We start from the raw sequence: 144,179 nt of genomic DNA on the forward strand, positions 1-144,179 counted from the left end.
TAAGACAAGGGACCCACTTGTTATTTTTTTCTTCCCTTTGTCTCCTTTGAATAGCTCCCTTTACTCCTTCTCAAACTGAATCTACTAGATAAGTACCTGCAATCATAAACAGAGGAAAAAAAACAATCAAAGCAAGAGATGTATATACTATAAGCAAATGGAATAAAAAAAATTTACACATATAATCATCATACATAAAGACAAGAATATGCGAAAATGTGTGTAAACAACTTTATTAAGTAGAAGGAAGAGTTACAACCAAAGAAGTCCCATCCCATGTCACTCATCCTGTTAAGCCCCTATAATCGTAGTGATTCCCCCATTACTATTGTCATTGTATCCTTTATTGTTATTATTGTGTCCCTATTGTCCCCATATTGTTATTAGTATGCCCCATAGAAACCCACTATTTTTATTTTTGTGACCTTATGTTATTACTGTTATGTCGGCTTGATTATATTGTGACCCCTTAGACTCCTATATATAGAAGGGAGGTTTAGTCATTTGCATCATCGAAGAATTGTTCATTTGTGTAATGTAAAGGAGGTTTCCCCTCGAAGAGGCTTATTTCTAAGGCATTGATATATCTTTTTGTGAGCTGGTTTCATAATCTTTGGTATCAAAGCTTTGGATTTTAGGGTTTCGCTGCTGTAAATAAGCCATCGTGGAATTTTTGCTATAAATTTTTGTTTGTGACATTTCAGAAGCTAAAAAAAAACCCATTTGAGCTGGAATCACTCTGAACTTTGGGTGTGAATTTCAGAGCTTGTCTCGCTATATTTGCGGAGATATGATCTGAGGAATTTAGGGTTTTTCCAGACTCCTGAATTACATTACAAATAGGTTTCCACAGGAAAATCGTCATAATGTTTGTTTTAAGAATTAGATTAAAATTTCCTCAGAAGTTTCAGAAATAAGACGGTCTATAGCTTTCTGTGTATAAGTTTCAAGTACTAAGGTTGAAATAGTGACATGTGGCACGTCATACAAAGTTTGCTCTACTGAACTAGTCTATAATCAGGTCACCGTGGGAAATTTGGCATAAATCTTCCCTGGAGAATCCAATATTCATCACAATTTTGGGGTTAGAAAGATGACGCAAAGGGATACCACAAGAATAGATTTCATATATTCAAGATCCGCAGTTACAGAGATACAACAGATTGAAGATCGAGCTCTTAGAAAGTGAAAAAAAAGGTGTGTAGTTTTTTTAAAATTTTGCATAAGATTGGTTTGAAAAATTAGTTTGAAGGAATTCAAAGGGAATAGTGAAGAATTATTAACATTAATTAATGCCTCGAAGAAATGAAATGGAAACACCTAGTAAGCAACCTGAAATCTCTAGCATGACCCGTGAAGTAGAGGAAGAAATGCAACATGATATATCAAAATTACAAGACCAAGTACAACAAATTTCACTCTCACGAAAGGTAAATGAAGCCTAAATGAATGGTGTGGAAGCTAATATGAATGGCATGCAAGTTAAGATGAATGGCATGGAAGCTAAGATGAATGGAATGGATGCTAAGATGAATGGCTTGGACGATAAGATGGAAAAATTGAAGATAAAATTGAATAAGTTGCTACAAGAAATGGTCACTAATGGTGAAAGGGTAGTAAAGGAAATTCACGATGAGAACAAAAGAAATGTTAATGATGATTTCATAGACTCTAATGTTGGATTGAAGACCCACCATGTTCCAAAAATCGATATGAGGAATTTTGATGGCAAGGATCCGGAAACATGGATACTACAGATGGAGCAATTTTTCAATATCTATAATGTGCAAAACACGCAAAAGGTACGTATTGTAACTTCATATTTGGAACCAAATCAGTTTGTATGGTATCAATGGCTTTGCTCCCATAAACAAATTTTCACTTGGGAAAATTTTACAGAAGAAATGATAGCACATTCTGAGGATACAAAAAGCAACACCTTTTTTAGCCAATTGATAAATATTAAACAAAAGGGTTCAATGATGGAGCACATTGAGGACTTCCAAAAATTGAACATAAGGATAAAAGATATTCCATAGGAGCATATTATTGATGTGTTCATAGGTACTTTAAAGGATAATATCCAACATGAGGTTTGCCTTTGGGAACCTAATTCATTGGAGAAGGCATTCATGTTAGCCACAAAAATGGAAAGAAAAGTTATGGCAACCAAGAAGCCTAGCAGTCACAACTATAAAGATGGAAGTGTTGTTGCCCCTAGCCTTCCACAACCTACAAGGTTGACACCACAAAAATTGGAAGAAGAAAGAGCAAAAGGGCTTTGTTACAGTTGTGATAGCAAATACACTAAAGGTCATAAGTTTACTGAGAAGAAATTATTCTACATAGATTGTGAAGAGGAGGAAGAAAAGGAACAAGAAATGTCAAAAGAAGAGGATATACTCGAGGAACAAACCTTAGATAAAGATGAAATGAATCCAACCATATCTTGTAATGCATTGGCTGGAATTACCACTCCTTAAACTATCAAGAAGAAAAAGGTAATAGTGTTGATTAATTCAGGAAGTACCTATAATTTTATTCATTGTAAGATAGTAAAGGAATTGAATTGCTTCCTATATCTAGCACGAGAGTGTCAAGTGATGGTTGCAAGTGGAGGAACCATAAATTGCTCTGGAAAGTGCCATAATATCAAGCTATCAATTGGAGAATATGTGTTGAATAGCCTAATGCTTTCCCTTCCAATGGGTGGTGCTGATGTTGTAGTAGGAGTCCAATGGCTACCATCCATGGGTACAATAGCTTTTAATTTTCAAGAACTTTTCACGAAATTTTGTGTGGAAGGAAAGGAAGTTGAATTAAGTGGTATTGCAAGGAAACCGAGAAAGATAATCAACTCTAACGGTATGAAAAAGCTTCTAAAGAAGGAACAATGAGGTGTAATTTCACAATTATGTTCACTAAAGGTTCCCACATCGAAATCATCTATTTCTCCAGATCTCGAAAAGGTCTTGGACAATCATTCCAAGGTATTTGAGACTCCCAAAGGTCTCCCACCTATTCATGATGATGATCATGCTATTCATTTGATTCCAGGAAGTGTTCCTCCAAACGTCAGGCCATACAGATATACTTATGCCCAAAAGAGTGAAATTGAATGTATGGTTGCAAAAATACTAGAGGCTAGTATAATTCAACCTAGTCAAATTTCTTGCTCTGCTTCAGTAGTATTGGTGCACAAGAAGGATGGATCATGGTGCATGCGTCCGAATTATAGGGAGATCAACAAGCTCACTATTAAAAATAAATTTCCCATTCCTATCATTGATGAATTATTGGATCAATTGCATGGATCAATTTACTTCACTAAGTTGGATCTTCGTTCAAGATATCATCAAATCATAATGAAGATTGAAGACATTCCGAAAACCGCATTTAGAACTCATGAGGGTCATTATGAATTTTTGGTCATGCCTTTTTGCCTTACCAATGCACCTTCTACATTTCAAGGTTTGATTAATTCCATTTTCAAACCCTTCCTTAGAAAATTTGTGTTAGTATTTTTTGATCATATACTAATATATAGGAAGTCTTTGAAGGATCATGTTGAATATGTTGGCAAGGTGCTCAAACTATTGGAGGAGAAACAATTATATGAAAAAAGCTCCAAATGGTTTTTTGGAGTACAAGAGGTGGAATATCTGGGTCATATTGTATCCATGAAGGTGTTAAGGTAGACCCTAGCAAAATTAAGGCCATTAAGTAATGGAAAATCCCCACATCCATAAAGCATTTGCGAGGATTTCTCGAGTTGACAGGGTATTATAGCAAGTTTGTTAAGAATTATTGGAGAATAGTAGCACCTCTAACAACATTATTGAAGAAAGATGCATTTTCATGGACTCCAGGAGCAACAAAGGCCTTCGGACATCTTAAAGAGGCAATGTGCCAAGCACTGGTCTTAGCTACGCCGGACTTCACAAAAACCCTTATTGTGGAATGTGATGCTTCAGGAAATGGAATTGGTTTGTTTTAATGCAAGATGAAAGACCCATTACTTTCGAAAGTCATCCAATGAAGGGAAATTATTTACACAAAGCTATTTATGAGAAGGAAATGTTGGCAATACTACATGCACTTAAGGAATGGCGACCCTACCTAATGGGAAGACACTTCAAGGTAAAAATTGATCATGATAGTCTTAAATATTTTTTAAAATAAAGATTATCCTCTAAAGAGCAACAAAAATGGGTCACAAAAATGTTGGTCTATGACTTTGAAATCATCTACAAAAAAGGGAAGCAAAATGTTGTGGGAGATGCACTCTTAAGAAAGGATGAGGATGTGGAAGCATTATTGTGCGCCATTTCTATTATCCAACCAGATTCGATAAATGAAACAACGGAGGAATGGAAGAATGACGAAGAAGTGTGGGCACTCAATCGACAGTTACAACAATATTTCGTACATCTAATACATTTAGATGGAAAAATGATTCATTATGGTACAAAGATCGCTTATATCTATGTAATAATTCCCAACTCAAACAAAAGATTCTTATGGAATTGCACACTTCTCCCTTAGGAGGGCACTCAGGATTTTTTAAAACTTACCACAGGGTTAGGAAGGAATTTTTTTGGGATGGCCTTAAATTGGATATTCAAATTTTTGTGGCAGAATGTTTTGTTTTCCAAAAAAATAAAGTTGACACAATTAAGACCCTAGGTCTATTACAACCTTTATCCATTCCACGCCAACGATGGGAGGAGGTTTCAATGGATTTTATCACAGGTTTACTCAAGTCCAAAGGAGAGAGTGTCATCATGGTGGTATTTAACAGACTTACCAAGTATGCAGATTTTTGTGCATTATCACGTCCATTTAAAGCCAATACAATTTCTACTGCATTTATGGAAACAATTCAAAAGCTACACAGAAACCCAAATATTATTGTAAGCGACAGAGATCCCATTTTCACTGGAAATTTTTGATAGAATTATTTTCTTGTCTCAGTACTCAGTTAGCTCATAGCTCAATTTATCATCCTTAATCTGATGGGAAAACTGAGATAATAAATAAATGTTTGGAAGGATATCTTTGTTGCTTTGTATCTGATAAATAGACGCAATGGGTCAAATGGTTGCCTCTAGTTGAATGGTGGTATAACACTTCCTTCCATACTACAGCAAAAATGAAACCATTTATGGAACTTTATGGATATCATCCACCATCCATCACATCATATTTAAGAGAAAATTCTAAGGTTCAAGCAGTGGAACATCACATCGAGCATCAAAAACAAATTCTCCAACTCTTAAAGAATAACCTCACTTTGGCGCATAATAGAATGAAACAACAGGAAGATCAACATCACAACGAAAGAAGTTTTGATGTAGGTGACTGGGTATTCCTACGGTTACAACCATATAAACAAATTTCCCTCAAGCAAGCCAAGAAGGATAATAAATTATCACCAAAGTATTATGGTCTATACAAGGTGTTGCAAAAGATTGGTACTATGGCATACAAATTGGAGCTTCCTGCAGCTTCTTGAGTGCACCCAGTTTTCCATGTTTCATGTTTAAAGAAGGATATAGGCGACAAGATCCCAGTTCAAGAAATATTTTCAAAACTTTATGATGAAGGAAAAATTATATTGGAACCGGAGGCAGTCACAGAAACAAGAACTCGACAGCTACAAAATCGACCAATTTCAGAGTATCTCATCAAGTGGAAGAACTTGTCCACTAAAGATTCCACATGGGAGGATGATAATTTTATACAAAAGCATCCAGAACTACTCAACCATTGAGGAAAACTCTTTTTGGAAGGATAGGGGCATGTTAGGCCCCTATAATAATAGTGATTCTCCCATTACTATTGTCATTGTATCCTTTATTATTATTATTATTGTGCCCCTATTGTCCCCATATTGTTATTAGTATGCTCTGTAGAAACCCACTAATGTTATTTTTGTGCCCTTATGTTATTACTATTATGTCGGCTTGATTATATTGTGACCGCTTATACTTCTATATATATAAGGGAGGTTTAGTCATTTGTATCATCGAGGAATTGTTCATTTGTGTAATGTAAAGGAGGTTGCCCCCTCGAAGAGGATTACTTCTAAGGTGTTGATCTATCTTTTCTATCTTTTTGTGAGCTGGTTTCATAACACATCCAACTTGAGTTCCATCCTTCATCACAACAAAAGCACAACACTCTGGCAGCATAACACTTATAATCTCAAACCTCAAACCAATAGTATCTCCTTACAAATTCTCAAAGTCCAGCCAGTGATCACCATGATGAGTGCTCAATTTGTAGGGAAATTGAGGTGGTTTTGTCATAAATTGGGCATTGAATGGCTTTCCAATTTGGGAGTTAGTTTCCATGGAGGAAGGTATGAGAGGATAGGAGGTTATTTGATTACTTCCCTATCCAATTTCTTGCTCATAGTAGAGGATAGGAGGTGGGAATATTCTATAATGGTCTAGAATGTAGGAATATTCCCAGAACCCTGTGAAGATTTCGCTCAATCTCACCCAACGTAGGTCAAAAGGGGCCTAGGTGATATGCAAAGTAGGCTTGAATGGGCCTAAGTGCTCTGCAGTGTAGTTACACCTGACCAAGGTTGCACTGGTCCCTCAAGGAGTCATTTCAGGAAGGCTTTGGGCCAGGAAACTCTCAGGAATGAAGGCATTCAATGTGGTGACTTGTTTAAGGCATGTAGCAATTGAATTAGGGTTTGATGAGCCCTAATAGTACTGATCTGAATGTTGGGATTGATGTGCCAAAATATACCCGTAACGACTGCCCCCTAAAGCATGAAGTCAAAAATGATAATGTCAAGTGATGTGCTTTACGTGATGAGGAGGTTCTAAAGTGGATGGTGACCTACATCAATTTCAATACATAAAATCATGATATTTTGGATTTTTCATGAATCGCTAAGGGAAGGCATACCCATGCTCAACATATAAGCTTTCCATTACATGTACATAAATTAGATAGTCGTCTACAAATATAGACCCATGGTTGGAGGACCATTTGTGTAAGTACAGATGATTTAGTACTCTCTTGCAATCACAGGCCAAATGGATGAAACTAGATCCAGGGTCTTCTATCTCATTCAATCATTCGCTCGAGTATGACTCTAACCATGTGAATATGTGATCTGGAGTCAAACATTGGAAGACACCGTCTGATTACCAGCCAATGATGTAAGTTGTTAACAGAAACGAGAGAAATCTCCAATAATGATAATGATCCTCAAGGTACTGAAGTACATTCTACATGGTATGAATGGATGTTTTGATTTCTAACACCATACAAAGTCTTTTGTTTGAAGGCCAATGATGTCAACCTATCACCGGAAGCGAGAAACCTGCCATTGATGTATGCAAGCCTCAAGGTACTGGAAGGGTATTTCTAAGTCAACTTCTTGGATAATGTGATGACGTCAACAAGAAGTGACTCATCGTGAGAGGGCCTTGATGCATCCCACATCAACGGCATGAAATGATTGTAATGATTTTTGGAGACAGAATGTGACTCATGACACAAGGTTCATGAAAGGAAGTCATGAAAATGAATGTTTATGAGTATTGCAAAGGATGAATTTAACTGAGTGACTTCTCTTGAACATGCCAGTGACACTGAATGAATTGGTAGCATTGACCCAAAACGAATGTAATAGATGGTATGATAGACCATAGGTATGATAACAATCAATAAGATAACCCAACCCAAGTAGTCACAAAGATGAAGTGAAAGTGTCATGTTCAAGAGTGACATGCTACCATAAATTGGTCTACCCCTTTTCCCATTTTCCCCAGTCATTGGTAACCAATGCCTCTTTATTTTTTATCAAGCTTGAGGAGGATAACATATGCTTGTTGTATAATTCCACCATTTAGGTGGATCCATCGCTATGTGAGGTTTTAACAAGCCTAGAGAAGGTGAAACTCAATCTTGTCATGATGGACAAGTTTGTCTCTATTTGATTTTTTAAGATTTTAACAACAATGATAACTCAATACTTTTCATATTTAGAGAGTTTGAAAAGGGACAAAAAGAAAACCACCCAGGTTCTTTTTCGTAGATTTGTCTCTCAAGTCTGAAAAAGTGTAAAATAATATGAGAGAGAACCTATTGACCATGTTCGATCAACCTATTGCTTTTTCATAATTAATCTATTCTCAATCTGGAAAGGGGTTAAACTTATACTGAGTAGATGTCATTTCCAATCCGTTTATGAGCTGAAAAGGACAAGTGCTTGGTAATCTTTACATATTTCGATACTCTGAAAAGAGCTTAAAGAGGACTCCACTTAGAGGAACGAGTGTTGTCTAGGATAGCAATTGGTTTTGGTGATGTTGGAACTTCTCAAAACATGTTGATTTATGTGAAGAGGCTGGCTAATATGACCACTCATTGCAAATGTTCCTCAAAAAGGGTAAAACAACCAAGTGAAAGTGTATGATCAGCCAAGCAGATAATGACGATGGAAGGATAAAAACCAAGGCTAATTTGACAGAAGAGGTTAATAGAATGGCAATCATGAGGTTTAAAATGGAGATGGGTTCACTTTTACACAAGTTTGAACCATAGGGAACTATGCTTGGATTCAGTTTCATGTTTACACAAGCTTGAAATTAAAAACTATGCTTGGATTAAGTTTCATTTTTACACAATATTGAAACGAAAAACCATGCTTGGATTGAGTTTCATTTTTACACAAGATTGAAACGGAAAACTATGCTTTGATTGGTTTATATGCCCCCAGCATGATGACATGCTTCTAGGTACATTGCCCCCAAGCTTTATTGCATTCACCTAAGTAGATTACTAGTGGCTATCAGGTGGATAGCATGAAGGTTCATTTACGAGATCAAGTGAAAGACTCGACTGGGATTTTACGAGATCTAATCAAAGAATCGAATTGGAACTTTGCTGCAGGGGACCTTGTTTCATTTTTTAATGAGATTGACACAAGATAAGGAACTCTGCTTGGATTCCTTGTTTCAATTTTTAATGAGCTTGACACAATACAAGGAACTATGCTAATATTCCTTGTTTCATTTTTTAATGAGCTTGACACAAGACAAGGAACTATGCTCTGGGACATGTTTCATTTTTTAATGAGGTTGACACAGTAAAAGAACTATCCTCATAGTCCTTGTTTAATTTTTTAACGAGCTTGACACAAGACAAGGAACTATGCTCATACCCTTTGTTTCATTTTTTAACGAGGTTGACACAAGACAAGAAACTATCCTCATATTCCTTGTTTCATTTTTTAACAAGGTTTACACAATAATAGGAACTATCCTCATATTCCTTGTTCACGACCCATAGGAGGTCATTAATTCCAAGAGGTTCTCATCAAATGGGAGAACAATGCTCTGGAAGGCATCTTTAATAAGGAATCTGAGATCTGGTTCCAGTGCCCCCAATTACATAATGTACAACATCACAAAATTGATCGTCAATTGATGTAGGCATGGAATGGGTTACCACATAATTGACCCGTGGTGGGGAAGATACCATTGGGACAAAAGGACTATTTAGGGAATATGGTTGACTAGAAGTCATATTTGGACCGAGAGATGAAAGCTGGTCAACAGTGACAATCTTGCCTTCATGCGGGAAACGCATCACTTGAAAGAGTGTTGAAACAATAGCTCCCATGTCATAAACATAGTCACGCCCAAGAAGTAAATTGTAATTTGAAGGGCCTGGGACTACCATTAGATTGAGATAAACAAGTTCCTCCCCCCAAATTAATAGACAAATGAGGAAGGATACATAATGGTTGATTGGTTCCTTTATTAAAATCCAATAGATTTTGGGTAGCAGGCACAAGTGGCAGCAAACCGAGCACTTGCCAAGTAGTGGAGTAAAGGGTACTCAAAGATGCACCTTCAGCTATAATAGTTCCAGGTACAATCATATTACAAACCTGTACTATGATCTCGAAGGGCACATAAGAAGGAAGATGACATCATGTTAGTCGATTCGAACCGAAGGAAGTGACCAGACTACTTGGAGGGGGTATCATAGAAACGAGAGAATTAAACCCTTGAGTTATGAGAGTGGGAGGATTTTCCTCCTGTCTTGATTGAATATGAGGATTTCCCCTAAGCTCATTGGAATTTGAAGAAATGAAAAGAATTTGAGTGGTATCATATTCATTCTCTTCGGGATAGGTACGATTAATTGAAGGTGAAATCTGGTCCACTGTTTCCTCGACCTATGATTGGTTTGGTATAGACTCATTGGATTCACATTCAGAGAGAGTGGGTTTGACCGATGGTTGATTTGGGTCAGTCACTTTATCAACTAGTGAAGGATTAAGGGAGAGTCTCTTGTAACTTGATGGAAGTCGCTGCGGAGAAGCAATTTGGTTATTCGACGCTTTTTTTCTTCATCCATATAGGGACAAAGGTAGATGGGGTGATTCCCTTCACAGAACCTACAGGGAAACTTAACTTTACCCTTCTTCCCATGAACTTTACTACCACTAGTTGGTGGTGTGTCACTAGCACTATCTCCTGAAGTTAATGACACGGGTCAATGTGAACAAGAAGACCATTCTTCTAATATCTGAGGAATGCTAGAACAATTTCATAGAATATGGTCTCCCATACAAATTTTGTATGGATATCAAAGTTTATGAGGCTTATTGGATAGTTTCTCATCAGAAGTTGTATTTGAAGCAATGGTTTCTTGGCTGCCCCCCTTCTGAATTTGCTTCTTCTTCTTCTTCTTAGCCACCTAGTTACTAGTACCAATACTTTGACCAGGCAAAGAAGAAGAAGGGGAGGAAGAAACAACCGAAGAAGAAGGAACAGGGTTAACTTTAGGATCAACTAGAGGTTGATTTTGTCTAGTTGTAGGAATGTTCACTTACAGGGCCAAGGAGGCTGAGAACAACCATATTGGAAAACCGATGGTAAGTCCTGGAAGGGACAATGTAGCCCCATAAGGAGCACCAATATTTTTGAAAGGAGGAAAAGGACTAGGATTCCCCTCAAAATGAATTCCTTGATTGGTGGATTCCAGAGTTGTTGCCATATGTCTCAAAATAAGATCAATTAAGGAGTGATGTGGAGGATTTTATTCGCGGTCAATTAATTTATTTTAATCAAAATAATGTAACAAAACAAAAGAGGGATAATGTAGGAAAAATGATTACCAAGTAGCTGTGCACTGCAATATACTGCCTCAGTAAACCAAGGACTTAACATATGTGCTGGCAATCTCCCTGAATACTGTGTTCGGTGTATCACAGTGTACAAGGCAGCTGACTCAGTTACCTATGTATGGATAGCAACCTAATGTAGTCCTCACCTATATACCCGAAAGTATGTGGAGGCCCAATTTGTGTTAGAGTTGTCTAATGCGAAACCACAGAGTGAGCATTCCTTTATACTTTATGTACTGTAACACTGCCCTATATACCCGAAGGTACGTGGACAAGCTATGATATACTCATGTACGTGGAATGAGGTATCACACTCAGAATGTATCGCAGACAAGTTAGTGATAACTGTTATGTTTAACAACGCCGGAACATGTCTCTAGCCTAGACCTCTAAATCTTATGAATTAAGTTACAATGCTCCATTAGGTTAATTGAGATAACTTTTAAGTTGATATTCTTAACAACTTTCCTTTCAAGGTTCACCACGTGATGTATGTTTGCAATTTCTAGAATGAAACTAACATGAGAAACATTCTTTCATTCAATTAACAATGAAAACTGTAGCTAGTAATGGATATAGCAATCAGATCTTTGACAAAGAGGAAAGAGCACACCTAATGCAATTTCCCTAGCTATTCCTATCAAACATTAAAAAACTAAGATATGGAAAATCCAAGTTTTTCTTTTCAGTCCCTTTAGTGTTTAGATGAACAAAAATGAGCTATATGCACAAACTATCAGTCAATACTTTTCACAAGAAACAAAAACTTTACGACAGTTTCGTTTTCCAAGAAATGAAGACTTTACGACACTTCCTTTTCATAAAAGACTAATCGATATAAACTAACTATGAAAATGAATTAATAATGATAAATAAAACTCTTAAGAAACATTAAACAATCAAGGTCAAAGTATGGCTGGGAGAAGAGATACAATTTGATTTCAGAACCATAGAAACATTGATCTTTAAACAAGCAACTTCAGAAGCAAAATTGTAAAAATCCAAGCCAATGATGGGTTTTTAAGCTTAAGGAGGATCAAAGTAGGTCATACTGGGAGTAACTTTGCTTCAGAGCACTGTCTATAAGCCAAGGCTGCTCTGCATAGCACTGTCCCCTGACCAAGCCTGCGCTGGTGCCAAAGAGGCCAATCAAATGAAATCTAACCTCAATTTCTTGACCAAAAACACTTCAAAAAGACTGAAATAAGACAATCAAAGCAAGTAAAGTCTACTAGGTTGTACTATGATGAGGATAAACTACTTTGAACGATGGTCATTCCCCAGTATGGTCACCAATTCGTTATGTGGAATTTTGCATGGACAGATAAAGACAACTTCCCTAAGTGGATAGCTAGACTTAGAACAATAGATTTAAATATTTTAACATTTTTGTATAGAAGATAAATAAGACAATAGACCTACTTTTTATCTTTTGGTTCCCATTTTCTCCTTTGAATATCTCCCATCGCTCCTTCTCAAACTAAATCCACTCGATAAGTACCTACAATCATAAACAGAGGAAAAAAACCAATCAAAGCAAGAGATCTATCTACTATAAGCAAATGCAATCGAAATCATTTACACATATAATCATCATACATAAAGAAAAGAATACGGGAAAGGGTGTGTAAACAAATTTATTAAGTAGAAAGAATATTTACGGCCAAAGAAGTTTGATCCCATGTCACTCATCCAGCTTAAGCTCCATCCTTCATCACACCAAATGCACAACACTCCGGGAACATAACAATACTTGCTTATGATCTCAAACCTAAAACCAACAGTATCTCCTTACAAATTCTCAAAGTACAGCCCCTGATCACTACGATGAGTGCTCAATTTATAGGGAAACGGAGGTGGTTTTGTTATAAATTGGGCATTGAATGGCTTTCCAATTTGGGAGTTAGTTTCCATGGAGGAAGGGATGAGAGGATAGGAGGTTATTTGATTCATTCATTCAATTTCTAGCTCATAGGAGAGGATAAGAGGTGGGAATATTCTAGAATGGTCTAGAATGTAGGAATATTCCTATAACCCTATGAATATTTTGCTCAATTTCACCCAGCGCAGGTCAAAATGGGCCTAGCTGCACTGCAAAGTAGGATTGAATGGGCCAAAGTGCTCTGCAACGCAGTTACCCCTGACCAAGGCTGTGCTGGTCCCTCAAGGAGTCATTTCAAGAAGGCTTTAGGCTAGGAAGCTCTCAATAATGAAGGCTTTCAATGTGGTGCCTTGTTTAGGGCATGTAGCAATTGAATTAGGGTTTGATGAGCCCTAATAGTACTAATCTGAATGTTGGGAGTGATGTGCCAAAATAGACCTGTAACAGATGCCCTGGTTGGTTCTTTTTGTTTGAGTTCCACATTCATACTTGGAATATGGCACGAGGGTGAATGAAAGAAGAGATATTTGACTTAGCCATTCTATGGTTGGGTGGAACATGGTAGTCCCATTCCAGGTTTGGATTTTAGGTCATCAATATGAGTTTATTTCTCCTTGTACTTCTATGAGTATTATGTTGATTTATATGTGAATCACATGGCTATGATTTCATTTGTATTTTTTCTTCCATTATGCTGGTTATATATGTTTTTATGGCAATGGCTATGTATGGCTCTGATCATGTTTTTACTTTTACATGAATGGACAATGTATGTATGACCTAATAGGTGATAATCTAGAAAATGGTATGAGGAAACAATGGTTGTCAGTGATTCTCAGATAAGTATGAGATCCTTATGCTTAAATATATTATTTACACATGTATATTACATATTTGTGATATGTTTGACGAAATTCCTGTCATGTCTAGTAGAGGTTCGGCTAAGGGATTGTTCAACTATATTCTTTTGCATCATTGTTTCCTTGTTAGTTTAGTGTTCTGGAGATGTTATTCGATTCTGGTAAGTGACCCGGTCTCTGGGTCTAAAAAAGTGGCTAAAAACTTAAAGATATTGACACAACATTGGAAAAAATAGTCCCTAGACACTGGCATGCCTATAGCACCAGTTTAGATCCATATAACGCTAGATCTATCATGCACCGAGAGGGATCAAATCCATTGAGATGCAAACCTTATTTTTTTTAGTTTATAACATGAGGAAAGATTTTCTCCTCGAGGGATTTGATCCCTCTTGATGAATGATAGATCCAACCTAGATGGATCTAATCTGGTTCCCATTTCGGGAAACAATGTCACATTTTTCGATTATAATTATTATGTATATGTTTGAGATTAACTTCAAAATTCACATTATATTTTATTTTCTTGGCATGAGAATGTCATTCTCTTCTTTATTTTAGTTTGTGTTACTTTCCTTGAATGGTTTGTACATCTTTGTGTTGATGCTTTGAATGGTTTTTGTGTTTATATGTTTGGATTTCGATGGTAATTTTTGTGAATGTTACAGTTGGTGTGTTATATTTTATATGTGTATGTAGTTGTCTATTAGTAATTAGTTGGTGATGAGTAAGGGAGACAATATTTAGTTGGAGATGAGTAAGGGAGACAATATTATGAATAGTTTGCAAGAGGAGCGATATTGCACATCTATTTGTTTTAATTTTAGGTATCCCAATGTCTGAAACCTAATTATTTCATAATATCGTCCCTCCAGGTATTACTAAATATATATTGAAGAGTAGTTTAATAATTTACTACATCAATATTACTCTTGAAATATTTTGTTTCTTTGTTATTTTTTGAAATAATTTATTTCCTTCGAGAATATTTTCATGATTTTTTTTATCTATAGTCTATTTTGCAAAGTAAAGAAATAATCATTTTTTGAATTTTTTTTAATGAGTGGCGAGATTTATAATATCTTTACATTATTTCTTTCTCCAAATAATTATCATATTTCCCTCAAGAATATTTTGATTTGTTCTGAATGTTTATAAATATATATTTTTCTCTTATAAATATTTTGAATACATTGTTGTATGCAATTATCTACTAGTAATTTTGAATATATTTTGAATATATGTAATTGTCTATTAGTAATAATCTGGTTATGAAGAAGGGCAACGTTCTTATCCAGGATTGTTTTTCACTTTGTAGGATGATTGGCTTTTCACATCTATTCCATTTTAATTCTAGGTATCACAACCTTTTACAGCAAATTAATTCTTAATATCGTCCATCTAGGTATTACTAAATATACCTTTATTTATTTTTAACAATCTATAGCCTCAAGATTAACAACATCTAATGAAGATAATGCAATCAATCAAATAGGATTAGAAAACAACATCTTCTCTGAAATCAATGCATATAATGCAAACTACCAAATGGGATTAGAAATCAAAATATACACTAAAATGAATGAATCTAATGCAAGTAATCAAATAGGGTTAGAAATCTATATCTACACTAAAATCAATGCATCTAGTGCACACAATCAAATAGGATTAGAAATCAATAGATACACTAAAATCAATGCATCTAGAGCAATAAATCAAATATAATTAAAGATAAATATCTACATTGAAATCAATGAATGTAGTGAATGAAATCAAATAGGATTAGAAATCATCATCACCACTGAAATAAATGCATCTAATGCTAGAAATATTCTTCCCTCTCACCCCCCTCATTATAATATTGAAAAATAATTTTTCTAATTTACATCATCAAGATTAACAACATTGATCCATCTATTCAAGATATGAAATAGGATTAGAAAACAACATCTAAATTGAAATATATGCATCTAATGCAAATACTCAAATAAGGCTATAAATCAACATCTACTGAAATCAATGCAACTAGTGCAAACAATCAAATATAATTAAAAATCAACATGTACACTAAAATCAATGCATCTACCTACGGAGGTTTGGATTGATGGTGAATGGGTGCGCTATTAAGGCACTCCTTGCGATAGGTCACCGGTTCAAATCCCCCGTGGGTACTTAGGTTAGTCTTAACTAGAAAAAAATAATAATAAATAAATAAATAAAATCAAAAAATCAATGCATCTAGTTAAAGAAATCAATAATAATTAAAAATCGCCATCTACACTAAAATCAATGCATCTATATTAACCAATCAAATGGGATTAGAAACCAACATCTACATTGAAATCAATGCATCTAGTGCAAATTGTAAGATCCCATCCTAGGGTCTTCTACCAGATCTATATTCTCTAAAATTTAATGCAATAAGAGGCAATAATTTATTTTCTTACAATACATTTAAACGATAATAATTTACCATTTAGAATCTAATCCCTACAATTTAATTAATGAACATTTCATTTCAATCACTTACATGAGTAATCTATGCATAGAGGAATACTTGTACCGATGGCCCGGTGGAGATGCCCTTGAGCTACTGCTCCTGCTGGAACACTACTCTTGACTACTGACTGGATTTACCTCCTAGCCAACTAGGAAGTAATTCCTAGCCCAGGAAACCTCCACAGGCTCCCTAGCCCTCCGAGCCCAAGTCCAAGCAGATGTAGTGGGTGTGTCCAAGACCAAGATAAACAATACTCCCTTCCTCTCTCTCAATAATTCCTCCAAAATCATAGCCAACCAAAACTAAAAGCAAGACCCAACATCCCCCTTCCTCTCTTTCTCCTTCCCCTTTTATATCCCACCCTGTCCCCTCCACCTCAACCACCTCTCATTAATGCAATAAATTCTCCCACATCCTTACAATTGACTTCTCTTCTCCGAAGTAAACATGAGAGGACATTTGGGAATGTGATAAGAATAGAGTACATTTTGGGGATGAGAGATGAATATATACATTGGTAATTAGTTGGAGAGGAGAGGACCATGTCTTCTCCTAAGTAAATGTGAGAGTACATTTTGGGGATGAGAGATGAATATATAAATTGGTTATTAGTTGGAAAGGACCATTTATTCTCCCAGGTAAATGTGAGAGTACATTTTGGGGATGAGAGATGAATATATAAATTGGTAATTAGTTGGATAGGACCATGTCTTTTCCCAAGTAAATGTCAGAGTACATTTTAGGGATGAGAGATGAATATATAAATTGGTAATTAGTTGGAGAGGACCATGTCTTCTCGCAAGTAAATGTGAGAGTACATTTTGGGAATGTGATATGAATATTTAAATTGGAATAATGGGAGGAGACCATATCCTATCCAAGATTAAATTTGAGAAGACAAGTTGGGAATTGAAATTTTATATCAGTAAATAAAATTTACAGTTTCCCAAATGAATGTATTCACCAATATTTCTTGATAATATAAGTCAATATTTCAGGTAATGTAAACATTAATAAAATTTGCATGATAAGATTAAGTGGGGAATTACATACACCCCTCCAGAAAAATTCGTCCCGAAATTAGAGTGAAAAGATACAAGGAGGTCGAAGGCATAACAAAATAGAGAGAGTTATAGTAGAAAAATTTGATAAGTCAGACAATGACATTACTTCCCATCAAGAGTCTCCAACTGATCTATATCCTCCTATCCCTCCTGACCTACTTCCATTCCCACCCTATCCATCCTTTGCTGCTATATATGGTGGCATCGGCTATACCAATCTAACCACTGATAAAACCAACATGGCAGAAGCGTTGACTATATCGACCTAACTTCCCCAGCAGGAAACTGGCAATCATCATCACACATCTAGGGGAGCGTGTCCACCACTGCCCTCCCACGATTCCAAGTTTGGAGGTTACATGGTGGGAAATGCCTCCACCCCTACTCACAACTAAGGTCAACGCCCTAATATGGACCACACTACAGTGCTATTTGGACTGGTCATCGAATAATCCAGTCAGGTCATCTTGCCACCTGTCATTTACATTTTACTCATGTCATAAGAGTGCATATCAAGTAGATACCAAATGTAACAGAATAATGTACATTATACCTTTCCCCATGAGATGTATCGACCTTCCCTCAAGGGAAGAGTAAATCTCGGCTATCATATAGTTCTTTCCAACCTGCGAGTTAGCTCTCATTCATGAATTTATATAACAACAAGATATATAAGTGATCTTTAATCATCATGTTACTAAGTCTAGTATCCACGTGTCAATCTTGCAGTTCATATTGGAAATAAGTCATAAATTCACTAAGTCATTTATTAAAAAAATCATATCCACTTGAGCCATATACGAAACAAAATAACTCTGATAAATCATGCACTAGATAATTCATCACTAAGCGAGTAATACATTTAGGCCATACATCAACCATTTCCATCGTCAATACCAAATCCATCAAATGATTTATATAAGTAGTTTCACATGTCCAACTAAATGCATCAATATTACATATCGTTCATAAATAAATAACATGGAACTGTAAAATAGAGTCTCGACATAGGTAGCTATCTATGTCAAGATGGGCATCACAGATGCTCAAAAAGTGATGGGTAGTCATGACGTATAGTCTCTACATCCTCCCAAGTAGCAGATCTTGGGTTATACTTGTCCCACTGGACCTTAACTCGGTCCACCGTGTGACGTCTGAGCTGTCAAACCCTATGGTCCAATATGCACAATGGTTTGACCACTACAGTTCCCATGTCTGAGACCTCCAATTCCCTCTAATCCAGTTTGTGAGATTCATCAGAAACACAATGTCATAAAATAGATACATGAAAAACATCATGAGTTTTATGCAAATGGGGTGGCAGTAGAAGATGATAGGAAATTGGTCCAATCTTCTCCTTGATCCTAAAAGGTCCTATGAACCGACATAACAATTTCGTACCCTTGCCAAACCAAATGGTGCTTTTGTTGGGTCAGATATGGATAAAAACTCGGTCACCTACTTCACAAATTCGATCGATCCTATGTGAATCAACATAACTCTTCTATCTGTCATGTGCTTCCTTTAACCTTTGTTGAATCTGCTTTACCTGTTCCTCCTTTTCTTGAACTAATTCAAGGCCAACTATTACTCGGTCCTCCAACTTTTCCCAGCTCAACGATGTCCAACATGGCCTTCCATATAGAGCTTGATAAGGAGGCATCCTGATTGAACTGTGGTAACTGTTATTATAGGAAAACTCTACCAATGTTAAGTACCTTTCCCAATGAGTTTGATTATCCATGATGTACATCCTAGGCATCCCCTCCAGAATCTGATTTACTCTTTCAGTCTACCCATCTATTTCTAGATGATACATAGTGCTCAGGTTCAACTGAGTCCCTAGTGCTGACTTCGAACTTATCCAAAACCTAGATGTAAATCGAGAGTCTCTATCATAAATGATCTTTGTGGCCAACCCGTGTAGTCAAATAACTTCATTTACAAACACTCGCACCACATCTGTAACATTGTAAGTGTCTCTTACTGTCATGAAATGGTACTTTTGGTCAATTTATCAACTATAACCAATATATAATTGTGCCTCTGTGAAGTGAGTGGCAAACCCACAACGAAATCCATGGAAATTACCTCCCATTTAAATATAGGGATGTCATGTGGTTGTAGGAGTCCTGCTGGATGGCGATGATCAGCCTTCACTCATTGACATTCAAGACATTTGGTGACAAACTGGACTATGTCATGCTTCATGCCTACCCAAAAGAAGAGTTTCTTCATGTTTGTGTACATCTTCTTTACTCCAGTATGTGCACAATAGACTGCTCTACGTGACTCTTTGAGGATGGTTCTTCTTATACCCCCTTCCTTATGTAAGTACATTCTCCCCTGAAATCTCAATAGCCCATCCAGTTCAAGTACATTTCCCTCAAACTTTGGTTCTATCTACTTCCCACTCTAGAGTTCTGAGATGACCTTTAGATACCAACTATCTTCAAAGAGTTTCTCCAACACATGTTCCCTTAAATCTACCTTTAAGGCTACTAGGGAGAAGGTTCGTGGTCTCCTGCTTAGTGCATCTGCCACCACATTCTCCTTTCCCTTGATGTATGAGATCTCAAAATCATACTCACTCATGAATTTGCTCGACCGCCTTTTTTTGGCATTCAAATCCCTTTGAGTGAAGAGGTGCGTTAGGATTTGATGATCTATTCTTAGCTCAAATATTCTCCCTATGAGGTAGTGTCTCCACAGTTTCAAGGCTAATATCACTACTGTTAATTCTAAGTCATTTGTAACATATAACTCTTCGTGTTTATTCAACTTTCTAGATGCGTAAGTTATTACTCTACCTTCTTGCATCAATATTGCACCCAATCCTTGCATCGAAGAATCAGTGCAGACAATGAAGTCTTTTCCCATGTCTAGTACTCGAAGGATCGGTGCACTAGTTAGTAACCTTTTTAGTTCTGTGAATGCAGTGTCACATTCATTTGTCCATTCATACCTGGCCCCCTTTCACTATAATGTGTTCATGGGTTTTGCAATCTTTGAAAACACTTCCACAAACCTGCGATAATACCCTCCTAGCCCCATAAAACTACGTACATCATGGGAATTTTTTGGTATTGGCCAATCCATTATGGCCTTCACCTTTTTTGGGTCAACTAAAATCCCTTCTCCTGAAATGATATGCCCAAGGTAATGAACTTTCTTCTGAAAGAAGGAACATTTTGACAATTTCCCATACAATTGATTTTCCCTTAAGTAAGTCAATACCACCCTTAGGTGGTTTTCATGCTCCTCTTTAGTATTCGAATACACAAGAATGTCATCGAGGAAGGTTTGCACAAATTGGTCTAAATACTTCCTGAACACACCATTCATGAGGCTCATGAATATTGTTGGTGCATTGGTTAAACCAAATGGAACAACTACGAACTCATAGTGCCCAAACCGAGTTTGAAATGCAGTTTTTCAGATGTCCTCCTCCTTAATCCTCGATTGGTGGTATCCAGATCATAGATCGATCTTTGAGAAGACCGTTTCTCCTTTCATTTGATCAAATAGGTCATCTATTTGAGGTATCGGCTACCTATTCTTTATTGGGCTCTATTTAAGTCTCTATAATCTATGCATAGCTGCAAGGAACCATCCTTCTTCTTGACAAAAATGACTGGTTCACCCCAAGGTGAAATACTAGGTCTAATAAATCCCAAGTCTAAGAGCTCTTTTAACTGCATCTGTAACTCACAAAGTTCTGGAATTTTAATCCTATAGGGTGTCTTAGATATTGGTTCTGCACCATGTTTTAGGTCGATTGTGAAATAAATCTCTCTTACAGGAGGTAATCCAGGCAATTCCTTAGGACAAACATCCTTGAATTCTGAAAAAACGGGATGTTGATCTAGGGAGGATCCTTTCTGATCACTTATAGCCTCGACGAAATATAGCTTGCAACCTTGTTTGAGACAACATTTTACCTTCATCATGGATATGAATCGTAGTGACATTCCCCTCTAATGATTCCAAAAATCTCAATTGGCCTACCTTCATCATCTAAACATATCACTTTCTTCTTGAAACAGTCTACCAAAGCTCTATGAGCTTCTACTTAGTCCATTCCAATAATTACATCATATGTCCCCAATGCTGTGACGCATGCCTTCAACTTAGTCATACACACCTTGAGTTTTACCTGACATTGGTCAACACTAGGTCCTACTACTTGTTTTAACCGAGAATCCATCTCAACTTATTTAAAGTCATCGTGCTCATAGGTTGCCAACCCACATTTTTCTAATGCAACTACTGAAATGAAACAATCTGTAGCACCAAAACCAAACATAATTTTAACTTTTACTTTGTTTATCATCCCTGAGGTTTCTACCAATACAGACTGGTGTTCAACTTGCCGGTTGTCAAATGCTGCATAGATTCAATGGTGGCTACTTGCTCCCCCCCACTGGTTCTTTTCCTTCTCTACGGTTGTTACCAGTTTATAACTCAGGGTAGTCCTGCTCATAATGAGGTCCTCTACATCCCCAACAAGTGATGTGCGGTGGACCTTGAATCGAATGTTGTCGAGTTCTTTGGAAAGTGTTCCTTCCCCTGGGACCCCTACCCCCACTTGTTGCTCCTCGCGTATGACTTTGATTTGTACGCTCCCTTGAAGCTATGGGTGAATCTGCACTAGAAACCATTGAAATCCCCACTGTCAATGCTCTAGGTACAATTGTGTTTCCATATTGTGGTGGCCTCAAACTTCCTTCCCTTTGGAAGGTACGAGGGGCCTTCCCCATAAACCCTGTTTGGCATGGAAAGCTGTCTTTTCCTCCACCCTTTAAGTATAAGTTTTCTTCGACATAATGAGCCTATTCTATAGCTTCTGCAACTAAGGATGGTTTCCGTACCCGCACCATTACCCTAATCTTAGGGTTCAATCCATAAATAAAACGATCCACTTGGTACTGGTTAGTATCCATGTAGGAGACATACTTGACCAATTGCATGAATCGAATTTCATATTATTCTACTGTACGATTTCCCTGTACTAGGGCATGGAAGGCTCCTACCTGTTGTTTTTCATAATATGTTGGCAGTACCTTTTCTGAAATCTCTCTTCAAATAATTCCCAAGTAACTGTTTCTGGAATGAGGTATAGTTGACGCTCCAAGTTATCCCACCAATTCAAAGCACTATCTCTGAGTTGGAATATTGATATTTTAGCTTTTGAATTAATTGTAATCCCTTATTGTAAAGCACCTTCTCCTTTCCTTCTAACCAAGCTTCCGCATTTTCGCTGGCACGACCTCTTGCAAACTTTGGGAGCTTAATCTTCTGAAGCTCCCCAGTAATGTCCTCAATTGGAGGTCCTCTATCAAAGTCTCTAGATCCCTCGTAATTCCCTAACCTTGACGAAGGGTGTTCCTCTTCCACTTCATTTGTTTGGCGCCCTTTTAAGGTCTCATTAATTGCTTCTAGGGAACGCAGTATGAGAGTCAACTCTGGTGAAGGTAATGGGTTATTCGTACAAGGTCCTTGTGATGACTCTTTGGGACCTTGATTTCTTCACATCCTCACCATTTTGAATCATTCAAAATCTGCATGATACCTAAGACTTATTAGCACAACTTAGGGCCTTCTCAGTTCTTACTCAGCTCACGTATATTTTGCTTAATGATAGATGCAATTTTTCCTTTTGTTATACTTGTAAACGACTATTTCTAATACAGAGATGATAACCGTGGTTCTACTAAATCCTCCCCCATTGTTATCTAAGCAAGTGCTACCACGCACTGCCAGTCACCCTCAAGTATCCTTAGGTATCCCTAAACAATCATACTAGATCCATTTTATACGTTTTGAGCATTCACATAATCATTAACCTTCCATTTTTAATCACATTCTTATAACTAGGCCCCTTTTGAAATTTCATCTACAACGTTAGATTAGTTTTCAAAGGGGGGTGCCTAGCTGTCTCAATCAACTCAATATTGACATTATTGTTAGGTGTATACTATCTAATTGATGTATATCGAATGGCTAGTGCTACATGCTTGAAGACAATAATCGAATGAAATGTTTTTAGATGAGCTATATTCATGGAACCACAACATAAAAGGTGGCCTTGTCTTTAGTGTTGATAGATCATTGAAGGCATATACAAGTAAAACCGCAACCTAGATGTTGTTTGGATAAAATTTATAGCTCTAAGCATTGGGCAATTGTTAAGGAACAAATATCATGACTTATGTGACAAATATACACTTTCACTTGGGCACCATTCTTGTGCATTGTATAAACATTTCTATGTACCTGGGTACAATCTTAATTCATGGTATGGAAACAATTTCTGATTTAGTTAGCATGTGTTCGAATGATACATAGAACTCAAGGCTTTAATTTAGATAGATATGCATTTGATCCAACTAGGATATCGACACATGGATTGGTATACATAATATTATCAGAAGCCAAAACCATGGATTTGTTGTATCTTCTCAAGGAATTAACACGAGGATCCGTGAGGAATTAACCCTATCGGGTCTGTGAGCCTGATCGCATCAAAGCTTTTAAGTGTTATTGCAATGGCCTTGAAATCCTCCGGTTTGCGATATTGCGATGGGCGAACGAGTGATTTAATCGCGACCGTTGGATCGACGATTAATTAGGACTGTTGGATTGACAATAATATCACATTTCTTATTATTAAAGGGACGGAAGGAAACAGACCTGAGAGCATTGCAATTGCAATATGAAATCAGGGATCACTATTGCATCACTTCAAAAGGGGGCTTTAGTTTATCACGATTGTGATTGTGAGATCAAACAAGGACCGTCGGATCAGAGCCAGGATCGATGGTCATGATTTGATCACTGATCGGAGGTCAAGGTGGTTAAGCACTGTGACATGGAAATACGCTGATGGCTGATTTAGTGCTGACCATTAGATCTACAAAGTAATGGACGGTCATGATTTGATCGCTGATTGGAGGTCGGGGCCATTAAGGCTGGAACCGCTGACAATTATGGATGCGGGTTTAGAGTTCTTGAAGCCTGACCTTAGGCTTCTGAAGCGAGGTTTTTTTTTTTCCGTGTATCCCGTGTATTCCCATTATTGATATCCCGGGGTTTTGAAGGCTTAGGGCCTCGAATAATGCTTCTGATAGGTTATTGAATATTGACTAGGGTCTGATGTTGTTGTGGGAAATGCGCCTGTCATAGTGTATGCCAAATGTGAGCATATCAGGGGTGTAGAAATGGTATTTGAGACGATGAATGTGTCGGATTTGGTTTCATGGAATGCCATGATCGCAGGGTATGCCTAGCATGGGCATGGTGAAGGGGCTTTAAAATTTTACTGTCAAATGCAACATTCTTGCACAAGGCAAGACAAGTTTTTCCTTTTCCAGTGTCCTGAGGGCATGTGCAAGCCTAGCAGCTTTAGAACAGGGTAAGCAGGTTTATGAACATGAAATGTGAAACAGAGCATGAGGCTATACGAGGATTGAACATGAGAGATCCATTCTTATAGCTTCAAAAAATGATTTAAATGCATGGATTACACATCAAATAACAAATTTTAAGCCGTCAATGATGGCAGACTCAGACTTCAAAATTAGGATTCATGACTCCAAGCTGAAACACACAGGCCTTCACAAGGGAAAGTTTGAGAGGGTATCCATTTAAAGCTCATGACCTGAAAACAGACTGGAAAATGCCAAACATACCACATTTGAAGTACATTGGGCTTTAAAGGATATATATTTAAAGCTTTAAGCATCATTCTTTCATAGAAAATCATAAAAAAAAGTCTGACTTAAGCTTGTCAAACTTGTTCCGAACAAGACATGTCCAAGAACAATAGAGAGATCGAAACGAATAAGCTCAACTTTGAGGGCATGAAAATACAGAGCAATGTGTCCATTTTACAATCAATCAAAGACCAAAATCAATCAACCAAAATGATGAGGAGAAGGGGTTTGAAAAGAAGCCAGGGTGCAGTTGGATTGAGGTTAAGAACACGGTTCATACATTTAAGGTCGAAGACAGGTCCCATCCACAAATAGAGGAGATATATTTAATATTGGAAGAATTAATGGTGGAAAATGAAGTTGTAGGAGTTCCTCATTACCAGAGGGATAGGAGCAGATGGATTTAAGGGCATCGCTGGACAGGGTATTGGAGGACTCTGAGGTTCTCATCTCAGATGCAACCTAGAGAAGTCGAGCATCAAATGCTTAAAGGACAACCTTTGTCCAGAAAGCCACAAAGGTCCCATGGTGAAAATTTCCACGGTATACTCAGGAACATATACAGACATCTCCTTTAAAAAAAAAAAACAAAACATATGACAGTTAATATGCTTGTAAAACGCAACTCTAACATGTCTTTACTCAAGTTTTAATGATTTCCAAGGCAATAAATAGGGTATCATTTTCAATCTAAAAATAAATTGTTATATATATATATATATATATATGATGATTACAAGTCATTATGAGGGTTACAAGCCCTTATAGCGGAAATTTGGGTTTAGTGGGTTTTGGGTCGAGATTTTGAACCTAAGCTCTGATACCACGTGTAAGATCCCATCCTAGGGTCTTCTACCAGATCTATATTCTCTAAAATTTAATGCAATAAGAGGCAATAATTTATTTTCTTACAAGACATTTAAATGATAATAATTTACCATTTAGAATCTAATTCCTACATTTTAATTAGTGTACATTTCATTTCAATCACTTACATGAGTAATCTATGCATAGAGGAATACCTATACCGATGGCCCGGTGGAGATGACCTTAAGCTGTTGCTCCTACTGGAACATTGCTCTTGGCTACTGATTGGATTTACCTCCCAGACAATTGGGAAGTAATTCCTAGCCCAGGAAACCTCCATAGGTTCCCTAGCCCTCTGAGCCCAAGTCCAACGAGATGTAGTGGGTGTGTCCAAGACCAAGATAAACAATACTCCCTTCCTCTCTCTCAACAATTCCTCCAAAATCACAGTTGACCAAAACAAAAAGCAAGAATTTGCATCCCCCTTCCTCTCTTCTTTCTTCCCCTTTTATGCCCTCCCCTTCTCCCCTCCACCTCAACCACTTCTCATTAATGTCATAACTTCTCCCTCATCCTTATAGTTGACTTCTATTCTCCCAAGTAAACATGAGAGGAAATTTGGGAATGTGATAAGAATAGAGTACATTTTGGGGATGAGAGATGAATATATAAATTGGTAATTAGTTGGAGAGGACCATGTCTTCTTCCAAGTAAATGTGAGAGTACATTTTTGGGATGAGAGATGAATATATAAATTGGTAATTAGTTGGAGAGGACCATGTCTTTTCCCAAGTAAATGTCAGAGTACATTTTGGGGATGAGAGATGAATATATAAATTGGTAATTAGTTGTAGAGGACCATGTTTTCTCCCAGGTAAATGTGAGAGTACATTTTGGGAATGTGATATGAATATTTAAATTGGAATAATGGAAGGAGACCATATCCTATCCAAGATTAAATTTGAGAATACAAGTTGGGAATTGAATAATAGAAATAATAAATTTTATATCAGTAAATAAAATTTACAGTTTCCCAAATGAAGGTATTCACCAATATTTCTTGATAATTATAAGTCAATATTTTCAGGTAATGTAAACATTAATAAAATTTGTATAATAAGATTAAGTGGGGAATTACACAAATAATCATATATAATTACATATATACTAAAATGAATCCTTCTAGTGCAAGAAATGAAATAGCACTAGAAATCATCATCATCTAGTTCAAGAAATTTTCTTCCCTTTGGCCCCGCTCAGTCTATATCAATATCTCCCTCCATATCTCCTTCTTTATCTCTCTATCTCATCCCCCAAAAAACACATGCTATCTCTCTCCATACCTACCTATCACTTCTTTCCTCCCTCCATCTTTCTATCTCTCTCTTCTTCCCTCTCTTCACCTCCCATTTATATCTCTATCTCCCTCGCCTCCCCATTGTCTCTCAATATCGCCCCCGAAACATACACATTGTTTCTCCATATTTATCTATCTCTCCCTTCATATCCCACTGTCTTACCATTCTCTCCCTATCTCCCCCTTTTATCTTGCTTCCCTCTTGCTCTCCTCTCTCTCTCTCTCTCAAAATTTCTCTCTCTATGTATTTCATCTTATCTCTCACTCTCCCCCCGTCCAACTCTATGTTTGTCTATCTCCCTCTCTCTGTCTCTCTCTCATTTCTTGTCTCTCTTCCTTCCTCTCTCTCCCTTTCTCTCCCACCTCACCCTATCCCCCTCTCTCTCTCTTCTCTCACCAACTCTATCACTATCTCCCTCCCTATCTCCTTCTATCTCTTTATCTCGCCCTTCCTTCCATCTCTAATTTTTCTCTCTATCTCACCCAGAAAACATACAAACTCTCTCTTCATCTCTCGCTTATCACTCCCTCTTTCTCTCCACTTTTCTCTCTCTATGTCTTTCCTCTTGACTACATCTCCCCATCCAACCCCAACTCTCTCTCCCTTCATCTCTCCTCTTCTCTCTCCCCCTCACTCCCTGCTCCATCTTTGTGTCTCCCTCTCTCACTCCTCCCTTTCTCTCTCTATTCATTCCTCCTCTCCCATCTCCTTCATTTTAACTCAGTATCTCCCTTGTCACTCCCTCTATCTCTCCACCTCTCTCACTCTATGTCTTTGTTCTTCCCTCCATATATATCTAGATTTAATATGAATCATGAAATATTAATATATATATTATAATATAACAAATTGAATATTATATTAAAATTGATATTGTATTAATAGAAGGTAATTAAATTTAATAATATAAATATTCCATTTAATATTAATCTTTTAATATCAATATTAGTTTTAATGATGTTTTTTTCATGTCATGATAACAAAATTTATAATAAAAATCAAATTAATATTTTGAAATATTACAATTTTGATGTGGAAAAAGAAGATATTTAAAGAGTTTAATATATCCATAGAATATGATTTTTCTTTTTAAAGATTCATTTTACAGATATTTAATTAAAAAAAATATTAAAAGATTTTGGAGCACGATTTTGATTTTTTGTGTTGAATTAACCTTTTTCCTTTGATTTAAGAAATGGTATTGGCTTTAGTAAAGAGTAAATATGTTTAAAATTTTACCTAATTTAGAAATTTAATGTGGTAAAGAAATATGTTAAAGGTAAATATATCCATTCAAATTCATGTATATAATAAACTATTAAACGAGTGAGATAATTTATTATCCATTCAAATTATATAAATAATACGTAGTTATATTTTAATAATTAACCTTACCCTATTAATAATATTTAAAAGTTATATATAATCTAAATATCAACTTATATATAATTTGGGATTCACGCCAATGCTTTGGTTGACATTATCGATTTTCTTTTTAATTATTTTTTGAGGACATGACATACTTACACATTAGGGTCATAATGGGTTGTAGAATGCCCCTCTTGGTGCGATGAGAGCGTCTAGAGCCTTCTCGATATTGATAGGCCTATAGCATGAGAGCGTCAAGAGGTTAATTGGTCAAAAACATCAGTGGGATCCAGGGACTAGCTACCTAAAGAGTTGGAATGGTTCTCAGGGGTCCTGTAGGTGATGTGGAAGGTCTCTATGTTGTGTTTCGATCTATTTGATTTCCTTAGGGTCACATAGTAGGTTAAATCTAATCATATTAGCCTCTCATGTTTACCCCGGTTGCTTGGTTACTTGGGTAGATATAGGAGTAGGGTGTTACACTAGATGTGCACCTTTACAAGCTTAAGTTAGCACCTCTTCATTTATTCATTATATATATATATATATATATATATATATGAAAATACTCTTTAATCATCCTTTACTTGTAATGTATAAGCGTGATAAAAAAAACTAGTTGACACATTTTAACACCTTAAGCTACTCATGGTGTATGTGCACAACTTTAGGGGTAATTTTGGGGGAAAATAAGTAAATTAGTCAAAAACATAAAGCTGGTCATTTTGCAACAAAAAGAAAAATTATGTAGCTCTTCAAAATGGGCATTCGTCAAGTTTAATTTAAACGAATGGAGGAGCATGAATATCTATGTAATAATATTGTTGGTAGAGTGCCACAACAAAAGCTGCACAATAACTAAAACGAAGTGATATAGCAGAAACAAAAAAAATATTCATGAAGAAGTTTGGGACTTTTTCTTCTTCTTGTTAGGCTCAACAAATGCATTACATTCTTATTTAGACTTAAAGGAGAGCTATACAATTCTCAAGAGATAATCCCTCTCTGAGACTTTTGGAATAAGTTGGGAAAAAATATTCTTAATTTTAGGACCCTATCATAACTTTTTTCATAAAAAACAATTTGCTTTTCTATATTTTTTTACATATTGTTTCTAGACATTTTATGTAATCTAGAAATTCTAAATACTTCTTAGACTTAGAAAATTGCATTTTGAATATGACCATGCGATGCATCGACATCAAACTCGAGGTACAAAAAGTTCATAGACTCTTTTACAGGGGTCTCCATCCTTGCCGCTTTTTACCCAGATCATATCAGGGAAAATTTTAAGAACCCCCCCTAAATTTATAAATATAATAAATGTGCGAATCTCCATGATATATAGGAAAAATGGAAGGCGATTTTATCAATAATATAATATTTATATATAATTTTTTGTCGAATCTCTCACCAGGCATGGCGAATATTTTACTCAATTATAAAATCTTGTAAGATCTTGGCAAGTCTTTCACTAATAATAAAACTTTGTAAAGTCCTAGTGAATCTTAGCATAGGCTACACGTTGGTTTAATTCCCCCATTTAAATAGGCTACATTCCAGGTGAATACCATGGGTCAATACCATGTGCCATTTTTATTTTTATTAATTCTAATATTAGGGTTAATAATGGTTTTTTGCATGGTATTAATAACACTCTAGTCCATGGTATTTGTCCCATAGTATTTTGGCCATAGGTTTCACCTAAATATAACCCATTTTTTGAGTGTTCGTAAATATAAGGTGACTTGTGGAGTAAATATAAAAAAAATGTTTTATTTGTTTACCATACCTCTCGTTTATTTATATTTTTATTAATTTACCATACCTCTTTTACAAATATATTTTTATTAATTTACCATACCTCTTTTACAAATATGGTATTTGGCCCATAGGATTCACTTAAATAAAACCTCTTTCTTGAGCCTTCATAAATAGAACGAGGGTTATGGACTAAATATAGTGACCTTCCTAGCCTTTTACAATGTCAAAATTATAGTGAGCTCGGGAGGCTTCTCTCCAAGCTTTTTGAGCATAGGAATAAAATCTTAAATCAAAATAGATAATTTGTTTCTTTAGGTCTGATAGATCATTATTTGGTCTCAGCGGACATTAACCATCATCATCATCATCATCAAAAAGAGGTTTTATTTATTTACGATACGTCTAGTTTATTTATATTTTTATCTATTTACCATACCTTTTGAGTAAGTATAAAGAGACGTTTTATTTATTTACCATACCTCCACTTTACTTATATTTTTATTTGTTTACACCCTTACATGTATATAAGGTGACTTATGGATTAAATACAAAAAATGTTTTATTTATTTACCATACCTCTCATTTATTTATATTTTTATTAATTTACCATACGTCTTTTATAATATGGTATTTGGCCCATAGGATTCACTTAAATAAAACCTATTCTTGAAAATGGGCGAATGGAAGGTTGTAAGTCCTAATTTCAAGGGCTAAATTTACCTTTTTTACCCTCTCCCTTAAAATAAGGTGGGCTATTTGAGGTGATTTGTAAAAATGTACTATGATACAAAATATTCGCCCACTAAAAATTTAAAACCCCTTAATTTCGCCAAAAAGCGAACATTCGCCCCTAAAATTATCCTTGGATCACATACTTTATTTTGTTGTTGTCCACATGCCTTACCCACGTAAGTACTTTCAGCTAACTATGTTTTATTGGTGACTATCATATTTACCTCATTTCACCTCCAACTAGGTATATTCAACATAAGCTTCCATAACTCATCCAACTCATTATGCAGTTCTATTCTTTGTGGGTTTATATTGCTATTCTGAAATTGTTTCTCATTCCCACATAAAAACATATAATGGTTGGTGTGACTTGTGGCTTCATCCTTTGAACTACTTATCGATTTCTTCATGAGGTTATCTTGTTCATCTATTACATCTACCCCGGTGTTGTATTGTTCATCCATATTTTCTTCAGCCCTAACATCTACATTTCTTTTCTCTAGCACAAAGTTGCTACGATGAGTTCCATATTTTAGTATTTTATTTCCACTCAGCTTTTCACATTCTCCAACATGCAGAAATTCTATATTTTTCTCTTCCTTTATGTTAGCTTTTAGGTTCTCCATCTTGGTAACCTGCATACACAGAAAAATATTTAGTGTTGAAATATTGAGACTCCTTTGTTTCTGTTGATTACTTTACAATTTCTTTCTCTTGTTGGTGTAAATTATCCCAACACTCCATAAGGCATTCATCAAGTCTCTCATCTTCTTCGTCATCTTATTTGAGAATTTCTCCATGCTTTGGTTCAGAAATCAGAACCCCTTTCCTTTTCATGGATCTTTGTCTATATGCATATGTACTAAGTGTTTCCTCTATTTTAACCCACACTTTCACCATTTGTATCACCTTCTTTGAATATAATTTCACAATAGGTCATTTAGCTCATTTTTAAGAGTCCAACCATGATTCGGGATCTCTCTTAGCAACTTCATGAAGATACTCAATCTTTTTTTTATCTCATATACCTAATTTTCATTATTCTTGAAATCTTCTTTTACTATTCATGTATTTTCCAAGTATACCTTCCAATGCACTTACCATGTTTCTACTGTATTATGAAACATCTATAATTGAAATCCATGTATAATAAGCTCCAAGTCACAATGTTACATTGTTCCAGTAAAGTTCAATCCCTATCAACATTGGATTGTGATAATGGCAGTGACATCCTCTGCATGGATTTGTGATAGTGTTCAATTCGTCCAAGAATCAAAACTCACCCATGATTCTTAGCAATATGTAACATGTCCAAATATCCACCTATACCTAATATAATGCACCAATGATTCATGGTACAAGTTCAATCCCTTAAAATACTGCATAATCCACATGATTGGATACCAATTACACAATAACCAAAACCAAATGATACAAAATTAACAAAATAAATTTGATTCATGAAGGAGTCTCGAACATTTGCCCGTTCTTGCTTGGCCCAAAGAATACATTACATTCCTATTTATACTTAGAGAATGAGAGATCTTAAATTCTCAAGAGATAATTCATATCGTAGAATTTATGAAGAAGTTCAGGAAAACACCTCTTGATTTTAAGAACTTAACATAACTTTCTACCTCCTTTTTTTACATATTGTTTCTAGACTTTTTACATAATCTAGAAATTCGAGAGGCTTCTCAAGCTTAGAAAATTACATTCTTGTGCATCAACAATGTATGTTCATTTTTGTTTTATAGATAATATAATTTTTCTTATTTTAAAAGAGGTAGGTGCCAACTCAAGATAGATCTAGAAAGGAATTATAAATCTCCCTCTTAAAGGGCTATATAATGAATCTCTTGGTAATTTTTTTAAATTTGATTAAAAAATATTAAAACAATAAATTACAAATTTTAAATTTATATAAAATAAACATTTTAAAATTAACCATATAAACTTATTTAGATTTTTAAAACCAACCTACATTTTCCCGATTTTAAATAAATGAGAAAATAAGAAATTACACTTTGCTATTGAACACTCACCCAATTTTGAATGAAAAAGAAAAGAAGAAATTACACTTCACCATTGAAAATTCACCCAATTTTAAACTAAAATAGGAAAGGAGAAATTACACTTAACCATTGATCAAATCAAAAGGATATCTGAAAATTATATCTGTAAATTATATATAAAAATTTAATTAAAAGAAAGAAAAAATGAACATCAACTAAGATGTTCATGCCGCAGTACAAATTGAGTTGTCACAAAAAAAAAAATATGATTTCAGGTCTCATATATATTGTCAATGCACCATATCCTTAAGTCTTAGATCCATTTGTAAACTTCCATCTCATCGTTCAGATTACAAAATGGATAATTTCTCCAAATGAGAGGAATCTCATCCTTTAATGGCTGATTCATGAGACTCAGGAAATTGATCTCGGCGTTGTGGGGAAAAATACCTATGCAGGACGATCCTATCCACCTAAGGTGTGACAGTGCCTTAGCAACAAACAGAGACAGCTATTCTAGTATTCTTCCTTTATGAATTAAGAATGAAGAGAAATGGATGGACTAACCGGTGTCTTCCGTTTGTCCCTCGATCCGGTTTCCCTTCTCTTGGAGAGTTCCCAGCTACTTGCCTTCTCGCTCGCCCAGCTTCAAGAGGTTTCTGCAAGATCACAAGAAGAGAACACTACACAAGACATGGATTCATATTCATAACTAGTTCAGGATTAGAAATTAACTAAACATACTAATGCAATCATTCATCAAAGATACATCAGTATATAGGAGAAACCAAGATAGCTTTATTGATGAATAACAAGGTTCAGGAAGAGATACAACCCAGAGGGCTCCAATCCAGCATCTCCTTCCCAGCAAATGAAATTCCTATCTTCACCTTCCCTCAAAGCATTAAGCACCCAATGATTCCAATCTCAAACCAACAGCAATTCTTTGCAATAACAAAATTCCCACCTCTAGATCTCATGGAGGAGAGATCCATATATAGATGTTTGGAGAGAGGATGAGTCAGCTTGAGATTTGACTAGTGTCCTCTCCCTCTGTCAGTTCTTGATTCCACTTGGAGGTTCTTGCTTCCACTTGGAGATTGGGAACCTCTTACTCATCACTAGTTGAATTCACTGAGGCAGGTGTCATTGAGGAAGATTCTGGAAGCTTCCTGGGTCTTGACACCTCTTGGAATGAACTTGTCATTTGTCAACTCTCGCTCAGCGCCCCATGGTAGTGCTTCTACCTGCGTTGCAGTGCAGGTAGCCAGTGTTGGCTTTGAAATTCAACGCAGACAGCTAGTGGAGCCACTGAATTGATCCTGAATTGACTTGTTTTTGAGCAGTTTCTGGTGGAGAACTTCTGTGAATTGTTGTGGTTTGTTAGCCTTGTTCCTCTAGGGGTAGGAACAACATGTTTAGGGACTTTGGATCCCTTAGATTATGGACATTTCATGCTCAATGTTGTAAGGCACAAAAATGTCTATAACAGTTGCCCCCTAAAGTATGAGGCCGTTTATCGGGTGAAATGCTTTATCAGGAGGATCCAAAGTTCATCCAATGCTGGGAGGAGACCTGTAATAAGATACAATACAATACATTATTTTTCATACTACTTTCATGATCTAGCTGAGGCGGGCATTCCCATGCTCAGCTTTATAAATTCATTTTCTTGTACATAGAATAGACAATCTTCTTATGGTAGACTGATAATTTTGATGAAATTATCATCCTTTGGGTAGGATGATTATGTGCTGCAATGATGTGCATGTGAATGTCTTTATTTTTCCTGAATATATATCGCAGCCCGGATGGATGAAACTAGATCTGGGGTCTTCAAACTCGTTCGATCTTCACTCTAAGTACAAGTTGATCCATGTGAGAAATTTTCTGAAGTCGAACATGGAAAGACATCGCTTGATTACCGGTCAATGAGGTAAACCGTTAACAAGCGCGAGAGGAATCACCGATAATGATAATGACCCTCAAGGTACTGCAGTACAATTCACGTGGTGTGAATAAAGGACTTGGCGTCGAACACCACGCAAAATCTTTCGGTCGAAGGTCATTGATGTATACCTGTCGCCGGAAGTGAGAAACTTGCCATTGAGGCATGCAAGCTTCAAAGTACTGAAGGGGTTGTTCCTAGATCAACTTCTTGGATAATGAGCTGATGTCGACAAGAAGCGATCCGTCAAAGGAGGGCCTTAATGAATCCCACATCAATGACACGGAACGGAGCTAATGATTTTGATGGAGGTGAAAACGATCTATGACATATGATTCAGGGTGGCGGTCATGAAAGGATGAAGGATAATGTACGGAAGTGGATGGGACACGGTTGACTTTTATGAATGACTTCTCTTGAACATATGGCGACACTGATGCGATGGATTGGTAGCATTACCCCAAATATGGAGGGTATGGCGAGACCATGGTGATGTGGCCGGTGAATGAAACAACCCAACCTGATTGTGGTACGGAGGAAAAGTGTCATGTTCAAGAGCGACTTGCTACCATCAAAGTTTTCTTGAGTTTCTCCCAATTTTTCCCCAGTCATTGCTGACCAGTACCTCTTTATTTTTGTCAAGCTTGAGGAGGATAAAATGTGCTTGTTCTATAACCTGCCCTTCGGGCAAGCCCATCGCTATGTTTTAACGAGCCTAGCGATAGTGAAACTCGTTCTCGTCTAAAGACAAGTTTGTCGCTATTTAATGATTTTAACGAGTCTAACGACAAAGATAACTCGGTCCTTTTCATTTTTAGAGAGTCTGAAAAGGTACATAAAGTTAACTCCAAAAGTCCTTTTTCGTCATCTAATCCCTTAGGTCCGAAAAAGTATAAAACAAAACAGAAGGGATGAGTTTTCGATAGTTTTAACGAGCCGAATAAAACAAGCGCTTGATCTTTTTATGCAATAATCCCTCAGGTCCAAAAAGATTAAAATCTAGAGGAGGGATAGCACTTCTTGTCCTTTTAACGAGCTGGAAGGCCAAGGACTCGACAATCTTTTCATATTTTACGAGTCAGATGAAAAGAGCTTAAAGAAGACTCGTCTTTTGAGGAACGAGTGATGAAACAGGTTAGCAGCTGATTCCAGGTACAGGTTGGAATTTTCCAATCATGGCAGTGTCACAAGGATGGCTAGTGAAATCACTCTTCGCAGATGTTCCTCAAAATGGGTAAACAAACATATGGAGGTGAACGATCGGCCAATGGAAAAGTGGAGGTGACGGTGCAAACACGACCAAGGCTTTAATGGCTAATGATATTACATTCACAGTGGTTATTTACCGAGATAGTTCATTTTTTAACGAGCTTAAACGCGGGTGGAAAAAATTGCTTGGTCTTATGTTTATTTTTTAACGAGCATGAACTATGTGCAAAAACTGCTCGGATCTTGCGTTTATTTTTTAACGAGCATGAACTGTGTGCTAAAACTGCTCAATTAGCCCAGTCATGTGATAAGAATGTCTCATTAAGATTCTATTTTTTATGGAGCTTCATCTCACAAAGCTATGCCCCACATCCTTTCGTTATGCAAGTTTGGAAATGACTAATCCTACGAGTTTAAAGGGTTAGACCTACAGGTTTAAAGGGAGGACCTAAAAATTTAAAAAATAAATAGCCGCCCCTTGCTTGCACTCAAAAAGGTTCGCATGCCCCCAGGCATAAAGTACGATTTCAAAGTTACCTCTACTTCATTTCCGTCAAAGCATTTGTTTCACCGAGAGAGGCCTACCTCTTTCAGGTTACCCAAAGATTGTCTCGTTAATCTTTCAAACAAAACACTTCCTCGGCAATGTCTACCGAAATAGAGAAAGGTGAGCGATGAAGCCCGCCAACTCACATAACTTTGACAAAAGAATCTTATTCTAGAATAACCCCTCTTCCTAGACGGACGGGGTATAGACTAGTCATATTCTCTCGCGGAAACCTACCTTATACCCAAAGTTTTCCTGCCGAAGCAGACCAGGACGCATGCCCCCTGGGTTCCAATCATATCCTCCCGGATTACTCGCGCTCATCAGGAGGACGGACCGTGGGTTGAGACACTTCTTGCGTGAAGAGACCATTTAGGGATGGTACATGACTATTTGCGATGCGTGATCCGGGAAATGAAAGTTGGTCCACGAGCTTGACCACTCTTCCTTCATGCGGAAAACACATTACTCTAAAGAGTGAGGAGACGATGGCTCCCATGCAATATATATAGTCTCGTCCAAGGAGTAGGTTATAATCCAAGGGTCCTTGAAGGACCATCATGTTCATTTGAACGGTCTTCCCTTTCAATGTTATGGGCACATTGGGGAGGATGCCTAAAGGTCGACTGGTTCCTTTATCAAAGCCTGTCAGATTTCTCATTTCAGGCAAAAGCATTGGTGAACCAAGCGCTTTCCATGAAATAGAGGAAAGGATACTCACAGATGCCCCCTCATCGATGATAGTGCCAGCCATTACCATTCTGTATATTTGAACGATAATCCTGAATTGTATGCTTGCCGGCAAACGGGGTCTGCCTAGTTGGTTCCGGTCGAACGAGACAACTAGGTTGCTTGGTGGTGGGACCGAATAGACGGCCGGGTATGACTCTGATGAAGTTCCTTCCTGCGATAAAGGAATGGGCAAATTGCCCCCTTGTTCGTCGGAGTCTGTGTTGATGAAGAGAATTTGGACGGTGTCGTCTTTATTCTCCTCTGTGATGGTATCATTCGAAGATAGAGCCTCTGAAGGCAAAACCGGGTCAACTGCCGCCTAAACCTTTTGACTTTCGTTAGGTATGGATTCAGACGGTTCATCCTCAATGATAGGTGCTTCGGCTAACCACCTGAGCAGGCCAGCCGGGTTCTCAACTAGTGAAGGACTTGGCAAGAGTTTTTGATATCCAGGAGGAAGTTGCACTAGTAAAACTAGGCGATCTTCCAAAACTCTTTTAGCCTCGTCTAAGAAGGGACAAAGGTGGATGCCATGGTCACCTTCACACAGTTTACAGGGAAATCTAGCTTTCCCTCTCTGTCCTGCGACTTCACTTTCACTAGTTGACGGTGAGCTGTCAACATGGCTATCAGAGGTTGACGCCACCGAATTGTGCAAACGGGGAGACCAGTCCCTTAGTATCCAAGGGATGCAGGGACAATCTCTGTGGAAGTGGTCTCCCTTGCATATGACACATGGCGATTTAGGCCTAGTCAGTGCTGTGTGTGGATTTTTGTCAGACGCCACTTGTTTGCCCCCAGTCGCTTTTGGCTCCTTCTTCTCTTCTCTTTCTTCTTCTTTTCCTTATTCTCCTTAGGAACTTGGTTTTTTTTTTTACCAGTTCCGTCAAGCGAAGAGGAAGGAGGAGAGGGATAATTAGATGAAGTAGAAGGCTGGTGGGTAACTCTGGTCTGGTCTAACTGTTGATTCGACTGTTCAGGAATAGTGGTGTTCTGAACGACATTGGTCGAGAAGAGCTAGACCGGCAGGCCAATTGTCAGTCCTGGAAGCAACAATGTGGCCATATGGGGCGCACCAACATCTCCCCAAGAGGAGCAAGGACTAGGATTTCCACCAAGGGGAATTCCTTGGTTGGTGTGCTCCATTTTCTCAACCTAAAGATCAACGCAGGAATAGGGGTGATTGTTCCGTTTGAAATAAATTTTAACGACGCTTTAGACACAACTTGCTTTTTCAATTTTAAAGAGTCGATAAAAAGCTAAAGATGACACTAGTCTCCTTCGATGTTTTAACGAGCCCGAAGTGACAAATGCTCGGATGGACTTTTTCCGTTATAGAGTCTGAAAAAGGCCAAAAGGAACTGCTCTGGAGTTCTAGGTAGAGGGTGTGCCGAACTTTTCGCAAAACCGCAGAATACTTTTTAGGGTACGGGCGGTCGATCTTCCTGAATGCTGTGTTTAGTGCATTGCAATCAGTAGGGCGACCGACACGGCTTCGTAAGGATAAAGTTTTTATGCCTATAGGGGTCTCCCAATATATACGCGATGGTACGTGGGAGCACAATCCGTACTGGCGCTATCGTCCCTCAGGAGGAATCACCCACCATCAACGAGATCGACAGTCACCAGGCTTTACGACGCCGGAAGACGTCTCTAGCCTAGACCTCTATGTTGTGCGTTCTGTTGCAAAGCATTGTTAAGTTCATTCAATTTATTTTAGGTTGATCATTTTAGAAGTTTGCCTTTTGAGGTTCACCACGAGATGTATGGTACAATTCCTAAATGCAGTCTAAAGATGATAAGCAAGCTTTATATCTTTTCAACTTATGAAAATCCTAGCTACAAAGGGAAAAGAAAGACACCATCTTTTCTCAAAGAGCAATCAGCACACTCTAATGCACTTTTCCTAAATCAAACATGCAAACTATCAAGATGCAAATGCACAATGCAGGTGTTTGTTTTCCGCTTTCTTAGTATTGATGCCTACAAAGAAAGATTTTTGTACAACTTTGAATTTGCTTTTAAATGACAAATACAAACAAGTTTACTTTTTCGAAATCAGAGGGGTAGAAGAGATTACAACACTTAACAATTTACGAAATGAATACTTGTTTCGACACTTCAAAGAGACAAACTCAAACCAAAAGCAAAATTAAATGTATAATCAACTGTAAACAGCCAATGAACTCTCTCCTAAGATCACAATCAATAGATCTGAATCAAGGGCTACAGGATGACTATTTCACTCTTGCAAAGGAAAACTGTAAATGACGCCACAAACACATAAAAACACTCACAGTCTTTTTGTACAAAAGGAGGCGAAATTTAAGCAGAGAAAAGGAGTTATCAGACTGGTACCTATGCTGGTTACAGGCTGCAAAAATCAGAGATCAAAACAGGGCAAAACAGAGCAGAGAACCCCAGCTGCACAAGGCCTAACTCGATCAGCGCACCCTCAACACAGGGGTTTTGACATTCAGCGCAGGTAGCCTTCACGGGACCTGCGTTGAAATGCAGAACCTCTTCACAGGGTCTGTGCTGAAGGAGAAACGAGAGTTTCTCACTGGGTTCTGGGTCACAGATTGCTATTTAATCTACAGTTTCAGGCCAAATCAAAGCAACAAGCAAGGTACAATCAAAGGGATGCTTTATGGAAGGGCTAAGATCTATCACAAAGGATCATCAAATCATTTGTGAGTCCATTGTTCAGATCATAGACAAATCCAGTGATTCGATCAAAGCAGCAGCTGTCTACTTTGCATTTGAGAATAGCAGATGTAGTTCGATTGTTGCTGTTGAGTCTATGAAACAAACAATGATAGAGACACAAATAAAATGACTAAACAGATCTCCCCAGCGGAGTCGCCAATTTGTTGTGGGGAAAAATGCCTATGCAGGACGATCCTATCCACCTAAGGTGTGACAGTGCCTTAGCAACAAACAAAGACAGCTATTCTAGTATTCTTCCTTTATGAATTAAGAATGAAGAGAGATGGATGGACTAACCGGTGTCTTCCGTTTGTCCCTCGATCCGGTTTCCCTTCTCTTGGAGAGTTCCCAGCTACTTGCCTTCTCGCTCGCCCAGCTTCAAGATATTTCTGTAAGATCACAAGAAGAGAACACTACACAAGACATGGATTCATATTCATAACTAGTTCAGGATTAGAAATAAACTAAACATACTAATGCAATCATTCATCAAAGATACATCAGTATATAGGAGAAACCAAGATAGCTTTATTGATGAATAACAAGGTTCAGGAAGAGATACAACCCAGAGGGCTCCAATCCAGCATCTCCTTCCCAGCAAATGAAATTCCTACCTTCACCTTCCCTCAAAGAATTAAGCACCCAATGATTCCAATCTCAAACCAACAACAATTCTTTGCAATAACAAAATTCCCACCTCTAGATCTCATGGAGGAGAGATCCATATATAGATGTTTGGAGAGAGGATGAGTCAGCTTGAGATCTGAGTAGTGTCGTCTCCCTCTGTCAGTTCTTGATTCCACTTGGAGGTTCTTGTTTCCACTTGGAGATTGGCAACATCTTACTCATCACTAGTCGAATTCACTGAGGCAAGTGTCATTGAGGAAGATTCTGGAAGCTTCCTGGGTCTTGACACCTCTTGGAATGAACTTGCCATCTGTCAACTCTCACTCAGCGCACCCTGGTAGTGCTTCTACCTGCGTTGCAGTGCAGGTAGCCAGTGTTGGCTTTGACATTCAGCGCAGAAAGCTAGTGGAGCCGCTGAATTGATCCTGAATTGACTTGTTTTTGAGGAGTTTCTGGTGGAGAACTTCTGTGAATTGCTGTGGTTTGTTAGCCTTGTTCCTCTAGGGGTAGGAACAACATGTTTAGGGACTTTGGATCCCTTAGATTATGGACATTTCATGCTCAATGTTGTAAGGCACAAAAATGTCTATAACACTCGGGGCCACTGAATCCTTTTGAGAAACCAGTGCAATCCTAAGATGAATATTTTCTGGTTTCATTTCCCATAATAGGCAATTGTTCAATGAGATAAAAAGTGTATTCCATATTTTCTAAACCTACATCTGCAGTGATTCCCTGAAAGGATAAACTCTTATGAATTGTTTCCCTTTCCTTCTCTTTCTATTATTGGGCAGGAAAATCCCTGATCCACCACACTGGAGGAAATTAGAGGAATATTATCGAATAATCTTTGGTTCATCAAACCGATGTAAATCATATTCGTTCACTAATTCCTTTAGATAAAACCAAAGCAATACTCAATAGAAAACTTCGTATATTACTAATGGCATGATAGGAGGTTGATTATATTCGAGATTTCGGTGTCAACTTCTACAGCGATTACATCCGAAAATGGACTATTGTCTTTCCTCTCCTCCTTTTTCTGCTTGGTTTTATGGGAAAATTTCCTTGTTAGTCTCTGGGTCCTTTTTCATTATCTCATGCTCAAAAACATACACAATACAGACCTTTGGAGCGATGATACTGTTGTGTTGTGAATATATCTCCTTTAATACTTTGTAGCAAAATAAGACCTGGAAATCACTCGAGAGCATTTATTGGCAGCCAACATAGCATGAGATCCCTTTGTAGACTTGGTTGCAGCTTTGTCCATTTTGTGTGACAAATTCCCCATCTTGGCATCGAATTACACTATGTATATGAAATTTTATAGGTAATACAAAGATCTGGACCTTCATGTTGCTAAAAGAGTCAATTTTGTGCAATTGGGAAATCTTTGACCTGAAGAGATAGGAAAATGAGGCAATGTCCCAGTATCAAAGGTTGAAGAAGGTAGAAGGGGCTCTTAAGGGTGCCAAAATTGGAGTTTTGGTTTCATCGTTTTGGATCCTTGTTGGTGTTTTCTCCTTTCCACGAATAATGAGCATAACTTTTCAGGCTGGAAAGCTGGAAACATAGGGTGCATCTGGTTTGAGTTAAGTTATATTTTTGTTTCCAACAATGCACCTTCACAAAAATGGAAGAAAACAAAATGTGGAGGAGTGGACTTTTTGACTTTTGTACTAATATGTGCTATTGCTAACAGGTTTTCTTCCACTATCTCACCAGCATCATGTCAATATAATGTTTTTGATGCATCCCCTGCAACCATTCATCATTAGCCAACAATTATTTATCAAATTGTTGGATTCACCATATCATTGACTGCTCTAATGGCAGTTTCACTCTCATCAACGATCTCTGTTGTTGGATTCACCAAATTTTCATGAGCAAGTTGTGTTGCTCGATTCACCAAACTTTCATCAGCAAGCTCCGTTGTTGGGATCATCATATTATCATTTAGTTGAGTTTAAATCGAGTTTAAGACCAATCATTTATTGCTAATGTTTCCAATGTAATCTTATTTAAGTGATTTGTAATAGTGAGAAGAGAAATTCCTCTCCTCCACTTTTTGTTCTCTTCAATTTTTGTCACACCTTGGTGGTTACGGTTTACAAAGTAAGAGGTTTTGAGTGTTTCCTCGACCTCTAGTGTTGTTTGATGGTGGTTAGGAAGGAATATTGGATTTGTTGTACTAGTATACATTTGTTTCCTAGGCGGTCATAAGGTTTTTCTACATTAGGAATGTCTCCTTCCCCACTTCCTGAAGTGATTCACATTACACACTTGTTTCTCTATGCAATATATATCCTCGTTCACATTTGGGTAGAACATTTGCGGACTTCTTTCCGGATATCCAATGCAAATCTTAAGGGGCATTTTCAACATGGATTTGGTAGAGGGTGACATTGAGGCCGAGGTGCAATAGGACCATAAATACATTGATTTTTGAGTGGAAGAAGTAGATAAATTCCATTAATATATCATGACCTTTCAAAGATACAAGTTTCAGATGTTGTCATAGAATGTGGAGGATATTGGGTTGTGGATGATGATGTTGTTGTAAGTATTGATCGAAGATCATTTTTATTATCGTGATGCTCCATTAAGTTTTGGTGGGATGTCACTTAGATGTCGCTCTGCAGTAGTGGCACCGGGGTGGCAAATTGTCACGGCTGCTTTTTCTAGCAGCATATTGACCGCATTGTTGCTCATTAAATTTCAGTTCTTGTGGGTGGCAGTACAAGATATCTTAGGTGCATAACTTGGGTGTGGAGCTATACACTAGTGTTATAAATTTCACATTCCTCAAGATATCCTGTGCATTAAACATTACGATTGGGGGTTGGGGATATTTTGCAACGTTAGGAATCTGTGGTGCATGGTGGCCGTGTCATCCTCGGGATCTTTTCACATTTAACTATCCACTCTCTCTATATCAAAAATGGTATTTTCTTGAGGAGACGATGGTTATTAACTACACGTATACCTTTGGTGGAACTTTCTCATTTACTATGGGTGTGAATTCTCTGTTGTGGATCTTTAATTTCTGGCATTACTTAGCTAGTGTAAATTCTTGGCACAAGGATTTCTTAATTTCCATATGAGGGTATGTCTAGATTTGGTGTATCATTTCATGTCTCATTAATGGGAGTCCTTGGAGGGTGGACTTGATTACATATCTCAAGATAGTGCGCGATAGTGTGCGGGTGGAGTGGTTTCCCAATTGGTGGCTTGGAAGGTGGGGTATTTTTCCCTCAGGCTTCCACATAAATTGTCTCATAGAAACACATGAGCATGAAGGGTTAAAGACACCTCTATTTGAAGGATACTGGAAGATGGAAGTATGGAACAAGGCAGCACGAATTGAAAAATGGAACGAGGTTATCATGGTTTTAGTAAGGGAGAAAGAAGGTCGTATCATTCAATTAGAAAAATAAGACTCAAATCAACAATTCATTTGGTTTAAAATATCAGAAAATGGAAACCACATCAGAATTGCAGTATGCTATTCTGCACTGCAAGTTTCAAAAATCTACAAAGGTAGAGGGCTTGACCACAAAGATCAATTTGCATCCTTAAAAGTAGATATTATAACATATTCCCAGCTAAGTGAAGTCCTTATAGCAGGTGATTTCAATGCTAGGACTACAAGTGAGAAAGCCAACATTCTTTGTTGTAAAGATGATTGTGACCTTATTTGGCTTACAGAAGAAAGTAATCATCAGTGGGAAAGGATTTCAGAGGACAAGGGCTACAATCTCTTTGGTCAACAATTTCTTACTCTATGTGGGGCCTTCGATTTAGTCATTTGTAATGGCTTGTCTAGATGGGAAAAGTCCGGTAATTTCACTTGCAATACCTACAATGGAGAAAGTGTGGTAGATTATGGAATTTTCTCGCATGGTTTGTGTGAGAAAATGGAGGAATTTTTGATTGGAGATCAGTTGTGGGACTTGAAATCAGATCACAAGCCAATTTATTTAGGTTTCTCATGGATTGGAAAGAAACAATTAAAGTCAAAAATTCAGCATGTCCAACAAAATCACCCTTAGGGCAGAATTATTGTGACTCCAGAAATTGTAATACCTTCAAAATGACGGTAGAGAGGCTCTTCGAGAAGGAGAAAATCAAAATTCACAGCCTTCATAGTCTTGAATTAACACATTTAATTCAATGCTCACTTGCAAAGTGAAAAAGAGTAAATCAAGAAGTCTAAAACAAATTTCTTTCTGGTTAATGCTTTGTTTGACGAGGAATACAGAAAGGCAAGGCGAATGTGGAAAGAGTCAAACACAGATAACATTAAGCTCAATGCTTACAAGTAGTTATTAAGCAAGAAAAAGGTCGATTTCATTGTTTCAAGGAGGGAAGAACTAATCTTCCTTGTGAAAAAATAATCCCAAATTACTTTGGAAGGAGCTCCAACCAAAAAAGATACAAGTTGGAAATAATATTACAGCTTCTAAATGGTTTGACTATGCAAGACAACTCTATGAGCAAGTTACCAAGGTTGACCCTCCTCCCTTGGTCAACACTGATACTAAACTCTTCACAGTACAATAGGTAGAGATGGGTATCAAGAAGTTGGGTATTGGAAAAGAAAAAGACTTAGATGAACTCCAAGCAAAATACCTAAAGTGGGGCTTAAATATTCTTGCACCTCACATTACAAAAATTTCAACAACATCATAGAATAAGGGCTCCCCATGGATTGGACAACTAGTTTGGCAATACCAATTTTCAAGTGCAGTGACATCAATAATCCCTCCAATTATAGGACCATGATGATAAACCCTTTGTTTACAAAGATATTTGGAATCATGTTAGAAAACAAAATTAGCAAGTGGGAAGAAGAAAGAGATAAGTGTGTTCAAGGGCAAGTAGGATTTAGATCTAAACATTCCACAGTTGATCATTGTGTAAGTTTAAGGAACATCATTGAAAAACATTGGGAGAAAAAGGAAGAAGTCTTTTGTTGCTTTGTTGATTTCAAAAAATGCCTTTGACTGGGTTCCTAGGAATAAACTTTGGCACATAATGGAGGAACTCAGGGTTCCTAAAAATTTGAGAGCAATTGTGCATAGGTTATATGAAGAAGCGAAAGTCAAAATTAGAACTTCAGTAGGCATTTCTGAAATTTTTAGAAGCGATATTGGGTTCAAGCAAGGTTTCCCATTGTCTCCTACCCTTTTTGCCTTATATATCGACAAGCTTGAGGGTGGTTAAATTCACAAGGGGGTGAAGGTATCTATTTGGGCAAGTTTGTTATAAGCTTTTTTTTTATGCAGATGACCTCATTTTGATTGCTAAATCGACTCTTGGTTTGCAAGAGAGCTTACCTTCCTTTGAGAATTTTTGTAGGAGTGCGGGGATACAAGTCAATATCAGGAAAATGAAAGTAGTGGTCTTCTCTAAGAAAAGAAAACATAACCATCATAAGTTCTACTTTGAAGGAAACATTATTGAAGAAGTTTTGGATTAAAAATATCTTGGAATTGAACTTTGGGGGGTTGGAAATCACTTTATGCCTTTCAAAATAGGTGTAGAGAGGCAGAGTTATGGGACTAGAAAACCACTCAAACTCTTTTTGGGCTTGTATTGATTCCAGTGATTCTCTATGGTTGTGAACTATGAGCCAGCAATACATCCAATATGCAGTGGATACAAATTAAGAAAATTTAGAAGCATTTGATTACAAACGAATTTAAGATTAAAAGTGCAGTTCCTTACGATACCTTGTTAAGTGCAACAGGGACTTCTCCTATTGAAGAAATTGCTATGGTGCGAGTCATAAGGTATGTAAAAAAAATTGAGAAAATGGAAAAGGGTAGATGACCTAAGGTTGCCTTTAATGATAGATTGTGCAGGAGAAAAAAAACCTGGATGCAACAAAATAACAAATGGCTTAGTAAATGGGGTATTTGCTTGAACGCGTGTCGCGTAAACAACAAAGAGATAAAATATTTTGTTATGGAAAAGTTCCACAAGCTTACTTGGGATAAGGAGCTAGGAAGAAAGAAAAGAAGTGTTTAGCCCCACTCATGGTCATCAACCAAAAGCATACATAGAAGCCAATATCTCTTGGAGAGTCAAAATTCTTATTTCTCAGTTAATGACTAATTCTCATCAACTCCGTTCTGAAACAGGGCACTGGAAAAGGCCAAACGAAGTGTGGGAGGAAAGAGTATGCATTTTTTGTTCTTCCAGAAAAGTGGAAACAGAAAAAAATTTCATTTGAGAATGTAAGGCCTTCAAAGACAACGAGGAAAGTTATGCATATATGCTAGCATCTATCTCTTGAGATAATCTATTTAGCGAGGGGTTTGTCGAGAAGCTGGGAACCGTTATTTTTAAGCTTCATAGAAAATGGGTCGAATACATAAAGCAGATAAAGAAGCAATCTGTCCCATAGGCTATCTTTAGCCACATGGATGTTAAAATAATTTCTTTCTTTCATAACATCATTGGTGGGCGATGATGGAGCGGTTTACTGACTCTCTAGATGCTGACATATTCATTCAAGAAGCCTTTTTACATGCCACAATGGATGCCAAGCGAAATTACATGCATTGGGCTCGCACTCAGGATGTTGAATCGCCTTCATTGCACGGGGAACACGTTGTTGCAGGATAATTGCACACTTGCTAATCCTCTACATGAGGAGAACTCTCTCCTTCAAAAAAAATCCTAAGGCTCCGGCTCACCAAGGATGATGAAAAAAAACCAACAAATGTGCAACAAAACAAAAATTATTGAGTTTTGGACATGATGTCCTGTGGGATAGGGTGGTGAGTCTACTGAACCGGGCACTGGTTGGGTGGTGGTTATTTGCAGGCTCACGATACATGGATATGGCGGGGTGGGTATCTTCATAGTGGAAGCCCATTTTGGGTTATATGCCTAAGGTGAGTAAATGACTAAATCAATGGAAGAGTTTCCATTTCTTGCATAAGGAGGACTTAGAGTGCATTTTATCGACCCCATGGGTTCGTGGACAAAGTTTTCTTGAGCTCTGCAGATGGTAGGTTGGGATCAATCTGCTTTTGGACACCCTGAAGAATAACTTAATTTGGGTTAAACTTTGAGGTTTACCACTTTATTTTTGGACTAGGCGAGTGTTGGTGGAGATTGGAAATGTGACGAGGCAGTTTGTTTACATGGATCCTTGGTTCTTGGGTGCTCATGACAAGTGGGTGACTTGGATTTTGGTTGAGGTGAGTTATACTAGGGGTATTCTCATGCACCTTGAACTAGAATGGGACATTGTGCGCATCAGAAAAAGGATTTATTATTGGGGAATTTCGTTCAATTGTTTACTATGCCAACATACATGGAATTTATTGGAGAGGTGCCCCAGTTTTTTTCATGGCAGAGGTGCTAAGGTTTCCGAAAGAATTCAGACAACTATGGATCATAGACAACCTCCTTCCTAGCCTCTATTAGAGATTGATAAAGGTAACACCACATCCTCTGATGAGCCTTTTATCTTTGGGGAAAAATTGTTTTGGACCCTTTTGATTCTATTTATCTACGCACCATATTTCGTCTTATTCATATCCTAAGGGGACTCAATATCATAATAAATTGTGTCGTAATATATTCTCTATTGAGCATCTCATCATCGTTGCCATTGGATTTGTTCTACTCTCCTCTCCGCGTATGCATGCAACATCTACAAATTCCAACGCTGACCCTTCCATGACTCCCCTTTCTCTACCACTGCCTCCATATGACCCCCTTTCATCTGCCTATCCTTTACCCCTCCCCCCTCTTCCATATTCATCAGAACGACAACCTCCTTCCTCTCCATATAACTCGGTTAACAGCGACTTGGAATTCTTGATGCGCAATCCAAGGATGGATCTCTCTACTCTTATTTTTCATAAGGGAAAAACTTGTGCCGTCTCTCCTTTCATCATCTCGAGTCACCCAAGAATGTTACCATCCGTCGATGGGGTTGTAAGGGTAGAAGACACTTTCAAGGGAAATCTTTAGGAAAACAATTGTTTCATGACTCTATGAGTCTGTATGATGTTCGTATCCTTGACTCATTTTCATCTTGGGCCCTTAGAGCATGTGATCCCTATGTGACTAGGCCATGATGAATATCATGTCTTTTAATATGCATGGCTTGGGGTACACCACTAAAATGTTGTCCTTGTGCCACCTTTTCCATTATGTTCATCATTTCGTTGTTCTCATACAAGAAATAATGGTTGATTCTAGGAGATCGTTAGTATATTTTTGATTGGTATTCCCTAATTTGTGAATGGTTGTTATTGACTCTTGCGTTTATCGGGTAGCTCTGTGGCTCTTTGGGATCCATATTGGGAAAATTTGAAGGAATACAAGTATTTTTATCATACTTTTCTATCTAGACATATTCAGAGTTTGGTTGAGAAGAACCTCATTTGGAACATTTATGCTCCATACAATGGAAGACACATGTTTTGGGATAGAGTCGAGTCCTAAGATCTTCTAAATATTCGATCATTGATCATTGCACATGATTATAATGTTTTTTTATCTAGGGATGAGTGTTGGAGGATGAAGTGTCAAGGTGATACTTTCTCGAACTAACTCACCACACTTTTTGAAGACCACAATTTGCTGGATATTTTCCCTACTCCCATCTAGCCCATTGGCATAATCATATGAGTGGATGTGATTATATTGGGAAAATTCTTGGTCGATTCATGGTGCATCAACATTTGTTTGAAGTTTGTACAAATTTAAGATCTAGGGTTGAGAAGATATACATCTCTGATCACTATCCTATTTCCTTAAATGGCGAGCGGAGTTGGTTAGACGTGGAATCCCTTTGAAGTTCAATATAACATGCCTGGAAGATAAATATTTTCACAACTGGTTTATGATGTCTAAAAGTACTTTGATGTAGAGTTGAGATGGTCGACCATGGCTTTTATTACTTTGAAATTAAAGTCCCTTAAGAGACAGGTTCACATTTGGGAGCAGAAAAAGATGGTTGGTCTATATAAGGAACTGAAGCTTTTGGTTGGTGAAATTTGAAGTATTGGAGTGAATTTTTCAATTGAACCACCCTCTTCGAATACTCTGAAAAGATTGAAGGCTTTATAAGAAAGGAAAAAGGGCATATTGTTGATACATTAGAATATATGGAGATTAAAAGGCAAGACCATTTAGATCCGTGAGGGGGATTGCAACACAAAATTCTCCATTGTTACAATTTTCATAAGAAGAATATCAACTCAATATGGAGCATAAGGGCGCATATGGTAACTATTGTTATTACGATGCTAAGATTTAGAAAGAAGCAGTACAATATTTGAAGAATTTGTTCAAGGCCAGAGATGAGTTCCTAATTGAAAATCAACTCTTGGGTGCTAAGGTATAACTAAGGATGTTTGATATAAAATCACATGTTGCACTCTCTCTAGGCTGGTATCTAAAGAAAAAATATTCTCGATATTGAAATCCTTTGCCACGGGTAAATTCCCTAGCCCTCATGGTCAGACGGCTGAAATAGTTTTGCACATTTTTGAGCTTATGGCTCAGGACTTATTGTATATGGTGGAGGAATCCTAAAACAGAAGGTTCATTCCACGAGCTATAAAGCGTACTTTCATAGCCATTATACAGAAATTCACTTCACTTATCTCGTTCTCGAATTTCAGGCTGATTTCCATATGCAACATTATATACAATCTTCTTTTCATGCTCATAGCGGAAAATATTAAGGGAACTGTCTCTGCTCATATATCTAGGGAGAAGTTTGGATTTCTTCATAATAAGTCCATTTATGATGCAATTTATGTTGCTCAAGAATTCATCCATTCCATTCAGACTAAAAACTTGGAAGCGATGGTGATGAACATTGACCTATAAGGGCATATGATGCGTAGACTTGGCTTTCCTTAGGATTATTGTGCTAAAGAATTGGCTCAAGATACAAAATGTTGAATGGATTATGGCATGTGTAACAAAGGTCTGGCTCGTAGTAATTATTAATGGATACCCCACTGAATTTTTTTGAGCAAGAAGAGGGTTGATAAAGGGTTTCTCCTTATCATCCCTCCTCTTGATTCCTGTTATGGATGGAATCAACATGAGGATTAACATGGCAAAGGCTTTAGGGATATTAAGGGGTTTGGAAACAGCTCAAGAGGTTAGTATAACTCATATTGACGATATTATTACATTTATTTTGATATGTCAGGTACAATGGGAGGAATTACACCATATTTTTCACCATTATGAAAAGGCTTCGGGACTAATTGCAAACGGTAATAAGTCTATTCTCATTTTCTCTTTGGAAATCAGACTTATATAACTTATATTGTTGATATATTTTGGGTGCGTACCAAGTGTATATAGGATGGTTTTTCCTATCTAAGATGTAGGATAAAGTCGTCTAAATATCATTTGGAGGACTGGTCATGCTTTCTATCTAAGTTTGATAATAAGCTCAAAGGCTGGACACACTATTGGCTCGCATTGGGTGGGAGATAAACTCTGATACAATTTTTTCTACAACAATTGGCCACTTACTAGATGCATATATTTGCTATGCCTGCACATATCATATCCAAAATTCATTCTTTATTGGCATGATTCTTATGGTTTGGGGTTGATAGGGAATGCAAGATCCATCTGACAGCATGGACCACTATTTCCAAGACTAAAGAATTTGGGATTGGGGGATTCTGAACACCCAGGTTTTCGGTTGGTCAGTGTTAATGAATTCTCTTTGGAGGGCGTTGTTTGGCAATGACATATGGAAGCACATCATTTCAACCAAATATCTTATGGGAAGGCCCATAAATGGCTGGATCAATATGGGGGAGAGTGGGAAAAGGAGGGGATCGTGCATTTGATTGAGTTTTCAGAAGATTAGGATATGGTTGTTGCAATGATTGAAATGGTCTTTCGGTAGGTGTTATAGACATTTTTGTGCCTTACAACCTCGAGCATGAAATGTCCATAATCTATGGGATCCAAAGTCCCTAAACATGTTGTTCCTACCCCTAGAGGAACAAGGAAAACTAACCACAGCAATTCACAGAAGTTCTCCACCTGAAAACACTCAAAAACAAGCCAATTCTGGATCATGTCAACTGCTCCACTGAGCATCTGCACTGAATGTCAACTGCTACACTAGCTACCTACGTTGAATGTCAACTCCAACACTAGCTACCTGCGCTGAGCGAGTTTGGACATGTGGCAGAGTCATTCCTCAAGGTGTCAATGCCCGGAAGCTTCCAAAATGACGCTTGCATCAAGGAATTCGACTGGTGATCAGTAAGAGGTTCCAAATCTCCAAGTGGAAGCAAGAACCTCCAAGTGGACTCAAGAACTGATAGAGGGAGAGGACACTAGTCAGATCTCAAGCTGACTCATCCTCTCTCCAAACATCTATATATGGATCTCTCCTCCATGGGATCTAAAGGCTGGAATTTGGTAATTGCAAAGAATTGTTGTTGGTTTGTGGCTGGAAACATTGGGTGTGTAATGCTTTGAAGGGAGTTGAAGAAGGAATTCCATTCTGTTGGGAAGGAGATGCTGGATTGGAGCCCCATGGGTTGTATCTCTTCCTGAACCCTGTTACTTATCAATAAATATATCTTGATTCTTTCCTATATGCTGGTGGTACTTTGTATGATTGCATTAGTATATTTGATTTAATTCTAATCCTGAATCATTTATGAATATGTATATTTGCCTTTGTGTTGTGTTCTTCTCTTGTCGCAAGTAGTTGTTCTCTTGTCACAAGTAGCTGTTCTCTTGTGATCTCGTGAGATTCAAGTAGCTGTTCTCTTGAGCAAGCGAGGAGACAAGTAGTTGTGGACACACAAAGAGAAGAGGATCTAGTTTGAGGGACAACCGGAAGACAACGGTAATTCTACCGATCTCCCCTCTTTCCCATTTCATAAAGGAAGAAATCATAATAGCTGTATTCGTTTGTTGCTAAGGCGCTGTCACACCTTAGGTGGATAGGATCGTCCTGCATAGGCATTTTTCCCCACAACAAATTGGCGACTCCGCTGGGGAAGAACTTGTTTATTCATTTCATTTGTGTTTCCGTCATTTGTTTACTTCATAGACTTGACAGCAACTATTGAACTGCATCCTTCCCAGAGGCAAAGTAGAAAGTTGTTGCTTTGATCCAGTTGTTGGACTTGTCTATGATCTAAACTAGATCCATAAATGATTTGATGATCCTTGTGATAGTCTTTAGTACCCTATCAAAGCATCCCTCTGTTTATACCTTGCTTGTGTTTCTGATTTGGCCTGAAACAGTTGATTTTTGAGCATTTTGTGACCCAGAACCCAGGGGAAACGAGAGTTTCTCCTTCAGCGCAGGCACTGTGAAGGCAGTCTGCATTTCAACGCAGGTCTCGAAGGGGCTACCTGCGCTGAATGTCAAACTGACAGTGTTAGACTTGCGCTGAACCAGTTTGGCCTTGTGCAGCTAGGGTTCTTTGTCCTCTGTTGCCCTGTTTTGATCTCTATTTTTGCAGCCTTTAACCAGCATAAGTACCAGTCTGATAAGCCTCTTCTTTGCTTGGATTCCACCTCATTTTTGTACAAAAAGATTGTGAATGTTTTTATGTGTTTGTGGCGTCATTTACAGTCTTCCTTTGCATGAGTAAAGTAGTCATTCTGTAGCCTTTGATTCAGATCTGATTTATAGTGATCTTAGAAGAGAGTTCATTGGCTGTTCTTCAGATTGATTATAGTTTTATTTTTGCTTACTGGTTTGAATTTGTCTCTTTCAAAGTGTCAAAACAAGTCTTTATTTTGAAAATCGCAAAGTGATTGTAATCTCTTCTACCCTTGTTGATTTCGAAGAAAGTGAACTTGTTTGTATTGATCATCTTAAAAGCAAATTCAAAATTGTGCAAAAAGCTTTCTTTGTAGGCATTTATACTAAGAAAGTGGAAAACAAACACCTGCATTGTGCATTTTGCATTTGATAGTTTGCATGTTGGATTTAGGGAAAGTGCATTAGAGTGTGTTGATTACTCTTTGAGAAAAGATAGTGTTATTCTTTTCCCTTAGTAGCTAGGATTTTCAAAGTTGAAAGATAATAAAGCTTGCTTATCATCTTAGACTGCATTTAGGAAGTTGTATCATACATCTCGTGGTGAGCCTTGAAAGGCAAACTTTAAAAAGATCAACCTAAAATAAACTGAATGAACCTAACAACGCTTTGTAACATAACGCACAACATAGAGGTCTAGGCTAGAGACGTGTTCCAGCGTCGTTAAGCCTAGTGACTGTCGATCTCGAAGAAGGTGGGTGATTCCTCCTAAGAGACGGTGCTAGTATGGATTGTGCTGTACCCTCGCGTATATATTGGGAGACCCCTATAGCCATATATCTTTTATCCTTAGGAAGCCGTGTCGACCGCCCTACTGATCGCAATGCAGTGAACACAACATTCACGAAGATCGACCACCCGTACCGTAAAAAGTATTCTGTGGTTTTGCGAAAAGTTTGGCACACCCTCTGCCTAGATCTCCGGAGCAGTTTCTTTTGGCCTTTTTCAGACTCTATAACAGAAAAAGTCCATCCGAGCATTTGTCACTTTGGGCTCGTTAAAACATCGAAGGAGACTCGAGTCATCTTTAGCTTTTTCTCGACTCTTTAAAACTGAAAAAGCAAGTTGTGTCTAAAAGCGTCGTTACCAATTTATTTTAAACGGAACAATCACCCTTTAATCCTGCGTTGATCTTTAGGTTGAAAAGATGGAGCACACCAACCAAGGAGTTCCCCTTGGTGGGAATCCTAGTCCCTTCTCCTCTTGGGGAGATGTTGGTGCGCCCCACATGGCCACATTGTCGCTTCCAGGACTGACAATTGGCCTACCAGTTTGGCTCTTTTCAACCAATGTCGTTCAGAATACCACCATTCCTGAACAGTTGAGTCAACAGTTAGATCAGACAAGAGTTGCCTCCCAGCCTTCAACTTCATCTTCCTCCCCTCCTTCCTCTTCGCTTGAAGGGACTGGTCGAATTAAAAACCAGGCTCCTAAGGAGAAGAAAGAGAAGAAGAAGAAAGAGCCTAAGGCGACTGGGGGCAAACAAATGTCATCTAACAAAAATCCACACACCGCACTCGTAAGGCCTAAATCACCATGCGTCATATGCAAGGGAGACCACTTCCATAGAGATTGTCCCTGTATCCCATGGATACTAAGAGACTGGTCCCCCCGTTTGCACAATTCGGTAGCATCGACCTCTGATAGTCATGTCGACTGCTCACCGTCAACTAGTGGGAGTGAGGCTCCAGGACAGAGCGGGAGAGCTAAATTTCCCTGCAGACTGTGTGAAGGCGATCACGCCATCCACCGTTGTCCCTTCTTAGATGAGGCAAAAAGAGTTATGGAAGATCGCCCGATTTTACGAGCGCATCTCCCTCCTGGATATCAAAAACTCTTGCCAAGTCCCTCGCTAGTTGAGAACCCGGCTAACCCGCCCAGGTGGTCAGCCGAAGCACCTGTCATTGAAGAAGAACCGTCAGGATCCATGCCTGACGAAAGTCAAAAGGTTGATACAGCAGTTGACCCGGTTTTGCCTTCAGAGGCTCCATCTTCGAATGACACCATAACAGAGGAGAATAAAGACGACACCGTCCAGATTCTCTTCATCAGCACCGACTCTGATGATCAAGGGGGCAATGCCACCATTCCTTTATCGCAGGAAGGAAGTTCATCGGAGCGATATCCGGCCATCTATTCGGTCCCACCACCAAGCAACCTAGTTGTGTCCTTTGATTGGAACCAACTAGGCAGACCCCGGTTGCCAGCTAGTATACCATTCAGAATTATTTGTCAAATATACAGAATGATGATGACTGGCACTATCATTGATGAGGGGGCATCTGTGAATATCCTTTCCTCTATTGCTTGGAAAGCGCTTGGTTCACCAGCGCTTTTACCTGAGATGAGAAATCTATCAGGTTTTGATAAAGGAACCAGTCGACCTTTATGGATCCTCCCCAATGTGCCTATAACATTGAAAGGGAAGACCGTTCAAATGAACGTGATGGTCGTTCAAGGACCCTTGGATTATAACCTACTCCTTGGACAAGACTATATATATTGCATGGGAGATGTAGTCTCCTCACTCTTTAGAGTAATGTGTTTTCCGCATGAAGGAAGAATGGTCAAGCTCATGGACCAACTTTCATTCCCCGGATCACACATCGCAAATAGTCATGTGCCATCCCTAAATGGTCTATTCATGCAAGAAGTGTCTCAACCCACGGTCCGTCCTCCTGATGAGCGCGAGTAATCCGGGAGGATATGACTGGAACCCAGGGGGCATGCGTCCTGGCCTGCTTCGGCAGGAAAACTTTGGGTATAGGGTAGGTTTCCGCGGGAGAATATGACTAGTCCGTACCCCATCCGTTATTTGGAAGAGGGGTTGTTCTAGAATAGGATTCTTTTGTCAAAGTTACGTGTTTGGCACCAGTCATTCACCCTTGTCTATTTTGGTAGACATTGCCGAGGAAGTGTTTTGTTTGAAAGATTAACGAGACAATCTTTGGGTAACCTGAAAGTGGTAAGCCTCTCTCGATTAAAACAAATGTTTTGGCGCAGGGTAAGTAGAGGTAACCTTGAAACTTTGTTTTATACCTGGGGGCATGCAAACCTTTCGGAGTGCAAGCAAGGGGAAACTATTTATTTTTTAAATTTTTAGGACCTCTAACCCTTTAAACTCGTAGGATTAGTCGTTTCCGAACTTGCATAAAGAAAGGATCAGGAGCAAAGCTTAGTGAGATGAAGCTCTATAAAAAATAGAATCTTGATGAGACACTCTTATCAAATGACTGGGTAATCGAGCAGTTTTAGCATAAAGTTCATGCTCGTTAAAAAATAAATGCAAGATCCGAGGCGTTTTAACGCGGTCTTCATGCTCGTTAAAAAATAAATATAAGCAGTGAGCAGAGTTTCCTCCAGCATTTAAGCTCATTTTTATCTAAAAAATGAACCTATCCTGGTAAATAACCACTGTGATCGTAAATTTATCAGCCATAAAAGCCTTGGTCGTGTTTACACCTGCCACCTCCACTTGTCATTTGGCCGATCGTTCACCCCCATATGATTGTTTACCCATTTTGAGGAACAACTGCGAAGAGTGATTTCACCTAGCCATCCTTGTGACACTGCCGTGATTGGAAAATTCCAACCTGTACCTGGAATCAGTTGCTATCCCTGTTTATCACTCGTTCCTCAAAAGACGAGTCTTCTTTAAGCTCTTTTCAATTGACTCGTAAAATATGAAAAGATTGCCGAGTTTTGGCCTTCCAGCTCGTTAAAGGACAGGAAGAGCTATCCCTCCTCTAGATTTTAATCTTTTTGGACCTGAGGGATTATTGCACAAAAAGGTCGAGCGCTTGATTTATTCGGCTCGTTAAAGTTATCGAAAACTCATCCCTTCTGTATTGTTTTATACTTTTTCGGACTTAAGGGATTAGATGACGAAAAAGGAATTTTGGAGTTAACTTTATGTACCTTTTCAGACTCTCTAAAAATGAAAAGGACCGAGTTATCCTTGTCGTTAGACTCGTTAAAATTATCAAATAGCGACAAGCTTGTCTTTAGACGAGAACGAGTTTCACTATCGCTAGGCTCGTTAAAACATAGCGATGGGCTTGCCCAAAGGGCAGGTTATAGAACAAGCATATGTTATCCTCCTCAAGCTTGACAAAAATAAAGAGGTACTGGTCAGTAATGACTGAGGAAAAATTGGGAAAAAATCAAGAAAACTTTGATGGTAGCAGGTCACTCTTGAACATGACACTTTTCCTCCGTATCACAATCGGGTTGGGTTGTTTCATTCACCGGTCACATCACCATGGTCTCACCATACCATCCATATTTGGGGTAATGCTACCAATCCATCGCATCAGTGTCGCCATATGTTCAAGAGAAGTCGTTCAGAAAGAGTCAACCGGGTCCCATCCACTGCCATACATTGTCCTTCATCCATTCATGACCGCCACCCTGAATCATATGTCACAGATCGTTTTCACCTCCATTACAATCATTAGCTCTATTCCGTGTCACTGATGTGGGATTCATCAAGGCCCTCCTTTGACGGATCGCTTCTTGTCGACATCAGCTCATTATCCAAGAAGTTGATCTAGGAACAACCCATTTAGTACTTTGAAGCTTGCATGCCTCAATGGCAAGTTTCTCACTTCCGGCGACAGGTATACATCAATGACCTTCGACCAGAAGATTTTGCGTGGTGTTCGACGCCAAGTCCTTTATTCACACCACGTGAATTGTACTGCAGTACCTTGAGGGTCATTTTCATTATCGGTGATTCCTCTCGCGCTTGTTAACGGTCCACATCATTGACCGGTAATCAAGCGATGTCTTTCCATGTTCGACTTCAGCGCAATTCTCACATGGATCGACTTGTACTTAGAGTGAAGATCGAACGAGTTTGAAGACCCTGGATCGAGTTTCATCCATCCGGGCTGCGATATCATTCAGGAAAAATAAAGACATGTACATCATTGCAGCAGATGATCATCCTACTCAAAGGATGATAATTTCACCAAAATTATCAGTCTACCACCAGACGATCGTCTATTCTGTGTACAAAAATGAATTTATAAAGTTGAGCATGGGAATGCCCGCCTCAGCTAGATCATGAAAGCAGTATGAATCATAATGTATTGTATTGTGTTTTTTTACAGGTCTCCTCCCAGCAGATGGATGAACTTCGGACCCTCCTGGATAAAGCATTTCACCAAATAAATGGCCTCATACTTTAGGGGGCAACTGTTATCGACATTTTTGTGCCTTACAACCTCGAGCATGAAATGTCCATAATCTAAGGGATCCAAAGTCCCTAAACATGTTGTTCCTACCCCTAGAGGAACAAGGCAAACTAACCACAACAATTCACAGAAGTTCTCCACCTGAAAACACTAAAAAACAAGCCAATTCTGGATCATGTCAACTGCTCCACTGAGCATCTGCGCTGAATGTCAATTGCTACACTGGCTACCTGCGTTGAATGTCAACTCCAACACTATCTACCTGCGCTGAGCGAGTTTGGACATGTGGCAGAGTCATTCCTCAAGGTGTCAATGCCCAGGAAGCTTCCAAAATGACACTTGCATCAAGGAATTCGACTGGTGATCAGTAAGAGGTTCCAAATCTCCAAGTGGAAGCAAGAACCTCCAAGTGGACTCAAGAACTGATAGAGGGAGAGGACACTAGTCAGATCTCAAGTTGACTCATCCTCTCTCCAAACATCTATATATGGATCTCTCCTCCATGGGATCTAAAGGCTGGAATTTGGTAATTGCAAAGAATTGTTGTTGGTTTGTGGCTGGAAACATTGGGTGTGTAATGCTTTGAAGGGAGCTGGAGAAGGAATTCCATTCTGCTGGGAAGGAGATGCTGGATTGGAGCCCCATAGGTTGTATCTCTTCCTGAACCCTGTTACTTATCAATAAAGCTATCTTGATTCTTTCCTATATGCTGGTGTACTTTGTATGATTGCATTAGTATATTTGATTTACTTCTAATCCTGAATCATTTATGTATATGTATATTTGCCTTTGTGTTGTGTTCTTCTCTTGTCGCAAGTAGTTGTTCTCTTGTCACAGGTAGGTGTTCTCTTGTGATCTCGTGAGATTCAAGTAGCTGTTCTCTTGAGCAAGCGAGGAGACAAGTAGCTGTGGACACACAAAGAGAAGAGTATCTAGTTCGAGGGACAACCAGAAGACAACGGTAAGTCTACCGATCTCCCCTCTTTCCCATTTCATAAAGGAAGAAATCATAATAGCTGTATTCGTTTGTTGCTAAGGCGCTGTCACACCTTAGGTGGATAGGATCGTCCTGCATAGGCATTTTTCCCCACAACAGTAGGGGAAATATGTTGATTATTGGGAGGGACATAATTATTGTTGTATTGGATTCCATGAGGCTTTCTGAAGGAATGGTCATGGCTCTCCATGAAAGGGGTATCTTTCTATTCGATCAAGTAATTAGCAGCTGTAATGGCTCCCTTCTGACTTGGAAAGAGGCTACAAAAATTGGATTGTATGGACAAATTTCTTTTGGATTGGAACAATTATGTCACTGTAGTCAAGAGAGCTAGGGTTTGTCAAAATGCAAGAGGAGATTTCCTTTCATGGGCCACGACTCTCAGGAAGGTTTTGATGGTGGTCGTGGGGAATTATAAATATATCATGAAACTTACACAACATTCTATATTGGTGCCATGGTTTTAGGATGCCTGGTATTCGAATTCCTCTTTGAAGATCATTCTTTTCATTTGCTTGGTGTGGAAAAATAAGATATTAGCCTGGGACAATCATTGTAAATGTTGATTCCAAGGTCATGAATTATCTCCATGGTGATTTTGAATCTGTCTCACATATTTTTCTTTTCTTCCGTTTCACTCTCTCGATTTGGTCTACAATTCTCTCCTTTTTCAGAATCTTGTTCAGGCAATTCTCCTCCATGGAACACTATTGGCGGTGGGTCATGGCGAGGCATGATGCGCATAGATACATACCGATGTTTTTATTTTGGGAAATATCAAAGCACCGAAATCACTTCATTTTTTGTGGGTTTCAAGTTTGTGTTTACAAGGTTTTCTGAAAGGTACCTTCTTGGCTCGAGTATATGGAACCACATACGATGACTTCCAAGGACCAGCCAAGGAGATATTTTCCCCCACAGATCATCTTGTCACTAGGGTTGTTCAATGGTGCAACAAAGCTGGGGAAATGTGGTTGTTGAGCATTGCTCCACATCAATGGAAACTCCTACCATAAGTTGCACTAGTTTTTTGGGGGATATGCACTAATTCCAGGGTGGAGATGGTGACTCTGTGGGGCCTTCTCTAGTTTGCAAAATAAAATAAAAATACAGGACATCCATGTCTATGGTGATTCTAAGACTATCATTGAAGGCATTCTGTGAACCACAACTTTTGATCCTCCATACCTCACGGATGGCGTGATCAAATCAATGCACTTACACAATCTTTTTTGAGTTTTGAAATTCAACATATCTATAGGGAGTCAAATGGGATGGTCTACTCTATGTCCAAAATGGGGTTGAATGATGATGAAGGATATATATATTTTACTTTTGTTTCAGAAGGTGTCATCTGGGAGGAGGGGTGCACTTCTCTCCCATAGTGTAGGCTCTTCCATAATGTTAACTATGTATGGTATACTAGAAGAATATATTGCAGTTCATATGCCGGTTTTCTTTGATATGAATATCTTTTGATTCTTTTAGGTGTCACTGTTTCGTATGCATTTTTAGGGTAGATTGTTTTAAAATGTTTCTGGAACCATATTGAGATCATCGATCTCAAAATCATGAGAGCTCTTGGTTCATGATATGAGACCAATATGGATTAATGACATAATTGGGTTTTAGTTCTCTTAACAAATCCAGTTTCATTCTTTTTTTTCTTCCGAAAAAAAAACCCCGAAATCTCGTAGAGCTATACAATGTCAAATTCGCAATCTGGACACCAAATTCCAAAGATCGAAAGGAGAAATTTTAAGTTGTTTAATTTTAATGTTGGATAGTTAATAAAACAGCCGAAACCTTCTGACTTTATTTCCTGCTCTTGTATATTTAATTTGCCACGATCTGAATTTGTCAAAAAGGGAATATGTTACCTGCTCAGACATAGTAAAATGAGTCTGTACGTATGGTGAAAGCCCACTTGATCATTACTGGAGGGTGGGATATGGTTATCAATATAGAGGGGCAAGTACAAAATTCAATAAGTGGTTCATTAATGACCTTATAATATTGTATATATTAATTTCCATGAAATATCAAGTCACATGAAACAAAACGGTAGATCCTCATAGTGGAAGAAAATAATTGGGTCTCTACAAACATTCAATCTGGGTGAATTCTCTGAGCCCCTCTCATCTAGTTCTTTTTAATTATTTTAATAAAATAACTGTGACTATATTTTCCCGAATAGTGTGAACATTTCTTTTATTGTTTTAATAGGATAACTGTGACTATATTTTCCCGAATAGTGTGAACATTTTCTTAAAAGGATAAGAGGATTGGTTCGGTGACTTGGTCATGCATATATGGGATGTTTCATTTTCCAATTGCAAATCCGAGTCAACACACTAAAGATATTTAGGTAGGTGAAGAGATGAGATAATGGATATCTATGAAATATCCCACCACTCTTTTTCAGTGGGAGTTGCATACAATCCCATCTTCTTGACATCATTGTGTTCATTTATTTAAGTTTGATTTTAAAAAGATGAAATTAAATAATTTTTTTTAATTTTTTTATAATTATATTGAAATTGAATAATAGAATTGTTATTTTAGGTTATTTAAATCATATTTTTTATTAGATAAATTTATTCATTATTAGTTTTTTGAGCATAGAAATAAAATCTTAAATCAAAATAGATAACTTGTTTTTTTAGGTCTGATAAACCATTATTTGGTCTCACTGGACGATCATCATCATCATCATCATCATCATCATCATCATCATCATCATCATCATCATCATCATCATCATCATCATCATCATCATCATCATCATCATGAATAATAAAATATGAATAATAAAAATTATCAAAAAAAAACTTATCTAAAAAATGAGAAGCATAAAATAATTAGATTAACTTATTATAAAACAGTATCTAAAAATATCATTATGATTTTCTAAGATATCAATTCACATCAAAGGACTTCACACTTTTAAACTTATCATTATTGAAAAGTAATATTTTCACTGGTTGATTTTTGCTTTTTTTATATAATAATTTTAGATTAACTTATTATAAAACAGTATCTAAAAATATCATTATGATTTTCAAAGATATCAATTCACATCAAAGGACATCACACTTTTAAACTTATCCTTATTGAAAAGTAATATTTTAACTTGTTGATTTTTGTTTTTTTTTATATAATATTTTTTTTTCCTTTACATTTTTGTTAAAAATCCATAAAATCTTTATACCATTTGAGTTTTTCAGAAATTTAAAAGAGATTGAATCCAATTTTATATAAAGAAATGCAATATAAATAACTAAACATTATAATCTATCATCATAGATTATATCACGAAATTTAGAAAAAACAAAAAAACCTTCTTGAAAAAGCATATATGGAAAATCTCCCGCAGAAAAAACACTACATAAACGCACATTTTACCCAACAAAACCACTTAAATAGAAACACATTTTAACAAAATTGACTAAAATACCCAACTATAAATTTATTATTTTTAGATATTCTAAAAGTCTCACGATTATGACTTTTATTAACAAGTATACTATGAAGAATTTAGACTTTCACAATTGAATATTTAGTTATAAATATAAATTTAAATTTGTAACGTAAAAAAATGTAACACAAATGCAGGAAAGCATGGATCTAACAATAAATTTTAATCTTAATTACAACAACCTTTATTTGCAGTGAAAAATTGTAAACTGTATATAGAAGGACGTTCTTTCCTTCAATCCGAACTAATATATGATTGGCCATTAAAAATCTTTGCAACATAAGTTTTTGCAAAATATATTAGGTGTGTTAACGTTAACAAATATATATCATTACAATTATCATTATGTGAGTATACATGTTTGTAACTTCCGTGAGAATTGAGATACATAAAATAATTAGTTAATAGAATAGTTGTTTGTTTTGTTTATAATTTCTTGTTTCCTTCTCAATGCTCAAGTATTTTTTATCTGTTATTTGTTATTTATTTTGTTTTTATAATATATATATCAGGAAAGTTATATATAGTAGGAAAGGTTTATGCAGGTAGATGTTAGATGTCTGATAAAAGCCAGATGTAAGTAGACACTTGAGTTTTTTGACTGAAGATATTATAATATTTTTGATTTGTATATATGTGTGATTAAGCTTATGTTTCACGAATATAATAGAGAAGTTGTTTATGTTTTGTATTTATAATTGTATATTTTATATAATGATACTTTTACTGTTATAAATATGGAGTAATTTTAGATTGAAAAAAATGAGCAATAAAAATGGTGTGATTTCAATATTTTCTATAGAAATGTTCAGGCTGTAATTTTTTTTTTTGTTGATTTTGATGAAAGATTTTGTAATACAATATATTTCTCAATTTATATATAAGGAAAATGATATTTTTGAAATATTTTAATTTCAATTAATTTATTTTTTTTTAAGTTTTTTTCAATAATTATATTGGATATTTAAAATTTTTTATTTATTTTCTCTTAGTTTTTTTTTATCTTTAATTAATTTTAAATTTTGATGTCTTTGAAATTTCACATATATTATATAAACAAATATTATTTTTTCTTATGAACTTATCTTCATTAAGATCCACAAACTAGCTCATTTCTGTTTAATAATTTTATTTATTGTTATTGTCAAAATCATCATTACACATTTTTTAACCTATTTTCAATAAAATCTACAACAAACTCATTTTTATCTAATTTTTTTTTGGTTAATGTCAAAAATATTTTTACAAATTTTTTTTACTTTACTTTATTATTATTATTATTCTTATTCTTATTATTATTACCAAAATTTTCGGGAAAAAATTATTTAACTATATTAATAATTATTTTAAATTAAAAAATAATTCCATTTTAAACTTTTAGACTCTTTTATATATTTTTTAGGTTATAAATCTTTAGCAATGGAAAAATTCCAACCTTAGTATCTATATTAATAATTATTTTAAATTAAAAAATAGTTATATTCTTTATGTGATGGATCTTTAACAATGGAAAAATTCCAACCTTGGTATTTAGCCGATCCCATTCGCAAGCACATATAGAACCCAAAAGACTATGCAACTCAAAGCCTTATAATATATTAATACCTATTCCTTGAAACAAGGAATTGCATGCAATGATATATTATAATAATTTTCGAGTGCATTCATTTCGTTAATGGTTTGAAACTGAATAATGTAGAAGACTTTGAATTAATTGTATAAGAAAGGGTTGCATGCAGCCAGTAGTCCCAACCGATAATGTTTATTTGTTTGTTTCAACTAAATTAGTCTTGGATTACTTAAATTGCTTTAGTTCATGGCTTCTTACTTAGTCTTGCACATGTATCTTTATTATAGTTTAATTTGAATTATCATTTGAAATATGGATATGCAATTTTGCTATTAAAATGAATTGGGCATATCTAAGTGTCTTTGTAAGTAAGTGATATAATATGATATATAACACATTAAATTCCCTTTAGTGAGGGAGATGATCGCCATGACAAGTAAGTTAATTCTTGTGATACCGTCCCTCTTGTCTTTTCTTCTAATTGTCAACAATTGCACATGGAAGGCATAAATTTGGAAAACAACACAGAAGGAGCTCATAGGTGCGGATCACCAGGAGATTGTACAAGCAAATGCACCTTCTTAGACTTCACATTAAACTCCAATAGTAAATAGATACATTTTGTTAGGGATAGAAAAACAAATCCCTAAATGATAGGAACTAAATATCCAAGAAAAGCATAATCATAACTACGTAACAATAATCACCCAATATTCATTAATTCTAACACTCCTCCTTAATGGAAAAGGGGGTTATTAAACACACCTAATGTATCCCTAAACAAATCAAACTTTAGTCTTCCCAGAGGCTTAGTGAAAATATCAGCCATATTATCACAAGAATTACAATACTCTACACAAGTCTCTTTGCACTGCACCTTTTCCCTGACAAAATGAAATTGAGTGTCTATGTGCTTGGTGTTTTTATGAAACACGAGATTGTAAGCTAGTTTGGTGGAACTCTGATTATCCCAATTGATAATCGTAGATTTTGTCTGTTCTTCTCCTGCATCTTGGAGAAGTCTACGCAACCAAACTGCCTCACATGTTGCTGCACACATAGCTTGATATTCTGCTTCTACTAAGGATAAGGCAATGTTATGCTGCTTCTTGCTGCACCAAGAGATGACCCCGAAACTAATGTTGAAGGCATAACCTATAATTGATCTTCTATCATCTAAATTTCCCACCCAATCAGAGTCTATATAACCTATCAAACTAACATCAAATGAGTCAGAATACAAAATACCAAAGTCTGATGTTCCTTGCAGATACCTTAATACTCCTTTTGCTGCAACCCAATGGTTCTCATGAGGTCAAGTCATCAACTGACTCAAAACACTCACTACATAAGCTAGATCTAGTCTTGTTGTAGTCAAATAGATAAGACTACCAACCAACTGTCTCTACAATGTTGCATCTGCATATTTTGAACCATCATCCACCTGAAGTTTGTTGTTCTGTTGTTAAGGCACAAATGCAGCCTTACACTCATCCATTTTGAATTTAATCAACAGACTCTTAGCATACTTACACTGGGACAAGAAAGTTTGGCTTGAATCTCTCCAAACTTCTAGACCCAGACAGTAATGCATTTCTCCAAGGTTCTTCATCTCAAATTTCTGTGATAATTGCTGCTTGATTTCTTCAATGAGATTTTTTGCACTCCCTGTCATAATCATATCATCTACATATAAAGAAATCAACACTATCTGTCCCTCATCATTAAATACAGTATACAAATTGGGATCATTTTTGCTCCGTTTATAACCATGCATGAGGAAAAATGAGTCAGTTTCTTCATACCAGGATCTAAGAGCCTTCTTTAAACCATATAAATCTTTCTTTAATCTACATACTAAGTGCTCTTCTCCCTTCTTAACAAACCCCTCAGGTTGCACTAAATATACTTCTTCTTTTAAGTCACCATTTAAGAAAGTTGATTTAACATCTAATTGATGTATTTTCCAATGATGCTTAGTGGCTAAGGAAATAATCATTCTTATAGTATTTAATTTTGCAACAGCGGCAAATGTTTCCTCAAAATCAATACCTTCTTTCTGGGAATACCCCTTTGCCAGCAACCTTGCTTTATGCCTATCATAGACCCATCTGCTTTAAATTTCAACTTAAATAACCATCTGCAACCTATGGGTTGTTTATCATTAGGAATTTTTACTAGATCCCAAGTATTGTTCTTAACGATTGATTCATATTCCTCCTTCATTGCTTCCTTCCATTCAGAGCTCTTACTAGCTTCATAAAAATTAGAAGGTTCTGTCATGTTTAACATACCAGTCATGAGCACACAATCCCTTTATCAAGATGGTAATTGTTTTGGCCTACTCGATCTCCTGAGTGGTTGGGGTTGAATTATTCTGTTGCTTTCTTCTTTTTATGGGCTAAACTCAATTCCTTCCATATTATCGTGCTAATGCTTCTGTTCCCGCTTCTGTTCCTATTGCTGACTAATTCCTGTTTCACTATCCTCTTCTGGAAGTAGGGGTACATGCCATTCTTCCTTGTTTTGAACAGGATTTCCATCATTAACCTGTTCATGGAATATTACATCTCTACTGACAAACACCTTGTGAGTAGAAGGGTCAAACAATTTATAAGCTTTATACTCACTGTAGTATCCAATGAATGTACATTTAATGGCCTTAGAATCTAACTTATTCCTATTTTCTTTGGGAACATGCGCAAAAGATTTACTACCTAATACTCTAAGGTGACTTAGTGTAGGCTTGAAGCCAAACAAAGCTTCAAAAGGAGTCTTATACTCACGAATTCTAGTAGGACTCCTATTCTTTAAATATACTGCAGTATTAACAGCTTCTTCCCAAAAACCATTGGTTAGATTCTTACCTTTCAACATATTGTGAGCACACTCCACCAATGTTCTGTTTTTCCTCCCAGCTACTCCATTTTGCTAAGGAGTGTAAGGTGTTGTAAATTGTTGTTGTATCCCATGCTCGTTGCAGTATTTGATGAGAATCTCTTTCTTGAATTCTCTGTCTTGATCTGATCGAAGAATCTTGATGAACTTTCCTTTCTACTTCTCAATCATGTTTTTGAATTGCTTGAAATATTCAAAAGCATGAATTTTCTATTTAATAAAATATACCCATGTGAATCTTGTACAGTCATCAAAAAAGATTAAAAAATAGTAGGCCCCTCCTAATGATCTTGTCTGCATCGGGCCACATAAGTGAGTGTGTACAAGTTCGAGTATATCCCTCCATTTTATATCTTTAATGGCAGGAAATTCATCTTTATGCTGCTTACCGAATGCACATGCTTCACAATTAATATGCAACTTCTTTAAAACAGGAAGACCATCTACCATACCTTTGTTTTGCAATAGAAGGAGGTCACTAAAATTGATATGCCCAAGTCGTTGATGCCACAAATTTTTAGCAAACTTATCCGATGACATCAAGGCTTGTTGTGCCGTACTCTTCACATCTAGTTTGTAAAGTCTTCCTATGGGAATACCTGTAGCAATAGGCTTCATCTGATCCAACAAGTCTTTAATAAGACAATGAGATTTAAAGAATTCTACCTTGAGATCCTAATCTGTAATCTTTGACACAAAAATCAGGTTCTTCTTAATACCAGGAATATACCACACATCAAATATATTCTTGATCTTTCCATCAGGAAGAATAACAAAGACATCTCCATGTCCCTTGATCTCGTACCCTCTATTATCTCCAAGGTATACTTTTACTCCAGTGTTGGATTTTCTAAAATTTTTGAATCATTGCTTCTTACCTGTCATATGTGAGGAGGCTCCAGAATCTATGAACCAAATATCTTATTCATCCTCCTCAGTAGCTAAATCAGTCTCAACCTCAACCATAAACAATATGACATCCTGATTCTGATCTGCATCTGCATCAACTAAATGACCTACATATCTTCTCTGCTTGTACCTCTCCTCATCTACCTTTTTCTTATGGAAAAATTCAGCAATATGGCCTATCTTACCACAATAAAAGCATTTAGGAGTAGAGTCATGTTTATGCGAGGTCATACCTTCTGGCATCTTTTCTCTTGATGCACTACCTCTCCTGTGATCAGCCACTACTTTCCCTTTTGGCTTGAACTTTGTCATCAATGCAAGATCCGAATTTTGAGGTTTAAGAGACAACCTCCTTTCCTCTTCCTGTAGAAAAATACCAGTGAGCTCTTCAAAGCCTGAAGGATTTTCTCCTGCATTTAATCCGGTTATAAACATATGATAATCATTCGTCATGTCGTTCAAGGTAATTTTCATCAGATCATCATTTGCCATGGTTTTACCGATATCATATAGTTTATCTTTGACATCCTTTATCCAGGATATGAATGAAGAAACAGACTCATTCTCCTTCATCTTGATTGAGAGAATCTTCTTCTTGACGTACAAGGTTCGACTGGTGTTCTTGATCTCATACATATCTTTGAGAACTGTCCAGATGTCATTCGATGTCTTGCAATCTCGAATGTGAGTAATGGTGCAATCTTTGACTGATAACTTGAGTAGCACCTTTCCCTTCATCTCCCTTTTCTACCAGTCTTGAATTGTTGTATTTGATCCACCAGTTGTAGTAGTCGGCTTGACATCATCACCGGTGGCAATGCTATAAGAATTATGTCCCTCAAGCAAAGTCTACAGCCTAAATTTCCAATTATATGTAATGGGACCCATCAAGCTTATTACTCTCACTGAGATAAGCTTCAACAATTTGAGCAAACCTCAAATGTTAAAAAAAATACCCTGTTCACTACAAATCTCCTTCACAAAAAAAAAATTGCCCTCCTCCAATTTCACTTAAAAGAATTCTAGATCCTCTTTTTCTTTTTAAAAAAGATCACTCCAAAAATACACACCCTTCTTTTTTTAATAAATAAGGATTCCTTCAAAAAATAATGAAATTCCTTTTTGTTTTTAATTAAAGAATTAAAATATTTAATTAAAAAAACTTTCAAATTCAGAAATCCATGTGAAGCTTTAATGTAAAAAAGGGTGGGTAAAAAAAAATCCACGTGAAGCTTTAAAGTAAAGAGTGGCTTTAAGAAAAATGCATAAATACTTTACAGTAAAAAAAACTTCATGTGTGGCAATGTGCTGTGAATAAAAAAACAACCACAGTTAATCTCCTTCAAACGCAGCCACAAATTTAATCTCCTCTCCTCAAATTTAACGCAACAAACAAACGCAGTCTTTAACCACCAGAGCCACTGCCTTTCCACGCTTGGGACACAATCGTCGTGACTGTTCACCTCCTTTTTGTGACTATTTATAGTTGTACACCAGAAACTTGCGACGATGTTGGAGGAAAAAATTCGCGCAATCTCCAAGAGAGTCGTCGTGACTACTCTTCAACTCCCTGCGATGACATCGAAATTACTCTTTAGCTTCCTGTGATGATTTCGCGTTCCTCAACTCAGTGTACAAGCCTCTCCTTCCTGGAGCTCTGATACCATGTCAACGGTTTCACATGGAAGACATGAATTTGGAAAACAACACAGAAGCAACGCACAGGTGCGGATCACTAGGAGCTCCTACAAGCAGATGCACCCACTTAGTCTTCACCTTAAACTCCAATAATAAATAGATACATTTTGTTAGGGATAGTAGAATAAATCCCTAAATGATAGGAACTAAACATCCAAGAAAAGCACAATCATAACTGCGTAACAATAATCACCTAATCTCCATTAATTCTAACACTAATGTCCCAGCGAAAAAACTAGAAAAAGGTAAGTATGATAATGAGTCTCCATTCTTTTAAAAAACATAGTAAAGTTTTGTTTCTCTATCTGCATCTACAATATTAGCACAAGTGCCACCTTCTTTGGCCGAGAGTTGAGCACCATGAAAATCAATCTCCAAAAGAAGAATCTGAGTGGGGAGGGAAAGATGCATAATGACACAGAGTCATAGGCTAGAACCAATAGAGGTATGCGTGTCTTCCTCATGCCTTTCATGATTACTTTTGTAGGATACCTGGTTGAAGAGTGACCTGTTAGCCAATAAGAAAGCTGACGATACTTAATATCTAACTAAGAAGGTCAATTCAACTAGATGGGATAGCTAGTTGAATGGTTGGCTAGATGCTTTGTGTTAGGATATTCCGACACATAGGAAATAGTTAAGTTCAACTTGGTCTAGTATAGAGTTAGGTATAGAGTCAGGTAAAGTGTGTTTCTTTACCGTTGTACATTTTGTAACTTACAATCCGACGATCACGATATGTAGTGATCTGACGGTTCACTCTCTCCTCGGTATTACCGACACTTGATCCGTGGCTTGACACCCGATTGGTCCATGAGTTCTACTTAAAGCGCATGGAGGGTCATTGTTCGAGTAATCCGTCTATGAGAGAAAGCTTATGTAAATTTTCATTCTTTGATTAATAAATTGCTTGAAGTGGCCACGTTGGCTCAGGCCGTGGACTGTTTCCCTCTTTGAGGGTTTTAACCACGTCAAAAATACTGGTGTATTGATTTAAGATCCAGTTGTGAGTGGTGTCCTTTTGGTGTTCTTTCTGAGGAACTTACCCTGTAAATTTCTACCTGGTATCAGAGCTATTTGAGGGCCGCGTCCGTTGGTAATCCAAATCTGAAGCCGGTAGAACTGCATGCGGCTGTCGTTTCCTAGATCTACTGTTTCTGACTGCTTTCGGGCCGAGAGGACTACTTTGTTGTGTTCGAAGCATCTGTTCCAGTGAGGAACCCCTTTTTTTTCACGCGAAAAGGTTTCCGGTAGCCCTATCTGCGTCATTTTTAAGATCTGGAGATATACAGTGTTTATCTGCAGTTTACTGTTATTTTCTCTCTTGTTATTTCGGTTTCTGTTTATTTAGCTTTTTTTTATTACCGGATCTGTACGTTTCATTTCTGCGTATGCTCTTTGCCCTGTGACTCTGTGCGATCTGGGCAAATCAGAAACAGAAAGGAAGTTTTTTTTCTCATGCGTATGCTCTTTTCCCTGCACCTTAGTGTGATCTTGGAAAATCAGAAACATTGAGAAAAATATTTAGTTTCCGGCTAAAGCTAACTTCGAGCTGTAAGGTTCATTTTTCTATGCATATTCGTGTTGGGTTTTGTGTTTTTGTTTTGTAGAAAAAAAAAGAGCTTTCTCAAGGCAAGCACGCAACCCAAGGCCCCCCCCCCCCTCTCTCTCTCTCTCTCTCTCTCTCAAATTTTTTGTATAGCTCAATTGGTTCAAAGCTATTTTAAGAGAATAGAGGTCTTGGATTCAAATCTCCATTTTGAGGGGGCATTTTTTTCATTCCCGCACATTCGCGCACTTTGCCGGCAACTTCAACAATTTTTATTTTTTTTTCAAAAAGCCATAACTTCTTCATCCGGAAGCCTTTTTCAGAGCCGTTTTTTTTTAAAACAGCCTAATTTTTCAAGATCTATTCATTGGAACACTTACTTTCAGCATCTTCAGCTTCATTTAAAAAAAAAATGGAAAGTCCATGCCAAGTCATTCTTGACAGCACTAACTACTTCCAATGCATAGCCTACATGGAAGATTTACTTAGAAGTAAAGGTCTCTACAGAATAGCCACAGGCCAAGAGAAGAAACCAAAAGATGAAGACAAGGCTGCAAAGTGGGAAAATAGACAAGATCAAGCACCTGGTTTGATAGGGATGTCTATTTCTCCTGATATTAGATTCCATATTGCAGAACTTGATACTCCTCATGAAGCATTGTGGGATTAAAAATGAAATTAGAGCCCATCAACTTGAAAATGAGTTGCTTACATTGGATCCCAATAATTTTTCTTGCATTGAGGATTTCTTGTCCAAATTCAAGACCCTTAGATATCTCTTGGAAGGTGTTAAGGTTAAGAAAGAAGATAGTAACCTTATTTATTCCATCCTTACTAAGTTGGGACCAGCCTACTCTGTATTTGTTTCCACCTTCCATTCTACAAGGGAAGCTTTCATTTGTCAAGGAAAAGACTACAAGGCCCCTTCCTTTGACTCTTTTTGTGATTCTTTAATAAGAGAACAAGAAAAACTCTTACACCTTGGTCTTCTTAATCTTGGAAACTCTTCCAAGAAAGCGTTAGCCGCCCAGCAGCAACCAAATTCAAAGAATCCTAAGAAGTCATATCCTAAAAAGAATGGTCCTAAACCAAACAAGGGTCCTAAGCAAACTCAGCCTCAAAATGAAAGATCATTTCAGCAAAATGATAGGACCAATAAAAACAAATGGAAGAAGACTGATAGACATTGTAACTTTTGTAATCGAGATGGCCACTTAGAATCTAAATGCTTTAAGAAGATGGAAGCCTTGGAAGCCGCAATGAAGAAACATAACATCCATGTGGAGCATTCTTCAACTTCAACTTCAACTTCATCTTCAGGAATGGCACTTTCTGCATGTCGTTGTCAATCATCTTAGTCTGGTTATGCATTAAATGTATCTTCTTCTTCTCATTCTCATGAGTGGCTCATTGATTCTGGAGCCTCTTATCACATGGCCAAAAACAAAGCCATGTTTTCTTCTTTAAATGATTGTAACACCAAAAATATATATGTTGGTGATGATAGATCTCTTAATGTTGTAGGGACTGGAACTGTTCATCTAGACAATTGTCAGTTTAATGATGTACTATGTGTTCCAACCTTATCCTGCAACCTTCTATCTGTATATCAGATAACTCATTCAGGTGAAGGTAAAATTGTTGAATTTTCACCTCATGATGTTGTAATGAAGGATCTAAGAGATCCTAAACAGATTCTAGCTACTGGTATTGCTGATGATTCCACAAGGTTGTATAAGTTTCAAAACTTTGGGTCATCAAATCTTCCCTCAGTATTTGTTGCTCATAATGATGAAGTGAGCAAACTTTGGCATGAGCGATTTGGTCACTTAAACTATCGCTCCCTTCAGCATCTATGTAAAGAAAATATGGTGACAGGTCTTCCTATGGTATCTTGCAGAGATGGTGTTTGTTCCGGATGTGTACTTGGAAAACATCATCGGGACCGTTTTGAAAAACGTGCCCCTTGGCACGCCTCAGCCCCTTTACAGCTTGTGCACAGTGATTTATGTGGTCCACTTCCTGTTGCTTCATTCTCTGGCTGCAAGTATTTCTTAACTTTTATTGATGATTTCTCCAAACGCACTTGGGTATACTTCTTAAAACTCAAGAGCGAAGTATTTAACACATTTTTGGCCTTCAAAGCCTTTGTTAAAAAACAATTTGGACATCAAATTCTTAAGCTAAGAACTGATAATGGTGGAGAATATGTTAAAAACACATTCATCAACTTTTGCACCGAAAATGGAATTCAAATGCAACATATTGTTCCATACACTCCACAACAAAATGGTGTAGCTGAAAGGAAAAATCGCACCTTAAAGGAAATGGCTAATTGTATGCTGCAATCTAAAGGACTCAGTCTTAGTTTTTGGGCCGAAGCAATTAATTGTGCAAATTATATAATAAATCGCACTCCTACTAAGGTTCTAAAGAATATCACTCCAGAAGAAGCTTGGAGTTCCATTAAACCAGATGTAAGTCACTTTCGTGTTTTTGGAAGTGAAGCATGGGCCCATATTCCAGATGAAAAGCATAAAGCTTTAGAACCTAAGAGTGAGAAATGTAATTTTGTTGGATATTCTGAAGATGTAAAAGGTTATAGACTTATTCCATTTAAGTCCAAAAATGTTATCATTAGAAGAGATGTAAAATTTGGTGAAAATAAATTGGCCTGCGAGCCTAGTCTAGCGGATGTGCCACCTCTTCCTATCTCTTCTACTTTTGAAAACATTTCTTCTTCAGATGATGAAAGTGAGGATGAAAATCCTCCCCCACCTTCTCAGGATCCTCAACTTCCACGATGGGTCCGTGCTACTCGGGATGCAGCAGGTGATCTTGCTGGTGATCCTACAGATCAGCGACGTACACGTTCTCAGTTTGAAAGAGCCTCTTCTTTACAGGCTGAAGCTCCAGTAAATCATGATCCTGACACTTTTGCAGAAGCTTCAGGCCATCCACATTGGGAAGTAGCTATGAATGAAGAATATCATTCATTGTTGGTGAATGATACATGGGATCTTGTTCCTCTACCAAAGGGACGCAAACTTGTTAGATGTATATGGGTTTACAGAACCAAGTATGGACCAGATGGGAAAGTTGATAAACATAAAGCTCGTCTTGTTGCTAAGGGCTTTTCACAGGTTGAAGGCATTGACTACACTGAAACCTTCTACCCTATTGCCAAAATGAACTCTATCCGCCTTTTTCTTTCCCTTGCTGCCTCTTTAAAATGGGAAGTCCATCAGATGGATGTTAAATCTGCCTTCTTGCATGGGGACTTGCATGAAGAAATCTATATGGAACAACCCATTGGCTTCATCCAAACAGACTCCAGCCTTGTATGTCGACTTAAGAAATCTCTTTATGGTCTCAAGCAAGCTCCTCGGGCTTGGTATGCCAAAATGGACAGCTTTCTTTTAGAATCTGGCTTTTCTAGGTGTTATTCTGACAATACTGTCTACACCAAGAAAGTGGGCAACTCTCTTATCATCCTTGTTCTTTATGTTGATGATCTTATTCTTACTGGTAGTGATCCCAACCTTATAAACCATGTGAAGTCCAGCCTTAAAAAGAAATTTGAAATGACAGACTTAGGACACTTACACTATTTTCTCAGTCTTCAAGTCTTGCAATCCAAGGAGGGTATTTCCCTTTCCCAGTCCAAGTATGCTTGTGATATTCTTCGTCATTTTCACATGGAAGACTGTAAGCCAGCCCCTTCTCCCTTTCAGTGTGGAGTCAAACTTTCAGTCTCTTGTACTTCTCCTGAAGTTGATGCTACCTTATACCGTCAAATTGTAGGAAAACTCTTGTATTTAACCCATACTCGTCCTGACCTTTCCTTTGCTGTTGGCCTTGTTGCTCGTTTTATGCAAAACCCCCGTGAAAGTCACTGGAAAGCAGCTAAAAGAATACTTCGTTATGTTCGAGGTACAGTACAGTTTGGGATTCATTATAGTGCCAAAGCAGCTCCTCTATTAGTTGGTTTCACTGATTCTGATTGGGTTGGTGACCCTGATGATCGGAAGTCTACTGCCGTTATGTCTTCACTCTTGGTTCAGGACCTATTACATGGGCTTGTAAGAAACAGGCTGCCATTTCTCTTTCGTCAGCAGAAGCAGAGTATCGTGGTGCCGTGGAAGCTAGTAAGGAAGCCTTGTGGCTTTGTCAGATCCTATCAGAGTTTGGCTTTGAGCAGCAGCATCCAACCACACTTTGGTGTGATAATCAAAGTGCCATTCAGCTATGCAAAGATCCAGTACAGCATCAGCGTAGCAAACACATTGAGCTACACATGCACTTCATCAGAAAGCTCATTCATGACCATGTTCTTGAAGTGCAATATTGTTCAACAGATGATCAAGTTGCAGACATCTTCACAAAGGCTCTCACAGAGGCGAAGTTCACTAAAATTTGATATATGCTTGGAGTTCAGGAAGTTGTCACTAAGGGGGGTTAGGCTCTAGTGCCTCCTTCCTTCTCCTATTGTGCCATATTTGTAAATCCTTCAATCCTATCCCAAGTTGTTCTTAAGGGGGGATGTTAGGATATTCCGACACATAGGAAATAGTTAAGTTCAACTTGGTCTAGTATAGAGTTAGGTATAGAGTTAGGTAAAGTGTGTTTCTTTACCGTTGTACATTTTGTAACTTACAATCCGACGGTCACGATATGTAGTGATCCGACGGTTCACTCTCTCCTCGGTATTACCGACACTTGATCCGTGGCTTGACACCCGATTGGTCCATGAGTTCTATTTAAAGCGCATGGAGGGTCATTGTTCGGGTAATCCGTCTATGAGAGAAAGCTTATGTAAATTTTCATTCTTTGATTAATAAATTGCCTGAAGTGGCCACGTTGGCTCAGGCCGTGGACTGTTTCCCTCTTTGAGGGTTTTAACCACGTCAAAAATACTGGTGTATTGATTTGAGATCTGGTTGTGAGTGGTGTCCTTTTGGTGTTCTTTCTGAGGAACTTACCCTGCAAATTTCTACACTTTGATTCTCCTATCTCTAATGTTGCTCATGCCTCTACTTTCGTATGCTTTTTTCACCTTTTCTCTTGTAGGCTTCGGGTTACGAGCTACTACTCAGACTACTTGACTCAAAGTTTTCTTGGGTGATCGAATGGTGAGCTACACTCATTGGATGTGTGTGAGGCTTCTTGATCAATTATCCTACCTTAGAGGCTTCACTCAACGACTCTGCTTAAATACCCTTTGAATACATGGCTTACTTGGTCAATGAACGAAAGGACATTAGGTGGTGCGACAGAGGGTAAAGATCAATATATGAAAGGGAATTAGGTGGTGTGACAGGAGCTAAGGAGCATCAGAATAGGTATTACGAGCATTAACCCTTGTCTTTACTTTCTTATTTCCATTGAAAGAGACATGCATACGAACATAGCTAGGTGTGTTAGAATGCCAACGTACAATTTCTCATCCATGCTACCTAAATACCTAGATGAGTTGCAAGGAAGCCCTTAGTTATTCATCTCCCAACAAGTATAAAGGCACTACAGCTAAAAGCAATAACATGTCGATTCTGAGTAAATATTCCACCAATGCCTTATTTACCTTACCGTGCTAGTCCCTAGGCTTGGGGGGTGAAGAGGTCATAAATTTGCACCTCCTCAACAAACATTTAAAAAGATCATTTTTTTTTTCCGAGGAAAAAAGCACAACTTTTTATTAATACTGTAAAAAGTTTTTGTACATATTGTTCAAAAGCCATGAAGTGGCTCAATAAGAACACATTCTGCTCAACCCATAGGGAGCTATTCTGCTGATATATGTAAAAACTGATGGAGTCTTCCTCCCGGGAGGTTGTAAAAACAGTATAATAACATGACATAAGTAATCCTGGGGTCACCTTCTCAGAAGGATAATCAACCCCAAATAAACCAAAAACTGTAAATGTCTGTCATCCAGTGCTAATATAAACAAAAAGTTATAAATATAGTCTGATATCTATATGCTATAAGCCAGTACTGAAGTCTGAAAAGGAAAAAGTATATACAAAGACAAAAGCCGATATACAAAATCTGAGAAAAAAGCTGTCAAAAATGTAGATAATTACTGAGATCAAAGAGCCTGTGCATAAGGGGGCTGATCTGTTCTGAAAGACTGCCCCTGTCTGGTTTCTTCTATCGCCCAACTGCCCGGATCCTGTTGTAGACCAGCCTTAGATAACTGATCTGCCTCCTCATTCCTGTCCCTGTATATATGGCAAATTGAAAACCTGTTAAAATAAGTCTTCAAATAAGAAATTTCTTCAACAATTGTTTTCAAAATCTGGTTTTGACAATTTACATATCCGTTGACCCAATTTATGACATTTTGTGAGTCTCCAAAAATCTGTATGGTGTTGATGTTTCTGTGATGAAGCCAGCATAAGAGGTATCTCAAGGCCGAAAGTTCAGCGAAGTTGTTTGTGCCAGTACCCAAACCAACAGAAGCTTTTAAAGAATGTTCCGGATTGATGTGGATATACAGTCCTGCTCCAGCTCTATTATTTTGGGAAGCCCCATCAAAATAGCCACACGGAATACCCTCCTGAATATTGATATGTTTTTGTTTTGTTTTGGAATTTTTGTCCTCGGGAGGAGGCAAAGCTGAATAAATGGCTGAGATATTAGTGGCTGTAATAGAGGAAGGTGTATCCTTATCATGAAACAGACTCTTGTTTCTAGCGAGCCAAACTCCCCAACAGAAAATAAGTGGCAGATTCCTCATATTCCCTTCCGGATAGGATTTCCACCATTTCCTCCAAGCATCATCCAAAGGATCTTGCCCCCACTGAGCTTTAACCTTAAGAAGAGTAGTGACCTCCTCCCAGATCTTCCTTGAGAGAACACAGGTGGTGAAGAGATGATTGGTGGTTTCCTCATCAGATTTACATAAGGGGCATCGCCCTGGCCCAAATAAAAACCTTTTCTGTAATGTTTCCCATGTTGGAACCTTCCTTTTTAGTATGCACCAAAGAAAGAGCCTAGACTTGGCAGGGCATTTTAATTTCCATATATCTTTTGCCCACCAATCCGGAACTCCCCAGCCTTTCTTTCCCATTAGAAAAGAATAACCATCTTTAGGAGAATACTCCCCAGAATTGCTATGTGCCCATAACAAGCAATCAGGTTCATCCTTAATCCTGATATTGGATCTTTGCAATTCTTTAATGAACCCCGCCCATTCATTCTTCCATCTAATGTTTAACCCAAGTTCTTCATCATCCTTCCAAGCCTGTCCCCAGATCGTGGACTGACCCACTTTTTCCACCTGATTTAGTGATGAAATACCTTTTGAATCAAGGTGTCGAAGAAGCCCTGGGGATAAGGCATAAGCTTCATTGCATCCTATCCAAGGGTCCCTGCCAATCCTGACCTGTCTCCCATCTCCCACTTTCCAAGCTAATCCTTGCTCAATCACTGAAAAGGCTTCCACCGTGGCCTTCCAGACTACTGAAGAATTTTTTACCTTCTTGTTTTGACTCCGGATCCAATCTTCCAAAGGCATTGGGTCTATATACTTCCTTTTCACCACCCTGGTCCACAAATTTTCCATGGTTATTAGCCTCCACCCTGATTTTGCTGCTAATGAGATGCTGAACTCAGGGAGTCTTTTTATCCCCCATCCTCCCCATTCTTTAGGTCTGGCGACTTTGTCCCAAGCCACCCAAGGTAAACCCGATGAATCCTTGTTGCCTGCCCATAGGAATCTGCAACAAATTCTTCTAATTTTCTCCATTACTCCTTTGGGGATCCAAGTTAGGGCTGCCCAATACACTGGGATAGCTAATAGGACTGATTTAAGAAGGGTCAATCTACCAGCTCTGGACAGCCATCTAAAGCTCCAGTGAGATATTCGGGTTTCTATCTTTGCTATGAGCCAGTTCCAATCATCTTTTTTATAGGCATCAGGCTTTAGCCAAAAGCCCAGATATTTGAATGGAACTTCCAGAGGTTGACTAGGGAAAGGAAATAGTTCAGCCATTTGATTCCTTCTCCTTCTTTCAAAATCTGCCATACAAACTTGTGATTTCCCAGAATTAATCTGCATTCCTGTTGCTTTAGAAATAGATCAAAGATACATTTTAACTCCTTTAATTCACTACCAGAACCATTAGTGAAAATCGAAATATCATCAACGAAAAGAAGGTGAGTGATGAAGAGATTAATTGCAACCTCGATACCTTTTACCTTTCCCTCTCTTCTGGCTTTGTGAATCAGTCTACTGAGCCCTTCTGCCACAAGGAGGAACAGGAGGGGGGACAATGGGCACCCTTGTCTGAGGCCTCTCTGGCTGTTGAAGAAGGGTGAGGCTGCTCCGTTGACCAGAACTGCAAAGCTAACATTTGTGATGCACCCCATGATCCAACTGACGAAAGGATAGCTGAAGCCCACATGTGTTAGTAGCATCCTTAGATATAGCCAGCTGATTCTATCATATGCTTTGGAAAGGTCAATTTTAAGAACAACTCCCTTCTTTTTCTTCATTTTGATACTGTGGATAACCTCCTGGGCAACCCCAATGGCTTCATGGATCTGTCTGCCATCCAGGAACCCAAATTGTTCCATTGATATGTTTCTTGACAGGATTGGTGCTATTCTGAGTGCTATAACCTTCGAAATAATCTTCTAAATACAATTACATAAAGAGATAGGTCTAAAGTCTTCAAAACTGTCCGGCTCATCCTTCTTGGGAATAAGGGCGATAAAAGTTGAGTTATAGGGTCTGTAGACAACTCCTTTCAATCTGGATTCTTCAACTACATCAGTTATCTCTGTTCCATTCTGTCCAAAAAAATGGAGAAACAATTCTATGGTCCAGCCATCAGGGCCTGGGCTTTTGTCTTTGCCCATAAGCTTCATAGCTGTTTCAATCTCCTCCTTAGTGACCGGAACTGAGAGGTCTTCTGCTTCATCTTCCTCAATGAATCTAGGAAAACATTGCACAGTTTTGAAAACTTCTGCGATAGTAGCCTCTCCCGGATCTGCAAAGATCTTTTGAAAATGTCTTTTTCCTAAGCCAGAAAGCTCTGGAAAGGATCTGACTTCTCTCCCTTCTTCATCTTTAAGGTGCCAGATAGTATTTGAAGATTTCCTTCCTTTTGCATAATTATGGAAAAACCTAGTGTTCTCATCTCCAGATTTTAGCCAAATTGCCCTACTTTTAATCCTCCACTCTTCCTCCCTATCCAACAGAATTTTGTTTTGTTGTTTTTCCAATTGAAAGATTCTGTCCTTTGAAACCTGTGAGGAGTATCCATCTGTGTCCATACTCTCCAACTGCTGCAGCTCCTCCCTTATACTGATCAACTCCTCATTTTGTTTTAATTTTCTGTCTTTAGCCCAGGAAATTGTAGCTTTCTTCAATCTTTTTAAATTCTCCATGAATAAAAAACATTTATCCTCTCCAGCATTGGGATCAGGGTGATCCCAAGTTTCTTTAAACAGGTTGCCATATGTGGGGTCTTGAAGCCAAGCAGGATTGAATTTGAAAGGAGCCGGTGGTTTGTGAGGGGGAATAGATATGTCTAAGAAAATTGGGAAATGATATGAATTCCCTATTTCCTCCACCCACTGTCTGATCAGAGGAGCTTTAGAAGATAAGGACTCCGTTAAAAGAAAGCGGTCTATCCTTTTGGCAATCCGTCCTTCTCCTACTCTGCGATTTCTCCAAGTAGGCTTCAGCTTAATTGGGGAAGGATCAATTAGATTCTTCTCCATGATGAGGTTATAGAAAAAATCAGTAAGGGGGTCTTCTCTCGCAGAAGGGCCCCAAGCTTCAGCTCTACCCAAAGAAAAGTTTAAGTCACCTCCCATGATCATCAGCTGTGAATTCATAATGGGTTTTGTCATCAATTCTTCCCAGAAAGATTCCCTTTCTTGACATGGCCCATAGATATTTACAAGGGTGATGGGAAAAGAGAAGTATGGGGATATAATCTCCATGCCCAATACATTTTTCATCCCCCAGTGGTTGATGGCTTTTACCCTCCCTTCTCTGTGCCCAATTGCGATGCCCCTCGAATGGCCAGAGGCATCCATAGCAGTGAAAACCCACCCTGGGAGAAGGGTTTTAAGCATAGGTTCAATCTCAGAAGCCTTCCCCAAAGTTTCTTACAGAAAAATAACATCTAGTTTAGAATTAGTTATCCAATCTTTCAAGGCCAGTTTTTTCGGTTTACTGGCCAAACCTCTGCAATTCCAAGATGTCAAGATCATTTTATAACACCCTCTGGGGGAAGAACTGCTCTAAGAACCCCTGTGATCGAATGTTGTTTTCCATCTGCCACATCCAATTTGGCTTTAAGTTTTGCCTTTGACATATCTGATTTCCTTCCTCGTTTGTTTTTGGAACTGTTATGTAAATGTATTGGTCCCAAACCCCCTACAGACCCCCGATCCTCAAGGTTCCCTCCCGATGATCTCAGGTTATAAGGACAAAGTGGTCGGGTTACAGGAAGGGAAAGAGGAGGCCATTTATCTTCACAATTTATATCCAATGACGGTAAAGCTTTGGCTATAGTTTCCACACTCGGACATGTCATTGTATGATCCATAATATCATCATTAAAATTAACTTGCTCTTGATTTGATAAAGAAGCAGTATTTACATTAACAGATTTTTGTTCAGGAGGAATAAGAGAAGGAATAGAAGTCCCGGCAGACATACCCTTTTCCGATTCATTTTTTTGATCAGGATTTGCACTTTCTTCCTCAGCGAGCCCTTCCACCGCTTCCGCTTCTATATTGGTCTCCTCCGCAGCTACCTCCGGAATCATGTCATTTACCACAGCAACCTCCTGAGATTGATATCCTTCGTCCGCTGTCTCCTTTACATTCTCCTCTGTCTCCATATTCCTTGGTACTTGTGTTTCCGGCACTTCGTGCTCCATCGGCCTCTGAACCTCTGCTTGTGCCTTATCTCTATTTGCTGTAGTCCTTCAGAAATGTCGCCTTCTTCTCATCTGTGGGCAATCTTTTGCCAAGTGCCCATACTCATGCCACCAATGGCATCTGAATGGCAGGTACTCATAATCTAGTATCTGCTCGTATACATAGTCATCAAATTGTAGGTTGATTTTTTGTGCCAATCCTCCACTCGGGTTGAGCATTACAAGTATGCGAGCTATTGCCCTGTTCTTTGTTGTCAAAAATGTCATATCCGCTTCCATATAAACCCCCAATCTGTTACCAATAGTTTTGAATACTTCCTCTGTCCATAGGAAAGAAGGTAATCCCGGAGCTCGCACCCAGACTAGAAACTCGTCCGTTCGCTCCTTAATTGCATCAAAAAGAGGGGTCCATTTCTTTAGCAGAACTGGAATGTTCCCTATGTGCCAATTCTGCTGAAGTACCCAGTCTGCCGATTCTCTATCTTTGAATCGAAGCTTAAACCATCCCTTAGCAAGTACTAATGCTTCAAACTATAGTGAGTTATCCGATACAAAGCATTTCTCCCCCCATTCTTGTAAAAAATCAGATGTGAGTTTCTTACCTCTGGCCCTGCCGACCAAGGTGCAATCTGCTACAGCTAGGGCTTCTATCATGGACACCTCCATCCCAAGGATCAAATTGTCAGCAATCGCCTAGGATCCTATGGGTCTTTGCGGCTTTCTCTTCTCTCCTTTGTATCTACACTCTTCCTCCGGTGTTCTAATGCCCTTTCGACCCTCGTTCCTCGCAGGGGTTAGCTGTGCCGTGCCCAAAAGGGGATCTGTCTCCAGCTGAGCCGGGATCTGGCCCAAAGACCCCGATTCGTCATTCCCAGAGGGGAAGAAGTCCGACCCCTGCCCATCAGAGACTGCCAGCCCCCCTACAGTAGAAACCCCGGGATCCCTTGCTGCATTATCTATGTGGTTTTGAGGATCTCTTGGAAGGGAAGCCCTCGAAAGTGTAGTAATACCTCCTTGAGCCCGAGAATGTACCTTACCAGCTGAAAGCCCTAAATGGGAAATGTTTTCCAAACCCTTGTGGGCTATAATCCGCCCAAACAGAGATTTTCCTTTTGGGTCAGTAGACAGACCACCCACATTCGCTCCTCCTGGCACTATTGCTTTCGCGGCTGGTGTGGATGCTCCCTCTGAACCAGAGATATGTACCCCATGACCCGACTCCTTCCCATGAGACAAAAACTGTTGATTTTCCACCTGTGATAACGCCTCCAGACTAGGAAGTTCAAAGGGGCCAAAATAATGTTCCACGTTGTGTTCAGTGACATCCTTCCCCCACATGGAGAGGAGGTCTTCTACCTCTGGGTCCAGGGCTAAAAACTCGGCGGGGTTTACCATGGTTGGACCCATTCCAAAGCAACCGACCACATTTAAAAAGATCATATCAAGGCATATGAACATATATAAGATCGATGCCAAGTCTCAGGGTGAAAATAAAGTGCAAAAAGTTCGTATTTCTTGGCCTTTGAATATTTCTGCCAATTTTAGGTAATTTGTTGGCTGATAGTTAGATTATTGTTTTTTTACCTCGGTAATTTCTATCTAGAACAAAACTTAGAAAACACACTAAATAAATTTCTCCGTACAAAATCTAACTTAGTTGCACAAAAGCATAAAAAGAGGGGTTTGAGTTATTTTGTAGAAAATAAGAATTTGAATGTTGGAAAGATTCTACCATAAAATATTTATTTTAGAGTGCATTTCATGCAAATATTCATTTAGTGAATGGAATTTTGTTACAAATTGACAGTAATGTGTGAGAGACAAGAAAAGGAAGTAACATTAGAAGCAAAAGGGAAATGCAATATAACCAGCATAGATCCATCTTAAATACAGATCTAACATGAGGTGAGAGGGATCCAATTTCTTCACTTGTAAATTTTTGTATGAGCTGCCATTATTTAAATGTTTTTTATATTTATTTATATTTATTTATTTTTATCCAATTCCTTGATGTGGAAATTTATTTATGATCTGACATTATTTAAATTTTTTGTACAGTTATTTAATTTTTTTATTTTTTTTTCATAATTTTTAATTTTGTAGACATGAGAAAATTTTCAATTCAATTTTGATGACAGACACACATCGTTACACATCATACTGGGTTGTAGAATGAGCCTCTAGGCTCAACTAGATATAAGTTCAAACTTCAAAGACAATTTTCTTTAAGTGCATTAGAAGCATAAAAAGGAGTTAAGCATGATTTCCTAACAACTGTAAAGGTTGCAACATCTGAGTAACCTAAGCCAATATTGAAAGTTAGAAACAACAAAGAATATCATTTCACATTTCATCTTGTTGTTTGTAAATACTTTTATATAAATATATGTAGTATTTTTCAAAAAAAAAAAATATTATTGGTTTCATTCTTACATTACTATATGTCATAAGGATGTCAACCAAAAATTTAAAAGTTTCAACATAAAATAGCAAAACTGGATTTCGAAATTTACAAACCACAAATAATATAATGATAACATAGGAAAAAGATTCTGATATTTCCTTCAAAACGTTAAGAGAATATTTGTTGTTTTCATTCTTGCACTATCCATTGATCGGATATTCATTTCTCTTTTTCTTTTCGCCAAAAATAAAATGCATAGGAAATGAAACTTTCATAGGAAATGAAACTTATAGTGAAACAAGGAAAATTCATAGCAACTAAAACTTGAATTTGGTGAAAATTTCTTTTCGTAAAACTTGCCATTTGTCTTCCTTTTTTGGCAAGTGAGTCTCATTTCCATTTTTGACAGGCCTTGAAATATACAAGACTTCTTTATGGGCTTCTTTCTGTCTTTCATGTAATTCTAGGGCGGTTGCTCTCTCAGAGGGAAACTTTCAAAGCATCACCACCAACTAGACATGGAATTCTTAGGATGATAAAACAATCATAAATAGTCATTCATATGTGTCATTAGCCTAATGGTTATAAAGAAAAATAATGGGAAAGTGATCCCATTATGGCTCAGAAGTGAAGATGGGATGAAAGCTAACCTAATAGGATGTCAATTGCAATCGATGGTCAATGAATTGCAATCTGGGTTGCAGTCGATGGTCAATGGACAACTACTAGCTTAAATCATATCATGCCTCTTCAGGGATTCCATGAATAAGGCAATGATTGGGATGAGGTATAGTGAGAAGAGAGATTCGTATTTTATACAACACATTTCCAAGAGGTTTTACCAACACAAGTTCATGACTTTCCATGAATCATTGAGCCATCAAATAAAATACTTTATATATCCATATACTTTGTATAAAATAGAAACCAAACATTTTGCATAAAAAATTCGATAAAAATTTTAAGTCGAAAATAAGACCAAACTTTGGATAAAAAGAACTTGCCCATCTTTATTTAAAATGCAACTTTGGATAAAAAATCTTGGCCTAGCGAAAATAAAAAATTCGATAAAAAGTTTAAGTCGGCAATAAGATCAAAATTTGGATAAAAAGAACTTGCCCATATTTATTTAAAATACAACTTTGGATAAAATATCTTGGCCTAGCAAAAATAAAGTTGGGGCATGTGAAGTTTACAATAAAAGGCAAAACACAAAGCATTGGTTAAAAATTTAATTTAAAAAAATTGCCAATCTCGAATTTAGTTAAAGAACAAAATTGAGCAATTTTTTCTGGTCAAACAATGAATTAATCTCCAGTGCATTCTCAAGTGATCACTATAGTCCCTGCATTATCGTAAGCACGTAAGCAAGGTTAAATAAATTAAATACCAACGTTACAAATAAAGTAAACACCAACATGAATGGAATATTTTAAAATGGTACTTCGAGTAATTATAAACATTATGCTTTTTTTGTGTAAATCAACAGTTTGTATTAAGACAAAAACTACATATTTTACAAAATGGTCTACCTGCGAAAACTATAGAACGAATTCCTTGTTCGATTACAACCTATCAGAACCAACTTGACTGACAAAAATCCCCAAGGCTCACCACATATGGCGACACTGAGAGTTTGGGGAACAAAATTAGTAAACCATTTTAATGCATGTCAAAACAGAGTCCAACCATATTAGAGTTCAAGCGAGACTAGCAAGGAAACTAAGACACAGACTGTGAAAAATATAAACAGAGTTCTAAAACAAAGTAGATAAGCTCACTGAATAGTGTTGACCCAAGACGAAGGAAGCACACAAAGACTGTTGTGGTGACCCATTACAGCTCTAGAACAATACAATCCTTGGCGGAGGAATCATGGCCGGACGAAGTAGTAGCTTTGCTAGCCTAAGGTTGTGACGAGAGCTTCCCCTGGTTGGTGCTCGTCTTCTCCTCCACCCTTTTTCCCATAATAATGGCTTCTTGGCAAATGGAATGCCTTAGAAGGCTAATCAGAACTGTCAGCTTCTTGGAGATGTTACCAAATTGTTGCTCCAGTGAGCTGATTTTGAAATCCAGAGCTTCCAAAACTACCGAGTGATCCGCAGATATGACAGAAATACCATGTTGAGCCTGATGAGCTTGGCTGAGATAATCCCCTTGCATGATGATGGCTTTCGCTAACATCGTTTTCATACACCACATCTCCTCCTGAGTGCAGACATATTGAGTTACTCATGTAGTCATCGTACCAGGGTCTTGGACCCACTCCATTTCCTTCGCTAGTTCATTCTCCTCCAGGTTTTCTTCTTCTTTAGCCACAATTTCTTCCAACTCCTATATCTTACGTTTTTCCTTCTACGAAGTTCTCGTTTTGTATGGCTCCCAAGCCTACTTGAGATCCTTGTTGGCCGAAGCATTTCTGCTGCCTTCTCATGCCATCCCCCTAAAACTAAGAACATAAATCAACCACCTCCTAAGAGCAAAGATGATGGTATGCTGGTTACCTTCGGAAATCATAGTAGTGCTTCTGTTATTGGCGACTGTAAATATAGAGGAGGGAGCACATGAAACACTAGAGGCGCCCCATCTCATCACCTTTTGTTCGCATGTCCCTTCATGATTATCTTTGCCCTGAGGTTCACAATTTTGTTGATGGCCTAGATCCATGTTATTAAATTTGCCCCACTTGAACCTTCCCAGTGAGTGCCAAGTGGCAATAATTTTAATTAAGTGCCAGCGGATTTCATACTTTTTGTTCATGGAGCTCCTAGGAGTTTCTCCATCCTACTTGTGCATTGAATGCCTCTTCCTTGCGTGTACTTCTTTCGTCTGCCAACCCTCTATTCTCACTGCCTTTCGATTGGATGGTGTCATGCTCCACTACCAGCAAAGATCTTCATACCCCTGGCCTTATCCTTCATTAAAAATGTCCTACCTCGAGAGCAGTGTACACATGTTTCTCAGTTCCATGTGGGTTATGTCCTGCCAATAGCTGTCCATGATGACAGTGGGATTTTCTATGTCGTAATTTGCCAGGTCATCCGCCATGGTGTTAGCTTTAAGTCCAACTGCCTGAAGCATTAAACCGTTCAACCACAAAATATGTTTGGCAATATTCTATGTCACCTTGGCAATTCTCCAGTGCTGAGTGACTTTGCTTTCTTTGGCTCCCCCATACATCATCCTCGTTGTTGTAATCACAAGCTGGGAGTCCCCTTCCACCACCATTGCTCTAGCTTGTAATTTACTAAGAATTCTCAAACCCTGTTCCAATGTTGCAAACTCCATTTTGTTGTTGGTTCCTTCCCCTAGAGCCTTGCTGTAGATATATTGAATTCCTCCTTCACTGTTCCTGAGAACCCCTCTGATGTCGGTCGAACCTTGATTGCCCCGAGAGGCACCATCGAAATTGAGTTTAAGGAAACCTGAAGGTGTCCGCTTCCAGGTGTTCAAACTGGTGTTTATCTTCTGTCAGCAGTTCGAGGTGGTAGCGAGGTTACCCTTGTTAAGGTTGAAAGCTTTCAAAGTTTGTAAGTCTGCACTCGAGACTTTTGTGTCTTGTTCTATTCTTCCTTTGATAAGAACCAACTGCTTGACGTTTTGGAGAATTGTGTCTATTGAGTGGTTTAAATTTCTAGTTTCATTTAAGAAGACTCTTCGATTCCTTTCTTTCCAAATTGACCATGCAACGAACCCTGGTATAAGTTTCCAAATGGTGTTGACTAGTTGATTATTGGAGAAGTTATTCCTCCAGTTCTCGATAGTTTCTTGAATAAAATTCCTTACCCTGTCTGTTTTTTGTAGTATGGTTTCCGCCCATTTCCATAAAATGTTTGTTGAGTCACAGGTGTTGAAGAGGTGGTTCATTGTTTCCTCTTCCTTACCACACATGGGGTATCAAGAAGGGCCAGAGAACCCTTTCTTCCAAATATTCTCCCATGTAAGAGTTTTCCTATGCATTAGGAGCCAAAGGAAAGTTTTGATTTTTGGCCAGAGTTGGGAATCCCAGACCTTGTTGCTCCAATGGACCTTTTCTTCCTGCTTTGGGTCTTCTATGTAATCTCTGGCTTCCTTGAGCATGAAATTGCCTCCTTCTTGCTTTCCCCATCTTAATTGATTATTATCATTTGTTGTTCTTATCCTTCTCTTGTCTAATAGTGTTCTCAGGTTCCTTGTGCCATTGTTTGCTTCGGTCATGTGCTATGTTTCATTGAATATCCAGGTTCCCCACTCTTGGTCCCTTTCATTAGGTTTCCAATATTGGTTCATTGTAATTCTCCCTATCTCCTGGTTATATCTTTCGAAATCTACAAACTCAGGCCTTTCCAACTTCGGGAGTTGTCGCCTGGCATCCTCCCAAAAAAGAGTAGTTTTTCCATTACGAATTTCCCAAAAGCTGTTTTCCTAGATAATTTATCGGTTGCATCTTGCTAGGTTCCAGATAGGTGAGCCTTCTGGGGTTTCTTGCATTCTGATTAGATTATGTAAGCTATGAGTTGGTGCGTACTTTTCCTTCCAGTGTTTACCCCATGGTAATTTGGGTTCCTTCAGCCACTTCCACCATAACGTAGTGCCACAAGCTTGATTGGTTGTGGAAGGATCTTGCAAGTTCAAACCTCCCAGTTGTTTCGGCTTGCACAGTTTGTTCCATGCTATCAGTGACCATTTCTTTTTCTCGGAATTACCTGACCAAAGGAATGATCTTTGAATGACCCTTATATGTTGTAGTACTCCTTTGGGTGCTAGAATAATGGAGAACATATATTGAGGTATGGCCTGAAGGACTGCTTTGGTTAAGACCAGTCTTCCTACAAAATTTAGGGCCCTATGGGTCCAGTGATGACATATTTTCTCCAAGTTAGCCAGGATCTTTTCCCAGTGGATTTTCTGCCAAGGTTTGTCAGTTAATGGAGCTCCTAGGTATCTTGAGGGGAGGCTACTTCTCCGAAAGCCAAGGATGGAGGAGAGATTCTTTTGCACAGCTAAATGGGTATTGAAACAGAAGATAGTAGATTTAGATAGATTAAGATTCATACTTGAGGCCTTGCTTAAAAAATTGAGGATCCTTCTGTAGCCCATGGATTCTTTGACTGTGGGAGTGCCATGTAACATCGTATCGTCAACAAATTGTTGGTGAGTAGTTGTTGGAGTAGAAGGTAGGGGTTGTAATCCTTTGATAATTCCTTCTTCCTTAGCTCTGAGAATAATTCTACTTAAACCTTCCATCAGGATCACAAAAAGGAAGGGGGATAACGGATCACCTTGCCTAAGACCTTGCGAAGGAGAGAATTGAGCAGAAGGGGCTCCATTCACCAAAATAGAAAATTTAGTAGATTTGATCAAAGCTAGAATCCACACTATCCATTGCCCATCATAGCCAAATGCTTTTAAAATAGCTTCTAGGTAATGCTGATTGACCTTGTCATATGCCTCTGACAGATCTAGTTGCATCATCATACTTGCTTTCTTCCGAGATTGAAGTGTGTGAATCATTTCTTGAGCCAATAAAACATTGTCCAAAATTTGTCTCCCCTCAACATAGCCAGATTGCTCTTCTGAGATAAGGCCAGGAAGGATGGGTTTCATTCTGTTAGCTATAACTTTGGAAATGATTTTGTATATGACATTGCATAGTGCTATAGGACAAAACTTTGCAGGCGTGTTAGCTTCCTCCTCTTTTAGAATCAGGGCAAGGAAGGTGGAGTTGAGGGATTTGAGGATTGAGGCAGAACGTCGAGAGTCCTCCACAACTTCGCAGACTTCTGTTTTTAGTATATCCCAATAAGCCTTGTAAAAGTTAATGGTGAAACCATCAAACCCAGGTGCTTTGTCATTGGGCATTTCTTTCACTGCTTCTTCCACCTCTTCTATGGAGATATCTCGAGTCAGAGCTAGGTTCTACTATGTTGTGATTAGCTTGGGGATTGAAGAGATGAGTTCATCAATTGCCTGCGTCCTGTCAACCTCTGGTTCTTGGGCTATGCTACTGAAATTCTTAGTAAGAAGGGTTGATATCTCTTGAGGAGTCTGTAATATGGATCCATGTTCATCTTTTAGGCTAAGGATTTTATTAGCTCCTCTGTGGTCAATAGTAGATTTGTGGAAGAATTTTGTATTATGTTCTCCTTCCTTAAGCCACTGAACTCGAGATTTTTTCTTCCATAGAGTTTCCCCCTGTTGGCAATGAATTTTCTATTCCTGCATCAACATGTTTTCCTTGCTTACAGTTTTTGGGTTTGTATCCCCTTGAATCCAACTTGTGTGTATTTGCTCTAATTGCTCCTCTAATTTCATTTTTTCCTTGAATATGTTCCCAAAGACTGTTTGTTCTAGATTTTTATCTTGTCTTTAATGTGTCTCAATTTACCTTGTAATCTGTACATTTTGGTTCCTTTAATGCCCAGAGGTTTATTCCACCATTTTTCAATTTGTTGTAAGAAATCCGGATGAGTGAGCTAGAATTTTTCAAATCTAAAAGGTTTGTTTCTTGGAGTACCCTGGATAGTAGCAATCAAAGATATAGGCCAATGGTCTAACCCTACACTGGGAAAGATATCTGATTCCATTATAATTCCTTACAGCAAAATACTTTCTGATATGAGAAATCTGTCTAGTTGAGAAGCAATTTGTCTTTCGCCTCCCCTTTTGTTATTCCATGTATAATCCCCACTTCTAAGAATAACATCCATTAGATTAGTTGTTTTGATGAAGTTTAGGAAAGCTTTTGAGTCTTTGTTGAGTTTCCTTATACCTCCTTTCTTTTCTGTGAGGGTGGTTATCATGTTGAAATCCCCTCCCATGACTACCTTTGCTTGGGGATACCTTAGCTTCAAGTTCAGTAGGGTTCTCATAAAAAAAAACTTATCCTCTAGCTTTTGGGGCCCATAGACATTAGTACACAGATAAGTTTCAGAGTTTCCTACCATTTGAGTTTCTACAGCTATGAAGGATCCGGAAGCCTCAGAGGAGAGGATTTTGATTATCTGTGGATTCCACAAGGTGATTAAGCCTCCCTCCCATCCATTGCTGTTAGTCTCCAGGTATTCCATATGTTTACCTAATTTTTTTCTTAAATTGAATATTGTACTGCTTGTACATTTAGTTTCCTGCACAAACATTATATCTGGTTTTTCCTTTTGGAATTTCTTCTTTAAAAGACGTTGTTTTGTTTGGCTATTAAGGCCTCTAGCATTCCAAGAAATAATTTTCATTTTAAACAATGTTTAGGAGCTTAAAGAAAAAACCTCTAGGGCTTTCATCTTACCGGAGTTTAAAAGCATTTGTCCCAGTTCTTGCAATGCTTCATTGTTGGTTCTGCATCCTCTTTTTTTCTTGTGTTTGGAACTTATGTAGGTGTGATGCATACTCTATGTTCTGACTCCCAGTCCTTTAGCTATGCCCAAGCTTTTTCTTTGCATTTCCATCTCTGCTCTTTGTCGCGCTATTAGTATTTCATTAACTATCTTAACTTCCTCTTCCGAAATGTGTTCCATTCCCTTTTTTTTCCAATTTTCCACCATGTCTGGTAGATTTAGACCCTCTTTCTCTAGTATATCATTGAGTTCGATATCTTCGCTTCCGACATCACTGATGAGCATTTCTAAGTCCTCGTATACCCTCTCTGTTTTTTCTTGAATCTGTAGCAAAATGCTTGAAGGGTTCCCCTCCAGTACTTTTGTCTCAGGTTCTATTGTAGCTTTGTTTGCTTCAGTGGTGTTTTTCTCTTTGTTGTTATCCTCTAATTCTGTTTCAGTTTCCAAGATTTCAAAAGCATTTCTTGTATTACTTGTGAGGTGCTTGCTTTGGTTTGGCATTTCCTGCGCGCTCTTTGTTTAGCTTTTGGTCTAGTAAAGGTTTCCTTTTTTTTCTATGCTTTGTCTTCCTTATGGTCTCCTGCGGCTTTGTTCAGTGGGCATTCTCTGATTAAATGACCATGCTCATGACATTTTCTACATCGGAATGGGATTTGCTCATAATCTATGGCTTGGAAGTAATCTTCATCCCTATACTCCAGCCATAGGCCCTCATGCGGAGCCCCAGACATATCCATTTCCACACTGATTCTGGCACAGGAGGTGTACGTTCTTTGCAAAGTAGCTTCTGAAGTTTTGATGAAGTTCCCTAGCTTATTCCCTATTTGTTTAAGAGCTTCATATCCCAAATAATCTATTGGTAGGGAGAAGAGGCATATCCATATAGGTACCTGCTTGAAGGTTTCCTTTTCTGGTACAAAATTGGGTTTCCATGGCTTTATGTACAGGCCCGCAGAGGCAAAGAAATAAGGTCCGCCATCAAATATTCTATCCTTATCTTCTAAATTAGAGAAAACAACAGTGAACAAGCCTTTGGCTCCTAAGTGCAGTCTAACATCACCTTTGGGTTTCCATTGTTACTTTATCCATTGACACAACACCCATTCTGTTGGCCAGAACCCCATGAATTTGCAGATCACTGCATGTTTGATCATGTGATCTCGGTATGCTTGAATGTCTGGGTCTGATATCACAACCCTTAGGGTTTCTGCCACCTTGGGTTTGCACGGACCCTGGTTCTTCTTTCCATTGAGTGCTGTCACCTTTCCTCCTTGTTCCTCTTTATCCTTATTCAAATCCCCTTCCTTTGCTCCTGTTTTCTCCTTTTCATGTTTGTTTTCATGGGCGAGATGTGCTTGTGTTGGCTTCTCTCTATCTCTGTTTTCTATTCTTCTGTCATCCCTTCCTTTCAGTTTTTGAGTGTTGTTATCTTCATTTCCTTCATTTCCTTTCCTCCCCTTGCTAGTCAAGTCCTCCTTACGTAAACTTTCATAACCTGCACTCTACACCCCTTCCCATGCTATTTGTTTGTTCATCATTATTTGCTTGTAACATGGGGTCCCTATGGACCCCGTGTTTTCCATTTTTCGGGTCAGAGTCTGTCCCCTTCTGTATAGCTTTGCTACTTTGACCCTGTTCTTCTCTAGTTTTGATCCCTCGATCTGATGAGTCTGTGAGCTTCAAACCCCCGTTTCCAACAGAGCTTCCCCACTGCTTCTATTCCCAATATCGAATAGGCATCGAATTTAAAGCCTTTGTATGACTCTACAATTCTTATGCACTAACTTCAATTATAAACATTATGTTAAATGCAAATTGCATATACATTTATTTTCATTTAGAATACTTTCTCATATTTTATAAGCCAACATACTTAACCATAAGTATATTTTCATTTTCAGGTAAGTAGATTACATGTGGCATAAATCTATCTAATTAGTTAATTCATCCTTAGTGTCATTATTTATTTTTGTGAATGAATTTAGACATTTAACAATATAAGTTTTCTTGTCAAGTATATAATTAAGATGAAATTCTTGAGACAATAACCTAAGGATATTAGATGGATAGGAGATACTAATAATAATGATTTTCGACCCTACAAAAATCATTGATGTGCCTTAGTTGTATCTATGGTAGGTGGATTGGCATAGGAATTTATCCAAACCCATAAAACAAAAAAGGCTAGGTTAGGAACTCCCATCTACTACTTTCTATAGATTTTTAAAACAAGCTTATTATTTTTTTTATGTTATAAAATGGCAAGAGATATATATTAACAAATAGTAATAACAAGAGCCACATGTTGAGAATGTTCTTCCTTTTTCCTTTTTCACATTGTCATCATGTTTCTTTTGTTTGTTGTGCAACAATGAGTGACCTTTCAAAAAAATCTAAAAAATTATTTATTAAAAAAACACAAAAAAACACTTAATAAAATATTCAATGTACTAAAAAAAAATCTAAAAATATATTTGATACCAAAATCAAAATACAAAATTATACATAGAACGTTTCATTAAAAAAAACCTCTTAATATAATTGAAACATTTGTTAATAAAAAAAATAATAAACTCTTTTTTCCCTCATTATACATAAAATGTTTCATTAAACAAAACTTCTTAATATGATTAAAATGTTTCTTAGAGAAAAAACAATAATAAACCCCATATGACAAAACTTGAAGTTAAATAGAATCAAATTGACTTGCTTTAATAAATATGATGTTTGTTAAGTTATTATTTGTCCCACCAAAATTAATACTACTCATAATCGTAAAAATGAATCCCGCTGTGCTCCATTATCTGAAAATAATATATATATATATATATATATATATATATATATATATATATATATATATATATAGAGAGAGAGAGAGAGAGAGAGAGAGAGAGAGAGAGAGAGAGATATTTTGATCAAGTGAGAGTAGGTCCTTCTATTAATCTATAAAGAGGTAGTTAATATACAAAAGGCAGCACTAGCTACAAAGGAGATGTGGCCCACACAACTGCTTATCCAAGCATGCATAGAAACTAAGGGACAACCAGTGAAAGAGAAACCTTCTATCGTCACTGTGGAGCCACAAAAAAACCTTTGTAACCATGACGAAGACCCACAAAACAATGCCAAGTAACCACTCATAACCTCCATAGAACATGATATCCCGAAGACCGTGCGATCAGCCTTCAAAGATCCAACGGTCAAGAGGTGATATCGGGTTGCCACCATGCTTACCCTTTATCCATTCAAACGGACCCAAAAAGAAAAATGTGCCATCTCTCTAATCTATTTTGGGTCTAAATGAAGAGATAACCCACGAGCAGTTTAACTACTCGAAATCCACCAGATGCAAGAGATCCCAAAAGGTCTGTGCAACTAGCCCATAACATAACTGCCCTTATGGACCCGAAGCATAAATAAGTCACCACCTAAAAGAATTTCGGGTCCGTTTGGAAAATTAACGGTCTTGCAGATTACTGCCCAAAATCCATAGGATGACTGTGATCTCATCAACATTCCCTCCCATTAACTAAGAAAATGTCCCAAAGAATTAAAAGGCCAGATTCAATGTATTTCAGGTCCATACATAGACTTAACCTGTATGTAGTTTCCCGCCCGAAAACCATAGGATTATAGAGTTCAGGGTGCAGTTTCCTGCCTGAAAACCAAAGGAAAACTTTAGTCGGGTGCCTGTCATCCTGCTCGCACTTTACCATATGCTACTTCCCTGTGTTGAGCAAAACTCTTCTGTTTCCATCAGTCTTCACTCTTCTTATTTCTCATGCTCTAAAAGTACTCCCTATCTAAGTTTGCCTGTCTATGATAATCTTCCCGCAATCGTCCTTGGGGAGTCCCCATCCAGTCATATCTTTTATTGCTTTTGGAACAGAGTACTCTTGCGTTTGGAAAAATATCCGCTAACCCGTTGGCTGTTCGGCGCACATGAACAAAACTAAGGGTTCTCATGGTTCGCAGGTGGGATTGAATATGTTGATAGACCTGCAGTAACCGCCAGTGTTTCAACACTTTTTCTAGTGCTGAGCCATTGCATATCTTCTTCATCGAATTAATTATCAATTCAGAATCAACTTCAATGATGGTATTATGTAAATTTGAGTCCATCAAGGTTTCTAGGCATTGCTCAAGGGCCATGAGATCTTCCATATTATTAGTGGCCTTCCCTGGATGACTATGAAAGATGACTTTTATGAAACCCTTTTCATCTGGTATTACTCTGCCATAACCAGCCATACCAGGGTTTCCTTTAGAGGCTCCATCTATATTGCATTTCATAAAACCATGAGGGGGAGGTTTCCAGAAGTCCTTATCAGCTGTTATATGACTTACAATCTTGTTTATGCCCTAGGGGAAAAGCCCCTCTAGGCCCAAATGAAGAAGTATCTGTGCATCCTGGTCTTGAGGTTGCTTCTCAGGGGGTTTCTTTAGAAGGGTTCCTACAGTCTCTTTAAGCTGTGTTATGATCTGAGCCATGATTCTCTGGGATGAGCCAATTCTGTTCTTGAGTATCCTATTGTTGTGTTCTTTCCAAACATCCCAGATTAGAAAGCCCGCAACCATAGCCCAAGCGTTTTTGATTATTTCATTTTCAAAGAAGTTTCTCCTCCAATTCCTCAAAGTGTCGGTGATGCCGCAAATGTCCTTGTCTGTTTGTCTAAAGATTGAAGCCGCCCAATTCCACAAGGTGGAGGTGAATGGGAAGAGGTTGAGTAGGTGTTCCATTGTTTCTTCTTGTAATTCACATAGCTGGCATCTAGATGGATTGGCTACACCTCTTTTCCGAAGCTCTTCCCAAGTCAAATTTTTTTATGTTGCACCAACCACATGAATAGTTTGATTTTCACCCAGTTTTGGTTCTGCCATAGGTCCTTCCATACCTTATCAGGCTTTGGAAAGTCAAGCCCTAGGGCTTGGCCTCTTTGAGAATAAAGTTTCCTTCATTGTTTTTCCCCATCTCAGTTGGTCTGAAGATGTTGATGTCAGAATCTTTCTCTATTCCAAGATAACTGCAAGAGCTTCTGACTGGGCCTTCAAAGGGGAGTCATCACTGTATACCAAGTTCTTCCATATTCTCCATTTTCCATCGCTTCTATCTGGATCCTAGAAGTCTTAACATATTAGGTTCTTGTTGCTAATTGTCCTCCCAAAACCAAGATAGGTTTCCATCTCTGATTTACCAGAAACTATGTTTCTAAACAATGGCTCTATTCTTCCAAGCTTTGTTCCAAATGTGGGAGCCTTTGATGAGCCCAAACATTCGAATGTGCTCCCTTTCTTGCCAATTATTTGCATACTTCTGTTTCCATACCTTGGCCCAAGGGGTAACCGATTCCTTTAGCCATATCCACCATAGTTTTGCCCCCAAAATGTTTCTTAGGGCTTCAGGGTCATCAAGTCCAAAACTTCCATGTTTCTTAGGTTTACAGATCCTTTCCCAAGCTACCAAAGCCCATTTCTTTTTCTCTTCCCCTTTGCCCCAAAGAAAATCTCTTTGGATACTTCTAATATGTTGCACAACTCCTTTAGGCGCTGGAAGGGCTGAAAACATGAAGATGGGGACAGTTTGAACGACAACTTTTGTAAGTACTAGTCGTCCTGCTAAATTCAAGGACCTATTTGTCCATTTCCGAATTTGTCCTAGAGTTTATTAATAACTGGCTCCCAAAATGTCTTGCTTACAGGTTTGTCTGTTAGAGGTACTCCCAAATATTTGGAGGGTAGTTGATCTCTTTGAAAACCTATAATTCTAGTGAGGTTTCTCCGAATAGCAATGTCAGTATTGAAAAGGAAAATCTTTGATTTGGTAAGGCTTACCTCTATACCCGCAGCCGTAGAAAAGTCATTCAGGATTTGCTTGAAGGTTAGAGCTTCCTTGACGGTGGGTGTACCCTGTAGCATGGTGTCATCCATAAATTTTTGATGAGTCAAGACATCCCCATTTATGGTGAGTTTAAGACCCTCGATTTTGCCTTCTACTTTGGCAGATTTGATCACATCGCCTAAACCTTCCATCATGAGAATAAAGAGGAAGGGCGAGAGTGTATCTCTTGTCTGAGTCCTCTCAAAGGCTTAAAGTTTTTGGATGGTGAGCCATTTAGCAGGATTGAAAAACTTGAGGTGGTAACAAGGGCCATTACCCAACTTATCCAGTTATGGTCAAAGCCATATGCTATTAGTACTTCCCAGATGTACGCCCAGCTTAGCTTATGAGAAGCTTTCGCTAGGTCAAGTTGTATGATCATACTTGCTTGCTTATTTCTCTTGAGTGAGTGAACCACCTCATGAGCTGGAATGATGTTATTTAGAATTTGCCTTCCTTCCACATATCCAGTTTTCTCCTCAGACACAAGAGTTGGAAGAAGGGGCTTAAGCCTATTTGCAATTATTTTGGAAATAATTTTGTACACCACATTGCATAATGCTATGGGTCTAAATCTATCTGGTGTCATAGCATTTTCCTACTTTGGAATCAAAGATATGAAAGAGGTATTGAGCACCTTCAAAACAGTTTTGTTTTTCTTCGAGTCCTCCACGACATCAAGGATATCTTGCTTGACTATTTCCCAACATGCTTTGAAGAAGTTGACATTGAAACCATCCAGACCTGGAGGTTTCCCATTTTTCATCTCTTTGATGACTTCGTTGACCTCCTCTTCAATCACTGGCCTGTTAAGATTATAATTGTCTTCTCTTGTCATAAGCTTAGGAATGCGCTTTGTGAAGTCATTGATGAATTGTGATCTGTCTATGCGAGGCTCCTTTGCTATGCTTTGGAAATGTTGAACTAGAACAGATTCTATTTCTTTGTGGGTGTTGAGTTGTTTTCCTTGAGTATCTTTGAGTTTTGAAATACTGTTATGAGACCTATGATCCATTGTAGACTTGTGAAAAAACCTTTTGTTTCTTTCTCCTTCTTTTATCCATTGTACCCTCGATTTCTATCTCTAGAAGATCTCCTCTTGCTTGCATAAGCCTTCCAATTCTTGTTGCAGAGAGTCAGCTTGTATTTTACTTTGCCTGATGAAGCCATCTGTGATAAGGACTAGGTTAATTCCCTATAGTTTCCGTTCAACTACATTTTTTGCTTCGAAGATATTTCCAAACTCATTCTTATTCCATTCTTTAAGCCTGAGTTTGCTGTATTTCAATCTCTGATGTAGAAGGAACATTTTAGTTCCCTGAACATGCATATTTTCTATCCACCATTTTTCAATATCGTTGATGAAGTTAGGATGGGTAAGCCAAATGTTTTCAAACCTGAAAAGTCTGTTTCTTAGAGTGCCTATAAAGGAAGCTTCAAGTTGAATAGGCCAGTGATCCGAGCCTCCAAAAGGGAGGATTATATTTGATAAGTCAAAGCCTGTGAGGATTAGGTCCTCAGAGATAATGAATCTATCTAGTTTAGAGGCAAATTGAGAAGCCCCTCCCCTCTTATTATTCCAGGTGAAGGTACCATTTCTTCTCTCTCTATCCACTAGCCACATGTTGTTTATGAAGTTCTAAAAAGCTATGGAATCTCCACCAAGTGATCTGGTCCCACCTTTGTTTTCTGAGAGAGATCTAATCATATTAAAGTTCCCTCCCAAAATCCAGGGGATAACTGGATGTCTTTCTCTTAGCTCGTCCAGTTAGGTCAGAAGCCTGAGTTTGTCTTCAAGTTTTTGTGGACCATAAACACTTTTGATCAAATAAACTTCCTTATCACCTAAAGGTTGGATAGCCACTGATAGGTAGTTCCTAGATGCTTCAACATCTAGGATTCCTAGTTTCTGGGGGTTCCAAAGTGTGAGAATTCCTCCTGATGTGTTGTCTACTTTAACTTCTAGATATTCATACTAATTAAGCCATTTTCTATATATCTCTCTTATTTTAACTACTGAACATTTTGTTTCCTGGATAAACACCATATTTGGTTTTTCTTCTTTCATTCTATTGCTGACATTTCTTTATTTCCTTTTACTTCCTAGACCCCTAATATTCCATGTTGTAAGCTTCAATAAGAAAGATTAGTAAATGAGTAACTAGTAAGGTCTTTCATCTTTCCTGAGTTGATCATGCATTTTCCACACTCTATCAGCTACTCATTCTGTCTTTTTCTTCCTCTTTTCCTACCTGGGTTCTTCGGCGCTTGTCCCAATGTTGCCTCCATCATTTTTACCCCTCTGTTTTCCTGACTATCATGGTTTCTTTTGACCCCAGAACCCTTTGCCTGAGATATCCAAAGGAAGAGTTGTTGTACTCTGTTAAACTCCTCTTGAGGTAGCGAATCCACCCCTTTGGCAATTCCTTTCTCCAGGAACTTTTCTAGATTGAGATGCTCCCTTTCAAGAATTTCCTGCAGCTCATGATCCTCCATTCCCACTTCGCTTGGGGTCATCTCATGGTCCCTGTCAAGTTCCATAGTGCTTGGTAGATCCTCCTTTTGTTGGTTGTTTTCAGGTCTATCCTCCATGTTGTCATCCTTTTCCTTCTCTGCAGGACTGTCCTCTAGTACCTGGTTTGCTCCATTGTTCCCATCTTCTTCTTCTAATATCTTGAATCTATTATGACTAGGTTGCTTTTCCTCATTGATTTTCTTCTGGTTCTTTCTCCCTCCTTTCCCTCTGCCTCCCACTTTGGTAAAGCCTTCAATATCTTTCCCTGAGGTGGCTTTAATACTGCTCTCCATTTTGTTTAAAGGGCAGTCTTTGAAGAGGTGCCCGTGTTCATGGCATTTGCGACATCTGAAAGGGTCAAGCTCATAGTCCACCTCCTGCACCCATTCTTCATCATATACTTCTAGAATGATTTCATCTAGCAGAGCTCCAGAAAGGTCCATTTCTACCCATATTTGGGCAAATGAGGTGTATTTTCCGCACAGTGTGGCATCTGATATTTTTAAAAATGCACTAGTTTATTGCCTATGGCTTTTAAGGATTCTGGCAGCCCATAATCTAAAGGTAGGGAGTAGAGTCTTATCCATACTGGCATTGATGTGAATATCTCTTGTTCCGGGAGGAAATTCATCACCCATGGCCACATATAGAGGCCTGCAGCAGCATATAAGTATGGTCGTCCTTCAAACACTCTGTCTTTATGCTCTAAGTTTTTGAACACTACTGTGAAGAAACGCTTGGATCCAAGATGCAGATTTATTTCTCCCTTAGGTTTCCAATGGTTCTTTATCCATGCATGCAGAGCCTTCTCCATTGGCCATATCCCCATAAATTTGTATATTACTGCATAAGTCACCATGTGATCCCTATGTGCTTGTAGCGCCAGATCACTTAACACCACTCGGGGTGTGATGGTTGACCTAGGTTTACATAGTCTTGTAAGATTCCTGTGGTCAGCTTTCTGACTGCCTCCTCCTATTCGCTTCTCTCTTCTGACTTCCTCCTGATTTTTTGCTTGCCCCTATGATCTATTGTTTTCCTGTTTTTCTCTGTCTACACTCCCGATTTCAGCTTCCATTTGCTTCTTGAAGCGGTTTGAGACTGCATGATTGTAGGATGGAGTGGATCTCGCCCCCTCTCGCCTGTCCATAGTGCCCAACACTGATACCTTGCTACAAACTCTAGTTCTATGTATTTCCCCCGCAGTCCGCATCAATCCTTCAATTATTATATTATTTTTAACTTACAATAAAATTATGATATTAAAATACACATTATATTCCATTATCTGAAATGAATTGTTATATTATATTTAACTTACAATAAAATTATGATATTAAAATAATCAATATATTGAAAATAGTGCTATCCGTAAACATGTTTAATATTACATAGTAGTACATTGTTAAGTGACTTAACTTTATTTCCTTATCGATATAGAATAAATTACGGAAATGCCAAAATCGTAATCCAATCCAATGTAGAGACCGTGTTGACAGAATTAAATACATGAACCTTTGGAAATTAAATCTTGTATTTCCATTTAGAGTGTTTTCCAAGTAGGTTGTATGGTTACCTTTAGTTCATGTAAGTTAAACCGTTGAACTATTTATTCAGGAAACAATTGACTAGTTGTATGGAAAATTAGGTGGATTATTTATAGGATCAAAATTAAGAGTAGAAATAATAAAACTTATTAAATTTATAAGGGTGATATATGAATTGTAATGGATATTTTATTGTGATCATTGTGTATTATAGGTTTAATGGAATTATTGGAATTTTTACTTTATTTTTTTATATTTCAAATTTATTAGTTAGTTGATTTTTGGTTTAACTCATTAAATTAGTTGAAATGTAATAATAGAAAATATAAGGAAAGTGATAGCTATTGTTTGTTGAAAATAGCAAAAAGAAAATCATGATTTAAATATTTTTTTAAATTAAATTAGGAGAAAAATTGTAGTTCTATATTAGAAAACAGTTTTTAAGAGTTAACTAAGTTAATTTGATTTAGTTGACTCGCTTAATTTGAGTTAAAGGCTTAACCTGAGTCATGTAGGGTGGTTTTCAAATTTTAGGAGCCTAGGTTGAGTTTAATTTGAGTTCTAATAGTTTAATTTAGTTAAATTGAGTTAATGTCAGTTAAACTAGTTCCAACTATTGGAGGAACTAGTAGGAGGTCTAGAAGTGGGGTGCAACTTCAGTGTTCAACCAGTTAAGTGATAAATCAAAGATAAATAACTCATGCATGCAAGAAATTAGAGTTATCGAGTTGAGATTGGAGTTCAAGGGTAGTGTATTATCAGTTGTATAATTATCCAAGTTGTACATGTGGTGCATGTAGTCAGAGAAGGGCCTATAGGGATTGTCCAATTTTGGATAGGGAATTTCCTACTTAATAGGGGGCTAATTCATTGATAAACAGTGCAAGGAAATAGGGATTTGGGAAGGCTTGGATTTGGCTAAGTATTAACCATAATCTGTCTAGCAAGTAGTGAGATAGATTGTACTAGTGTAGAGGTTCCTCAGGCTTGAGTAAGCATTGCAAATCTTCTCTACTTTTCCGATCTAATGTAATACACAGATAGGAAGGGATTCTGAGAATAAAGCTTTCCCCTTAGATAAATCTTTGAGCCTATATGATTGAATCTTGCCTCATGTGTTATGATTTCTCGATCAATTAGTTGTTTTTGTTGATGAGTAAAGTATATTCAAGAATTTTTTTTTAACATATTACATGAGAATTTTGAATCTACAAGGAATTTCTACATGGTATCAAAGCACGATTTAGATTAGAATCAATCATTAAAGTCCTCATGCATAGTTAACATTGAATTTCTAATGAGTTGTTAGGAGGAAGAGTTGATCGAGCTCTAGTTTAGGAAAGATCTATAAGACCTTATGTGTAGAATTCTTAATGCAGAAAGAAGGCTGCTAGTGGGTACATCAGCGATCCAATGTTTAGTGACATAAAAAGGACTTGTGATCATTGATATTAGAAGATTTAGGGGTAGAGATATTTCCTACAATGTGATTTGGGACTCGGAGGGAGTCTTGTTTCAGAGGGATCAACCTTATGGAAGCTAGTACTTTAAAATATGGGGAGATTAGACTCATTATTGCACTAGTTGCAGTAGTAGTGTGGAAGAAACAACAAAGGAGTAGAAAAAACAATATAAGTAGATCAAATTTTTCTCATGTATACAAAGCCTTGAGGAGAAAGGCATGGATTAGAGATGTTATGGTTGAGAGTGAACATGATTTAGCTCTCAAGAGGAAGCCTCAACCAGTTGGAAATTGGGTTGACTAGGAGGATGATGATGATGAGGACTAGTAAGAGATATCTAGTAGGACAATATTTCAAGCTAGGTGGGGAGAGGGAGCACATGCAGTTATACCTCCAGGAGTGAGGTGGAGCTACGTAGATTCTTAGTCCAAGAGTTGCATAAAACTGGGCAGGGTCCATTTACGTGTTTTTTTCTCATGGATCATTACCTTACCATAGAGGCCCACAATATTCAGTAGAAAAAGGATCAATGTCACTTAGATACTAAGGAGTGCAGAGAAGTGTTGAAAACATAGCATGATTCTTAGTAGTATAGTTAGCAACAACACAATTTTCTGAGTAGACAATTAAAGATTGATTTTGTGCTTATTTTTTCTTTATTTATTTTGGATTCTTTTTTGTTGAAGATGTTTCATTAGCAACATTTACAATGAGAAGTGTTGCATGCAGTACATTCCGAAGTTGCTATATTAGGCTAGATATGAATCCCTTTCTTGTTGAGAGGGAGCGTTGAAAATGGCAACAAGAAAATCTTGATTTAATTTTCCCTTGAATTAAATTAGGAGAAACATTGTAATTCCACATCACAAGACAACTTGCAAGAGTTAACTAAGTTAATTTCACTTAGTTTACTCATTTAATTCGATTTGGGGGCATAACTTGAGTCATCTAGAGTGGTTCTTAAATTTTAGGAGCCTAAGTTGACTTTAATTTGAGTTGTAATAGTTTAATTCAGTTAAACTGAGTTAATGTTAGTTAAACTAGTTCCAACCATTGGAGGAACTAGTAGGAGGTCTAGCAGTGGTGTGGAACTTCAATTTTCAACCAGTTAACTGATAAATAAGCCATAACTAACTCATTCATGCAAAAAATTCCAATTATCTAATTGATATTCGAGTTCAAGGGCAGTGTTCTATTAGTTTTATAGGTGGTGCATGAAGTGAAAGAAGAGCCTATATGGATTGCACAGTTATGGATGGGGAATTTCCTACTTAATAGGGGGTTAATTCCTTGAGAAATAGTGCAAGGAAATAGGGACTTCGGCAGGCTTGGATTTGGTTAAGTATTGACCAAAGTTTGTCTAGGAAGTAGTGACACAAATTGCACTAGTTTAATGGTTTCTCAGGGTTTAGAAAGCATCGTAAATCTTCTCTATTTTCCTGATCTAATTGCAATACACAGATAGGAAGGGGTTTTGAGCAGCAATATTTCCCCTTAGATAAATCTATGAGAATATGTGGTTGAAACTTTTCTCATATTTTGTGATTTCTCGATGTCATAAAATATTTTGTCACATTCCCTTCGTTGTATCATGAAGTGTCAAAATCACAAAAGTTGTTAGTGTATTCACCATGAAACATGTCCAGAAGCATCCCTAAAAAATTTCCTTGAACGAATTATGAAGAAACTGGTAAAAAACCTTGTTTTCAAGATCAACACCTTTTGCATCACTAGAAACCCGTGTTGGTACCTTATTGTACTATACTGTTCTAGAACTGTCATCATGACTTTTCTAAGGAAAACCTATGTTGATCCTCTTTAGGTTGTTTTTCCGAAAGTGTAGGAGAAGCTTCTCATACTAGAAGTATCGAGAACGACGAGCTGGTTACAAGCGAATGAGGATTGGAATGAGATCTCCCATTCTTGGTCCTTGATCCTACTTTGTTGGATATTTCCCTTAACATGTGGAACCTCTCCCTCCTTTTATGGATCCTCAACTCCCTCTCCTTCTCTATAAATAAGATCCCTACTATCCATAATTCATTGGCTATTGCTTGGTTTCCTTCCTAGTTTTGAACTATCCCCAAATGCTACCCATTTTGCTAAGGAGAAAGGAGTGCTTGAAGGTTAAGTCTAGGACTTAGAAACTCTCCTAAAGGAGGATTCCAACATCAAGAATTAAGTGGTTGTCATTCTCCCTTTAGAACCTATTAATAATGAATTACTTGCTTGCATTCCATAAATGTGTCAATTATTGCTCAATTAGTGTAATACTCCTTGATCTGTTACATTGTTTATATTGGAATGAATTTTTTTATGTATGCATCTATTGTCTCTACGTGATTTTCCTTGTAGGTTTCATCCATAATGGTAAAGAAGGGATTAAACTTGGAAGCCAAATAATCAAGGATGATACAAATAAATGTTAGCATCAGAATGAGTTAGGTCATCTATGCTTCTTTGTGTTTTCTGGTATAAACTAGGAATGTTTTCACATATTTGTCTTCATTTGTTGTTAGATCCTCCCATAGGACTAGAGGGATCATTTATGTCCATGGAAAGGATTTCCCGCACAACAAAATGGGAACTCGACTGGATAGCTTATAAATGTTCAAACCTCCTTTTTATGTGTGTTCTTTGTTATTAGTTTGGCCAACCTCCTACTGATTTGTAACTTAGGTCCATTATGGTTCTGCATTCTGAGTAATATGTTATTTAGAGTTTCAAGTTAGGATCTCTATTTCAGTTTATTTTCATTTTCCTTAGTGTTTCTCACCCAACATGTTTTGACCATAAACACTCGCATTGTCAATACATTTTTTACCCATTACAGTCACATTGTTAGCATGGGTTTTTACCATTAAAGTAATGTTGAAAACCTATGTCAGCACAAATTTTGACAACTAAAGTAATGCTGGTCAAAAAAATGAGAATATTTAGGGTTTCTACCATAAAGGTCTAGTGTGTCTTGATCTCGGAAGTGTCCTCCTACTCTATGTGCATAGAACTTTCCATTATTTTTGTTGATTTCTTATTGGTTTGTGAAAGTCCATCTCATTGTTTGAAGTAGTGAAAATAAACTTTAGTTGGGTCTCTAGTTCTTTGGGTCAACTGAATTTACTGTTTGTTGCTTATATGTGTGGGAGGAATATTAATTTGATATTGGTTAAATAATTATTATTTATTTTTGAAATCATAAAATAAATCACATTCACATTTTCTTAGCTTTCATCTCAAAGTTTACTTTTTGATATTGCATTAGATTACATTGCATTGAAAATTCATTTTTGGGATTCTCATTGAGCATAGATTACATTGATTAGTGTTGAAATTTGAAAAGTTCATTCTCATTCATAGAAAAGAAAAAGTGAAAAAATTCATGTAGGTTCATCTTAGTGAATTGAAATTCATTTTACTTTTGGTTAGTGCATTGGAATAGTGAAAGTGAAAGATCTAGTTAGGAAGCTTCGTTTGCTGCATACTTGGTTGTTGTATCAAGGCTTGAACTTATTCTGTATGCTAGATAGCTTTCATTAGAATGAAAATAATCATTTTTTCATACTAGTTGCATCGTAGGTGTGTTTAGGTGACATTAATTTTTGAGCCTTGAAACTGAAACATAATTCAATATCAAATTTAAAAATATCTCAATTAACCTAGGGAGAATTTGGAATATTAACAAAAATATCTAGAGGTCTAGGCTAGAGATGTGTTTCAACATCGTTAAACGTAAGACTTGCCATTATTTGCGAGTTTTTAGGATCATTCTCTTGTAATTTCGGGTATATCAGAGGTGCTCCAGACATGGTAAGTATATGGGAACACTCTCATCGAACGGTTATGCATTAGAAAACATTGTTACATACTGCACTACCATGTACCATCACACATATTTTGGCAGTCCCCAATAGGTTTCTATCCATCAATAGATAGTCGAGTATGCCGCCCTGTATAACGTGACACACTGAACAAAATGCTTGAGGAGATTGGTTGCCATATGTTAAATCTTTGGTTCACCAAGGTGTATATTAGAGTTCATGGTTCCTTTCTAGACTTTTATGCCTATTTACCCTTTTTTTATATATTTTTTTTAATGTCTAAAATGAATTGACCACAAAACAACATCCTTCCTATGGAAATACTCCTTAGCAGGTCTTAGGTTGGGACTAATGGAAATAGTTACTGATTCCACCAATCATGGAAACCTCTTTGATAGGAATCCTAGTCCTTTTCCTTCTTTTGGAAATGTTGGTGCTCCTTATATGGTAATGTTTTCCCTTTCTAGATTTACCATTCATTTGCGAGTTTGGTTATTTTCAACCCCTATGGTTCAAAATGTCAAAACGGCTCCTCAGTCAGGTTCTCCTCCAATTAAATAGTATCAACCTCCAATTGATCCTAAAGTTGACTATTTTCCTCTTTGCATGTTCCTTCTTCTTCCTCTTCATTTGGTGAAAGCCTACAAGTTAGTAACTAGATGGATGAGAAGAGGAAGAAAAGGAAGATTAAGAAGAAGAAAAATAACTAGGGGGTAAACCAAGCAGCCATTACTATGGATGCAACTAATAGGGAGAAACCCTCCAGTCAACCCTGTAAAGTTAAATTCCCATACAATTTAAGTAAGGGTGATCACCTTCTTAGATATTTTCGTGGCATTCCCAAGGTATTAGAAGTGTGGTCTATAGGATCACACCATCCTTTCTCATCAGCTTCTGGAGGTCATGTTGGTGACAAACCCTCAACTAGTGATAGTAAGGTCCATTCAAAAAAGGGTAAAGTCAAATTTCCCTGTAGGTTATGTGAATGGAATCATCCTATTCACCTTTGTCCTTATATGGATGAAGCCTCGAAAGTGTTAGAAAACCTTGCACCTTCTCAAGCTCGTCTTCCAACTAGTTATCGAAATCTTTCCCTTGATCCTCCACTAGTTAATCAAGTGATTGATCATAATTCATCTCTTATCAATCCCACTCTCTCTGAATGTGAATCTCATGAGTCAAATCCTAACCAACCATTGGTTGATAAAGTTATTGAATCAATTCCACCTTTATTTGATCGTACCTTTCTCATAGAGAGTGAACTTTATATCACTCAGGTTATTATTATTTCTTGAGATTCCAGTGAATTAGGGGGAAATCCTCTCGTTCGCATGGTACAGCGGAGTGATTCTACCATTCCCATAACACAAGGGGGAAGTTATCACATTCCCATGGCACCCACTCCAAGTACTATGGTCGCTTCCTTTGATTGAAGTCGACTTGCAGGATATCATCTTCCTTCTTACATACCCTTTCAGATCAAAATACATGATTATAATATATGCGTACCTGACACAATCATAGATGAAGGCACATCTGTTAGTATTTTTTCCTCAACTACTTGGAAAGATTTATTTTCTCTGCAGCTTATGCCCGTTACATAGAATATGTTGGTTTTTAATAGAGGAACCAATCAACCATTACAGATCCATCCTAAGTTGCCTATTATTTTGAGAGGAAATATTGTCTATATCAATGTGATGGTTGTCCAAGCCCCTTTTGATTTTAATTTACTCCTCGATCGTGACTATGTTTATGACATGGGAGCTCTTGTCTCTTTTTTATTTCATGTCATATGTTTCCTACATGAAGGAATAATTGTGGCCGTTGATAAAATTTTTTTCATTGGTCCTAATTTGAATCCCATAAACAATATTCCCTAAATGGTCCTTGTATACAAGTGGTATCACCCCCACCACACGTTAATTATGTGGCAACCTATTCCATTCCTGTGAATACTGATGATCTAGTTAATAATATAGTGCACCATGTATTGGGGGTAGTGGATCTTGATTTTTTCATTGACATGGATCCCTTCTAGAGTGTTGTTCTCCCATCTGATGAGAACCTCTTGGAATCCATGGCCACTTAAGGGCCATGATCAAGGTCTTGGAGCATATTTCCTTGTCTTGTGTCAAGCTCCTTAAAAAATGAAGCAAGCTGCTGGAGCACAATTCCTTTTCTTGTATCAAGCTCCTTAAAAAATGATCAAGGTTCTTGGAGAACACTTCCTTTTCTTGTGTCAACCTCCTTAAAAAGTGAATCAAGGTTCCCAGAGAAGAGTTCCTTTAACAAATCCCCTTCCAATTCGAGTCTTTGATTTGATCCCAAAAAATCCCAATCGGTTATTTCACTTGGTCTCCTCAATGAACCTTCATTCCATCCACCTTAATAACTAGTATTCTACTTAGGTTAATGAAATGAAGCTTGGGGCACATGTACCTCGAATCGAGTCCTTATTCTAGAGGCATGCAAACTGATCTCAAGCATAATTTTTTTTGTTTCAATCTTGTGTAAAAATGAAACCAATCTCAAGAACAGTTTTTCTTTGTTTCAACCTTGTGAGAAAACGAAACTAATCTAGATCACAGTTTTCCTTCATTTCAAGCTTGTGTAAAAATGAAACCAAATCCAAGCATAATTTTTTCTCATGTTTCAAGCTTGTGAAAAAATGAAACCATCTTCAAGTATTCTCAAGCATAGCTTCCCATGTTTCAAGCTTGTGTAAAAATGAAACCATTATCATCCTACCCCTCGTGATTTCCATTTTTATCAGCTTTTTTTTGCTAGATGAGACTTTGTTCTTTGATTCCATCGTCACCGTTTCTTTGCCAATTATATGCTTTCACTTGGTTGTTTTACCCTTGCCTAATGAACATCTGTAATGAGTGGTCTTATTAGCCATCCTATCGACCTTTATATATATTTTGAGCAATTCCAAAGTCACTTTAACATGTTGGTATCCTTTTATACCAATCATTCCTCCGGGTGGAGTCCTCTTTTAGCTCTTTTCAGACTCCAAAAATATGAAAATCTTGGAGAGCACTTGTATTTTCGAACTCGTGAAAGCAAATGAAAATATGTCCACTCAGTATAAGTTTAACCCTTTTCTGGACTGAGATAGACTAAGTTATGAAAAAGGAATACCTTAGACACACATGGCTAAGAGGTTCTTGTGGATATTGTTTTCTACCTTATTGGATTCGAAAGACTATCTACAAAAAGGGAACTCTGGAGTTTCCTTTTTGCCTCATTTTCAAACTCTTTAAACATGAAAAATATGTCGATTTACACCTCTATCGAACTCATAATACTAAAACTATGAAGTAATTATCACCATGACGAGATCGAGCTACTCCTTCCTAGGGCTCGTTAAAAAATACTAGGATGGATTCATCTGAAGGACGAACTTATATGATAAGCATATCGTATCCTCTTCAATGTTGAGATTAAAAATAAAGAGGTGCTCGATTTTGGGTTATCATCACTTAATCGCTTGCCTTCTTGGATTTTGGGAATCCATTTGCCTCTCATGCAATTATTTCCTATTTTCATCATGATTTCTAATGCTATGTTGAGTGAAATTCTACCAAATTGCTAAGTCATGTCACCAATATGTTCAAGAGAAGTCACATATACACTTTAAGCCACTTATACCCTATTTGAATTTTCTGCAACAATCCTGGATCACTCTTTTCAACTCTACAAAATCCTATGTTTCATGTCAATGATGTGGGAAACATTATGGCCCTCCTTCGACAGATCACTTCCTTTTGACTCCAAATAATTATCCAGAAAGATGATCTAGAAACTTCTTTTCAGTACCTTGGATATTGAATGCCTCAATGGCAGGTTCTTCGCATTTGACGCTAGGTTCACATCATTGGCCTTCGATTGAATGATTATGTGAGTGTTCAAATGCAGCTTTATTATTCACACTTTTGTATTGTGTTGTTGTACCTTGACATCCATCATCATTATTTCTAGTTTCTATCATGCTTGTTAATGATTCCCATCATTGACCAGTAATCAGGTGGTTTCTAGAATGTTTGAATCTGACACATCTATTCACATGGTGGGATTCATACTTTGATTGGATCGAGACATAGATGAAGACCCTATGTTTAGTTTGATAAATCCAGCCTATGTGGAGTTATTAGATATTCATGATTGTAAACATGATCCCTTCTATTCGGATGGTTGCGTACATGTCGTGGATCCATACACATGATCCTTTATATTTGGACGGATGCGTCCATGCTGTGGATTCATGTATTGTTGTATGACTACTCATAGATGTATTATTATGCATACATGAATCTGAAATGTCAAATATCTTATATCGTGTTTGATTTTTAGGTCTCATGATGGTGTTTCTTTAGGTCCTTGCCTCGACTTGTAAAGAATTTCAACCATCACTTCCCATTTTGACTTCATGCTTCAGGGGGTATTTGTTATACAATATTTTGTTACACTCCCTGTATCGCATCCTGAATTTTCAAAATGATGAAATATATGAGTGTATTCACCATGAAACATGTTCAGAAGCATCTGAAGAAACTTGTCAAGAAACCTAGTTTTAAGGATCAACACTTTTTGCATACTACTGACCCATGCTGGTAATTTGTTGCAATATATTGTCCTAGCACTGCAAACTTGGCTTTTGTTAGGAAAATCCATGTTGAACCTCTTCAGCCAATTTTTCTTAAGTGGAGGAGAAGCTTCTCTCAGTAGAAGTTTCGAAAACGACAAGCTCGTTATAGGTGAATGAGGATTCGAACGAGATCTCCCATTCTTGGTCCTTGATCCTACTTTTATGGATATTTCCCCTGATATGTGGAACCTACCCCTTCTTTTATGGATCCTCAACTCACTCTCCTTCCCTATAACTAATATCCATAATATCCACAATTTTTTAGCCATTGGTTGGCTTCCTTCCTTGTTATGAACTATGCCCAAATGTTGTCCATTTTGCTGAGGAAAAGGGGGTGCTTGAAGGTTAAGGCTAGGACTTGGAAACTCACCTAAAGGAGGCTTCCAACATCAAGGCTTAAGTGCTAGTAATTCTCTCTTTACCATCTATTAATAATACATTATGTGCTTTCCTTCCATAAATGTGTCAATTATTTCTCATTTAGTGTAATATTCCTTGATTTATTACATGGTTTATATTGGAATGAATTTTTCTATGTATGTGTTTATTGTCTCTACACGATTTACCTTACAAGTATTCACCCATAATAGTAAAGAGAAGATTGAACTTGGAAGAGAAAGAATCAAGGACGACACCAACGGATGTTAGCATCAGAGTGAGGTAGGTTGTATATCCTCCTTTGTGTTTTTTTGTATAAACTAGGAAAGTTTGCACATATTTGTCTTTGTTTGTTGCTAGATCCCCCCCCCATAAGACTAGAGGGATTGTTTCTGTCCACAGAAAGGATTGTTTGTAAAACAATCAATCAACTAAATTTTGTTGTTGATGAGTAGAGTAGATTCAAGTATTTTGTTCTAGCCTATTACATAAGAAATTTGAATCTACAAGGAATTTATATGACCATCAACAATATAAAACTATTTGGTATTAAGTAAAGTATATAAAAACCACACAAAGATATCTTCGATATATAAGAATGATTAAGCACTATAGTCAGCTAATGATAGTTCTAACAATTGTGCAATTAATAACTTCTATGTGAAATTACAACTCACGATAGTTGGATCATCAAAAATAGGAGAAACAGATAGGTCTAATAAGGTGCCCAAGTATAAACTCTCATAAGTGGAGAAAAGGAGAAAAAACAGTAGGAAAAGGAACTCTTCTATAAAAGATAATAAGATGGCAGTGCTGAGACAAACATTTAACTAAAATTGTAGATCTCCCATTGATCCACTGAATAACATATTGTTAAGCCCCTCCAACAAGGAATACCAAAATGTTTATAATAACAGTCAAGAAACCTGAGTGAAATTGGTTGAAATATGAAGTGGAAGATGTTATAGAGGCATGAAAAAGGAAAAAACTAACAACTACTTCATAAATGCTTCAAATATGTTTTTTTTGGGACTCATAACAGAGGCATCGAACAGAAGCAATCACCATCAACCAATAACTAAAGAGTGAGGCCTATAGACACGGAAAGGTCCAAACAAGAGGTATGAAAACTCAGAAACTAAACTTGAGAGAAAATAAATTACTTAGCATAGCTTCCCTCGTTAATTTGTTCTAACTACAAAAACTGATTAAAATATGGTTTACCCATTCCTGAAGAAATATAAACATTGTCACCATTAGGACAAATAAAGAAATATTATCAACAAGACGAAAATATAACATGATATAGTCAATTAAAAAACAAGCTCTACTAATTATCAAATATCCCCTCTTAGGCACAACTATAGGAGAAGCACTACTACATAAGAAGGCAGTCTAAGACTTTTTTTAAAGACAAAATTAATATTTCATCTTCAATTATTATTTTAATTATCTTAAATTAAAACCTAATTTTGAAAGAGGAGAAAAAAGTACACAATACTCATGTTATTACTAAAGAGTTTGATAAAATATGGAAGGCTCTCAAAAGGTCAAAGAATTTCACTTGCTTATCAATCATGAAGGCTCAAGGAGGCCCTCCTCATGGAAGGACCTAGATGGTTGAAGGATCAAATCCAATACCATAGATTCTACGCAGGAAAATAGGCCAAGCATCCTATGAATGGGTTTTGTTTCACATTTGAGTGTGATCATAGTTTTTTATTTTCTATGTCAATTATCTAACCAACTTCATGATTGTTTGGTGTTCTTATTTCATGCGTTTTCAATTCCCTTGAATGCAATAAATCATGGAATACATTTTACGTTGTTAGAGAAAGTGAAATGGGTATCATAGGAGTTCTTAATATTCCTCCTAAAAAAAAATGGAAAGAATGCCATGTGAGGCTTGGTGTTCACATGCTTGAAGGTTTTGGCTAGTTCTTTGACATCTCTAATGAAACGGTCCTTGATTGAATTGAATCCATTGTTTATTATATTTCTCTATAGTGGGCCAAAGAAGTTGAGCACTAGCAAAAATACCCTCCACAAACGAGTACAACTATACACACAAACACACACACACACATTGTGTGAGATAATTTGAAGCCTTGATAATGAGCTTGCATTCGTTTTGATACATTATTGTATTCTCTATAATGGGAAACATATCGAAAATATGAGGAAGAGATTATGGGGCCTACAAAAAAGTTGTTGGGTCTTCTTTCTGAGAGTTTGGGGCTGGACCCAAATTATATCCAAATACTTAACAAGGAACCCATCCTATGACTAGGGATCAATAGTTACACTCCTTGATGTCAACCAAATATCGAGAATCACCTTACATCCCATTCAGATGAATATATCCTGATTATGTTACTCGATGATGGGGTGGTCGGCCTCTAGGTTTAGAAAGATGAGGATTCGTCATTGTTCCTTGTTCTCCTCGAGCTCTTATTTTTAATATTTTCTCTTATTGGCATTTGAATATTTTCTCTAATTTGGAGTAGGTCCTTGGGTTAAATTGAGTAGATTTTTTGTAAAATGATATGGGGATTGTGTGTTATTTCCCAACTTAGTACCTTGAGGGAAGAAATTATTAGCGGGAGGACCATGTTTGAGGATTTCGTTGCTCGATATTTCGACTGTAAATTTTCCAAGAAAGGAAGATATTTTGGTATGTGTGAAAAGATACAAATCTATTACATTACCTTCCATATATCTAACATGGAATTTGCAAGTGCACTTTTTCTTTTTTTTGTAATTTTGTTTTTTTCTTTCAGAACATTATTAGGCTTGTCTTCCATTATGAATTCTTTTTTTTTTCTCTCCAGCTATGAGGATACTTATGTTGAAATTTTATGTCTTGAACCATGGGTTGTATTTCTCATTTTTAAAGCATTCACAATGGTTTGATCAGGAGCTTCATAGAGAAAAAATTGTAATTATTGTATTGAAAATAAAATATGCAATTGGTGTGAAGATAAATCCCCTCTGTAGACAGAGGCAATATCTCTAGCCCAATGAGTGGGTCTAACAACAAACTAAACAAACTAACATACACTTTCCTAGTTTATGTTTAAAAAATGCAGAAAGAAGGAGAAACCTACCTCGCTCTGATGCTAACAGCTCAATCCTTTGAGGATGACTTTGATTACTTCACTTCTAGGCTCGCTCTATACTTGTTCTTCACGTCCAAGTACCTAAATTAAAGATCAAAGATAAATACAAGATAAAAGAGCATATATGGCATACATCAAACCTAAACTAATTAATAGAGCAAGGAGTATTAAGCTAAAATCATAAACATCTACACAATTATGGAAAATGAACATCAAATGTATATATTAATAATATAAAAATAGAAGCATAAAATTTGTGCCTTGATGTTTGAGACCTCCTATTGGTGGATGTCCAAGTGTCAAGCACTCCTTCTCCAAGTTATAATGGGTAGCATTTGGGCATAATCTCAGTATAGGAATGCAGACAATTAATGACCAACCATTTGGGAATGGAAGGGAGTTGATTTATAGGAAGGGAGGGGGAGTTAGGAATCCACAAAAGAGGGTGGAAGGTCCACATCTCAAGCGGAAAACCCATAATGATAATATCAAAAGATCCAAATGGGAGAGCTCGACCATGTCAACAACAACCAATATCCAGCTCAATGTTCTTGAAGTTTCTACTTCTCGAAGCTTGACCTCCAATTTTGGAAATCCTGCTAGAAGAGTTTCAGTGTCGGTTTTCATATCAAAGCCCAAACTGGCAGCACTAGGGTAAAGCAAAGAAACTTGCAATCAAAATGGGTAGGCAGTGGAGAAAAATGTGATGGCCCTAAAATTTATGGTTTTAGCTAACCTTCCTTAGAATTGACTCAGGTTAGTTTTCCTTTGGTTGTTCAGGGAGGTTTTAGTCTATATATCATGATGGATATGTTGCACAATTGTCAATGTTTTGGCACTTCAGGAGCTGAGCAGCAGGTGTGATAAAATATTGCGTAATAGATGCCCCCTAACGTATGAAGCCAGAACAAGGAGTGATGGCGGATATGCTTTACAAGCGAGTGCAAGGACTAGAACAACACTGTCACGAGACTAGAAAATAAAGAATATACATATACATATAAATATCTGACATTTATGATAAACTTGCATAGTGATACAGGAATATGTATTTGATGATACATGAATCCATGGCATGGACGCAACCATCCGCATAGAAGGGATCATGTGTATGGATCCACAGTATGGTCGTGACCATCTAAAAGAGGATCATATATATGCACCCATGGTATGGTCACATCCATCCATAAAGATGAAAATATGTGTACAATCATAAGCCATTGGGAAAAAGCTACCATACTCCCGCGGTATAATTCCTAACTAAATGAGGGCATAGATAGTACAGTGTGAGCTTAGGTTTCGTGTGAGACAAGGAGCAGGGTAGATCTAGAAACTTGAATCAAGATTGTTGAAGTCCTATCTCCCTGGAGTGGACAAGAGCGATTGGTATGGGCATTGTGGCGCATTGACTAGGGTACATGGAGCAAGCTAGACACACGAGGTGAGGGCGATGGTACAATGTCACAAGGAGTAGAGTCGAGGTAGGAACTAGCGAGTACTAATGCCTAAACGATATTAATACTGGTCACTAATGGAGGGGTTAATATTTAAATCCCATGATCCATAGTATAAAGTAAATCTCCATAACATTTAGCAATAAAAGAAAATGTTAACACAAAGATTCAACATATAAGAAATTAAATCACCAATTGGGGATTATATAATAGTGATGTAAAATGATATTAGTAATGTGCACCAATTATATCAATTGTGATAGGTAAATTAAAATAGTTTGATTTCCCATATATACATAATTTAAAATGATAGCTTACATAGATATATAGAGGGAAAGGATACCTGTAAAACCTCATATCTTTAATTGATTATTAAGCTAGACATAGCCATTTCTTAGTAGGGGTCACATTTATTTTAAAAGAGAACATTGGAACTCCATGTAAGTGTTGGAAATAATACTGAGAAGGGGGGGGGGGGTGAATCAGTATTATCAGATCAGTAAAAACTTTCCAATTTCATACTCAGAAACATATATGCTACTTCAATCAAGTGAACCCGCGTGTACACGCTACTGTGTCTAATGAAACTCGCGTATATCTAGAGATCTTATAATTCAGTTAGCTTAATCTTCAGTAAATGCATCAGAACATTATTAAGCATATTAACAGTAAACAGGTGCAGAATAACAGAACAGAACATCACACAAGAGCCACACACATGAACACCATGATATAAGGTGGAAACCCAATGTGGGTGAAAACCACCTGCTGCAATTCGTCTCTTTCTTCTTTAATAAGAAACTTCTTTTACAATGTACTGGTGCAGTCCTTTACCAGTATGCAGGCTACAACCTGCAAAGGGCTACAACCCTCTCTCATTTTCCAACTACTTTTGGAAGGGAGCTACAACCCCCTCAGCTCTTGTACTAGCCGATCCATTTACTAGTACGTAGGTGCTGACCCTACAACCTGCTTTCCTTCAGGGACCACATTTCATCAATTTTCAGACTGGATCCAAGAGTACACAACAAACATTACTGCAATACAATTATCAACTTATACTTGCATCATAATTCATTAAACAACCCAATACTGAATCACTGAAACCCTGTCATCAAGATCACAGAACCCAAACCAGAGCCCAGAACTCTGCAACAACCACTAGAATCAGCAGCAACCTGAAATATCAAATCTTATTATGCATACGCTACTTCACTGTACCAAAACCGCGTGTATACGCGCTTTCACCAAAGGCAACCCGCATGCAGATCTAGAAATAATTACTTATACCTTCGCTGTCAGATCCGACCCTTGCCAAGCGTCCCGAACAGATAACCAGCAATACCAGATCTTCTCACTTCGTCAGACACCCAATGCGTGCTCCTTTGCCTAATGATCTTCTCCTTATATAGCCTTAGGTACTTCACAATACCACGGTCCAAAACCATAGTAACATAATACCATCAACCTCAAAACGAGGGATCGACACGCCCGTCGAGACACCATGGTCTGAAACCATAGGCACAACTTCCAAGGACTAACCACCATGGACCAAGGGTACTTTTCCACATACACGCTCTTTTACTGAAGCCAACCTGCGTGTACACGCGACTTGATATATAGAGAACCTGCGTATACGCGACTTGGTATATAGTGAACTTGCTTGTATACGAGACTTGGGCTTAACGAACCTGCGTGTATGAACTTTCTTGGCATGCTGTACTAAGATCTGTCCTCTGATTAAGTTTCCCTCCCCTGTACCAACCTCTGAGCACCTGTACCAACCTCTGAGCACCTGTACCAACCTCTGAGTGAGTTGCCATCAAGGACAACACTTGAATCATAATGCCAACAATCTCCCCCTTTGGACTTGATGGCAACCACCACACCAAGTCACTCTCCCCCTTTGACATCAAGGGCAAAGGGCGGACCAAGATATTTTCTTCTTTGGTATACCTTCTGCTGTCCATACTCTCCCTGAGTACATGCTGAAGTTTCTGATTTGGCTCCCCCTTTGTTTATGCCAAAGTGTACCAATCTATCCACGCTCCCCCTGAGCAGATGTAGGTTCTAAGACTAGCCATTCAGATCTGTACCATAAGCATCAACCTGCAATACTATTCCATTGATCAACCAACAAGATGTATCATTTAGTTTCATCAACCACTTCTAACCATAATGCCAACAATGAATTATTTGAAGTATATGCTCCCCCTCAGTGTGAGCCAACCATGACTGAACCATTTCCTGAGTCTGTTCTGCTCCCCCTGAGCCTGAGCCAACCATGACTGAACCTGGGTTTGTTCTGCTGCCCTTCCTTCATATACGCGACTTTGCAGCCTGTAACTCGCGTATATACGCGACTTGTCTTCATTATATCAGCGTATGCAGGATGGAATACTGAATTTCATCACTTTCAGATTCCCCTGTGTCTGTTATGTCAGCTTTCTGAATTATGCCACACCTTTTTGTCTTTGTCTTCTTCAGTTCCTGGAACTGTGATGATGTATGGTCCTCTTGTTTTGAATTTTGAAATCTGCTCCTGCATTCCCTTGCTTTATGCCCATAGTTGTTGCATGTATAACACCTTACATTTTTCATGTTCCTTCTATCACAATCAATTGCTTTGTGTCCATATGCATTGCAGGCAAAGAAATATCCTCTGAAATACCTGGGATGTGATGATCTTTCTTGAACCATTCTACTTCTACATCTGGCTACAACGTGTCCAAGATTATGACATACATAACATTCAACATTATTCAGTGGAGGAAATAATCGTCTATCACGTCCATAGTTAGGAGTAAAGGATCTTCCTTGAGGAATTTCTTTCCTTGGTTGTTCCTTGTTGAGCATTTGAGATTTCTCATTAGAGTTTCTTGCCTCACCTTGTGAACTAGATTCACCTTCAACATATTCATGAAAACCAAGACCGGTCTTGATAGCAGGAGACCTTTGACTACTAAGAATATCATCCAAGACTTTAGAGCTATCTTGAAATCGTAACAGCTTATCCTTTTCTTCTATTTTACCTTTCAAGATATTTACCTCAACTTGATGTTGTTCTTCCTTTTTCAGATATTGATTCCTTAGGTCTTCTTCAGCTTTTCTTCCTTCTTCCACTTGTCGCTTTAGTTTGATCACTTCATGTTCTTGATCTTCAAGAGCTTCTTTGTTCTGTTCTCTTGATTTTTTAAGATCTTCTTTTAGAGAGAGGATCTTTGATTCAAGCCTTTGAATAGCTATGCTCTGATCCTTTACTACATCCTGCAATTTCTCCCTTACCCTGGTTACTGTCTCCAATTGTTCATTTAATTTGGTAACTTCTTCAGTTTCTGCATTCTTCTTTTCATGTGCCATGAGACTTTTAATATCTTTGCTATTATTGGATGAAGCATTCTTCTTTTCATGTGCCATGAGACTTCTAATATCTTCACTATCATTGAATGGACTTGTAATATGGGTATAATAGCTTCTACCATCTTCTTCAGATATCTTTCCTTTGTTATGAGGGCATCTAGCAGCATAGTGACCAACTCTACCACATAGAAAACATTTGAAAGGTAGCTTACCTTTGAACCTTCCAGTTCCCCGTTCAAGATTCTTGACAAAATTTACCTCATCTTCTTGCTTTGACACTTCGAATGCGGCTTCTGGTGGTACCTCTTGTCGCATTTCAAAAGCAGTTAAGATCCCGTGAAGCTGTGACAAGGTGATTTTCTGCACGTTCTCCTTTTCTTCTATGGCAGATACTTTAGAATCAAATTTAGCAGACAGAGATCTCAAAACCTTTTCAACTAAGACAACTTCCTCAAATTCTTCACCCAGATCCCTCATACAATTCACAATCTCATCCATACGCAAGAATTAATTAGCTATGCTTTCATTACTATGCATCTTAAGAGTTTCATACCGGATTCTGAGAGTTTGAAGCTTTGCTCTTTTTACCTGATCATCTCCTTCGTAGCTTGTGACGATTTTGTCCCATATTTCCTTAGCTGATTTGAAATGCATGATCTTCATAAATTCTGATTGTGTCAAACTACTCAATAGGACAGTAACAGCTTTGGCATTGAGCTCATATTGCTTTTTCTCTGCTGGATCTGTAGGGGTTACTGATGGGAATTTGTATCCTCCTTCTACGATTCCCCAAATTTCTGCTCCAAGTGATTATAGATATGCAGTGGTTCTTATCTTCCAGTGAGTAAAATTGTTCCCGTCAAAGACTGGTGGCCTGATGTGTGCCTCTCTCTCTGGATTAGCCATTTTGATGGATCTTTTCCTTCAAGCGATCAAGCTTCCTCTGAAGGACCTGATCTGATACCAATTGTTGGAAATAATACTGAGAGGGGGGGGGGGGGGGGGGTGAATCAGTATTATCAGATCACTAAAAACTTTCCAATTTCATACTCAGAAACATATACTCTACTTCAATTAAGTGAACCCGCGTGTACACGCTACTGTGTCTAATGAAACTCGCGTATATCTAGAGATCTTATAATTCAGTTAGCTTAATCTTCAGTAAATGCATCAGAACATTATTAAGCATATTAACAGTAAACATGTGCAGAATAACAGAACAGAACATCACACAAGAGCCACACACATGAACACCATGATATAAGGTGGAAACCCAATGTGGGTGAAAACCACCTGCTGCAATTCGTCTCTTTCTTCTTTAATAGGAAACTTCTTTTACAATGTACTGGTGCAGTCCTTTACCAGTATGCAGGCTACAACCTGCAGAGGGCTACAACCCTCTCTCGTTTTCCAACTACTTTTGGAAGGGAGCTACAACCCCCTCAGCTCTTGTACTAGCCGATCCATTTACTAGTACGTAGGTGCTGACCCTACAACTTGCTTTCCTTCAGGGACCACGTTTCATCAATTTTCAGACTGGATCCAAGAGTACACAACAAACATTACTGCAATACAATTATCAACTTATACTTGCATCATAATTCATTAAACAACCCAATACTGAATCACTGAAACCTTGTCATCAAGATCACAAAACCCAAACCAGAGCCCAGAACTCTGCAACAACCACCAGAATCAGCAACAACCTGAAATATCAAATCTTATTATGCATACGCTACTTCACTGTACCAAAACCGCGTGTATACGCGCTTTCACCAAAGGCAACCCGCGTGAAGATCTAGAAATAATTACTTATACCTTCGCTGTCAGATCCGACCCTTGCCAAGCGTCTCGAACAGATAACCAGCAATACCAGATCTTCTCACTTCGTCAGACACCCAATGTGTGCTCCTTTGCCTAATGATCTTCTCCTTATATAGCCTTAGGTACTTCACAATACCACGATCCAAAACCATAGTAACATAATACCATCAACCTCAAAACGAGGGATCGACACGCCCGTCGAGACACCATGGTCTGAAACCATAGGCACAACTTCCAAGGACTAACCGCCACGGACCAAGGGTACTTTTCCACATACACGCTCTTTTACTGAAGCCAACCTGCGTGTACACGCGACTTGATATATAGAGAACCTGCGTATACGCGACTTGGTATATAGTGAACTTGCTTGTATACGCGACTTGGGCTTAACGAACCTGCGTGTATGAACTTTCTTGGCATGCTGTACTAAGATCTGTCCTCTGATTAAGTTGCCATCCCCTGTACCAACCTCTGAGCACCTGTACCAACCTCTGAGTGAGTTGCCATCAAGGACAACACTTGAATCATAATGCCAACAGTAAGTAGGTAATAAAGGGGTCCAATCACTTTTATCACACCTCTAGTAAAGAAATAATGTTTTATGTTTTTATGTAAGTAGTTTGATGACACTCGATGTAATTGGAATATTTATTCCATGGTTTTCAAATGTATGTGAAATGAGTTTTCATTGTTAAGCTTCATAGGAAAACTACCTAAAATTAAAATTCTTGAAAATATCTCATACTCACGTAAATAACCTATTAAGCATTAGTTACTTCCCACCATAATTTAACCAAGAATTTGCTTAAATTGAAACAAGATGGAAATGAATATACCTACCGGGAGTTACTACCTACCATTATTTTATGATTTCTTCAATGCTTTAACATGTAGGGGTAAAAGTGTAAATGTGCAAACTTGGTAGTGGTTACTACCCACCAAAAATTTATGGAAGTCCTTATCCCTTCGTAGGAAGCTAAAGGATGAAGGCTTTTCATGATTGAACATAAAATATATTGTTTATTTTATATAATATCTTTAAGGATAAAAAAATAATTATATTTTGTTCATATATTTAAAGCAACATGGAGAACAAAGAAGCTTCTCCTAAACAAATAAATTCAACACATATACTATGTGGCTCATTGACATAGTTACGTCCAAAAATCCCCAGCTTAAAATTTTAGAGTCTAAATAGTTTCCCTAACCATTTGGATGCATATTTTGATTTTGTTTTGGTCCTTATGTTTTTGGCTATTAAATTGCAATTATTGCCATCATCACTACAAAACATCAAATTTTCATTGATAGTAAGTATTTCTATGAATATGCCATTATTTGCTTTTTATTTTCCTTATAAAAAAGTCATCTAAATATGTTGAGTTCCTTCATTCATCAGGAAATATATGTACAACAAGTTTTCAGATTTTCTATTCCTTCATATATGGTTTAGGGTACTTTGGTTTTGAAATACATTTAATATTTTCAACAAGAAGCAACATTTTATAGCAATGTTTATTCTTATAAGAATATGAGTACTTTGGGAATTTCAGTCTTATCGTGTTTGTGACTTCAAGAGATCTAGAATATTGCAACAATGATAGATATTTTAATTGTATCTTCCTTTATCAAAGAATTTTGATAATCACCTATGTTGTTGAATATATGTTTTATCTAGCCTGTTAGAAGATAGAAGAATTCAGGGTTTGATATTTCCTCATATGAATATATCATAACATGCTCCTACGAAAAATATGAAAATAACTTTTATTAGAGGGAATATACTTTCATTTTCTTGGGATATAATGTATATGAAAAGAAAAATGTTGTAGTGGGTGAATTGTACTTGTTGTCACCTAATATGTACACCTAAATATGGGAAATTTTTTAACCCCCCCAAGTTATATTCTTTAAGTTGCAATGCTCAGAGAATGGGTTGTCACCTATTCCCAACTCTCTTCGTTTAATATATAGCCGAAGCAAGCTATGGGGCGTAGTACCTAAAGATGATTATGAAAGGAAAACTTGTTGAAAACAACAAGTTCTATAAGAAAAAGGGAAAGGAACTTAACATTCAATATAACTTGAATTAATGATTAATTAAAAAGTACATTTATTAATGAGAAATGTAGATATCAAAAGATAGATTCAAATAAATCAATATGACATCAACAAGATAAAGTGTGAGCGATCAGTGGCTTATAAACAATGCTAAAATAAGGATATAACACTTGCAAATGGAAATAATACTTCAAGTTACAACATACAAATGCTACAAGACAAACATTAGTACAAGTGATAGCACAATAATGAAATATGAGCGATAAGATAGAACTTGCAAGATAAATAAAACTTGTACTTTAAGAGATGCTCAAAAGAGATAGAACAATATCATAGGCCAATGAGCAAGTAATTTAATAGACAATTACAATCGAAATACAATACAATATTGCAAGTAAGATCAAATGCTCACAAATCAACTTGATGCAAGATGAAACATTGTTAGATGAATGAATTCAAGATTAGATTATGTTTGATGCAAGAATCTTGGTTGATTTTAATTATATCCCTGCATTGTGGTGTAAAGTTCCCCTCAATTTCTTAGAACTTGGTAAGGATTGAGGTGGCTTTCCAGAAGGATAGGTTGAGGAGTTGCTTGTTCCATCATTAGAAATACCCACCTAGCCTCCTTGACAATCCATGTGCATTCATTCCTACAAGGTCTAGTCCACAATAGAACTACGAGGTCACGTGTTTTAACCTTACTCGAAACTCAAATTTATCAAATTGAATGAAAGTTAGGGAAGTTGGTCCTAAAATTTCTATTAACCAATCTTATGCTTGGAGGTAAATTTAGAGATGCAAGCCTAGATATAATATGGAAATGAGAAGTATTTGTTAATGCCATGTTTCAATGAGATACAATTATAATAAGATGCTTCAATAAATGAAATACAAATCTACTTATGATTAGATTGTGATAAATACTTAGAGCAGAAAATCACAATGCGAAAAACTTATAACAATGATTAAATTTAGCATGTAAAAGTTACTCAAAAAACAAAGTTAATAAAGGAAATGACAATTATATGAAAATGTTAGAGAAATAACCCAAATTTCTTAATATAAAATACTCATAAAAATGTTTCTTCACTTACTGTATGTTATGACAAGTAAGCCAAGTGAGAATTATATAATGAAGAACGATTGAATGATCGAAAATGAGGTTGCTAGCTAGGTACAAATAGAGAAATAAAAAATTAGAGAGACTACTCAAATCTAGGATACAAGTGTGTTTTAAAACAATAATTACTCAAACACAACTAAATAAAATAGCCAATAGGATTAGAAATAATAGTTAGATCAAATATTTAACAATGATTCCTAGACTTGACAATGAATAAGTCAAATAATTATATTTTAGAATGCAACGAACATGAAACTAAACCTACTCTAACAAGATTCAATAAAATTAGTGATGAGTTTTATATAGAAATTAGGACAACAATGAAAAGAATGACAAGAAATCCTCTCTTTTAAATAAGGATGTGGGATACCATGAAAAATCCCAAGCTCCTCAAGAAGCCACATTCCTTTTCTATTATTATTATAGTGAGTCGAAGAGAGAGACCCTTTAGACAGTGAGAAGGGATCTAAAACTTTAGGAAGGCATACCAAAAATATGTCCTTTCAACGAAAATGGAAATTCCTCCTCAAGCTACAATGGATTAATGGATAAATTATAAGGAAAATGATAATTGATGTGCTTCAAAGCTTGATTAGGAATGCTCAAAACAACTCGTTGAAGCCATCCGCTAAATACAACCTTTAGAATGCATTGTAATGCTACAAACACCCTCCAAAATTTTTCGTTAGCTTCATTTTGGAGCCTTCCTACCAACCTTTCACAGCAGCATGTGTTGCCTTGTCAAGTAAAAAAGCTTCAGTGATTTTCCTGCAGAGTGACAGACTGTGCATCAAAGCTTGTTGCACCCCCGTTATAGCCTATTTCACTAGACTTGGTCGAGCTGTAGGATGAGAAGCTCCCTCAAGAAATTGTGCAGTTCTAGAGGGAAACCAGCCTTCCCTACAAAAATTGTGCAGTTTTGTCTAGCAACCTGTTGGGCTCTAGAATTGCGCAAATCTGCCTATCACTGTTCATTGAAAAAATTGTGCAATTCCTCCTAGCATGGCTGCTAAGCCTTGAAATTTCTCAATTCTAGGTAGCAGTTAGTTGCTTTACCCAAAAACTGTGCAATCCCTCTGGGTAGCCAGCCTTGCTCCCTCCCGAAAATGCATATTTTTTCTCCTTAGATGAGGAGATTGTTGCATGTGCAATTCGGTTGACTGGTTCCCTCCTCGACTGACAAAAACTAATTTGCATGCATGGGATTCTTCTCCAAAGGCAACATGAAAAGGCATCCCTTGATTCAGGGATCTATTTTTAGCAGCTAGAGGTTACATGCAAGGATCATTTTAGAAACCTCCTACCAAGTGTCACTTTTCTTAGATTTATGGCATCCACGTAACAACCTCAATTTTATCGAAACTCATCAACCGAATGCTACAGAGCTCATTCCTCACATCGACCTTGCAAATAGGACATCCCACATTTCATCTAGGAGTCGTTGGCATATTCAGCTCAGCTATTTCGGGATAAGCCCACTTTTCATGTCTTACACTGTGTTTTGTTGCTTTTTGTGTATTCCTTTGTGTGAGTGCTATCTACTTAATTTCGGTGAGCGCTTACTGTTTTTTTTATGTATGTTAGCTTGTAGAAGCACCGTTTTAGTTTTCGTTGGCATCTCACTTTTGTTGCATGCATGAAAATGTTTTGCATGGACGGTCATTGTTACAACGACTTGCTCCACACACATGCATCCTTTCCCCATTTTCAGAATCCTACGCTTGTTTTTTGCATGAATCATCATTCACTATTGTTTGCACTCATCTCATCATATATCCATACTTCTCATGTTTTTAGTCACCCATCGGACGAACTGGGCTGCCTCGGCCTGGACCATGCCTTACCCGGCTAGCACTAAACATTTCCATAATCGAAGGCTCTGCCTTCCCTCCAAAAATTGTGCAAGTTTAGCTAGGCACTGACCTCTAGGATTGCATCACATAATTCTTGGAGGCAGTGTCCTATTGGCCCCAAAAACTACGTAATGCAGTTTGCTAGTTGCATGTCAGTGCTCACTAAAATTGAGCGTTGCACAAGTTCAATACTCAGCAGGCCATGCTGGACTGTGCATTACATAGTTCCAGCAGTCAATCGGCCTCATGACAGCCCAATCTGTGCCTTGCGTAGTTTTGGCAGTCAGTCTCCAACCTCCCGGTGTAAATTGTGCAACCTTCATGATGAGTCACACATGTATGTTGCAAGTTAGTCCTCAAGTTCTTTTTGGTTTTCAACTGACATATTTATTACCATGAGTTTTTCCATGTCTCCAGGTATCGCAGGTGTTGATTAGCCTCTTAGTAGCATAAGCACAACAATTTCTAGGAGAGCAGAGTCGAGACATCATTCAAAGAACACTTGGGGATGCAGTCAATTAAGTGTCTATGAAATTTCCCACCCATGAAGACATCAAGTTTTTCACAGACAAGGAAATAAAGACATGACGACAACAACATCACAACAAGCAACATCATCAAGAATAGTTGAAGGCAGCATATTGGATGCAATGAATGCAAGAGGAAGGTTATTGACAACACAAAGGTGGAACAAAGTTGCAAGCTCAAGAAGATCCACTTGTGATGAAAACAACTTTGGAGACTTAGTCTATGAGGTAACAATGCAACATGAAGATCGCATGTAGAGAGAGAACAGAACAGAGAAGGAGTTGCATGTGCTGAAGCAGCAACTCAAAGAAGAATAGGAGTTTCATAGATGAGAGAATGAGTTGCAGAAGGAAAAGTTACAACGAGGGGTGTAACATGCACTCACAGATGAAACTAAGCCCATACAAGTTATAGATCCATTCCAGCAGCTGGCACGGAGTAGACAAGGTGAGCAGTGTTGTTGATCACATGTAAGGGAATGCAGCAGCATGCATGTCATTGTGCGAATGCATATGATCCCACCCATTCAACACACTCACCGAGGTGAAGACAAGAAGCAAGTCTGACTGGAGCTGAACATGTGCTTCGAAAAGTTGATGTGCACGGCCACCAGCACATGCTTGGAAAGCAACATAGACACTATGCATCAACATGTTTTCGGTTTTGTCACACCAAGACGACCATGCGCATGCTATCAGACAAGTTGGATAGGGAGCCATATTAATGTACCAAGATGAAATGGAGGAAAGAGTTCACTTGAGCAACATGTCACCATTAAGCGTACGTACACCATCACCAAAGACCAAGCTTGGCATTAGTTCACCACCATCAACCATCATATGGATATCAAAGAGTTTGTCTCAACACAATAGTCTGAGTGTTAGTGATGTCTTGCATGGATTTCTCAAGCCATTTTCTCTCACATGGGTACATGTATAGATTGTATGTAATGTCTTTTCAAGTGGAAGTTCAAGTGTCGATAGTTGAATGTAATGGTCATAGAGTAGTTGAAGAGTCATGAGGATAGATGAGTGGTCTCAAAGGGGAATGTCAAGGGTCACCCCACCCTTTGCTATAAATAGTACCTCCTAACTCATTGTATAGGCTTTTGGTCAGCAAAACTTCGATAGGATCATCTTAGAGAAAGCTTGGACAATATTGTAACTTGCCTTAGCTTCTCCACTGCCTAGAGCTAGTATATCTCTTTGGAGGAGCAGACGGTTGTGGTTGTAACGTTCTACTATCAGAACTAGTGGCTGGAAATGGATTTATTGTATGACTGGAACTCACACTTCTTAATATAATAGAGCTAGTACCTTTCATGAATATGTTGTATTGTATTCCAGTTATCTTGTTCACTCTAAATGATATATGTGTTTTTTTTCTTATGCATGCATGTATGGACTATTCTGTATAAGTATGTATGAATCTTACATAAATGTGTTGATTGGTTTAACTATCACTTTGGATTTCTCGCTAACCTGCTTTCCATCTTGTGATGCAGCTTCACTCATGTGTTCCCTTCCAATCCGTGTACTATTACAAGTTTCCAAGGGGTGCACTCATGTCACCCTTAGTGTGTTAAAACCTCTCATGCACCTTCCTTGACTTACCGCAGCTTTCACACCCTTGCTAACAACAGGGACATATTACTTTCTTGTGTGAGAAATCACGGTCAAGGCATTATCGTATCACCCACTGCTGAGGATCCTACACCAAACCGTCTGGGGTCTAATTGCGACTTCTTTCTGGGGAGATCCCCTAACATGTTGGTGAGTCCAGCATCATCAATAGACTGTCAAAATATAACGCTCTTTTTCTCATGGCTAGGAGGAAAACAACCCTCAAAAACTCATGGCCAAGTAGGGACAAAGGCTCAAAATTTAACTTTAAATTTTAATAATTATTTTATGGTTAACTCCTTGGATTTTCGTGTAACATGCATCTTTACTCTTGTAAATATTCTTTAAGTAGAATGAACTATTTTTAGTAATCGAAAGAAAGCCATAATAGACTCAATCGGGAGCAAATATGATGATGTCATAAACAAATTTTGATAATAAAAATAAATTGGTAGATTTACTTGGAAAATAACACTTGAGTTAATGAAATCATTATTCTAATCCAAAATAATTGTGGATAGGATTGAACAAAATTCCCTTAATTTACTTCTAAAAATCCCTAGGGGTTGTTGCTTAAGATTTAATAAGATTGGAAGAGAAAAAGCTATTAAATCACTCAGTGAGGTCATATCACTTAGTATCGGTGAATAAATCACTCTAAGAGAAAAATTTGGGCTTTAATGAAAAGGGAAAATACTTTTTTCGAAAAATATAGAAAAAAATCCTAGGCTATGGGGTAGGAAGAATGTTGAAAGCGGGATGCCACTAAGGAAAGTCTGCTAGGGAAGCAAGGTATAAAATACCTTGACCAAGAATCAAAAGAGGTCCAACATTCTGGGAGACTAGCAGATCTCTTCTCGATGGAGAACTAGAGGTGATGACTCATGGTTGGGTGGAAGTGTTTCTTCCAAGTTAATCTAGTGAAATATAGTCAAAAAATGTCTTGGTTAGCATCTATATTTTCTAAAATTGTAGTTGTCTTATTTGTTGAGAAAATTAGTTTGTTTGGCTATAATCGTGAATATTATTGTGTTTGGTTATAATTGTGATTTTTTTTATTTGGTTATAATTGTGTATATTTTGCTGATTGGGTTATATATATATATATATATATATATATATATATATATATATATATATATATATATATATATATAGAAGGTGGTACTGTGTTGGAATTAAGATGGTATTTATAAACGTAATCATCGAATTGGCCCCTTCTTTGTAGTTCCCTACCGATCGCAAGAAAAGTGGCTATCTAAAGGCATCATATACAAAGTATAGTGGTGTGAATGATTGAAGCCATGAATATAACAGGATAGAGAAATTGAGTGAGGTTTTGGTAATTTAGGAAATAAATATCCCACGTTTAGACTAGCTAAAGCACATGAGAATTCTTACATAATTACATAATTCATTTCTTATTACCGTGTTATGTTAACACCTATTTCTGGACAAGTCGAGGTAGTGTTGTTACAAAACTGTTGAATTGCTAATAGCTACTAGGTGGCTAAATAGCTAGATTGGTATATAGTAGGTACATAAAAACATAGAAGTTACTATGGTGTGAGTGTTGCATTTCGTATTGTGATTAAAATGAAATTAAATAACGAGTAATTAGAATCCAATCGTGATATGCATAGGATTCTTCGATCTGGACTCAGAGAGTTGGTTAATAACTGTAAATCACCTTAGGAATATTTAACCCTTTTAATTATAATTTCTAGATGAAGGAAGAAATTCAAACGATATGAACCATAATTATGTAAAACTATAAATAAATATATATTAAATTTTCTGGTGAAGTTAGGCTCGGATTATCACTTTACAGGTGATATTCACTTTATATTGTGCGAGGGTATTACATATAGTAAGTACATAATACATCCAACTATAGAACCAGAAATAAATTGGTATAATAGAAGCTAAATTTCAGTTAAAGCATATAGTTAACTTATCTCAGAGAATGAGATGCTAAAGATTGAAATTTTCCATTGTAACACAAAATCATAGTGCTTATTATATAACATAACGCTTACTTATCTACTGAATATACAATGTTGGAATTCGTTAATTGGTATTAATATATTTATATAAATAGAATTGTTTAATATTAAGCCACGATATGCACAAAAATAGTTTAAACATATAAAATCAAACGATGCAATATGAATACATAGTGGTATAAACTATTTTATGCAAAATTATGTAAATAATATGATTTTACACCATCAATACATGCTACAAATTTATCCCAGACACGAGTCAAAGTAGACCAGCAAGTACTTCAGAGAGAGAGACATTATAGTTAGAAATCCGGCAATGGAGAACTTATAAATTAAACATATATTAAGTGGAGAAATCCTAAAAATGTAACAGAGGTTACACTCTCAGTTGTAACCTCTACAAGTATTTTTCCTTGGAGAAACACATTAATTCTAATTATAATGATGCCTCCTACTAACCGCCATCCTAGTTGAAGTATGAAAACTAATGGATTTTCCCATATAATTCATTTTCAAAGGAATCTTCACGGAGAAAAGAGTAGACCACTGACCTATACAAGTACATCAGACAGTTAACTTGGGGTCTCGATACAGGGTGAATGAAAAATGTGTGAATTACCCATTATCAATTGCACCATAGCTGAACAAATAGGTAGCAAAAGAGGAAATGGTATCTAAGATATTTGTTTTGGGAGGTTTTGTTTTAATTTTGAAGGACCAATGTAGGAAACATATTTAAAATAGTGATGCCTAACCTTTTTGAATAATACTAATATTTGAACAAAGGGATACTATTAAAATACACACAGTGATTTAGCTTGTCTGGTGATGAGAAAAAATAGAAAGATGATATGACCATTACAGTTTTCAAATAGAAAATTAAATAACCATAAGTAAGAAAACCTTCAAAAAATGTTCAGAAAGTTTGATAAAATATGCCAAAGATTACAAAGATACTGATGATCTTTTGATTTAGAGGGAATTACTTAAACAAATAGTTTCTTGTATTGAGATTTTGGTATTTTTTAAACAATGCCTATGGGAGCTCTGCAACTCAAACCCTAATGGCGGCAAGGTGGTGAAAACCTAGGGGAAACGCGAAGGAAGTGTGGAAAACCATCACAGCCCAATCCAACAGCAACTGACAGTGGCCAAAGCAACAAAGGTATGATAGAAGATGTCAGGAGGCGATAGATCCCCTCCTACCGGGATACAGCGGCAGGAGATGGACTGAGTAGCCAGGAGACAAAGGAACGGAAGAACACGGGCCTGGTTCTAGGATCTACCTGGCAAATAGGCCGCAGAGGAAAGTGCCTGCCATGTACAGCGAAGAAACCCAGATATGTGATCCCAGCGAATAAGCTGGAAAAGTATCGAAGTTACATGAGGGACCATGCCCTTATCTGCAAGTTTGTCGGAGTCTGGTTGTCAGAAAGAGACCTCACCAAGTGGATACAACAAAAATGGCATCCCCAAGGCCACATCGAGCTCAAGCTGGGAGCGAAAGGCTTCTTTACGATAATCTTATTTAACCTGCAAGATAGAGAAAAGGTATTTGAAAATGGTCCGTATTTTTATTATAATGCTTGTCTATTCATGCGCTTCTGGGAAGACAGCTACAACCCTAACAAAGAAACCTATCAGGCTGCTCCTGTCTGTTTCCGCTTATTTGGGCTCCCCATAGACTTCTCGGAATCGCATATCTTGGAAGGGATAGGAAACTCAATAGGAAGCTTCGGGAAAATAGCAGAAACTACAAAGAAAGGTAGATACACCCTGTATGCCAGGATCTATGTCTACATGAACCTAGGAAACCCCATCCCTTACACCATAGAGCTCGAATATCACGAAGAAATTTGGCAGCAGAACATAGATTATGAAAACATCCCGTTTAGGTGCCGCAGGTGCCATACCCATGGCCATCTAGCAAAGGAATGTCCGATAACCAGAGAGGAAGAAGAAAGCAGAGGGTCCCAAAAAAAAAGAGAGAGCCAGACCAGGAGGAATTCCAAGAGGTGAGAAAGAAAAGGAAAGCCAACAAGGAACCCCCCCAGAAAGATAAGAAAGGGAAACAACTTGACACAATGAAACCAAACAATTTTGCAATACTGGAGGTAGAGGAAGATGAGGAAGACCAACTCATGGAAAATCAGGAGGATAAAGGCTCAGACTGTAGTGAGAGTTGCGAAAGAAACCTAGCTAAAATGAAATCCCCAAGCGAGACAACAGAACAAGATAAGGAAACAGAAGAACACACTGAACAGATGGAGACAGACCAGGAAATCAGTACGGAGGACCTAAGCCAAGAAGAGGAAGTATTGAAAAATTTGTTGCATGAATGGAAAAACCTGGATGAGAGGTTCATTCTCGAAGAACAAAAGAAGCTGTATACTGAAACCTTCCAACAATACAAATCCAAACTAGAAAAAGGCAAAGCCTCAACAGAAGAATACCAAGAGACTCAAAAGGAAAGCAGACCAGATCAGAATGGACAAAATAAAGGGGGGAAAAAAAGAGGAAGAAGAAACATTAAGGACTCCATCCAACTCATGGGAGAAATGTTGGTCAATACTGGAAGAGTAGTCCCGGTATCAGCGGTGTTTCAAACCCTCTCCCAAGTTACCCAATGATTTTGACATCGTGGAATATCAGAGGCTTAAATAGCAAAGGAAAACAGAGACATCTGGCAGCACGACTCAAAAAAGACAAGCCTCAGATTATGCTTCTCCAAGAAACCAAAATCCCAGGCCAGAAAATGGAGGAAATTCTCAATAAGATAAAACCAAGATACGAACATGTAACTATAGATCCCAAAGGAAGTGCAGGAGGGATAGCAATTCTCTGGAACCCAGCAGAAGTCCTCGCCGACTGGTGGATAGGAATGCCAAGAATCCTCTCTGGGAGATTCAGACTAATTGGTCAAAGCGAATGGGTGGTAATCTCGGCTGTATATGGTCCCCACACCCATGCAGACAGAGACCTATTCCTCAACCAGCTAACTAAACTTCGAAGTTTTCACCAGGAGCAGAGATGGATCCTGGCTGGAGACTTCAACTTAATCGCTTCTCGATAAGAGAAAAAAGGTGGAATAAGCAGAGAAGACTCGGAAATGGAAAGATTCAGAGAAGTGCAGAGAAAATTAAGGGTGGTTGATATCCCAACCATAAACGGGAAATTCACTGGGAATAACATAAGAGGTGGATCCAAATAGATCACTTCAAGACTGGACAGATTCCTCACTTCAGAGCACATAATCAGGCTGGATATCTTCTATGAAGCCTCTATCCTGCTCTCAACAGGGTTGGACCACTAGCCAATAAAGCTGGAAATAGCCTTAAATAGTCAGAACAAAAAGAGACCCTTCCGGTTCGAGTCCTTTTGGCTCCACGCCCCCGACTTTCTAGACAAAGTAAGAGGTTGGTGGCATGACAGCAAAAGTGGAAAAGATGGCCGCAGCAAAATGCACTCATTTTAGCTAAGGCTCAAAGAAATCAAAAGCAAAATCAAAATGTAGAACAAGGAAGAATTTGGTAATATCCAACAAGAGCAAGGAAAACTCTAGTCCAGAATGGAAAGAATCCAGCAGCAAATCATCTCAGAAGGTCATAGTCAGGATCTGGCAGAGGCGGAAGGTAGAGTTATCACTCAATTGGAGGAAAGGCGAAAAGAGGAGGAAATCCTGTGGAAGCAGAAATCCCGGATTCAATGGCTCAAAGAAGGAGACGAAACTCCAAATTCTTCCACAAAGCCATGCTGAACCATCGCCAACACAATAAAATATTCTCCTTGAAATACAAGGAGGGAAATAGAGTCACTCAGCAGGATGAAATAGAACATCTCTTGGTGGAGCACTTCAAAGGAATTCTCTCTGAACCAAATGTCAACAGATCTGAGGACATAGACAAAAACTGCCACCATATTCCCAAAAAAGTCTGCATAGATCAAAACCTGGCCCTTCTTAGGGTAATCACCAAAGATGAACTTGAGGAAAAAATTAACAAAATGTCTAAAAATAAGGCCCCGGGGCCCGATGGCTTCACCATCGAATTTTATCAGGTGACTTGGAGCTTCATGGGGAATGATCTGCTTGATCTTGTGGAGTAATCTAGGTGCTCCAAGCACATGCACCAGGGCTTGAACGCCACCTTCCTGGCGTTGATCCCGAAGAATGGCTACTCGGATGAACCACAGGGTTTCATGCCCATTTCCCTTTGTAATATGGTCTACAAAATCCTTGCAACTATCATGGTTAACAGGCTCAAGCCGATCTTTCCAGATCTCATTGCCCGGGAGAAAACTGGCTTTGCTAAAGGATGACATATCACCGATGGCGTTATAGTGGCCCAGGAAGTGATTCACTCCCTGAAATCTCCCATGCCCCAAGCATGCTTATCAAACTTGACCTGGCTAAGGCGTTTGACTGGCTCAACTGGAACTCTCTAGAAAGTATACTTAAAGCCTATGGATTTGATCAAAGATGGATAAATTGTATCCTGTCTATGGTGAGCTCTCTTGTCATGTCAATTCTCCTAAACGGATCCCCGACTGAAGCTTTCACTCCCTCCCATGGGCTAAGGCAGGGAGACCCCTTGTCTCCCTTCCTCTTCATCTTAGCCGCAGAAGGCCTAGGCAGATTGGTTAAGGCTCACGTCTCAAGGGAGCAAATAAAAGGCCTCTGAATCTGCGGAGAAGACATTCTGGTCTCTCACCAGCAATTCGTTGATGACGTGTTGCTTTACGGTCAAGCCACTCTGAAGTAGGATCAAATAATCATCAAATCCTTATCTCAATTCAGTAAAGCCTCTAGAATGGAGATCAATAAGGATAAATCAGAAGTGTTTTTTGCAAAACCTCGCAGGCAGCCCAAAGATTCCTGGATCATACCCTAGGCTTCAACAGTGGATCATTTCCGTCCAAATACATGGGTATCATGCTACATGAGCATCAATTCCAGTCGGCCAACTGGAATCTGCTAATAAAGAAAATCCGAAACAAAATGGAGAACTGGACCCATCGCTCATTGAATGCCCCAAGTCAAATAACCTTATTGAAAGCTGTTCTACATGCCATCCCCAATTACCATCTCTTGTGTCAGGCTCTCCCAAAGACTGCAAGCTAGAAGCTGGTTACCCTGTTCAAAAACTTCCTCTGGATGGGGACCATAAAAACAAGAAAGTGGGCCCTTATCTCATGGGAGTGGCTTAGCCGGCTCCCCAAACATGGTGGCTTAGGGCTTCGCGACCCCTTCGTCCTCAACCAAGTTATGGGTGCAAAGATCTAGTGGAGGTGGCTTCAGGGTGGCCCTAACGTATGGAAGGTGCTATGGGAAAGAAAGTACGACACGGCAGGGGAAACCGAAGAAAGACTGAGAAGCGTGATAGAGACCAGAGGCTCTGCAAGCTGGAACCTGGTGAGAGTCAGCAAATACCTAATAAGGGAGCACAGTTTTTGGGAAATTCGAGCAGGGGACAAAGCCAGATTCTGGGAGGAATCATGGCGGCAACGAGACCGCCTCATACAAAAAGACAACCTCCATGACATCCTCACCTTCTCGTCCCAGGCTGGAGCTAAAACTGTTGGGCCACAACTTCTGGAAGCCAGACGAGGCAGGATACTGGCGCAATTGGAAATTTAAATAGGACTAGGTAGGACCACCAAAAACTGACAGATGGCAAGACTACTATACAGAGATGGCATCTCGGAAAATAGCAAGGAAAACAAGGTTTGACATCCTCAGATGGGGTAAATGAATTCAAGGAAATTTCACAATAGCAAAAGCCTACTACCTTAAAATCAATCGAAATCATCAACCGAAAACAAACCAATGGAGAAACCTTTGGAAAATCAAGCACTGGCCTAAAATCTCTTTTTTCATTTGGACCATTCTACATGGTAGAGCGCTCACCTGGGACCAGATTCTAAGGAAAGGAAGCCAAGGCCCATCCCGCTATGCCCTCTGCTTCTTCCAAGAGGAAACCATAGAATATTTGATGAAATGTTGCTCCGTTAGCTCCTCCCTGTGTGAAAGCCACCATAAATTGTTTGAGCGCCAACACAAAAACCATCAAAACATCGTAAGCACCATAGTCAATTGGCCGAGAAAGCCTTACCTGAACTTGGTGGTCGATCGAGCCTGGATCCTTTCCGTGGGGTTCCTGCTCTGGAATATCTGGAAAGAATAGAATGGGGCCATCTTCAAGTCAGAAGCCCAAACCCTCGCAGCAATCTGGGAGCAAACCATTAGAAATACTTCGGAAACAATCCTAACGGAAAGCTGGAAGGATGAGGACTAGTAGGTTTCGACTTCAGAGGAGAAAATCCTGAACAGACTAGAGGTCAGATAGAGTATGGTAACTGGTGAGGGTTCTCGAAAAGAATAGACAAAAACAGTGGCCGAAAGCAACCAGTACAGACACCCCCACAAGGATTCATAAAACTAAACTTCAACAACGTTGCAAAGCACAACCTAGGAGAGGCCGGCATTGGAGGAGTCTTTAGAGACGCTGGAGGCAACACTTTTAGAACTTTCGCGATGGACTGCGAGGAAGCCTCAAATAATGAAGCTGAGTTGCACACCCTAAAGCGGGGACTGAAAATAGCTCTTCGAGTCAATTTCGAACATCTCCAAATCGAGGGGGACTCGAAGCTGGTAATTGACATGGTTAAGAAGCTCCAGCAGCAACAGCCAGCGGAAAGGATCAGGAAAAGTTGGAGAACTGCTTGGCTCGTTGGCGAAATCGGGAAGCTCCTTCCCAGAATAGACTACCTCCTCCCGACTCACACCAGGCATGCAAGTAATAAGCCGGTGGATTGGCTTGCGAATTGGGGATGCCGGAACCGGGGCAAAGAAATTGATAGTGAAGGTATGCTTCATCTGCACCAGGAGGATAATTCTCAACTTCAGCAACTGCTAAAAGTTGATAAAGGTGGTAATGGCATGAAAGAGATGAACGGTCAGGATGAGGTGGCACGTAGTGGAGGTGGAGATAATCTACAACAGCTGGGATCAGACAGCTCATCCGTGGGAATAGGCAGAGGAGAAAGGCAGGAACAAATCGGGCAGGTGATGGGGCATGGAAAGAGTGGCCGAAGGGACGGAGAAGACATGCGAGCTGAGACAGAATTAAGGAATGATCTAGAGCCAACTCCAAAATTCGGGATAAGGGACAGAGGAAGGACGACAGCGGGCACCAGGAGTACAGGAAGGCTACTGCAAGAGCAGCCAGATGGAGGTTGGAATAATGATGCATAAAGTGGGAAGGTCAAGTCACGCCACTTCCTAAGATGGGGAAGCTGGAATGCGTGATAGAAATTTAAACGGCCAAGCGGAGGCCATAATTTAATCAGCCAAGTGGTGGCCTGGTCAACTCGACCACGTGTTAATAAGCCCGAGGAAATAGATGGAAGGCTCATTTAGCTTGGTAAGCATGATGAAAATGAACGAAAAGGCGCCTACTCACCTCTGCGACCAGCCCCCCTCCCCGGCTTCAGCAAGAAAAGGTGGTATGTTTCCTATAGTCTTCATCCTTCAGACATTATGCATGCTTATTTCTTAGTTATCTTTGTCTGGCTGGCCATGCTCTGGCCTTACTCGCAGAACCCCTGTTGCAGCAATGAAAAGGCCCTCCGGGCACTCTTGGTCTTCTCCTTCCCCCCTGCCGGGACAGGAAGGCTTTGCCTCATGCTAGTTTCACGCCCTACTCTAAGAATTAGGCTATGTGGGGGGCTTCGCCGGGTTTCGTCGTGCTTCGAGAGGGCCTGCGCACCCCTGGTCTTTTCTTCTCCCTGGCCTTCTTCCGTGGTCTCTTCCTCATCTGCTTCTCCTTCCTGCTGGCTAAGGCCGCTAGGTTTCACTGCTTCACCGGGTGGGGGCTTCTCCGGGATCTTGTGAGATGGTGGTGGGTCTTCAGCGACCATGCCTGAATTGGAATTGCTCCAAGGACCCGGGTGTCCATTCATGCTGAGCTTGCCGCTTCAATTGAGCAGACCTCGATTGTGCACCATCTCTCTCGCATTGACCTGTGGTTTTCTGCTGTGATAGGTCGGAAATCTTCCACAATTCCCTAGCCCCAGGCTAGTGGTAAGATGGCTCCAAGGAAGACCAATTCTGATAAGAAGAGGGATGCTGGCACCAGTAGTCAATCGAACAAAAGGGGCAGGAAGCCTGACTTAGACAAACTCCTTCACCTAATCGATGGCTACATGACCGGCATTTCTCCTAAGGTCCTCTCTCTTATTCATGAATGGGAGCGTGCGGTGAGGCAAATCAGTGCGAACAAAAAAATACCCCGCGGGGACTGGGAAGTGATCACGGACCCTGGCACCACCAAAGGTAGGAACACGTTGTTCAATAAAACATTGCAATTCTATTGGATCATGAAACATGTGATTGATAGGGCTATGGAGGCTAACCAGGCTATTCGTGAAGAGGAGGATGAAGAGTGGAAATAGGCTGAAGAACTCCTCAAACGCCAACTAACGGAAGAAGCGGCCTCCATAAAGAACATTCTCCTAAAAGAGCTTGCGGCTGTCCAAGTCCAGGTTTCTAGAAACCATCTACTGCTAAAGGACATAGAGCAAATGATGCGGGAACTCAAATGGGCCATAGAGGAGAAGATCCTGAAGCCAGGCGCTAGCGACTCTAAGCCAGCCCCGTTAAATTTGTCGGACGAAGATTAGTGATGTGTGTCTTCTTTAGTTAATTTTGTGATGAATCTGAACTGTATCTGGATGTCGAGTTATGTTACTGTAGTTATCCTTGATTTTAATAAGCAGAACAATGGTTACGACAGGAAGAAGGAACTTAACATTTTTAAATTTTGGTCAGGTTTTAAGGCCAAAAGGTGGCAGTCTGGTTTCCTTTGGGGAGATCTGCCACCTAAACTCTAGTATGATGTAATTTTTCTGTTATCCGGAATGAAGAATGCCTAACTTTACAAAAAAAAAACAAGCAGTTTCTTATAATGCATTCTCTTTAAATATGATCACTTCAGAATGCTTATAGGAGAAATTAAGACACAACTACTCCTACCTTGTTATCTTTGTAAAACTTAAGAATATGAAGAAAACACAGTGAATGAAAATTGGAAAAACTTACAAGGAATTTGAAACTATATGAACAAAAATTCAGAATCCTTTGCTTTGCTATTAATGATTCAGAAAAAGTTCAGAACATTTAGTGCTTACAAATGCTTCTTCAAGGGTGCAACCCTTAATAACTCATGAAAGAGAGTTATTTATACAATTTTAGAGCTAATAAAATATCTTAAATAAATTTACAAAAATAGCTTAATACAAAATTAGGAAAATGAACTAATAGTCGATCTGTCACTATTTTGGTGTTGAACTATTGATGACTGTTCCACAAAATTTTGAATGTTGTTGAGTTGTTGATGATTGTTCCTGAGAATGTTGAATGATCTTGATCCTCCGTTCAGTTAAGTAAATCAGTTAACTATTCCCAATGTTTCTTATCTAGGAAAGATAACTCAGTTACCCTTTTATAAACCTCATCCATTTTTGTATATTTTTTAAAAGCGGGTTTTACTAAAAATATACGTCTGATTTCATTTAGGATGAAAAAGGTATCTTTGAGTGCATTCAGCATAAACCTTGGTGTTGTTGTCCCTTTTATTTTTGAAACTGAAGCTGCATTGGCCCTGACTTCTCTAAGCTTGTGGACATTGTCTTCAATAGGCATCAACTTATCATTTATCACAAACATAGAGGGCAAACCCTTGCTGGTTAGGGGCTCCAACCTACTGAAAAACGTTGAAATATGACATTAACACTGCTACACTTTTATTCCAATTGAAGAGTGATATTTTTCTTTGTAATGACCTTCTTCACCTCTAGTATGGTTGTTGTCCTATCATCAATACCTAATTCTTCTAGCTCATAGCTTTCCTTAGAATTGAGAAACTTGATTATTTCAGTGGCTATTTCTAGCATGTCCTCAAGTTCCTTTGAGATGTTTCAATAGCTTCCTAAGATTTTTCCAACAAACCTTTCTGAACAAAGATTATTCTAATATAAGGCCATATATCTTTGACTGGTTCAGTAATCTTTGCCCATAAAATCTCCTTTACTAAACCAAGTGTATTTCCAAGGTAAGAGTCTTTGAGTTATTTCTGTAATATCTCAATTTGACCTCTTTCCCTTTGCAACTCAACTACATGTGAGTTGTCTGCAACTTTTTTCATGTGTTTTAGTGCCCTCAGCTCATCCTACAATTTCTTGATTTCTTCTATCTCAATAGACAGGTTTTGAACAACTTTAGCAAGTTGTTCATCTCCTTCTGCAGTACCTGTGGTTGTTGTTGCGTCTGAGGTAGAAACTTCAGTTATAGGGAATACTGCAAGAGGAACTACATCCATTGGAGTACGGGCTGAACTACATCCATTGTAATATGGACCTTTTTCACAGTTTCCTCTTTCTCTTTGACAAGTTTCTTCATTTGCACCTCCATTTGTTTCATTTGAAAATTTTGTTCCATGATGAGCTGCATCATGTGATATTTTTGAGTCTCAGTTTCTTCAATCTCTTTAGTCATCAGGTCCTTTGAAGCTGGAAATTTGAGCTGCTTCTGTAATGCTGAAACCTCAACATTTCTCTTCCTGACAAGTTCTTCTGCAACTTTTATATTGGAGGGATGATATCCCATCTTCAGCACTAGATATTCTAAAGATTTGACCTTGGTGTCCTTTGTTAATGAGGAAACTTTTCCATCTTTAGCTGTGACTATGTATCAGCCAAGGTGACATGCAACTTTGATAGACTCATAGCAGTGTTAGTTAAAGTTGAGGAAATCATTTGGCTAGTCTGTTTTTGCATCTCAATTTGGTCAATTGGATGTAAATATTTAACATTGAACTCAAAGGAGGTTTTCTTTTGGTAATGTGCAGGAATCCTAGGCTGTGGAATCTGAGCCTGTAAGAAAGCCATCTACATTTTACCTTTCTCAGAGTCAAAGACTAAAAGAAGTTTGGATTGAGAACTAGGAGAATGTTTCCAGAATTGAGTATAAGTATTCAATTTTAATTCATCGTTCTTCTTCTTAATTTCACTAAAAACATGAAAAATGTCATCTTATTTATCCTTTTGACTGCCTTCACTGGTATGAATCACCTGATGTTCTTGGGATGTGATGCAATGAGTGGGAGACTAAGTAGACTTTCCACGAGATTGTGTGAAAGAGATTTCTCTCCATGTCCATCAAATGTTGTTTTCTGTGAGTCAATAGTTTCACTGACCTTCGAAGAGAGCCTAAGTCTCTTCTTTCTATGTATAATTCTAAAACCTTGACATGATATTTCAGTTGTAAGGGATGACTGTTCTTCCCTTCCTTGTTTGGCTATCTTTTCTTATGTAAGTGGAGTTTGTAAATTTGAAGTAGAATTTGCATGTTCTTCAGCTTCTTGAAGGGTGTTCTCCTTCCATTCTGAATGATTTTTTTATTGCTCAATTTTAGGCTTGGTTGTGTGATGATATGGAGTAAACTTATTTTCAACTCTGAGTCTAGAAATCACTCCCATTCTGTTAGGCCCGTATACTACTAGTGTAACTCCTTATTGTTATTAGTAAAACCCATTTATTATATTGATGTACCCATGTAGTGCCCATATTGTTACTAATGTACCCCATAGAAGCCCACTATTGTTATTAATGTGCCCTTACATTATTATTGTTATGTTGGCTTTGATTATGTTATGACCCCTTAAGACTCCTGTATATAGAAAGGAGGTATTTTCATTTGTATCATCGGAGAATTGTTCATTTATGTAATGTAAAGGAGGTTGCCCTCTCGAAGAGGCTGAATTCTAAGGCGTTGATCTATCTTTTCTATCTTTTCTTGAGCTGGTTTCATAACATTTGGTATCAGAGCTTTGGATTCTAGGGTTTCGCTGCTCCAAGTAGGTCATCGTGGCATTTTCGCTATAACGTTTTTTCTGTGACGTTTCAAAGTCGCAAAAAAAAACCCATTTGAGAAGAAATTGCGTTGAACCTTGGGTCCAAATTTCAGATCTTTTCGTGTGATATTTTCGGAGATATGATATGTCTTTTTCCAGACTCCTAAATTACATTCAAAATAGGTGACCTGGGGAAAATCGTCATAACTTTCTCTCTGGGGATCGGATTGAAATTTTGTAAGAAGGTACAGAAAGAGGATGGACTGTAGTTTCTTGTATGCATTTTTCAGATCCAAAGGTTGAAAAAGTGACTTGTGGCACGTCGTACAAGTTCGCTCTACTGAACTAGTCTATAATCAGGTCATCTTGGGAGATTGTGCATAAGTCTTTCTTGGAGAATCCAATTTGGATCAGACTGGTGGCATTCAAAAGAGGACACAGAGGGATACTACAGGTCACAATTTCAGAACTTAAAGATCTGAAAGTACAGAGTTACAGTTGTTTCAAGGTAGAGCTCCTAAAATCAAGAAAAAGCAAGATGAGGAAGTTT

This window comes from Pinus tabuliformis, chromosome 5_1 (genome assembly GCF_031772625.1).
Source record: "Pinus tabuliformis cultivar Carrire ecotype Pingquan chromosome 5_1, CPIR1, whole genome shotgun sequence".
Taxonomy (NCBI): domain Eukaryota; kingdom Viridiplantae; phylum Streptophyta; class Pinopsida; order Pinales; family Pinaceae; genus Pinus; species Pinus tabuliformis.